Source organism: Neoarius graeffei, chromosome 26 (assembly GCF_027579695.1).
Source record: "Neoarius graeffei isolate fNeoGra1 chromosome 26, fNeoGra1.pri, whole genome shotgun sequence".
NCBI classification, from domain to species: Eukaryota; Metazoa; Chordata; class Actinopteri; order Siluriformes; family Ariidae; genus Neoarius; species Neoarius graeffei.
This window is the reverse complement of record NC_083594.1, coordinates 11,150,619-11,276,405: the sequence shown is the minus strand read 5'-3', so window position 1 is coordinate 11,276,405 and position 125,787 is coordinate 11,150,619. Positions and strand designations below refer to the sequence as shown.

At 44.0% G+C, this 125,787-nt stretch overlaps 1 protein-coding gene and 1 pseudogene across 1 annotated transcript; both read right to left on the bottom strand.

Annotated features, from left to right (window-relative positions):
- Nucleotides 1-38,933: 38,933 nt before the first annotated feature.
- Nucleotides 38,934-47,211, bottom strand: LOC132874670 (zinc finger protein 501-like; annotated as a pseudogene).
- Nucleotides 47,212-67,892: 20,681 nt separating this feature from the next.
- Nucleotides 67,893-124,143, bottom strand: LOC132874669 (uncharacterized). The gene is made up of 3 exons (XM_060911024.1): nucleotides 124,028-124,143; nucleotides 72,325-81,299; nucleotides 67,893-68,344 (listed from the first exon to the last, which is right to left on the bottom strand). The coding sequence occupies exon 2, from the start codon at nucleotides 80,474-80,476 to the stop codon at nucleotides 78,842-78,844; it is 1,635 nt and encodes a 544-aa protein (XP_060767007.1). The 5' UTR covers nucleotides 80,477-81,299; nucleotides 124,028-124,143; the 3' UTR covers nucleotides 67,893-68,344; nucleotides 72,325-78,841.
- Between the last annotated feature and the right edge of the window lie 1,644 nt (nucleotides 124,144-125,787).

Sequence of the window (125,787 nt, the reverse complement as noted above, 5' to 3'; positions counted from 1 at the left end):
GCTGAAGCGAGCTGAAGTGAGCTGAAAAAGGGTAGTGGAAAAGGGCCATAAGTGGCGGCATATAGCTGGAGTTTCAAACCCTGCTGCTCAGGAAAAAAGGGGCAGAGATGAGCAGGGCCGGAGCAGCATTTTAAAATCCCGAGGTCCGTGATGCGCAAAGCGCGCGCCGAAACATTTCCACCATATTTAAATGAGGGGGTGAATGACACATCACACAAGAGATTTATTCCTGAAATTACTTTTAATGGTGTTTGAACTGAATATCATCAGTTTTGAAAAAAAAAAATCATGTATGTGGCAAGAGTAAGAATAATTTAAGCTTGGTTTGATCTGGCCCAAGCAATGAGGACAAAAGATCCCCTAACCATGTAGCCTATGGAACTGAGATACATTAACAATCTGGCATCCGTTACACCTGCACACAAAAACATTCTGGGAAAAAATCAGTATACAGCACTATGTTTTAGGCAAAGTTATCCAAGGCAAACATAAGTTGAAACTTTCCACTCTATTGCTTTGGCTTATCAAATTATTTATTTTTAAAATCACAAACAAGGCAGGCTACAACTGCACTGCAGCACATGTAGTCCGGAGTAAACCTGAAAAGTAAACCCGATCTGCTCAGAGAGTCATATGAGCTCCTCTTGAGCTCCTCTTTAGCCTCGTTCAAGATATTGAATATAGGGTTTTGATGGCGCATCCTATATGGAAAGCCAGGCAAAACATAGCCACGTTCACATTACACCACAGGTTCCTGAGTGTGGTCCTGGAATGCACCATTTTCCCCTGGTTCAGCTATAATCAGCTAATTAACTAATTATACAACAGTTCAGTAATATACAGACTCACTAATTTGATTGGCTGAGCAGTGTTCCCTTAGTGCCTATGTTTAGTATAACCGAACTGGGACGTTACCCCTTCTTGAACCCACAGAGATCGGATTTTGTTCTTGTTCAAAGAATCCTGAATGGAATTGGTTCAAGAACCTGTTCTCTGTTGGTCAAAAAGGCGTACCTACTCATTCGTAAGGGTTTTTTTTTGTAGGCTGTAGCCACGATGTCATCATGTTATCAGAATCAGTGTACCGTAACGCATCTCTCATAACCCGGGATGGAACAGGACCATCGTGTGTGTGTGTGTGTGTGTGTGTGTGTGTGTGTGTGTACGTATATTATTTACCAGCTGAGGGGGTCCGTATCGTGAAATACCATGACCGAGGTCTTGAAAATACTGACCGAGGCCTCTGGGCTGAAGTCACGGTATTTCACAATAACGACTGACCTTAAGCTGGGAAATAACACATTTATTTTTTCATCTCATCTCATTATCTCTAGCTGCTTTATCCTGTTCTACAGGGTCGCGGGGACCGCGGGGGCCTCAGAGCTGGCTGCGGCCATGGAGATGAACAAGACGCTAATAGACAGCTCAATGACAAATGGAAGTTCAGGTGAGATTGGCTAGTTCATAGCAAAACCGAAAATACTAATTATACTGTAGAAAGTCTGGCAAAGACAGGCACCAGTAATTTTAAACTTGAAACTATAAAGGACCACAAAAAGTCAAATGCACACATCGGTACTATAACATCAAAACAGGCAAAGACGGCTGGTCACTACAGGACAGCATTGCTTTCAGTCCCTGGCTGTCATGAAGTCGGCTGAGCTGGAGAGGATGGAGCTGCTGTTTAGAAACGTTCACGTGATTGGAAAGAAGTTGGAAAAACTCCCGCCTCAGCTATCAACTTATGGCCTGGTGGAAGCCTCAGGTCACGAAGACCATTTATTTATGGACCATTCAGACTCATCTGATGATGAATGTAATGAGGACATTTAATGTCTCTCTCTACACATGTTCACACACACACACACACACACACACACACACTATTAATAGATAATACATAATATACATAATAATACTTGATAATACACATAATACTTGCATATCAAAACATCAAATGTTTTTCAATGATAAATGTTTTGAATTGGACTTTTAATATTAGAATCAGTTCAGTTGTACTGAATGTTATTTTTCATATTATACAATATTTCATATTGTAAGGGGCTTGAATTTGAGTTCAATAAACAGAATACTCTGTTTATATTTTTGTCTGAATTGGTTGCATGTTTTCATATAGGGAGCAACCTTAACAGCACTGAATACTTGAGTGCTACTGTAGATACATTATACGCTGCCATTCATAATTAAATCTAGATCTTCTGAACTTTAACGTATCATGGTGAATAAAAAACTTCGATTTCCTGGCAACAAAATTGTGGCTAGTGAAAAGGCGGAATGGCTAGTGACTCAGGAAAACCACTAGCCACAGTGGCCGGTGAGCAAAAAAGTTAATGTAAAGCCCTGACACACACACCTGTGAGTGTTTAGTCTATGTCTATTTCTTATCTAGAGTGTTTATACTGTTTATATTGTTAATTTCAGTTATTCTATTTTTATTTATTGCACTGCCTGTTTGCACCATGGGTCAGAGAGGACTGAAATTTCATCTGTGCTGTATGTCCACCATGTATAGCATATTTGACAATAAAGTTGACTTGACTTGATCCGTTTGAAGAGATGTGTAGGTAAGGAATCTAGTACACAAGTTGAGGCTTTTGATGCCGAGATTAATGAAAGTAATTCAGTTTCTCTAAGGGGAGTAAAACAGTCTAATTGATGATCTGATAGTTATATTGTTAACTACAGGGTCACTTACATTGTCTGACCTTAAATTAGTAGTTTGAATTTTTTGTCGGACACTCTCAATTTTGTCAGAAAAAGATTCATGAAATCCTTGCTACTACATACTACAGGTATGCATGTGTCTATAGTGGATTTATTCCTGGTTAATTTTGCTACAGTATTAAATAGGAATCTAGGATTATTTTTGTTATCCTCTATTAGGGAGGAGAGAGATGTTGATCTTGCAGCACTAAGAGCTTTTCTATACTTCAAGAAGCTCTCCTTCCATGCTAATTTGAACACTACCAATTTTGTTTGACGCCATTTATGTTCCAATTTTCGAGTGGTCTGTTTTAATGTGCAAGTGTCATCATTATACCAGGGTGCTAATTTTTTGTCTCTAACCATTTTCATTTTAAGAGGAGCTACATTATCTAAGGTATGGCAGAATGTTGACTCTAAGCATTCAGTTGCCTGATCAAGTTCTGCAGGGGCTGACAGTGACCCAAAGTTGATAACTCTGGGAGGTCATTTATAAAGCTCTGTGCAGTAGTTGACGTGAATGTATGTTTAATACAGTAGCATGGTGAGGTGCATATATTATTACTCAGACATAGTTTGAATGAGATGAGATAATGATCTGAGATAACTTCTGTTAGGGTTTTGCTGGGAATCAAACCCGGGTTGCTGGTGTAATGGTCCAGCAAACCCCCACTAGGCCACCAGGGGAATGACTCAAGTGCAGAGGCGTGAGGCGAAAGTAGAAAGTAGCAAAAAACAGGTTATTTACAATATATACACTACATACAATCCAGGGCAAAAAACAAAAAGTATAATCCAAAGGTTCAGGAGCAAAAAACAAAAGTATAATCCAAAAATGAAAAAAGAAGAGGCAAAAATGCAAAACGCTCAGAAGATCCAAAAGGTAGTACAAAGTCCAAAGAAAAGAAAAGAAAAGGCAAAATGCAAAAAACACTCAGAAGATCCAAAAGGGTAGAACAAAACCAAAGAAAACAAAATACCAAAAAACACAAGAGCACAGGCAAGGTACATGGGACAGAGGAAACTAGCACTAGACAGCATAGCATAAAGACTCCGTGACTAGGGACCAAACAGAGGGAGTATAAATACACAAAATAAATTGAACACAGGTGACGATAATGAGGACTAGGCAGGCACGAGGCACAAGAAAAACAAAAGGCACATGGTAGTCAAAACAAACACAGAACACAGAAGCAGTGGTGGCCTCTAGAGGCCAAAACGAACATGACAAGAAAACATAACAGCGGCCTCTAGAGGCCAAGACAGTCCCCAGTCCTAACAGGACCCCCCCCCCCCCCCCAGGAGCGTCTCCTGACATTCCCAGGGCGATCCGGATGGGTCGAATGGAAGTCGCGACAAAGTTCTTTATCTAATACGTCCCAAGCTGGGACCCAGCAGCGCTCCTCAGGGCCATAGCCCTCCCAGTCCACTAAATATTGGAGCCCACCGCAGACCCGGTGGGAGTCAAGCAGGCGATGCACAGTGAACACAGTCTGACCCTGGAAGATGTGGGGGGGGCGGAGAATTCCTAGGGGCAGGGGCATACGTGGACGACAATACGGGCCGCAACAGGGAAACATGGGTTGATCCTTAGCGTTCGTGGTAACTGGAGCTGGTAGGAGACAGGGTTCACCCTGTGCACAACTTTGAAGGGGCCAATGTAGCGAGGAGCAAGCTTGCGGTTCTCCACCCGCAGCGGAAGGTCCTTGGCGGACAGCCAAACCCACTGCCCAGGGCGGAAAACGTGGGCAGGCCTTCTATGGCGGTTGGCCTGAGTCTGGTTGGTTCTGGAGGTCTGGATGAGGATCCTCCTGACCTTGCTCCAGGTCTTGCGACACTGTCTCATATATTGGTTGACCAAAGGCACCCCAGCGTCCTCCTCCTGGTCCAGGAACAGAGGTGGCTGGAACCCGAATTGGCACTGGAACGGCGACAGCTTGGTGGCCGATGACTGCAGGGTGTTGTGGGCGTACTCTGCCCATGGCAGCCAGGTGCTCCACGATGTCGGGTTATCCATCGCCAGGCCTCGCAGGGTGGTTTCCAGGTCCTGGTTGAGCCTCTCCGTCTGGCCATTGGACTGGGGGTGGAACCCAGAGGAGAGGCTGGCAGTGGCTCCGATAAGCTTGCAAAACCCTTGCCACACTCTGGAGGAGAACTGGGGCCCCCGGTCTGAGACAATGTCCTGTGGGAGACCAAAAACTCGAAAGACATGATTAAAAATAAGTTTGGCTGTTTCCAGAGCAGACGGGAGTTTGCACAGTAGTATGAAGCGGCAGGCCTTAGAGAATCTGTCGACTATTACCAAAATGACAGTGTTACCTTGTGAGTCTGGCAGGCCTGTGATGAAGTCGACCGCCACATGGGACCAGGGACGCCGGGGAATAGGCAGAGGATGCAGGAGACCCTGGGGACGCTGTCGTGGGTTCTTGGTTCTGGTGCAGATATCACAGGACAGGACGAATGACGCAGTTCCCGATCCCCCACATCATACCGGGACTCCACAGGGCTCAGGCGGTGGGAGAAGTATGCGCAGGGGTGCAGCTTACCCTCCGAGCGTTGGGAGAGAACCGCGCCAACACCACTGTCCGAGGCATCCACCTCGACGATGAATGGTTGAGAAATGTCCGGGAGGACCAGAATAGGCGCCGTGCAGAAGCGGTGTTTGAGGTCATTAAACGCCTTTTCCACCTGAGGAGACCAGACATAAGATCCACCAGTCCTTTTGGTGAGATCCGACATAGGTGCTGCTACGGAACTGAAGTTCCTGATGAACTTGTGGTAGAAGTTAGCGAATCCTAAGAACCACTGAACCTCCTTAACGGACTTGGGAGTGGGCCAGTCCTGGACGGCCAGGGTCTTGGCTGGGTCCATTTGGAGTTGTCCCGTTCGTACGATAAATCCCAGGAAGGAGACCTCGGGGACATGAAACTCGCACTTCTGGGCCTTCGCAAACAGATTGTTCCGTAGCAGCCTCTGGAGAACCTGGCGGACATGGTGGCGGTGCTCCTGCAAGGTCTTAGAGAATATTAAGATGTCATCAAGGTCGACGAAAACGTGCTGATTGATCATGTCCCTCAAGACATCGTTGATAAGGGCCTGAAAAACAGCTGGTGTGTTGGTGAGTCCGAAGGGCATCACCTGGTACTCGTAGTGCCCTGACGGGGTGTTAAAGGCAGTCTTCCACTCGTCTCCCTGTCGGATACGGATGATGTGGTATGCGTTCCGTAAGTCCAACTTGGTGAAGACGGTGGCGCCTTGGAGCAGGTCGAATGCTGTGGACATCAGCGGAAGGGGATCGCGGTTGCGCACAGTGATCTTGTTCAGGCCCCTGTAGTCAATATATGGTCAGAGCCCCCCCATCCTTCTTGTCGACAAAGAAGAAGCCGGCACCAGCAGGTGAGGTGGAGGGTCGAATGAACCCAGAGACCAGGGCGTCCTTGAGGTATTCCTCCATGGCCTTGCATTCTGGCTGAGAGAGGGAGAACAGTCTGCCCCAAGGAGGGGTAGTCCCAGGGAGCAAGTCGATGGCACAGTCGTAGGCCCGGTGCGGAGGAAGAACGGCGGCCCTGCTTTTGCTAAATACTTCCTTCAAATCCCAGTATTCTGTGGGAACTTGAGATAACTTGATGAGATCAGGAGGCTTGGCAGGAGACACAAGAGAGCTAGAGAGCAGACAAGAGGCATGGCATGCAGGACCCCATTCCACAACCTGGCTTGTTACCCAGTCTATACGAGGGTTGTGGCGGGTAAGCCAAGGAAGGCCTAGAATCACCGGGAACTCTGGTGAATGAATCAGGTGCAGGGATATTTCTTCTTTGTGAGCTTGAGACTGGAGAAAGACTGGAGAAGTAACTTGGGTGACGCTTCCGTCACCTAAAGCTTGGCCATCGAGGGCAGACACAGATAGCGGGATTTCAAGAGGAGCAGTAGGGACATTGATACTTTGGGCGAAGTGAACATCCATAAAGTTTCCAGCCGCCCTGGAGTCTAACAAGGCTTGACAAGAGTGGACGGACTCACCCCAGGAGATGGAGACCGGGATGTAGACTCCTTGGCCAGGAAGTTCAGGAGAGAGGGTAGGCCCCGTCACAACCCTCCCTCGGCTGGACGGGGCGGTCCTTTTCCCAAGAGCTCGGGACATGATGCTCGAAAGTGGCCAGGCTTGCCACAGTAGATGCAGCACTTGTCCCTCCTTCTGCGCTCCCTTTCAGCTGCGGAGAGATGAGTACGGCCAACTTGCATGGGCTCTGGACAGTCACTGGAGAAGGTAGACAGGCTCCAGGTCAAGGCAGTGAGGCCGGGGAAGCTCAGGACTCGGCGGCGCGCTCTAATCCTGTTGTCAAGACGAATAGCATGTGAGATCAGGGTTTCGAGGTCACTTGGGCATCCGATAGAGGCCAGGCCGTCTTTGATGGGGTCAGACAAACCATGGTGAAAGGCTGAAACCAGGGCAGCCTCGTTCCATCCGCTGACTGCTGCGAGCGTCCGGAACGCGATGGCGTAGTCTGCGACGCTTCCTCCTTGCCGGATGGACATGAGCTTTCTGGCTGCGTCTGTACTGATGTCCGCCTGATCGAAGACACGAAGCATCTCTTCTGTAAACAGCTCGAAATCAGAGCACTCGGGTCCCCGTCTCTGCCAGATAGCCGTTGCCCAAGCTCGTGCCTTACCAGCTAACAAGGTTATCACAAAGGCAATCTTGCGGTGATCCGTAGTATAGGTGGTAGGCTGGAGCTCAAAGGTGAGTTGGCACTGGGTAAGGAACTCCCGGCACTCACCGTGCTTGCCGTCATACCTCTGTGGTGCAGGAAGGCTGGGTTCGCGAGGTGAAGGAGGCAGCGTGGCGGGAGGCACTGGAGCGGGAGCAGATGGTGGAGCAGGAGCCAGATCAGGATGAGGAGATGTGGGCAGAGGAGTCAGCTGTGCCAGGGTTTTCCCAATTTGCTGAAGCAGTACCTCGTGGCGAGCAAGGGCTTCACGTTGGCTTGCAAGTGTTCGTCCATGAGTGTCCATGGTAGCGCCGAAGTGTGTTAAAGAAGCCATAATTCCCTGAAGGTTAGCCGGGTAGACCATTGAAGACGCCTCTGCAGAATCGGTCATGACGGAGTCTTTCTGTTAGGGTTTTGCTGGGAATCGAACCCGGGTCGCTGGTGTAATGATCCAGCAAACCCCCACTAGGCCACCAGGGGAATGACTCAAGTGCAGAGGCGTGAGGCGAAAGTAGCAAAAAACAGTTTATTTACAATATATACACTATATACAATCCAGGGCAAAAAACAAAAAGCATAATCCAAAGGTTCAGGGGCAAAAAACAAAAGTATAATCCAAAAATGAAAAAAGAAGAGGCAAAAATGCAAAACGCTCAGAAGATCCAAAAGGTAGTACAAAGTCCAAAGAAAAGAAAAGGAAAGGCAAAATGCAAAAAACACTCAGAAGATCCAAAAGGGTAGAACAAAACCAAAGAAAACAAAATACCAAAAAACACAAGAGCACAGGCAAGGTACATGGGACAGAGGAAACTAGCACTAGACAGCATAGCATAAAGACTCCGTGACTAGGGACCAAACAGAGGGAGTATAAATACACAAAATAAATTGAACACAGGTGACGATAATGAGGACTAGGCGGGGCACGAGGCACAAGAAAAACAAAAGGCACATGGTAGTCAAAACAAACACAGAACACAGAAGCAGTGGCGGCCTCTAGAGGCCAAAACGAACATGACAAGAAAACATAACAGCGGCCTCTAGAGGCCAAGACAGTCCCCAGTCCTAACAACTTCGGACTGTGGAAGTATGACTATATTGTCTACGTTTAACCTGAATGTTAGCATTAGATCAAGGGTGTGACCACCATTATGGGTCGGTCCTATGACACTCTGATTAATCCCTACTGAATCTAAAATGGACACAAATGCTGTTTTCAAAGGGTCTTTTGGGTTATCAAAGTGAATATTAAAATCTCCGACAACTAAAGCTTTGTCTAAGGAAATAACCAGATCCGAGATAAAATCTGCAAATTCAGAAAGAAACTCAGAATATGGCCCCGGGGGCCTGTAAATAATAAGTAACGGAATTAACTGGGTAGACTTATTTTTCGAGGCTACATACGTTATATGAGTATGAAGAACTTCAAATGTATTAAATTTATAACCAGGTTTTTGTGTTACACCTAGATAATCATTCTAAATAACCGCAACGCCTCCTCCTCTGCCAGTTAGACGAGGCTGGTGTATATAACTGTATCCAGGAGGAATCGCTTCACTTAATGCTATATATTCATTTGGCTTAATCCATGTTTCAGTTAAACAAAGTACATTAAATTCCTGATCAGTAATGAGTTCATTAACCATTAGCGCTTTAGATGTAAGAGATCTAATATTTAATAGCCCCACCTTTAGATCAAAGGTGCTGGCAGCAGCTGTACAGTCAGTCTGATCTAATTTTATATTGATTAGGTTACTGGAACAAACACTCTGAATATTTCTACCTATTTGTTTAGCTTGGGGAACAGACACAGTCTCAATGTAGTGGACCCTGATTGACAACAGCTAGCAGACAGTCGGTTTAGCTTGTTTGTCTGCTCCCTGACCTTGGCTCTGGATTGTCAGAAATTAACTAGGCCTGTTCTGAGACTATGACCCATGCTGCAGGAAATGAGAGCAGCACCTTCCCAAGTGGGATGGATACCGTTCCGCCCTAACAGGCCAGCAGTGCCCTCAAAATTAGCCCAATTATCTATAAAGCCCACGCTGTTTTCAGAGCGCCACCTGGACAACCAGCAGTTCAGCGACCATAACCTGCTGTAAGCTATATCGCCACGCCACATTGGGATGGGGCCAGAGCATACTACAGCATTGGACATCGCCTTCGCCAATTTAAACACCTCTACAAAGTTACTCTTAGTAACCTCAGACTGACGACGGCATATATCATTAGCTCCTGCATGAATAAGTATCTTTGAGAACCTGCACTTGCCTAGGACCCTAAGATTACCTGCTATGTCTGGCACCCAGGCTCTCGGTATACACCTGACTGAAGCTGCTGGTGCCCCTAAAGGCTGAGCTAATTTCACGTGCCATATGATAGAGTCCCCTATAACCAGAGCTCTTTCAGGTTTCTCAGTGGGTGCATCACTAAGGAGAGCAAACCTGTTCGACACGTGATGCGGAGAGGAGTGATACTCCCATGGGCGAGCCTCAGCGGTAGCTTTGGCTCTACGCTTATGCCACCGAACCGTCACCCATTCGCCCCACTGTAAGGGCTCTAATGCCGGAGTTGGGGGATTACTAACTCCACCTAGGGCATCCAGACTTTCCTCTACAGAAACTACACTATTCTCATGCTCACTGACCTTCTCTAAAGCCTGGACAGGCGCGTCCAGCACTATAATCTTCTCCGCCAGAGAGCTAACTAATCTGCACTTGTCATAAATAAAGCTATCGCTAGCGACGGAGGAAGAATGACTAAACATCCTGCACTCAGCACAGTCTGCAATGAAATCCCGCCAAATGTGTGAATAAGTCTAACATACCACTAACTGCCTCCCATTGTTGTGTAAAGAAGCCTAATTATTGAGGTGTGTCCCTGCCAGCACCCACCCCCACACACAGGATATTCTGCAGGCCAGCAACTCGGATGTGCCAGTGATTATGGTTTATGGCCAGTGATTCTTACAGAATCACTGGCCATAAAAGGCACATAACCAAAATATTTGCCATTTTTCCACTATAACATTTGTAACAAAGACCGTGCTGGCATTTGACAAGGGCATAAGACAAATTGTGTTACCTGAGAAATAGCCTCTGATGTGCCCTTTTGTAAGCCTCAATGGACATCATACAATTTAGATTCAATGAAGGAAGGGAGTGTCGTAAAAGGTGTGAATGTTGTGGGCGAGAAACAACCATAAATAGGGAATGCCTGGCATGCAGACCCAGACTTCACAATGTCACAACCAAGGCAACCAAGAAGGATCAGTGCTCAGGAGGCTTTAGCAATTCTACAGAGCATGTCGGACTGTGAATCTGATGGTGGAGATGTGGACCTCACATTTCAGAATGAAAACGTCGTCACCGATTCGTCAAGTGATGAGGATGCGACTGCTCTTGCACCAGTAAATCCTCCCCTCCAAAGATGCACCAGGAGACGGGTGTTCAAGTATGTGATTGAGCAGGACAGTTCAGACACAGAGGCCACGTCAGATGAGGAGGAAGACACAACGCATGTCAACCCCTCTTGTAATAAAAAACAAAAAGTTGCAGATGTGGGCATAACACCTGGATCCACAGAGAAGGTGAAAAATGGCACTGTGTGGTTCCACCACAAATTTGGAGACTTTTCTGCTTATGAAACTCCACAGACAGCATTCAATGGATCTGGAGGGCCAACAGAGTTTGCAACATGCAAAATCACGAGTCACCTTCAAAGCTTCCTGTGTTTGTTGGATATCAGCATGTTGTTGACCATCAGAGACTGCACAGTCCAGGAGGGCCGTAGGACAAATCCCAGCTGGCAGATGAGTGTCTTCGAGCTGATGGCATTCCTCGCAATCCTTTTTCACAGGGCTGCCAAGGGCTACATTGGTACCATGCGACTCATGTGGGCCAACAGATTTGGCAACCCAGATATCAAAGTCATAATGCCCCATAACTGCTTTCTTGAAATAAAGCGGTACCTTCGCTTCGACAACAAGGACACCCACAAGGAGCGCATACAAATGGACAAATTTGCAGCAATTTCTGCATCTGGCAGTGGTTTGTTCAGAATTGTGTGTCGTCCTACAGTCCAGGGCAACATGTTACCGTGGATGAGCAGTTATTTCCTTCAAAGGTTCGTTGTCCCTTTCTGTGGTACATTGCATCCAAGCCTGACAAGTATGGAATCAAGTTTTGGATTGCAGCAGATCTGGACACAAAATACATGTGTAATGCCATCCCTTACTTGGGAAAAGATACCACTCATCCGACGGGAGAGAGGCTATCAGAGAATGTTGTTTTGAAATTGATGGAACCATTTATGGACCAGGGAAGGACTGTAACTATGGACAATTTCTTCACCTCTGTGTCTTTGGCTAACAGGCTTCTTCAACGAAAAACAACTCTGCTTGGCACCATCAACAAAAATCATCAGGAACTACCAGCAACTGCAAAGGAAACCTCGGGGCGCCAGTTGTACTCCACACAGGTGTTCACATCTGGAAGTGCCTTGTTGACAGTGTTTGCAACAAAAAAAAAGAAATCTGTTTGTCTTCTGAGCACCATGCATCAGAATGTGGAAATTGTGGACACCCAAAAACAAAAACCAAACATTGTTGTTGATTACAACCATTTCAAATGCGGCACTGATATCATGGACCAGAAATTATGCAACTACTCAGTGCATGCAGGAACACGGAGATGGCCCATGGCTGTGTTTTACAACTTGCTTGACATGGCTGTCACAAATGCACGTCTTGTACACAGCATGTACAGGATCCAAAGAAAGTTGCCAGTTGTTCATGCTGGAGCTTGCAGAGGAACTTCAAAACAGGCTTTTGCAGGAAAAGGCACAAGGGGAAGAACACAAACAGCAGCGTCGTGAGATGAGAGTTTCTCAGAAGAAAAAGACACAGTGCCAGGTGCGCATACTATCACTAGCAATAATAACAGAAGCATCAAACTTTGTGTACGCTGCCGCAAATACACCTGTGGCAAACGTAGGAAAGACTCACCATGGGAATGTGGAAACTGCTAGATGGGACAACTGTATGCTACATTTCTGTGCTTTGTATAGCCTCCATATGTAGTGAGCCTGCTTTTCTTAGTGTGAAATAAACATTTATTTTCTTCCTGACGTTATATCGTCTGTTTGTAGTTTTTCCAAGCTGAAATTGTGTTTTTTGGGGCACTAATTCCAGTCCTCTGTCCTCTGACATTGTGAGCTTGGCAGAGTAAATTGGCATTGAAATTGGGGTGTAACCTACAACCAAATTACCATTCATGAAGGATTTAGTATGTCCCTTCCTAAAATGACAGGCCATTATTAAAATAAGTGTTTTTATGAAAAATAGAAAGCGTTTCTCAGATCAACTGACAAAACAAGGTGAATGTGTACATCTGTTTGTTGGCTAAATAAAATATAAAATGAAAAATGGTTACTCTTGGTACAACACACAACTCAACACACAGTATGTTGGGCTGATCAGGGTTCATTCAAACAGCAGTTTGGCCTTTGACAGGCAGCAACCTCAGTGGGGGGTGGAGTGGCTGTTCACAATACAATGGAGACAGTTAGCACCTTGAGAGGAATACATGATTTTTGCAGAGGGGAAGGGGCATGCAGCAGAAGTGAAAATCAGTGGGTCTACTAGTGTTAAAAGCAAGCGCTGTTAGAGATGTTGCTTGATGGCTCATTTAGCAGAAAAGCACTTCAGGGTACCCTTCGATAGCTCTGTTGGAAGCGCGGAAGACTGTAGTTGCTTACGATGGCCATCCTTAGGTCCCTGGTTAGAATCCGGCTCGAAGGAAGCATTTGTTCCGACAGAGCGTCTGATGTTATTTTAGTAATACTGTCGGGGGGGGGGAGAAAACACCCCCGACCCAAGACTTTTATCTGACCGGGAATCAAACCCAGGCCGCGGCAGTGAGAGCACTGAATCCTAGCCACTAGACCACCAGGGAGTGCCCAGTGACCAACGGGAATGGCCACAGGATCTCTGAGGACCACCCGTGGCTGGGTGTAATACCTTTGAAGCTCTATGTACGGTCTGGGCAAAGTACCTCTGCAGTCCTCGAGTGGCTTGGGGCGGTACCTTTGTGAACCTGTCGTCACGTCTGTGTTCGGTACCTTACAAGCTTCTCGTGGCTGGGCACAGTTCCTCCGAGGCCCTCCGGTGGATGTCCCTCTGGTGCTTCTCACGGCTGAGTGCAGTACTTTTGGCTGGACACAGTACCCATGGGGCATCTGCAAAAATAAGGCAAATTTTAAGTTACATCTTCACAAATTATTCTCTGGGATCGGGTTCTGTCATTTTTACAAGTTTGACTGACCTTGACATCTCGCCCAATGTTATTGCAGTTTTTCTGGCAGGTTGCTCCTTTTGATGCCAGCTTATTGTGCTGATACCACAACGAGCAAGCAAATGTGAATTTAGTGATATTCATTCACCAAGGCAGTTAACTCTTGCTAAGTTACAGTCAGTAGTAAACTGTTATGCATGTCCTCATCTAACCCTCAAATTTGACTTTTATTTACTCAAATTCACTCTTGACTGTATGTTTGTATCTAACGCTCAAAGAACCCAACCAGAACATTGTCATCAGGTTTTCCAAAGTTTTCTTGTATTGCAATAGTAAGGGGAACTTTAATACAACCAAAAAGGAACGTTCTCCAAAAGCTCTCCCGAGGTTCCCACTTTACAAATGTTAGGAGAAAGTTAGGAGAAAGATCCATCAACCAAAACATGCAAACAAAAACTGCCATTATACGTACATTAAAAAGGAAAGAAAAATCAATCATTCAATCAATCCCGGCAAGCCACAGGACAATCACACAAACCTTCTTTACTGAGCTAGGACAATAATTGTAGCTCTGACTGTGGAAACAACAATGGTGATGATAGTGATACGCGGTCTCGTGGTTCCTCAGCCGCAAAAAGAAAAACAAAACAAAATAAAAACACGAGTCAGCATTTCAACTTTAAGTAACTTCATTATCAGCATGAGCAGAGATCAATTTTCAGATCTTTTTTGAGAATATCTAGAAGCAATTACACTGTACGGCCACAAGATGTCAGTAAAGTACCAACAAGCTGTTCCTGCCCTTGCACTTTGCCCTGACTGAGCAATTCTCTTCATGCTCTCATCTCTGTGAAGGCCACTGGTAAATTGGTGAGGACAAGCCTACAACGTTTGAATAAATCCATTTGAATAAATCAGAATAGGAAATAAAGCCTCAAGGTCCGGAATACTAAAAATGAATACTGTTAGAATAGAACCTGGAGTTCGACTGGAGTTTTGTGTACAGAGTATCACAGTCATTGTCAACACAACTTCTCTGGAGTTTGCTTTCACATTTGCCAAAATGCCCAAAACAAATGAGGTCCATTCATTTGTTTCTATTCTCTCGAAACTGAGCTTTTCATCAGCCTTAAAATACTGAAGAGAAATCACTATTTATAATAGGTTTTCTAAATTATTTCATTGCGTCGCATATTGCAGGTGCACATAATTTGGTAGGTTAAGCCAGCTTGTGCAAAACAAGTTTTGGCACACAATTGGCCCTGGACCTATACCTAGTTTCAGTCAATTTCATAATATTCCCCTTGCAGATTTGAAGGACTTAGTCCTACGCATGAAACCAACCTCCTCTCCTGGTGATGTTGTCCCCTCTTATATTATTAAAGAAGCTTTTGATGTAGTTCGTCCCTCCATACAGGTAATTATTAATTCGTGTCTGTCATCTGGTGTTGTTCCTGCATGTTTTAAGCATGCGGTTTGCCAACCCTCCTTAAAAAGCATAACCTGGATGGTAAATGCTTGAGTAATTACCACCCTATCTCTAAGCTCCCTTTCATTTTCAAGGTGCTGGAGAAAGTCGTGCTGTCCCAGCTGCTTCCCTTCCTGTCTGAGCACAACATTTTAGAGCTGTTCCAGTCAGGTTTTAGAGCACTCCACAGTACTGAAACAGCTCTGCTCAAAGTGACTAACAATCTACTGCTCACTCTAGACTCAGGCAAGACTGCAATCTTGGTCCTATTGGACCTTAGTGCGGCCTTTGATACTGTGGACCATGACATCCTCCTCTCTCATCTTGAGGAGTGGGTAGGCATTAATGGGACAGCACTGCTTTGGTTCAGATCCTATCTAAAACACAGAACCTTTTCCGTATCTCTCGGTCATTTTTCCTCTTCCTCAGCCTCAGTCTCCTATGGGGTCCTGCAGGGATCTATTTTGGGTCCAGTACTTTTCTGTTTGTATATGCTCCCCCTAGGTAACATTATTAGAAAGTATGATATCTCCTTTCACTTCTATACAGATGATACACAACTGTACCTCACCTTTAAATCTAGGGATTCCATACAGCCACTATTGGATTGTCTTGAGGACATTAAGTGCTGGATGACCAACAACTTCCTCCAGCTAAATAATGACAAAACTGAGGTTATCATTTTTGGTCCTCCCAAATCTAGATCCTCAGCGGCTAACAAGCTTGCTCATCTCTTTCCATACGTTAAGTCATATGCTAAAAACCTAGGTCTCACTCTTGATTCAGAACTCTGCTTTAAAAAGCAGATTAGTACTGTTATTAAGAATAGCTTCTTCCAGCTGAGAATAAGCTCCCATCTCAAACTTTCTTTATCCTTTGAAGACCTAGAAAAAGTCATCCATACCTTTATTACATCCCAGCTAGATTACTGCAATTCCCTCTATCTTGGTCTCCCCCCCAGTCTCAATTAATGTGTTTACAGTTGGTGCAAAATGCAGCTGCTAGACTGCTGACAGGTACCAAGAAGAGAGAGCACATTACCCCTGTCCTGGCTTCTTTACGCTGGCTCCCCATTAGTTTTAGGATCCAATTTAAAGTCCTACTAATAGTCTACAAGGCACTGCATGGTCAAGCCCCTATTTACAACTCAGACCTTCTGAAACCACCCCCTGCACCTAGGTCCCTCAGATCTGCTGATAAAGGTCTCCTCCATGTGCCCCGGACTCACCTCAAACAAAGGTGATAGGGCATTTGCAGTAGCGGCTCCAAGTCTGTGGAACTGTTTGCCCCCAGACATTAGATTCACCCCCTTTATCTCCTCTTTTAAATCCAGGCTCAAAACTCACCTCTACTCACTGGCTTTTGCATCCTCTTAGCTGCCCATTCCCTAGTTCTTTTTGTCTCATCTCGACTTCGTCCGCTTATCCGGGGCCGGGTCGCGGAGGCAGCAGTCTGTGCATGGAAGCCCAAACTTCCCTTTCCCCAGACACCTCGGCCAGCTCCTCGGGAAGAACACCGAGGCGTTCCCAGGCCAGCCGAGAGACATAGTCCCTCCAGCGTGTCCTGGGTCTTCCCCGGGGCCTCCTCCTAGGGGGACATGCCTGGAACACCTCCCCAGGGAGGCGTCCAGGAGGCATCCAAAAGAGATGCCCGAGCCACCGCAGCTGATTCCTCTCGATGTGGAGGAGCAGCGGCTCTACTCCGAGCTCCTCCTGAGTGACTGTGCTTCTTACCCTATCTCTAAGGGAGCGCCCAGCCACCCTGCGAAGGAAACTCATTTCGGCCGCTTGTATCCGTGATCTTGTTCTTTCGGTCATTACCCAAAGCTCATGACCATAGGTGATGCGGTCGCTTTACCGGTCCGTTGTGGTGAAGAAGGAGCTGAGCCAAAAGGCAAAGCTCTCGATTTACCGGTCGATCTACGTTCCGACTCACCCGAGCAGCCTCTTTGTGTCCAGACAGCTTGGAGTCTGGAATGGAAAAAGGAAGACGGAAGCGTTGTTCCGTTATTTATGCCTTCAGAGAGGAAGTAACTTTGGTGCTCCCGCCCAGGCGTGACGCAGGTCAACGCGGCAAGTCGACATCCCTGACTTGCCGTGTGACCTCAAAGGGTCCTTGCCACTTGGCGATCAATTTGGAGCTCGACGTGGGCAACAGCACGAGTACTTTATCTCCCGGTGCGAACTCCCTAAGGCACGTACCCCTGTAATACAGGCGGATTTGCCATTCTTGGATCTGCCGCAAATTCTCCTGGGTTAGGGGTGTGTGTGTGTGGAGTTTTGCGTGCAGGTCGATAATGTATTGAATTTCATTTTTGCTTGTTGAAGGTCCCTCCTCCCAATTTTCCCGCAGTACATCTAGGATGCCATGTGGCTTACGCCCAGATAATAATTCGAACAGGGAGAACCCCGTGGAGGCTTGTGGTACCTCTCGCACTGCAAATAACAGGAGTTCGAGCCATTTATCCCAGTTACGTGTGTCCTCATGTACAAACTTTTTAATTATATTCTTGAGGGTGCGATTGAACCGTTTGACTAAACCGTCTGTTTGTAGGTGATAAACGCTGGTGCGGATTGGCTTAATTCACAGTAACCCATACAGTTCACACAGTGTGCGTGACATAAACAGAGTGCCTTGTTCAGTCAGAATCTCTTTGGGGATTCCAACTCGGGAGATGATGTGGAAGAGTGCTTCCACAACACTACGTGCAGAGATATTGTGAAGAGGCACTGCTTCCGGGTATCGCGTTGCATAGTCCACCAGAACTAAAATAAAGCAATACCCTCGTGTTGACCGATCTAATGGCCTGACGAGATCCATCCCAATTCTTTCGAACGGGGTCTCGATTAATGGTAGAGGGCGCAAAGGCACTTTTGGGATGGCCACTGGATTTACTAACTGGCATTTGCGGCATGCCATACACCACCTACGGACATCAGCGCAAAGCCCTGGCCAATAGAACCAGGCCATTATTCGGGCTAGTGTCCTATCCTGCCCCAAGTGTCCAGCCATGGGATTAAAGTGAGCCACCCGGCATACCAATTCCCGGCGGCTCTTTGGGATCAAAAGTTGTGTGATCGGCTCTTAAGTCTGAGTGTCCTGCATCACTCGGTATAATCTGTCCTTCATAATGGAAAAATAGGGGAAGGATGGGGTGGCGTTTGGCTGGAGCATTTGACCATCGATTACTCTCACTTGGTCAAACGCATGCCGCAGAGTCTCGTCTCGCAACTGTTCTAATGGGAAATCCACAAGGGATTCCCCGAGAGAAGGAGGAGGAGCCAGCTGCTCCTCACTCTGACACGGTGATGATGTAGATGGCTCTGTGACAGCTGCTCCCGCCAATGCCACACCAGGACCTCCCCCTGCTGAACTATGGCAGGCCCCACTCTTCACTAAATGAGTCATTAATTCCCAAAATCCCAGGCAATCAGTCCCCAAAATTATCGACTGGGTAAGGCGAGGATTAACCGCCACCTTTACACTAAATTTCTCCCCTTGAAATAGAATGTGGACTGACACTAAAGGATAGTTGTGAACATCCCCATGCACACACAACACCTTCACCAATTGTGCTCTCCCCAATGCCTCGTCTTGCACCAGGCTTTGGTGGATTGAGGTCTGATTACAGCCGGAGTCCACCAAAGCCCGATACGTATCCCCTTGGATACTCACCGGTATGCGATATGCTCTGGCCCGATCGAGGGCAGTCCCTGGTGCATCGGGGATCCGGACCACCGCAGCCACCTCCATTACCGAGCACTGATGCTGGAGGTGCCCCGTCTCCCCGCAGCGCCAGCAAACAGTCCTGAGCTCTCTCTCTGCACCGGCGTTCTGGGGCTCACTCACCTGAGGGGGGGAGAGACAGACATGGAAGTGGGAGATGGGAGGGCACCGTGGGTGCAGTGGGCCGGATGGGGTGGAGCTGGCCCCCACCTCCGTGGTGGGGGAACGGGGCGAGGACAAGGAACAGAAGGGGAGGGGGAGAGAGAGAGAGAGGAGAAGCGGAGATCTACTGTCCTGCCGCTGGAACAGCCACCAAGTGGTCCTCCGCCAGCTCGATGGCCTGATCCAGTGACGCCGGGCGATGGCACTGGACCCACTCCACGGTCCCTTCGGGAAGTCGGGCGATGAACTGCTTCAGTACCACCAAATCGACGATTCCCTCGGCGTCGCGGTTGTCAGCCCTCAGCCACCACTGGCAGGCGTCCCGGAGTTGCTGGCCAAACGTGAACGGCTGGCCTACCTCCTCTAGGCACAGAGCACAGAAGAGCTGGCGTTGTTGTTCTGGGGTGCGCCCCACACGCTGGAGGACGGCCTGGCGCAGGTCTGCGTAGACCAGCCCGCTGTCGGTGGGGAGCTGTAGTGCGGCCAGCTGCGCCTCGCCCGTTAGCAGGGGGAGGAGGCGCGCCGCGCGCTGTTCCACCAGCCACTCCCAGGCCTCTGCTGCTTGCTCGAAGAGCACGAGGAAGGCCTCGGGGTCGTTGTGTGGGCCCATCTTCGTTAGGGTGAGGTGGGGAGGGCCCGCGGCGGTGGAGGTGGTGGACCCCGCCAACGTGAGGAGGTGCCGGAACGCCTGACGACCTTCCTTTTGCGCCAGCACCAGGGCCTCAAACCTTTGCTCTTGCTCCTTTCGGAGGGCGACCAGCGCCTGGTACTGGCTCTGTTGGGCCGTGGCGAGGGCGTGGATCAGGTCCGCGAAGGGGGAGGACTCCATGGGGCTGTTCTCGTCTGTGCTCCGAGTCCCGGGTTTCAGCACCACTGTAGAACTTTGAGCGGGTGGGTGGAGCACAGAAGTACGGCAGGCCAGAACTGAGTTTTCAGAACTCTTTGTTTTTGCACTTTTCAGTGTCTTCGCAATCTCCCAGCCACACATACACGCCCACACTCATAAGTCGTCTGGTTGGGGAGAGAGCTCCCTTCCTCTGCTCTCTCTCTCCTTATATAGGGCGCGGTCACTGGGGAAGACACACAAACACAGCTTAACTGACATCAGGTGCAGTGATTCTGCCACTAACCTTCCCTGACTCCACCCTCCGTTCACAGACTGACACTTGACCATGCCCCCGCTGCCACATGGGACAACATTTCTCTCCTCAGTTCCCAAACATTTACAGAGTGTTGTTAAAAGTAGAGGTGATGCCTACACAGTGGTAGACATGCCCCTGTCCCAACTTTTTTCCAAACGTGTTGCTGACATCAAAATTCAAAATGAGCACATATTTTTCAAAAAACAATAAAATTTCTCAGTTTCAACATGTGATCTATTGTCTTTGTACTATTTTCAAAGAAACATATGGTTTCCATGATTTGCAAATTGTTTTTATTTATAGTTTACACAGTGTCTCAACTTTTTTGGAATTGGGGTTGTATAAAAAGAATAAGGTATGGGGAAGAGAAGAAGGGGGGAAAGGGGGGGCAGCAGGAGAGATATTGCACATTATATTGCACATTGTCCAGTATTGCTTATTGTTAGGCTAGGCTACTGCTCCTTCCTGTCCTCTGTCCTCCTGTTACTCCTCCTCCCCCCAGAGAGGAGTTGTACAGTCTGATGGAGTGAGGGACAAAGGAGTTTTTAAGTCTGTTCATCCTGCACTTGGGAAGGAGCATTCGGTCACTGAACAGGCTCCTCTGGTTGCTGATGACGGTGTGCAGAGGGTGACTGGCATCGTCCATGATGTTCAATAGTTTGTCCATAGACCTTTTCTCTGCCACCGTCACAAGAGAGTCCAGCTTCATGCCGACCACAGATCCGGCCCGCCTGATCAGTTTGTCCAGCCTGGATGTATCCTTCTTGGATGTGCTGCCCCCCCCAGCACACCACAGTGTAAAACAGGACACTGGCGACCACAGACTGATAGAACATCCACAGGAGTTTCCTGCAGATGTTAAAGGACCACAGCCTCCTAAGAAAGTATAGTCTGCTCTATCCCTTCCTGTATAAGTGATTGGTTTTGCAAGTCCAGTCCAGTTTGCTGTCCAGTCACAGCCCGAGGTAGTTGTAGGAATTCACAGCCTCCACCTCGACTCCCTCGATCAGAACTGGTCGTGACCTTGGTCTGGACCTCCCAAAGTCAATCACCAGCTCCTTGGTCTTTGAGATGGTGAGCTGCAGATGGTTCCTGTTGCACCACACAGCAAAGTCCCTCACCAGGTTCCTTTACTCCTCTCTGTCATCACTGATGCACCCAATGATGGCAGCGCAGGTCTTCAGTAGTCAGGGACACACCTTGTCTTGGCCTGCTGCTTTCCTGGGGTGAAGCTTCCTCAGTTGACCTCTGACCTGGTCTGCAGTAATGCATGGAGGAGTCTGTGTTGAGGTGGGGGAGGAGGGGGCTGCTGTGATGACTGGGGGGAGGTGTGTTGAGGGAAGAAGAAGAAGAAACCTTTATTCGTCACATGCACACTTCAAGCACAGTGAAATTCATCCTCTGCATTTAACCCATCTGAAGCAGTGAACACACGCACACACTCAGAGCAGTGGGCAGCCACACCAGAGCACCCGGGGAGCAGTCAGGGGTCAGGTAGCTTGCTCAAGGGCACCTCAGCCCAAGGCCACCCCACGTCAACCTAACTGCATGCCTTTGGATTGTGGGGGAAACCGGAGCACCCGGAGGAAACCCACGCAGACACGGGGACAACATGCAGACTCCACACAGAAAGGCCCTCGCCGGCCGCTGGGTTTGAACCCGGAACCTTCTTACTGTGAGGCAACCGTGCTAACCACTACACCACTGTGCCGCCCAAGGAGGGATGGCTGCAGTGAGGGGGAGGGTGGGGGGGACGTGGGCTGGTTGAACCGGTTGAAGAAGTCATTCAACTCATTCGCCCTCTCCACTGTCCCCTCAACGACTCTGGTCTTTGTTTTGTGGCCTGTGATGGTTTTCACACCTTCGCAGACCTCCCTCATGCTGTTCTCCTTCAGCTTCTGCTCCACCTTTCTCCTGTAGCTGTTCTTAGCTTCCCTCACGCAACGTTTCACCTCCTGCTGTGCTGCTTTCATCACCTCCCTGTCCCTGCTCCTGAAGGCAGCCTTCTTCCTGTTGAGGACAGCTTTGACTTCCTGTGTTACCCATGGCTTGTTATTAGGGTAACACCATACGGTCTTAGCGGGGGAGACCACGTCTGCACAGAAGTTGAGGTAATCTGTCAGACAGTGTGACGGCCCCTCTATGTCCTCACAGTGTGGGCTAAGCAGCACATCCCAGTCCTTGATGTCATAGCAGTCTCTGAGGGCATCTTCCATTTCAGGGGACCACCTCCTGACGGAGCTAGTTGTTGCAGACTGCCTTTGAACCAGGGGGGTGTACTTCGGTTGCAAACGAACCAAGTGGGGGGAGGGGTGTGACTCTGTATGCATCCCTCACATTAGCATACAGCAAGTCAATTGTCCTGTTGTTCCTTGTTGGACAGTCCACAACCTGGTAAAAAGCAGCCAAAGTAGAGTCCAAAGTAGCATGATTAAAGTCCCCAGAAATGATCATAAATGCCTCAGGGTGCTGTGTCTGCAGCCTTGCTGTGACAGTGAATTCTCTCACATGCAGTGGCTGCGTCTGCCCTCGGAGGGATGTAAACACCGATGGTGATCACGTGACTGAACTCCCTTGGCAGATAATATGGCTGCAGGCTAATGGCTAGCAGCTCCAAGTCCGGGCAACATAAAACTGTCTTTACGGAGATATGTCCTGGGTTACACCAGCAGTTGTTAACATAAATGATGAGTCCCCCACCTTTGCTTTTCCCGCATGCGTTAGTATCTCTGTCGGCTTTCACAGCAGTGAATCCCCACAGGTCCACGTTAGGATCCAGTACAAGGTGTGTTAGCCAGGTCTCCGTAAAGATGAATAAGCTGCTCTCCTGATAAATCTGCTGATTGTTCAGTGCGGATAGCTTGTCGACTTTATTTGGCAGCGAGTTCACATTTCCCATGATAACGGAGGGAATGGATGGTTTGTAGCGCTGCCAGCTGTCCACTAGCCTAGCCTTTAGCTTAGCTCCAGCTTTGCAGCCCCTGGGTTTCCTCCTCAGCTCAGCCGGGATGGGGTGTCATATCCCGGCTCGTCCCATTGTTTTCAGGGCCAGCAGCTCCTCTCTCGAATAAGCGAGAAAACTGGTTGCATGTCAAAGTTAAAAATATCCAAGTGATACAAGTAAAATACACTATGTCTTTATTAGAAGAGCAGAAAACAGAGCCTAATCTAGGAATTTGAAAATAGGGGACAGATCCCTCACTAGTTGTAGAAACAGGGGACAGAAAATATTAACATGGGTAAAAATATCCCTCATTTGTTCCAGTTAGTGGGGACAGAAAAATAAGTAATACATTGGTAGATATTTTCAAGAGTACATCTATAAACAGAACAGTTTTATTAATATCTTTACTTTTAGAATATCATTAATAACATAATACTAAATTGAACTTTCAACAAGAAAAAAACAAATTACTAAAAAAAAAACCTAGCAATCATGTAGAATGTGTAGACATATAGAGTATTAATAGTAATATATTCAAACTGATTTATAGCAACTAGCTACAGCTTTAGCTGTATTACATAACCACAAAATATGGCTAGGATAGATTTTATAACAATAAACACTTTCAGTACAGAAAAAGTGTCTAACTGCCATATAACATCTACTTCCTATCATGTCTTCTGTTCTTCTTAAGTTTCCAGATGTTGATGGCATTAGTAAAGTCAAAGTTATCTACTGGTCCACCTTCATATTTGATTGTCATGGCGACATTCAAGCATTGTTCACTGATGGTTGATCTTCATGCAGTCTTGATCAGATTCTGTGCACTAAAGTCTCTCTCACAGTCGGCAATCTGGTACGGCATTATAAGTGCTAGCTGAGCTAGAACCATCATGTTTGGAAGCGAATCTGCATGGTATTGATGAATCAATTTCCATAGAGCTTGTGTGCTGTTCGTTGGGTACTTTTGTTGTATTACCAGCTGTTTTGCAGTTTCCCATTCATCTCTACACTGGGGTCCATCAATCAGTTTTTCACTGACAACTGCATCCTGACTAACATCTTTACCATAATGGTCAACAAGAATTCTAATCTCTTTGTTACCAAACGCAGCCTGTTCTTCTTGAGACATCAACAACAGACCTCTCATGCCAAGAACATGGAAACTGGTGGCTACGTCAGTCAACTCCTTTGGAAACCTGTTGTTGATGTTTTTTTTTTTTAGATTATCACAAAACTGTCCACGTGTTTCTTCAACAACTTTGGCTGTTTTCTTAGCATCGCCATCTATTAGAGAAAGTTTATGGCCTTTGTATTTGACATGTGTTGTGTTGCCTTCACTGTCTTTGATTTTGGTGATCATCTCTGTCAGCTCAGTCTGATAATGTGTGTTCCCCTTCTTAGCCTGAGTTATCTTGTGCATGATGTTTGTCAATGCTGGGCAAACAGCTGCAATATCCAGGTCTTGTTTCTGTAGTATGGTTGACATATTTGCGATGGGTGGTAGAATATCCATCAGTAAATGAACTACAGAAACAAATCTGAAGTCACACAGCGCTTTGATGAACGGGGTTCCATACTTGGTTGAAACTTTGTCATGAGCTATGAAGTATGTCACAAGAGGTGTCCATGAATGGTAGATAGCATAAACAGCTTTGTAAAATGCTATCCACCGGATTTTGTGGCATTTCTTCAGCTGGATGTGTGGCTCATCTAATACCTTCTGTATTGATTCTAGTTTGCATTTGCGATTGCTGGATTTGCTGCCCCCAAAATGGTAGTATAGATCTCTCAGAATTTTCTCAAATTCCTCCAAGTAGATAACATTCTTTGACGCCTGTGAGGTGCTCAAATTAAAGCGATGAGTCATGCAGTGAATGTTGATGAGGTGTGGCGAGTGTCCTCTTAACTTCGCTGAAACACCTCTGTGATGGCCAACCATCACTGACGCTCCATCACTGCCAAATCCCCTCATATCCTTTAACTTTAATCCGTGTGCATCGAGGAATCCAGTAAGTGCACTGAACAATACTTCTGCATCAGATTTAGGATCTTTGATACATATGTTCCTCACAAAGTATGTGCGTGGTATGAATTGCTGGTCTACAATCCTGACAAATACTACCATCATTTTTGATACTGAAATATCAGTGGTCTCATCAATGAGGACGCTGTACATGCCTGCTTTGCGTATGTTATCTTTGATGTCCTGCTGAATAGATTCTGCGACACATTCTTGCAAACCTTTTGATTACATTCACTATGTCTTATATTAAATATAGTTCGGGTTTTTTTTCTTTTTTATCAGACATCTAGTTTTTAGGTTTGTTTACCTGACATGTTTCAACGTACGACTGTCGTCTTCCTCAGAGTGTCACCGGATGTTATTGGTGACGCATCTTTTATCAGCTGATGTTTCCGAAGGCGTGGCCTTCCTGTCTGGTTTGACAGGTTGGTCACGCCTTCTACTGTCACTTCTACTTATCGAAAGATTAAGAATAAGTTACGGAGATGAAAGCATCAAGGAGTTTCGCCGCCTAGAGAGACTGACGCGAAAACGGGCACGCTACAGGAATCACCTGAGATTCAATCTGCGCTGCTGGGATGAAGAAGTCGTACCGGCCAGCCTGAACATCAAGAACCCAATTCCAACCAGAAACACGGAGATGATGATCAGGAAAGTGCGGATGACTCTGGTAAAAGAACGAATACGGTGCACAACTGACAAACTAAATAATATCAACAGCGAACTACATAGGGAGATGGAAACTTTCAAATGCCGGTTTCCCCAGAGCAAGGAAATGGAATTAGCAATACACGGACACTTGGCAGACATACACGAGCAGGAATTCACCAAGACAAAAACCCGACAAATCTGAAAACTGGACAAACTCATCGCACAGAAAAAGGCAGCAGAACCGGAGCACCAGGCTTTTAGGCAGGATTTTTTTTTAGGGAGTCTAACTTTTTTGCAGGTGTCACTGTATGTGGCGAGGTGTAGCGGCGCGTTGAGCGCCGCTGGCACGAGTGTTTTAGGGGGTTCCGGGGGTACTCCCCCGGAAAATTTTGAAATTTCTAATGCTCTCAAATGCTATTTCCTTCATTTTGACAGCAAATTTTGAGCAATACAGCCAAGTGTTTTTGCCTTTGTTACAACATTCTTGTATCAATAGTAAGGCTGGACTGGGGGGAGGCATGTGTGCATGGAAAAATTCAAGCCAGATTCATTTTAGGTAAAACAACTTTCTTTAATGTCTTAATGTAAACAAAATGGTTTCACTGCAACAGTCCACTGGCAACAATATGTTTACAACCGCCTGGGGGCCTTGAGGTACAACTTTGGAATCCCAGCATCCTTTAGAACGTGTCGTATTTGATTATTGTTTAGCCTACTAGAAATACTACCCGCCGGCTCGACTACCACACTCTCCACTACGTAGCCTGTAATGTTGGGAAAATCTGCATGAAAATGTGTTATTTACTGTTAAAAGGATTTATTCGGGATAAATAACATGTCAGGTAAGGCCGGTTTTCTATAGACTACATTCCACATTTAGCTGCGGCAATATAGTCTACGGCTATATTGTCTGGATATTTATGCCAGTGTCTCCTAGGCATACATCTTTTCCCCCTCTGCTCTGGGAACGCATATTACAAGTGCTTTGTACACCAAATTTATTTAATAACCCATTTATTTATAACGAGGGCTCTCACAACTTTGAAATTAGTGCAGCCATAGAAACGCGTGTTTCTGTAGCTCTGCGGCGGGTGCCTATATTTTGTACTCTGGGCTCGTGCTGTTGCTATGGTAACCCTGGGCGTCTTCGGGAAAGACAGCTGTCAAAGCGAGACTTCTGAAATTTCCAAAATGGCGGTGTCAACAAAGCTTGTAGATCCTCGGAAAGCTCAGACTCGGCGATTTTTTAACATATTCAGCTAAGTTACCGGACATAACACAGGCGGAAATATTAGGGCGTCTTTAGGGCGTCGTACTAAAAAGTAGGGCATCCAATTTCTTGTTTTTTTCAGTACAGGGCGTCGAAAAGACGCCCAGACGCCCCTCTATCTAAAAGCCTGCGGAGCACGCACACATCAACGAAAAATGGATCCACAACATATCAAGGTACAAACTCTCACAAACAGAACGCAGTATATTAGCAAAAGGACTCAACTACGCTGTCACACCGCACAATATACCACACGATGAATTCATTCTGGCAATTGAATTCATTCTGGCAATTGAATTAGCATGTGAGAAAATACAGGATCAGGCACAAAAAGCAGCACTAAGAATCGCAATAGCTGGTATATTGAAAACGGCCAAACCACCACCCAGTAACATCACAAAACAGGAAGCCAAAGCTATGAAAACATTAGCAAAAAATAAAGACATCACAGTCCTCCCAGCAGATAAAGGCAGGACAACAGTTATTATGGACGATGAATATGAACGGAAAATGATTGAATTACTCAGTGACAACGCATTTGAAATATTAAGAAAAGACCCAACAGAAGACAAGAAAAAGAAACTTAAAGCACTACTCAAACCACTACTCGATGAAAATAAAATAGATAAGCAGGCATACAATCATTTAGTACCCACAGCCAACGTCATCCCCAGGATTTACGGCACACCAAAGATACACAAACCAGGAACACCATTACGCCCCATAGTAGATAGCATTGGTTCAGTGACATACAACTTATCAAAAGCACTCACCGAAATAATTAAACCATTACTAGGACTCACAGACCAACACTGCAAAAACTCAAAACAACTGGCAGAAGAATTAAAAAAACATCAAAATGCAGCAAGACGAAGTTTTCATATCACACGACGTCATATCTCTGTTCACCAGAACACCCACGGAAGCCACCATACAGATAGTACAAGAAAAATTAAAAACAGACAGGACGCTCAAGAAACGCACAAACCTCACTGTACAAGACATCACTCAGCTCCTTCAATTCATTGCCACGTCCACATACTTTCAGTTCAGGAATACAATTTACAGATAGAAGGAAGGTTTTGCCATGGGAGACCTACTATCAGCCATCATGTGTGGCTTTTTCATGGAAGATCTGGAGCAGAAAGCACTCACTTCAATACCAGCAGAATACAGGCCAACACTCTGGAAACATTACGTGGATGACATACTAGAAAAAGTGAAGAGGGGACACACTCAACAACTCACCGACCATCTCAACACCATAGACAATACCTGCAATATAAAATTCACACATGAAGAGGAAACGGAGCAGTCAATAGCATTTTTGGACTTAAAAATACATCACACAGAAGATGGGGACATCAAAATAAAAGTACACAGAAAACCCACACACACCGACCAATATTTAAACTGGACTTCCGAACACCCCATAATGCACAAAATATCTGTAGTTAGAACATTACATGAACGCGCAGCAATAATTACAGATCCACAGGACAAAGAACAGGAGGAACAACATATACAACACGCACTGAAGGCATGTCAATATCCACAATGGGCAATATCCAAAGGGGTGGAACAGGTTAAGAACAACACAGAAGAAAGAGAAAAAACAAACCAACAAACAAGAACACACGGGAGTAGTTACATTACCATACATTAGGGGAATAACTGAACGCATTCAAAGAGCAATGAGGAAACACAACATTAACACACCTGTCAAACCACACACAACACTCCGTCAGATCCTGGTTCATCCCAAAGACAGAATACATCCGGACAACAGATGCAACACCATATATGAGATTCCATGTCAATTATGCAATAAAACTTACATTGGGGAGACAGGAAGGAGTTTCAACACAAGAAAAAATGAACATAAGAAAGACTGAAAAAAGGAGACAGCTACAAGACAAACCCGAACAATAAAAGAAAAGGCACAACAGGAAAATTATAAGTCAGCTATAACAGATCACTGCAAAAGGGAAAATCATATTATGGACTGGGTGAATGCCAGAGTCATCCGCACAGAAGATAACAAACATCAGTGCTGGATCAGGGAGGCCATGGAGATCCGTAAGCGAAGCCCGAGGACCATCAACCAGGATGAGGGAGCATACATGCTCTCCCATACCTGGAGTGCCATCTTGCAGGGGACAAACAGACAGTAGAAGGCGTGACTGACCTGTCAAACCAGACAGGAAGGCCACGCCTTCGGAAACATCAGCTGATAAAAGATGCGTCACCAATAACATCCGGTGACACTCTGAGGAAGACGACAGTCGTACGTCAAAACATGTCAGGTAAACAAACCTAAAAACTAGATGTCTGATAAAAAAGAAAAAAAAACTAACTACATTCTTGCAAATCTTCTCCAGAGATTCTTGATGTATAGGTAGCATTACCACCGACGGAGAGATGTTTCAAATGTGGCACTACCTGTAACTGCTGGAAGTTCATCAAGCGTGAATATTTTTGCATTGGCAAGTCTTCTTTTGCCATCCAAAAGACTGTGTGCATGACTGCTCGCAATGGGGCATCATCAGCAGAATTCACATAAGCATTCTTAGCAGCCTGAAATACAAATAAAAAAACAAATGAAATACAAATAAAATAAAAAAATGGTAACATGCATGCATGCGTGTGTGTGTGTGTGTGTGTGTGTGTGTGTGTGTGTGTATAAATATATATTAGTGTGTGTGTGTGCGTGCGTGTGCGCGCGCGCATGCCCGAGGTTGTGGAAATTTACAAAATAATAAAATATTCTTAGTCCTGACCAAAAAAAAATTGGCCAGAACTTCCCCTAGGACCAAGACCAGAAATTTTTTAATTTTAAACCCCCTTACCTCAATAAAAGAATAGCATTACTCACTCACTCAGGTCCGCATCTAGGAAGATGATCGGGGACCCTTCTCACGATGTTGTCGACACCTCGCTGCTGCTCGTTCCATGAACTGATGCTCTGACAGGATTCGACCAAGCTTCACCTGGGCACGCCATGCCGTTCTGTCAGCCGCCACCTCAAACCAATTGTTGCCGAAGCCAAAGATTTTCAGGTCTTCTTTCACGCAGTCTTTCCATCTTTTAAGGGGACGGCCTCTCGGTCGGGTACCGTGCGAGAGTTCGCAGAAGAGGAGCTGCTTTGGGATCCTGTTGTCACCCATCCTACAGATGTGACCCAGCCAGCGGAGTCTATTAGCTCGAATCATAGTTTCCACTGTAGTTGAGTTGGCACGTGACAGGACCTCTGCATTCGTGATGTGATGCCACCATTTAACTCTGAGGAGTTTCCGCAAGGATCGTTGATGGAAACTTTCTAGCATTTGCAGTTGCTTTGAGAGAGTTGGCCATGTCTCACTGCCGTAGAGCAGAATCGGTAGTATAATGGCTCTGTACACTGTCAGCTTGGTGGTGGTGGACAGTCCATTTCTGTCCCAACATCTCGTAGCTAGACTGCGGAATGAGTGAGCTGCTCGGCTAATTCTCTTCTTGACCTCGGCTTGAAGGCTCCCATCGTCGCTGAGGTTGCTACCCAGGTACACAAAATTGTGTGCCCGCTTGAGTTTGAAGCCATCTAGGAGGATCGGTGGTGGTTCTGGGCACTGAATGTGCATTACCTCGGTCTTGGGTTTGCTGATGGTGAGGCCATAGTTGTTACATGCGTTGTTAAGGGCTGTTGTGACATTCTGTAGAGAGTTAAGGTCTGCAGTGGCTAAGGCTGCATCGTCGGCATACAGGAAGTCGCTCAGTGTCGTTTTGGATGCTGATTTAGACTTGAGGCGGCGAAGTTGGAAAAGCTTGCCGTCCAACTTGTGTCATATCTCAACTCCACAGTCTTGCATTTCCTTATGTGCATGGCAAAGCATGAAGGAAAAGAAAAGGATAAACAGCGTGGGTGCGAGAACACAACCTTGCCGTAGTCCAGAGGAGACTTCGAATGCTTCAGTGAGTTCGCCTTTGATAGAGACTTTGGCCTGCATGCTGTCATGGAAGCTGCTGCTGATGGCCACCAGCTTAGGGGGGATTCCAATCTTGCGCAGGATATCCCATGTGAGAGACCTATCCACTGTGTCAAAGGCTTTGACAAGGTCAATGAAGATGATATGGAGCTGCTGGTTCTGCTCGCGGCTCTTCTCAATCAATTGGCGCAGGGCAAAGATCATGTCATTGGTTGAGCGCCCTTCTCTGAAGCTACACTGTGCCTCTGGGATGTGCTTTTCTATGCTTGGCCAGATACGATTCAGGATCACTCGTGCAAACAATTTTCCGACGATAGATAACAAGGAGATGCCACGATGGTTTCCACATGTAAACCTGCAGTTCTTCTTGAAGAGTGTCACGATGTTGCCATCTTTGAAGTCTTGGAGCACTCTCTCTTCCTGCCAGATTGTGAGCAGAAGCTTGTGGAGCTTGTTGGTGAGAGCGATGCCACCGGCTTTAAGAACTTCCGCAGGGATACAATCCGGGCCAGGTGATTTGTCGTTCTTTAAGTGTTTTAGTGCCTTCTGCACTTCATCAAGGAGCGGTGGTTCAGCAAACTCATATAGGATTGGCTCTTGGGGAATGTCACTGAGAACTGATGGATCAGCGCTGCTCGGTTGGTTGAGCAAAGTGGCAAAATGTTCTTTCCAGCGAGCTAGTATGTCGTCTTTCTCGGTAAGGCGAATACCGTTAACATCGTTGATGGGACCAAGGCCAGATGAATGCCTCTGCTGAACCATCTTCACTGCCTTAAAGAAACTCTGTGAGTCATATTTCTCCGCGTGTTCTTCTATCTCGCTAGCTCTGTCAAGCCACCATTGGTTCTGGAGTTTGCGCAAAGCTCTCTGGCACTCGCTACGTGCCTTCCTGTATCTCTGGTGGTTCTCGGGGGTTTCATTCTGCAAGACCGCTTGGAAACTGTCATGCTTCCTCTTCAAGAGGTCCTGAATATTTAGGTCGTTTTCGTCAAACCAGTTGCGATGACATCTCTTCTGTAGCCCGAGAATGTCCTTGGATGTGGAGTACAAAACATCTCTCAAGGATTCCCAATGATCTTCTAGGGATGATGAGTTGATGTCTCCAAGCCTTTGCATGATTGATCCCTCAAGTATTTTCATGACCTCCAGATCTTTGAGCCTGGTTGTGTTTAGGCGCTTAGCACCGGGATACCAACATCTTTGAGTGGAGATATGGAAACGTAGCTTCAAGCGTGCACACACCATTCTGTGATCCGTCCAACAATCAGCTGAGCGTTTTACCTGGGCATCGATCAAGTCGCTTTTGTAGTGGTTGCGTACGATGATGAAATCGATCATGTGCCAGTGTTGCGATCGTGGATGCATCCAAGTGCCTTTGTGAATGTCCCAATGTTCAAAAAGGGTGTTGGAGATTGTGAGTCCATAACGCGCGCAAAGCTCGAGAAGCATGATTCCTTGTTCATTTGAGTCTCCTAATCCGTGGTTTCCGATGACGTCTGGCCACGTTGTGGTGTCCTTGCCAACTCTAGCATTGAAGTCACCAAGTACAAAGAGTCGGTCATAACTGGGCACTGATGAAAGGGCTTCAGACAGTTGGTCATTTTTTCTTCGAGGGGTCTTTTAAATGTAGGTGCGTAGGCACTTATTACAGTTGCTTGGCAGGACTTATTGAGCTTGATCCTCATCAACATGATGCGGGAGTTGATACCCTTCCACTTGGTTACCAGCGGGCGCAGGGAGGTCTTGATTGCAATCCCGACTCCTTCCTGTCTAGGCTGGACACTTGGTCTGCCTGAGTGGAGAAAAGTAAAGTTGCCCTCAATAAACTCCCCCTCCTCAGGGATGTGACACTCACTGAGTCCACAGATGTCGATGTTGAATCTCTTCAGTTCGTCTGTGACTAACACGGTTCTTCTTTCAGGGGCTTGGCGTCTGGAGGTGGTTCTGTCAGATAGGGTTCTGACGTTCCAGGAGGCAAGCTTGATTGATTTTATCGTGTTGCGGGCACGCATGGGTAAGTCAGAGCCAGGGGGTCCTTGCAGCTTTGCCCTTGGTCCGTAATATGTGCGGTGTGGCCGCCCATGTGTATGACGCTGAATCGAATTATACTGTGATGGGTCTGTAGCGGGTATCAAGATTCTCAGCCAAAGGGTGCTGGCCTCAGGCTGAGGGTGAGCAGGCTGCCCTCTTCCGTGCTCATGTCCTCCATGGGCAGTTGATGCAGAGTGGCCTCAGGGAGACACATATCACAACATCGTATGTCCAGGAGCGGTCAGAAAGGCAAAGGTCAGTGGGCCGACCAAGGCAGGGACTGACCTTAGGCATGTTGGCCATTGGGACTGCAGAAAGACCTCTTCCGCCCTATGGTGGCATGCCCAGCACACATATAACTACACTACAAACTATTTATTATATACTACAAACTATTTATTCAAAAATGTATGCAAAAGCATAACTAATAGAACAAGTAGATCTATTCAGTATCACAAATAATAATGTAGCATTCACATTACAATAAAATTGAATAATATATAGAAATCAAAGGAATAAAAAAAATCATAAAAATATTCTAAGTCCTGACCTAAAAAAAAAAATTGGCCAGAACTTCCCCTAGGGCCAAGCCCAGAAATTTTTAACCCGCCTTCCCTCAATAAAAGAACAGCACAACACAAACTGTTTGTCCTAAAAGTTATGCAAGAGCATAATTAATAGAACAAATAGTTATGTTGATCTATTCAGTATCCCAAATATGTCACTTATGTGTCATTTATTATTTAAATTGTAATTTTTGAATATAAATATACACAAAACATATTAGTAAAGGCACATACCTTTTGGTAATCTTTGCTGAGAGACTCGGCCCGAACAGAATTCACATGGTCTACCGACTGGACGTGTCGTTCTAATGTTGTTGTTCTGTAATTTGTACACCCCTGTGTGAAAACGTTGTCTTTATGGTGCTTCAAGCATAGCGTGCATTTCATCGCCCCATCACTCGTTTCAAATTCAAGCCATGGCCATGTGGTTAGCCATTTCTTTTGAAATGTGTGTTCATACTTCATTTTTTTCTTCATTGCATTGTCTTTAGTTTCATCGCGTTTCGATTTCGTCCCCGTTGCCTCAGGCTCATCGACGATAACGACAGCTGAACTCGTATCTGCCTGGACTGTCACTTCGGTGGTAACATCGTCGACTTCTGTTTCATATTTCGTTTTCTTCTTGGTTGGTTCATCGGTAGTACTTGTATCGGGTTGTGTAATGTCGGCTGGATCAGTATCCGTCACTTCTGGCTTCGTTTTGTTTCCTTTTTTTGTACAAAGGTCTTTCAACGTGACCACGCGTTTTGACATTGTTATGTTCGGATGAGACAGAACGATATGCCATGTGCTTTTGGGTATTTTGAAAACACTTCACACGATTGGTTGAGATACACTGTCTTCCAGTTCAGTGACCAATGATATAATAGTTCACAAAACTGTTTTACCTGCTAAATAAACCATTCGGAATACTTCGGTCCTTTCCGATATTTTCCGATTGGTGTGTAAACAACGCTATATTTACCGCAGTGCTTGCTAGCTGGTGCTGACAAATTGATACGCACAAGATTCAGTAAAACGCAACTACACACACTCTACTTATAAATGCGCGACAGAATGAATAGATACGTGATATCACTCTCGTGCCCAAAAAGTGGATGTGAGTCAGACAGATAAAAAACGCGTATTATGTGCCCTAGATTAGGCTCTGAGAAAAGTAAAAAAAAAAGTGGAAAAAAGAGGTTTAGAGCTAAAAAATACAGAGCTACTGGAGAGGCAGCCGTCTCACACAGCGCCCCACTCATTATTCAGTGTTGCTGCTCCTAAACTTTGGAATTCCTTACCACAATCGCTTCATGACTGTTCCACTCTCTCTTCCTTCAAAGCTAACCTGAAAACTTTCCTCTTTACCTCACACTACTAGTGTGTTTTTGTTTGTTGGTGTGTGTAACTCCTGTGTAAAGCGTTCTTGGGTTTGTGAAAGACACTATATAAGTTGAAGTTATTATTATTATGAAACAGAATTTGCATTACCTCCCAACCATAACCCTAACCTCTCTCTTTTATCACTTAGTAAGAATGTATCTCAAGAGAGGATCTTTAGCTCAACAGGCTAAATGGTAGCCCATCCACCAGAAGGTCATGGGTTTCATGCCAGGCCTTCACCTCACCAGGTCCTCTCTTTCCACCCCCAAACTCCAATAGGCCTGAACATAGTTATTCCACTAACCCTACCCTACATTAACTCTATACCTAACCCCGAAATTAACCCTCACCATTAAAACCTTACCAGCACCTCAGCACCTAACCTTCACTCTTTCCCTAACCACAATCTTAAAATAAGTCTTACCCCCACTGCTAATTTTAAACTCTTCCCCAAGAAAACCCAAATGCAACATGGGGATGACTGCCTGGCATTGGTGGAATGTCAAGGAAAGGTCCTAGGAAGGACAGTGCATAACATGGCCTCCATGAAACCGAACCTTAACCCCTTAACCCTAGTCTTAAACACTGAGACCATGTCTGAGTCATGAACACGACTTGGAAGGCTGATCCATAAATGTGGGGCTTTGTAAGTGAAAGCTCTGCCCCTGATGTAGCCTTTACTATTTGAGGTGCCAAAAATAGCCTATATCTATTGATCTTAGTAGGCATGGCAGGTATTCACTCAGGTACTGTGGCTCGAGACCATTCAGTGATTTAAAGTGGTAGTATTTTATAATCAATACAAAATTGATTGGGAGCCAGTGCAGTGTGGATTAGACAGGAGTGATGTGGTTACATCTAGTTCTTGTAAGGACTCTTGCTGCTGCATTTTGAACTAAATGGAGCATGCTTATGCTCCTCCTGGAACATCCAGACAGTAAGGCATTACAATAATCCAACCTAGAGGTAATAAAAGCATGAACTAGTCTTTCTGCATCATGTAGTTACAGTATTTATGTTTGCAATATTTCTGAGCTGAAAGAAGGCTATCCAAGTAATATCCCATTTGAAGCTCATGTAAAGACTGGAGCCAATCATCACACCAGTCTTTTACTGCTGCCCATGAAGAAACAGAGGAGTCATCTAAAATTACTATTTAATGAGAGAACTTACTTCTAGCAACATATGGTCCTAGTACACATACTAGTACTAGCAATGTCTTGTCAGAATTAAGTAGAAGGAAGTTAATAAGCATCCAGCTTCTAATGTCCTTTACACATTCCTCAGTTTTATTAAGCTGGTGTTTCTCATCTGGTTTTGCTGAAAGATACAGCTGTCCCCCCCAGCATAACAGTGGAAAGTAATACTATGCTTATCAATAATATTACCTAGAGGTAGCCTATTTTGGGGAGTGGGCCAAATATAGAACCTTCTGGAACACCAAACTTTACTTTAGCGTGCATACGAAAGTCGCCATTTACATATACAAACTGACAATGATCAGTTAAAGAAGACCTGAGCCAGCAGAGGACCATTCCTTTACCTCCAATGACATTTTCTTGTCTATCCAGCAGAATGGAATGATCAGTGGTGTCAAAAGCTGCACTAAGGTTAACCAGCACAAGCAAGTTGACACACCCCTGATCAGGAGCCAGTATTTGGTCATTTACGACTTTAACCAGTGCTGTGGCTCTGCTATGATGATATCTAAATCCTGATTGATACCTTTTATGGATGTTATTCCCATGTAGATATGAGCATAACTGTTATGCCACAGTTTTTTCTAGGATTTTGGAGATAAAAGGGAGGTTTGATATTGGCCTATAATGGGACAGCTGAAAGGGTTGAGGTTAGGTTCTTTAATCAAGAGTCTGACAACTGCTAGGTAAAAGGATTTAGGTACATAGCCATTGCTAAAAGAAGAACTAATTGTTTTTCAAAAAGAGGTTTGATTGCTTCTGGTGTTATCTGTTTAAAGAATCATATAGGTAAGGGATGAAAAAAAATCATATAGGCAAGTACACAAGTTGAAGATTTTGATTGAATAAGTCAAAGTAGTTCGGTATCTTTAAGGAGTGTAAAACACAAATAATTGCTCATAGTCATAATGTTGGATACTTATCAAATTGTCTAGTTTCAAATTAATAGTTTGATATTTTTGCCTGATATTTTCAATTTTGCCATTGAAAAAACTTCATGAAGCCATCGCTACTACATAATGAAGGTTTGCATGTTTCTGTGGTGGTCTTATTCCTAGTTAATTTTGCTAAAGTATTCCATAAAAATTTAAGATTATTTTTGTTATCTTCTATTATGGTGGAGAGAAACATTGAACAAACAGCATTAGAAGCTTGTCTCTGGAGTTCCAGTGGCTCTCATTCCATGATAATTGGAATACTATCAATTTTGTTTGACACCAATTTCTAGTTTTACATGTATTTTGTATGTTTTAAGGTGCATGTGTGATTGTTATACCAAGGTGCTAGGTTTTTTTTCTCCTGAATTATTTTCTTTTAAGTGGAGCTACATTATCTAAAGTAAAGCAGAATGTTGACTCGAAGCATTCAGTTGTCTGATCAAGTTCTGTGAGGTCTAACGGGGATCCAATCATAAGTGATAACTGGGAAACTACTGATAAAACTTTATGCAGTAGTTGCTGTGAATGTACTTTTGATGTGATAGTGTGCAAGGTGCATATATTATTGTTAAGACATTTCAAAAAAGATGAGGTAATGGTCTGAGGGAGCATCAGACTGTGGAAGTATGACTATATTTTCTATATTTAATACAAATGCAAGTGCTAGATCGAGAGTGTGACCACTAGGAATCATACAAAAACCTGAACAAAAATAGGGTTAGGTCCTATGACATTCTGATTCACGCCTACTGAATCTAGAATGGACACGGATGCTGTTCTCAGAGTCTTCCAGGTGATCAAAACAAATAATATTTCTAACAATTAATTTGTTGTCTAAAAGATACAACCAGGTTTGAGAAATTCCGCAAATTCAGAAAGAACTTCAGAATATAAACCACGGGTCTGTAAATAATTAGTTGAATCAACTGCATAGATTTTTTTTCCTTAGCTACATACATTAGGATAAAGAACTTCAAGCATACTGAATTTTTGTACAATTCCTAGATTATTATAAACAACTTTGATGCCTTCTCCTCAACCAGTGAGACGAGGTGGATGCATGTAGTTGGACGAGCTTCATTTAAGTGCTCCGTACTCATTTGGTTTGATCGACATTTCCATTAAACATTAAAATCCTGATCAGTTATAATTCCATGAACAATTAGTCTCATGCTGCAGTACTACACTGATAATAGTGTTACAGATATTATTGTATGGTGGTAATTAATGACTACTTAAGAGCAAAAGAAAACATTAATAGTCTCATTTTAAACATCACTATAAGGTTACATATTTTAAAAGTCATAGAACACTGGTCTACAGCCAAAATGCTTCTGAAATATAGTCAAGCTTTACTAATTCAAGATTGCGGAGAACAAAAATGAAACTGAAAATTGTTCATTGGCTCGTTTTCAAGATTGGCTCGATGAATAAATCTATGAGTGGGTTTGGATAGTACTTACTTTTTTTGGCAAAACAATGAATGATGCAATCATAAGTCAACTGACATCACTCTGCTGAACAAACGGTCATATCAGCTCAAAAAAAATTCATACAGTGCTATGCACTCGAGATCAAGTCTTTGCTTGATAAGAGATGCTCCGTTTCATGAATACAAGAGACAAGCTGCCAAAAAAATAAAAAAATTAAAAACCCATTGCATACACACAGAACAAGGACTAAACCTATTCAGTACTTATAATTGTTTTTGCAATTTGGTTCATAATACATTTTATTTATATAAACTTTTAGCTGATTTTCTAGGGTTACATAAAGAGAACAGGTGAAATATCATGTAAACCAACCATAAACACACAAGACCTAGTTTTACAATTTATACTTAAAACATTACGATCTACACAATGTACATAAGTATAAAATCTAAAATCTTAAATATCTTGGAAGCCACAGCCAATCAGCTGATTAACTGTCACTTCTAATTCAACACACCAAATTTCATAATAGCCAATTTCATCGCTGAAGCAGACAACTCCTGAAAAATTACTGACCAGTGTAACATGAATAAAGTTCAAAGTACAGGTCATTTTCAGTCAAAACTGTAATAACCATATTTAATTTGACAACTTTAAATTATGCAATGTCTCCTAGTTAGTGCACCTGAAGGTCTTAAATGTAACTAAATAAGCAAACATCTTTCCACACCATGATCAGTTATACGGCTTCTGTCCTACGTGAATGCGCTGGTGTCGTTGGAGAAGACTGACGAGTAAAACTCTTCCCACACTGTGAGCAGTGATGCGGCTTCTCTCCTGTGTGAATGCGCTGGTGTGTTTGGAGATTACTCTGCTGAGCAAAACTCTTTCCACACTGTGAGCAATGAAACGGCTTCTCTCCTGTGTGAATGCGCTGGTGTTGTTGGAGATGACACTGCTGAGTAAAGCTCTTCCCACACTGTGAGCAGTGATACGGCTTCTCTCCTGTGTGAATGCGCTGGTGTTTTTGGAGATGACACTGCTGAGTAAAACTCTTCCCACACTGTGAGCAGTGATACGGCTTCTCTCCTGTGTGAATGCGCTGGTGTTTTTGGAGAGCACTCTGTTCAGTAAAACTCTTCCCACACTGTGAGCAGTGATACGGCTTCTCTCCTGTGTGAATGCGCTGGTGTTGTTGGAGAGCACTCTGCTGAGTAAAACTCTTCCCACACTGTGAGCAGTGATACGGCTTCTCTCCTGTGTGAATGCGCTGGTGTCGTCGGAGAGCACTCTGATGAGTAAAACTCTTCCCACACTGTGAGCAGTGATACGGCTTCTCTCCTGTGTGAATGCGCTGGTGTGTTTGGAGAGCACTCTGATGACTAAAACTCTTCCCACACTGTGAGCAGTGATGTGGCTTCTCTCCTGTGTGAATGCGCTGGTGTCGTCGGAGAGCACTCTGACGAGTAAAACTCTTTCCACACTGTGAGCAGTGATACAGCTTCTCTCCTGTGTGAATGCGCTGTTGTGTTTTGAGTGCATTCTGATAACTAAAACTCTTTTCACAATCTGAGCAGTGGTGAATTTCCTTCTGTATATCATTATGGGAAGTATCAGAATGGATAATATCAGTTGATGTCGGCTGACGACTGGAGCATTTGGAGGGGATCTGAAGCTCATATTTAATCTCTCCTGATTCTCGCAGTCTCGCATCCTCTTCATCGTGACATCTCTGGATGTGTTTGTGGAGGTAAATTTGAGATGCATCGGAACAAGGGCATGTGGAGCAGGAAAAGACTTGCAGCAGAGTGTTCTTTACTTCTGGAGAAATGAAAGGACAAAAATAAATTGAACATGAAATGCAACAAGATTATAAAATATAACACCACTAACCCAATGTAAGGAGTGTTTTGACTGAAACTTAATCAAGATTCTACATGAATTAAGAATGAGACAAAAACAAAAGGTTGCGGACTAAGATACAGCAGCCTCTAGCTTGGAATACTGGGAGATTCAATAAGGTCCTGGAACAGCAGCTATGCACAGCATTGGCCATAGCCCTGTGGGTCTGAGAGACCAAAGGGGAGTTGTTGGTTCCTGTTGGACATCATGTCAAGTCTAGGTAATGGAAAGCCTAGCCTTATTTACATCTCATCCAGGATTGAGAAGGAAACTCAGCCCTCACATTCAAGGTTCTGAAAGATCCAAAAATGGGCCTTATTTATCAAACTGGATATGAATAGATTTATTTGCAAATAGTTTCTAGTAGCATTGACACAAGCAAATCTATATATTTTCTATCTGGATTTTATATATGGATTAGGTTGTCAAGTTTAAAACACTTATTAAAGGTGCCATTCCACCAAAAACGTTTAATACTGGCTCTTTTTGAAATACCATAGTTCACTCTGAGTTGCATATGCATGCGAAAATGTAATTCTACTCCCATTCCCTGTATTAGCTTATGAAAGAAAATAGTTGGGAAAACGAGCGAATCTGAAAAATCCCTACGAACTTGCGCAAGTTCGAAAATTCATAGTCATGGCCTCGCCCACCTTGGCTTGCGACCGCCCACGGGAAGTAAGTTTGTATTTAAGCGCAAGGAGAGATAGCAGAGCCCATCTCGTCAGTAGCTAACGAAGAGGACCTAACAGCAAGTTGAAAACATGGCTGAACAAGTTCGTGCCTGTGTTATTTGTGGCAGTAACACATCAACGTTGCATTTCTTGCCCAAGATAGAAGAGGTGAAGAATAAATGGTTGGAATTTATCTTTGGAACACCACCAGCGAAGTATAATGCAACGTTAGTACTGTGTTCTGATAATTTCAACCACAGTGACTTTTCAAACTTTGGTGCCTTCAGTAGTGGTTTTGCTTCGAGGTTGCATTTAATCCCTGGATCTGTGCCGTCAAGACGATCGACCACCAACTCACAAGATGTCAGTAAAACATTAAGTTTTTGTTTGAAGGTTTTTGTTACAAAATAGCATGTTCATATTCTCCACGTTAGCATGCATGACATGGTCACAAGCTAGGCAGGGGTGAGAGTTTTCCACTTTTTCTGAGTAAAAAACGACCTTTTTATATTATGCCAAATCTGTTGAGAATTTTTATTAATTTTGGGGGGTTGGGGTTTGTTCCTTCATGCTGTCCAAACTTCATTAACTCCAACGATGTTTACACATTATTTGTAAGTTGCCATCTTTAGTCTCGTTTAAATCTCGTTGAATGTGATGTAAAATTTGTGTTCTCTACCTTGTTATTGGTCAAAACATCGATGTCGAGACCATAATAGCCAATCAAAACAGTTTTTACAAAGACACCCACATCCGCTTGTTCTGACCCACTGGAGGTAGTGTCACAGTGCTGTTAGCCAATCAGAGGTAACACGTTTACATGTCATGAATATTAATGAGTAAGAGTTGAAATCCTGTCGTTCTCCCGCCACCCACTCTTCCAGCAAACTAGAACAGCCTGAAACAGGAGAACCACAGCATTTTTTTCACCAAAACCGGCTCACAGGGCATTCATTCATACTAGCGACCACCGAAAAATTAATGAAAAAACGATGCAATGAGACCTTTAATTTCAATTTCACACAAATTTCATGAAATTAAGTTTTGTGGGATTTTGTGAAAACCAGTTGATTCATATTCAAGTAATTGATGAAAGCAAGCCAACATCCATAAATTAAGACATAATAGTCATTTAAATTAATGTAGGTGTATTAAAAAAAAAAAAAAGGGACACTGCATCGGTTCAGATGGCATTCAAGTAGTTCTGCAGTAGTATAGGAATTTCCTTCCTGCAGTATTTGAAGAATGCCATGGTGTGATTTGTAGTAATAAAGCAGTCAAATCTCCATGTGTTTAATTGTTCATCAATTCAATCGGACCCTATTTGTTCCTTAACATGTTGAAGTTCTTCAGCTGCAAGAGTTTAAAGTGCATATCCTGGACCAATTTCTTTTTATATATATATATATATATATATATATATATATATATATATATATATATATATATATATATGAAAGTATGTCCCTTTACACACTCATCCAGAAGGGTAATTTTGCACAAGGCCATCTGTCGACAGCAGAAAAAAAATAAAATAAAATGCGTCTGGAAAAATCCCAAGGGAGTCTGGAGCCAGATTCGTGACGTCACCTGCGGAAGCGCCAGCAGGCTGTGCAAGCTTTGCATGGTTTCAGTGCACAGCCTGTGTAGACCAAGCGCTCCCATTTCTCTCTCATTGTCCGGTCTTTTGGAAAACGATGAGTACTAATCCCATCATGGCTGGTGTTGCTACACCCTCCTACGATACATCTGTTAACCATTTTAATAATTATGCGATAACGTTGAAGAAATTTGCATAAAACCACCAGGTCGTTTTCTCATAAACAAACCAGCGCTGACGTAGGATTGAGAGGGAGACGTCCCGCATGCGACATCACGAAAATCAATGTTTGGCGGGAAATCCAAATGCCAAGTTTTTTCAGAGGTGGACCAATTCGCCTCAAATGGCTTGATTTCAACTGAATTTTTCTGGTATTGCGCAAGGTAAAAAAAAAAAAAAATTACATTGATCTTGCTCCTGAATTTACCCGTGATATGCACTTTAAGGAGCTAAAATTTAACAGAATTAAAAAGATAAGTTCTCCATGGTATGACTTGTGGAATTATTGAATTCCATAAAAATACTAAAATTGTTATTGCTTGTTAAATTGCTTGATAATCATCACATATGCTCCTGAAATAAAGCAAATGTGTTGCAATTGATTTGTATAATGGTTGATGGGTTTGACTGACATCTGCATGATCCAATTAACAACTTCGCTTGGTTCAGACACACTGCATGTGTGTGTTCAACTAACTTCTTTCCAGCCAGCTGGTTATATTGCAATAAAGGTATTATAATGCCGCCGCCCCCCCCCAGTGTTTCTGTAATATGGGGAGGTCTGACATTATCCTATATTATGTGTTTGCTGTGACAGGGCATTCCCCCCCCCAATTTCTCCCCAATTTTCTCCCTAATTTAGCCATGGCCAATTCCCACCCATCAGACTCCTCTCCTGGATCACATAACAGCTACCAACCAGGGAGGGCTATCATGTGCTTCCTCCAAGACAAGAAACACCAGTTGAGCACGTTTTACTCATACAATGTCAGGGGGCTGCAAAGCACACTCGGACGAAAGCCCAATCCACTTACTTCCTATTAAATGTGCTCTCTCACACCCATGACTGGCCAGTGTAACTGACAGGGCAGAGAAGAGAGAGCATGCCATCTCTCCCTCCCAGAGAGCCCAGACAATTTTGCTCTCTTGAGCTCCCAACCACAGATGATTGTGGCATCATCAGGAATTGAAAGTGGCAATATCTGAATGATGGCGAGGATGACAAGGACAACACCTTTCTGCTGTGCCACTCGGGATCCACAGGGCATGCATTTTACGCCACTTCTGGTTAAACTGGGCATGATGAATAAAACTACAACAATATCTTGTGGTTTACTATATACAGTGGTGCTTGAAAGTTTGTGAACCCTTTAGAATTTTCTATATTTCTGCATGAATATGACCTAAAACCAGGGCTTTGAACCAGAATTTTTTTCCTATTGGTTCGTTCCAAACAGAAACACAATTTTAACGTTTCCGGTTTTGGGTTCCACCATTAAATAGACGTTCCCGAACCGGTTACAACAAAAAAATTTCGTTCCCGGAATGGTTAATTACGTTCCCTGTCAGCTGTTTAACAAACGGCTATAAAATTATGTCTCTGTCTCATCCAGCTTAAGCCAAATGTAGGCTAATTCTATTACAACCTTCATTAAATAAGACAAGAAATAATTCAAAACAATTATTATTTCAAATGTTGGCGATTTGGATTCTCAGTATGTCCTCCCATCTACACAAACAGAAAAAGTGCCAAAAATGAAAGATAATTCGTTTAGTGTGTTACCAAAGTCTAGTCAGGCCCTATGCATTGATAGGCTAACAGAGGTTAACGTCATTTAATGTTCGCGAGCCTCTCATGAACGTGGACAAATATATTGATATCGTGTTTGAAATTGACGTTTTTGAATAACGATAGACTGCAATATTTACCTCTTATTTAAGATGTGGAGACGTGATAGTAGTCCACCTTCCCGCTCTCTCCATTTAGTCAGCAAACGTCACACAGGAAGTGAACCCCAGCGGGTCATAGAAACTTGCGCAGGAGAAGAATGACTTTATTTGTAGGCTACGGAAACTTTGAGGAACGAAATAAAAACCGGTATTAACCGGTTACCATTATTTTTAATAAGCGTTTCTGTTCCGGAACATAAAAAATAATCAAGTTTCTGGTTTCGTTTCTGTTCCATGTGAAATAGAAAAAGTTCCCGGTTTTTGTTCCTTGAACCGGTTCAAAGCCCTGCCTAAAACATCATCAGATTTTCACACAAGTCCTAAAAGTAGATAAAGAGAACCCAGTTAAACAAATGAGACAAAAATACTATACTTGCTCATTTATTTATTGAGGAAAATGATCCAATATTACATATCTGAGTGGCAAAAGTATGTGAACCTCTACGATTAGCAGTTAATTTGAAGGTGAAATTAGAGTCAGGTGTTTTCAATCAATGGGATGACAATCAGGTGTGAGTGGGCACCCTGTTTTATTTAAAAAAACAACAACAGGGATCTATTAAAGTCTGATCTTCAAAACACACGTTTGTGGAAGTGTATCATGACATGAACAAAGGAGATTTCTGAGGACCTCAGAAAAAGCATTGTTGATGCTCATCAGGCTGGAAAAGGTTACAAAATCATCTCTAAAGAGTTTGGACTCCACCAATCCACAGTCAGACAGATTGTGTACAAGTAGAGGAAATTCAAGACCGTTGTTACCTTCCCCAGGAGTGGTCGACCAACAAAGATCACTCCAAGAGCAAGGCGTGTAATAGTCGGTGAGGTCACAAAGGACCCCAGAGTAACTTCTAAGCAACTGAAGCCTCTCTCACATCGGCTAATGTTACTGTTCATGAGTCCACTGAAGAATGGTGTGCATGGTAGGGCTGCAAGGAGAAAGCCACTGCTCTCCAAAAAGAATATTGCTGCTCGTCTGCAGTTTGCTAAAGATCATGTGGACAAGCCAGAAAGCTATTGGAAAAATGTTTTGTGGATGGATGAGACCAAAATAGAACTTTTTGGTTTAAATGAGAAATGTTATGTTTGGAGAAAGGAAAACACTGCATTCCAGCATAAGAACATTATCCTATCTGTGAAACACGGTGGTGGTACTATCATGGTTTGGGCCTGTTTTGCTGCATCTGGGCCAGGACAGCTTGCCATCATTGATGGAACAATGAATTCTGAATTATACCAGTGAATTCTAAAGGAAAATGTCAGGACATCGGTCCATGAACTGAATCTCAAGAGAAGGTGGGTCATGCAGCAAGACAACGACCCTAAGCACACAAGTCGTTCTACCAAAGAATGGGTAAAGAAGAATAAAGTTAATGTTTTGGAATGGCCAAGTCAAAGTCCTGACCTTAATCCAATCAATGTTGTGGAAGGACCTGAAACGAGCACTTCATGTGAGGAAACCCACCAACATTCCAGAGTTGAAGCTGTTCTGTACGGAGGAATGGGCTAAAATTCCTCCAAGCCAGTGTGCAGGACTGATCAACAGTTACCGCAAACGTTTAGTTGCAGTTATTGCTGCACAAGGGGGTCACACCAGATACTGAAAGCAAAGGTTCACATATTTTTGCCACTCACAGATATGTAATATTGGATCATTTTCCTCAATAAATAAATGACCAAGTATAATATTTTTGTCTCATTTGTTTAACTGGGTTCTCTTTTACTACTTTTAGGACTTGTGTGAAAATCTGATGATGTTTTGGGTCATATTTATGCAGAAATATAGAAAATTCTAAAGGGTTCACAAACTTTCAAGCACCACTGTAGTCAGTTTTGAAATAGCAAGATATGCAGTGGGCGGACTTCACGTGTCTCAAAGGAAGCTGATAGACTTCACCCTCTCTGGTTGGTCATGGTCATATGATCAAGAAGACCTACCTGGTTAGTGGAACAGGCCAAAATGAGTTCTCTGGGAAATGTTCTAGTTATTGCAGACTGCATTGTACAACAGCTTTCATCCCAGAAACACGTCACAAAATGATGCAGAAAATAACCTCTATAACCTCTTAGACAAAAGTAACACCTTGCTGTCTGGTTGTTCCTGTAGGTGCAGGACTGAGTTCTTTGGTATACTCCTCTTCATACCACACCAAGAGCTCCTGTCCTGGGTTAATGGATCGACAGCAACGATACAGAATTCCCCCTTGATACTCAAATGCCACAAGATTCTGTTCTTCTTCATTACGGGCACAATTCACATACCTAAAAGAGTGAGGCAACGTTTCAGAAAAAGGTAAAAATCAGATCAGAGTTACAGACTCGGAGAAAGCATGGCGGAGATATCAATGACATGAAGATAAAGTTCTTCCAACAAATGAGGAGCTGTAAAATCAAATCACTAAAACGACCCAACAGCTGGTGTACTGCTCACCTCATCCAATTCACATGCGTCTCTCTTTTGGCATCGATGTATTCTTCACACTGCATGCTCCTGTATACCTGTAGAAAAATACCACATTTACTTTTTTTTTTACACAAAATCAATATATGGCTTTAAATGGGGTTTACAGAAACAAGAACAATGGCTCATGCCAATATTATTAAGCCTCATGAAGGCTGAATTAAAGGTTTTTGACTGTATCCTAAGATTCACAAAACAGCTGACAAGCTCCGAGATGAATTTAGTAACTATAGGAAAATGCAGGCAAGGCTTTATCAGAATTTAGGCAAAGGAAAGGTTTCTCATAAAAGGCTTTACTTCTGACATGGCAAAGCTGTGCTGTGAATCATACCTCTCTGATAAATATCTGTCCCTTGTGTTTTGGTCTCTAAACAGACAGCTACAAAAATACACAACTTTAAAATTCAGTTCTGTCCCTAAATGGGTTTCATATAAAATATTTTTAATCTGGGGCGGCACGGTGGTATAGTGGTTAGCGCTGTCGCCTCACAGCAAGAAGGTCCTGGGTTCGAGCCCCGGGGCTGGCGAGGGCCTTTCTGTGTGGAGTTTGCATGTTCTCCCCATGTCCGTGTGGGTTTCCTCCGGGTGCTCCGGTTTCCCCCACAGTCCAAAGACATGCAGGTTAGGTTAACTGGTGACTCTAAATTGACCGTAGGTGTGAATGTGAGTGTGAATGGTTGTCTGTGTCTATGTGTCAGCCCTGTGATGACCTGGCGACTTGTCCAGGGTGTACCCCGCCTTTCGCCCGTAGTCAGCTGGGATAGGCTCCAGCTTGTCTGCGACCCTGTAGAAGGATAAAGCGGCTAGAGATAATGAGATGAGATGTTTTTAATCTATACAAGTAATATTTATTTGGGCGCCAACATTGTTTTAGTTCAGTGTAGCAGTGTTCATCTTTAATTTAAATGATTTTAAGTTTACTTTTAGTCTTGTGTCCTGAAAATAGTAGTTACATTTTAGTCTTTTTTTTTGGTCAAGATTACATCAATGGAACTCAATTTTAATTTTAGTCTAATTCTATCAATGTTTTAATCATAATTTCCTCAGATAGTTGCATGGTACTTGTAAAATATGCCCTGCAGTTTTAAGAGGGCCTATTGCAGCAGGGGTTCAGCTGGATTCCCCCCCCACCATATGGCTGGTTCTGTCACTATGCAGAAGTTACAGTACTCAGCGTAAATGAGTAAACCCCCTTCAGGGCTCGAAATTCGCGGTGGTCTGGTCACCTGAGGCGGCTTAATTAGTCATTTGGCAGGTCATTCCTGTCACTAGCCAGCCCCGCTGGCTAGTTGAAAATAAAAAATATATATGAAGCGAAGATTCAGACACACCGTCAACTAAAGCCACCACATATTAAGCGTGTGCCGTGTCTGTGTTAATCGATGTGTTTATCGGCAGAACGGAAACTACCGAAAAATTCCGAATCATATCGTGTACGAGTCAGGCTGTTGGTTTTTTCACGACTGCGCATGCATACAACGCATCTCGTTGAATATCGCGGTAAATCACGTGTAGTATTGGACCAGGTGGGTGGAGCACAGAAGCACGGCAGGCCAGAACTAAGTTCTCAATGAACTATTTATTGCTAGCTTTTCAGCCTTTTATCACTTCCCAGCCGTGTGCGCGCGCGCACGTGTTCTGGTTGGGGAGAGCTCCCTTTCTCTGCTCTCCTCTCCTTTTAAAGGGCATGGTCACTGGGGAAGATGCACAAACAGGTTAATCCCCATCAGGTGCAATGATTCCACCACTTACCTTCCCTGACTCCGCCCTCCATTCACAGACCGCCGCTTGGCCACGCCCCCGCTGTCACGTCACGTTATCAAATTCAATAGATGTAGCCACATTATCGCCCATTTAAACACGTATGTTTTTGCTGTTGTTTACATCTACATCTGCCAAAGCTACGTTGCGATGTGGAATTTTCTGAAAGGTGTACAGAAACCGCCAGAGATGGGGACAAAGCGACCTCGGTCTGAAGAGGAGAAAAAGGCCACCGATAAAGCGTACGAGAAGGAGAAATGACAAAGGACTTATAAGCAAACGTGGGAGCAGGGTAGGCCTTGGCTGCGATACGATTTTTATGGAATCATTAATTTTTTTCAAGTTGATTCCTTGTCAATATGAAGCTCCTAATGCTTTCTCTCTCAAATGGTTAAATACATAAAGCATGTTGGACATATTTTGGGTGCTATAGTCATGATAGTAAGTATATTTGTTTTCAATACTCATGCACCAAGTTGCCAAGTTTTCCAATATATTATTATTTGTTGATATTATATTATGGTGCTCTGTGCTGTTCTCATTTATGCATTTAACAACAGTATCAAAATACTCGGGTATTGAAATAAATGCACATTAGTCATGAACAATGGTAACTACTCTCTTTTGCATTATTTTTGACAGAAGTAAAATTCATACATGAACAAATTTTGGCGAGTTGATTTTCTGTTTGGCTAGTTACTTTGGAAGGTAACTAGTCCGGCTGACTGCTGTGATGACTGGGGGGAGGTATGTTGAGGGAAGAAAGAGAGATGGCTGCAGTGAGGGAGAGGGTGGGGGGATGTGGGCTGGTTGAATCGACTGAAAAAGTCATTCAACTCATTCGCCCTCTCCACTATCCCCTCAACGACTCTGGTCTTTGTATTGTGGCCTGTGATGGTTTTCACACCTTCCCAGACCTTCCTCATGCTGTTCTCCTTCAGCTTCTGCTCCTCCTTCCTCCTGCAGCTGTCCTTAGCTTCCCTCACGCAACGTCTTACCTCCTGCTGTGCTGCTTTCATCGCCTCCTTATCCCTGCTCCTGAAGGCGGCCTTCTTCCTGTTGAGGACAGCTTTGACTTCCTGTGTTACCCATGGCTTGTTATTAGGGTAACACTGTACAGTCTTAGCGGGGGAGATCACATCTGCACAGAAGTTAAAGTAATCCGTCAGACAGTGTGACAGCCCCTCTATGTCCTCACAGTGTGGGCTAAGCAGCACATCCCAGTCCACGATGTCATAACAGTTCTGATGCCTGAGGGCATCTTCCATTTCAGGGGACCACCTCCTGATGGAGCTAGTTGTTGCAGGCTGCCTTTGAACCAGGGGGGTGTACTTCAGCTGCAAAAGAACCAGGTTGTGGTCAGACTCCCCCAGTGGGGGGAGGGGTGTGGCTCTGTATGCATCCCTCACATTAGCATACAGCAAGTAAATTGTCCTGTTGATCCTTGGTGGACAATCCACATCCTGGTAAAAAGCAGCCGAAGTAGAGTCCAAAGTAGCATGATTAAAGTCCCTAGAAATGATCATAAATGCCTCAGGGTGCTGTGTCTGCAGCCTTGCTGTGAGAGAGTGAATCCTCTCACATGCAGTGGCTGCATCTGCCCTCGGAGGGATGTAAACACAGATGGTGATCACGTGACTGAACTCCCTTGGCAGATAACATGGCCGCAGGCTAATGGCTAGCAGCTCCAAGTCCGGGCAACATAAAACTGTCTTTACGGAGATGCTGATGATGATGCCCTTTATTGTCACTAGTCACATGTACCAGCGAAATTAGCCGTCAACCTGTCCGGACATATACAACATACAATTGACATCGGGTAGACAGGACAGGAAGACAGGGTTGAAGATAAAAAGGAAACACAGCATGAGGAGAGATAAGGAAAAAAAGAACACCACCCCACTATGCTCCTGTCAGGAGTACAGTGTGGGAACATTTAAAAAAACCTTTGCACATAAGCACACAACAACACAAGTACACTTTAAACACGGGACTTGAGGGGGGAGGGGAGGAGGTAATCCAGCGCAAGCAAGCAGCCGTCCGCTCCCGCAGCCATGAAGGCGCTGGTCACGCACCCGCTTGTCACACTGGGGGTAAAAATGGCGACGCGGAAAGTTAGAGAAGGAATGTGAGAGTGTCTCCCAGAAGTGACCTTCAGGGGGAAATGTTGCCTCAGCAACGGCCTGAACTGAGGCCGGTGCTGTCTCAGGGAGCCGAATGTCAATAAGATATAAATTGTTTGGTCTTTCCAGATGCAGTCTTTGCACGTCCACACCACTCGTCCATATCTGTCCATTCCATCCATTCTATTCAAATTGATCTCCGAAAAATGTATTCCTTGCAAAGCTGAAAGCTGCTCCGAGACAACCATTTTGTGGTTAAAGTTCTGAATGTCCACAGTCCGAGTGCCAACAGCTTTGCCCACCACTCCAATCATATCGGGCAGCTTTGTGGGGCTTTGAACAGCTGTCACCGTTGTCTGATTTCCTCGATATACCAGGGCAATGCCTAATCCAATCAGCAAAAGTCCTGTAATCATGGTTCCGAATAGGTAGATATCTTCAATGTCCTCCACAAAAAGAATTGCCAGGCACACGACCCGCCACCGCTCCCACGCGTCCATCGTGTAACCAGCCGCAAACGTTCCGGCAGGACAGACGGGTTCCCCCGAACCCAGGCTTCTCGTCGAGAAAACCGTGTCAATTTCGTTAGGAGACCAGTTTATCAATTCCATGCTTTTTTTTAAGTTTAGAAAGTAATGCAGGGAGAGTCTCTTCAAAAAGTACAGCAGACGAGACAAGACACAGAAGCACAAGCAGGGAAAAAAAGGAGGGAGAGCAGAAAATGCGACCGCCTTCCGTGGAAGCACGGAGAGATATGTCCCAGGTTACACCAGCGGTTGTTAACATAAATGATGAGTCCCCCACCTTTGCTTTTCCCGCACGTGTTAGTGTCTCTGTCGGCTCTCACAGCAGTGAATCCCCGCAGGTCCACGTTAGCATCCGGTACAAGGTGTGTTAGCCATGTCTCTGTAAAGATAAATAAGCTGCTCTCCCAGCAAATCCGCCGGTTGTTCAGAGCGGAAAGCTCGTCGACTTTATTCGGCAGCGAGTTCGCATTCCCCTTGATAACGGAGGAAATGGATGGTTTGTAGCGCCGCTGGTTGTCCGCTAGCCTAGCCTTTAGCTTAGCTCCAGCCTTGCAGCCCCTGGGTTTCCTCCTCAGCTCGGCCGGGATGGGGTGTCGTATCCCGGCTCGTCCCATTGTTGTAAGGGCCAGCAGCTCCTCTCTCGAATAAATGAGAAAACTGGCTCCTGGTTGCGTGTTAGTTAAAAATATCCATGTTATATAAGTAAAACACACTGTCTTCATAAGACGAGCAGAAAAGTAAAAAAAAAAAAAAAAAGGTGGTGGGGGGGAGAGGTTTAAAGAGCTAAAAAATACAGAGCTACTGGAGAGGCAGCCGTCTCACACAGCACCCATAGATCAACATTTGATAATCTTCTGGGTGGTGGTGACAACCCTCTGGAGCACTTTTCTCTCTGCTCCTGTGCAGCTGACAAACCACACACTGACTACGTTTACATGCACATCCAAATCGAGCTGCTGTCGGTAATCGAGCTGAAGGTCCCAGCAGGGTGCCAGAGAAATCCAATCGTACATGCACACAATGAAATCGGGCTATTGTGTGAGGTGCATTGTGCACCCGAGCCACAGGTGGCGCTACACGCCCCATCGTGTTGGTACACTTCCGGTTGTCGTCATGAAGAAGAGCTATTCAAGAGTGTAAACAAAGTTATCAGTTCCGTGTTCTCCATTGCGCGTTTTTCTCCCGTCCATGAATTTTAATATATTCAACTCCTTAAGCTGAATGAGCATGAACTCGGTCTCCTCATTGCTCCAGAAGTGCACGTTTCTGCTTGCCTGTGGCAGTGGGGGCGTGGTCAAGCGCCGGTCTGTGACAGGAGGGCGGAGCCAGGGAAGGTGAGTGGCAGAATCATTACACCTGACGGTAATTAACCTGTGTTTGTGTGTCTTCCCAGTAACCGCGCCCTATTTAAGGAGGCAGAGGGAGAGCAGAGGGGAAAGCTCATCCCGGGACTAGAACACAGCACGCGCGTGTGTGTGTTTCTCTCAAGAATAAAAGTAGGCTGTTAAACTGAAAAGTCTGTCAATAAAAAGCCTATTAGTACCAGAAGCTTTGTCCTGCCGTCCTCTGTGCTCCACCCACACTTCAGAGAGCTCTACATCGCCATTTTCTCTTCTTCGTTTGTTCCTCCTGACCTCTTCTGCTGCTCACTACTACTGTTGTCATGCCGACCGAGGCTGTTGTGTTTCCCGCTTGTGGTCTCGTCACTCGTCACTTCCGGAAGGGGCAGTAAGTAGCTCGACTACTAGCTCGATAGGGTATACATGCACTAAGTAGCTCGGCAGAAATCGCATAATCTAGGTCGTGTAGCTCGAGTCCGAGAAATCAAGTTCGGTTCAATTTCAGCCGAATTAAGGTGTATACATGGCATTTTGAACTTCGATTTCAGTCGAGCAACGGCAGAAATTCGATTCTCTCTATGTGCATGTAAACGCAATAACTGATGCAGTATCTAAGTATGCTCTCTATGGAGCAACAGTAGAAGGACACAAGCAGTTTTTGAGGGAGGTCATTCATCCTGAGGATCATCAGGAAGTAAAGTCTCTGCTGTGTGTTCTTTATCACTTGTGTGGCATTAGAGCTTCAGGTCAGCTCCTCCTCTACGTGCACCCCAAGGAACCAGAAGTCCAGGATCCTCTCCACACATTGCGCACTGATGAGAATAGGCTGAAAGTCTGTTTTCTTCTTCCTGAAGTCTATGATCAGCACCTTGGTTTTGGTGGTTGAGGACCAGGTTTGTTGTCTCAGCACCACCCAGACAGCTGCTCCACCTTGTGCTGATAAGCAGACTCCTTCCCCTCAGGGATGAGCCACACTATGGTAGTATGATCCGCAAATATGATGCCATTACAGGAGTGAGCAGGGTGCAGTTCTAAGTGTAGAACTACTACTTTTTTAATCTTAGAAAAAGCCATGGCACAGCAGTTATGCTCATATTTACAAAGGAATAACATCCATTAAATGTATCAGTCAGGATTTAGACCTCATCATAGCAAAGAGACAGCTCTGGTTAAAGTAGTAAACAACCTACTGTTGGCATCTGATCAGGGCTGTGTCTCACTGCTTGACCTTAGTTCAGCATTTGATACCATTGATAATTCCATTCTTCTGGATAGACTAGAAAATGTTGTGGGAGTTAAGGGAACAGCCGGCTCCTGGCACAGCTCTTATTTAACTGATCGCTACCAGTATGTTGATATAAATGGTGATAATTTCTAGACATACTGAGGTAAAGTTTGGTGTTCCACAAGGTTCTGTCTTGGGTCCACTGCATTTTTCTTTATATATATCTTTTTTCTAAAAAAAAAAAAAACATTTTATATATTATATAAAAATAAAAACCTCTGGTTGATATTATTCATAAACATTAGTTTCCACTGTTATGCTGATGAGACACAGTTGTATGTTTCTACAAAACCTGATGAGAGACACCAGCTTAATAGAATTGAGAAATGTGTAAAGGACATTAGACACTGGATGCTTATTAACTTCCTTCTGCTTCACTCTGACAAGACTGACGTACTTGTACTAGGACCACATGCAGCTAGAAGCAAGTTTTCTGATTACACAGTAACTCTGGATGGCCTTTCTGTTTCTTTACGTGCAGCAGTAAGACCTAGGGGTGATTATTGACCCTGGACTTTCATTCGACACTCACATCAATAACATTACCCGGATAGCTTTCTTTCATCTCAGAAATATTTCTAAGAGAAGAAATTCAATGTCACTACACGACGCAGAAAAATTAGTTCATGCTTTTGTTACCTCCAGGTTGGATTATTGTAATGCCTTACTGTCTGGATGTTCCAATAAGTGCATAAACAAGCTCCAGTTAGTTCAAAATGCAGCCGCAAGAATCCTTATTAGAACTAGAAAATATGACCACATCACCCCTGTCTTATCCACACTGCATTGGCTCCCAATCAAATTTCGTATTGATTATAAAGTACTACTATTGACCTTTAAAGCACTGAATGGTCTCGCACCACAGTACCTGAGTGAACTTCTGCTCCTCTCTGACCCACCACGCCTACTTAGATCAAAAGGTGCAGGCTATCTGCTGATACCTTGTATAGTGAAGGCTACATCAGGGGGCAGAGTCTTTTCTTACAAAGCCCCACAGTTATGGAATAGCCTTCCAAGTAGTGTTTGGGAATCAGAAACAGTCCATGTTTAAGTCTAGGCTGAACGCACATCTGTTTAGCCAAGCCTTTTGTTAAGTGTTTATGAGGGAAAGGAGTAGATCTGGAGAGTCCTCAGACAGTGTTTTGGTAAACTGGGATGTATGGATGCTGTCAGTCCCCCACTCGCTTGCTCGCTCAAGTTTGTTGATCCTGTAGTGGCTGCTGCTTTATGTCAAGGGGTGCCCTCATGCCTGTGTTACCTTCTGGCTCTCCCCTTTTAGTTATGCCGTCATAGTTTTGCCAGTGTCCCTGCTTGGGACTCTGGCAAAACGTATGCTGTTCCTACTCATCAGGTGACATTGGGCATACCCAACAACCTGTGTTTTCTCTCTTTCTCTCCCCCCTCCGTCCCTCTGAGTTACATGGCAATCCTGGCCTCTTCTGCTCCTCAGACCTGCCTGATCCATTCTGATGCCCTACATCTGGCTGGAGTCTCATCATGTCGCTCCTGTGGAGGACGGCCCCATATGGACAGTTGAAAGTCACACTTGGAAGATACTCTGGACACTTACAGTAATGCTTTTATGGCTGAGGACTACAGCTGACTTGCTAACTTTAGGACTGCAGTTGTCATTAACAGTTTTGCACTCAAGTTTCCATCAATGAAGAGTTAGAACATCAACAAAACTGACTTCATGTTAAAAATGTTATCACATTGTCTCTTATCACCCAAATGAGGATGGATTCCCTTTTGAGTCTGGTTCCTCTCGAGGTTTCTCTCTCGTGTCGTCTGAGGGAGTTTTTCCTTGCCACCGTTGCCACAGGTTTGCTCATTGGGGACAGATTAGGGATAAAATTAGCTCATGTTTTAAGTCATTCAAATTCTGTAAAGCTGCTTTGCGACAATGTCTATTATTCAAAGCACTATAAAAATAAACTTGACTAGAGGGTGAAGAGTTTGGAGCCATTGCTGAGGCGATGTGGGGGCCTTCTCTCACCCTCTGTGAGCGATCAGACAGGAAGTCCTTTATCCAGAGGCAGATGGATTAACATAGTCCCAGGTCTGTGAGGTTGGACACCAGTCTGTGAGGGAGAACGGTGTTGAATGCTGAGCTAAAGTCCACAAAGAACAGCCTAGCATAGCTCTCCTGCTGCTCAAGGTGAATGAGGGCAGTGTGGAGAGTTGTAGCTATGGAGTCCTCTGTAGACCCGTTAGCTCTATAAGCATACTGGTGTCTAACATGGGTGGGGGACTTGCAATGATGCAAGTCTGAACCAGTTGCTCAAAGCGCTTCATGATGACGGGAGTAAGTGCCACTGGACAGTGGTCATTCAGGCTGCTAATGGTCTTTTTTTGGCAATGGAAGACGGTAGAGGACTTCAGGCAGGGTGGGATGGTGGACTGGGATAGGGACTGATTGACTTATGTGACATCCTATGCTCTGGACATAACATGGTTCTAGATGTTGTTTTATTTTACTACAAGATACATGCCTATCAGAAATACTGGACAGAGGTGGTCAATTACTGCAGGAGTCTTGGTCAAGGTGGCTCATTGCTATTTAGCCCCTAATGTTTCACAAGCTTTAACATTAACAGTCCCATGAGCCTTTGCACTTTGGCAAGGCTCCGTGGAACTGGCAACAACTAAAAGCGACTGCCTTTTCTGGTCGCTACAATAATAATCCTCCTCCCTGGACCCAAATTTATTTTCAAAATAGAATTAAAGGCCATTTAGATTTTAAAAAAAAGTTAAAAAAGTGACTACCTACAAACATTTTTAATGAAAAAGTACAGTCATTGTTGTATTTTAAAAAATATTTTATGAGCCTGCATAAAAATGCATGGGGTTGCTCAAAATTCCACAGCAGGCTTTCGTCTAAACGGGGGAACAGGGGCGCTGCGCCCTCTTACTCTCGGCATGCGCCCCCTTACCGACTCCGTAAAAACATCCCAGCAACACTACATGACAATGTGTCTGATCACCAAATACGTTATAATTGCTCCAAAAATATTCCAATCATAGTAGCTACACCGCCAGACGGTGCAAAAACAATCCGAATTGGCGTTTTCCAGACTGAGGCGCCATGTTGTTTAGTTGTTTACTTGTCGCGGCTGCTCTCGCGAGATTTGACATGGGTTACATACAAGGTCAGCTGACTTGTAGAGTGAGATTTCTCGAGACTGAATGACCTTTCACCCACCGGCGCGGGAGCTTTTGACAGAAGTAGTTCGCGAGTTGTTTTTGTTGACACTTGGGCATTTAAAGATGTCATCCCGCGGCACGAAGCAGAAGAAAGCCAAAGACTGTCCGGGGCAGAAGATGATTAGGCCAAAAAAAAAAAAGTGTGTTTCTGGTTACACGAAATACTAAAATAAGGTCGGTAGGTAGGAAAGTTTTTTTTTTCTTAAATTTTTTTTTTATTTTGTTCGAAAAAATTAACACAAGTAAACATCTTACAAAATAGTATTTTGGCACAGAATCCTTTATACCACACATCATAATAAAATAAGTGTTTTAAATCTGTAAACGAATAAAAAAAAATATCGCGAGAGTTCGAGTTATGATCTACGGAAGCGATATTTCATGATATTTTCATGTAATAACGTGAAAATAACGTCCTAGGCTAGGCTACTTCCATTAAAATCAGATGGCCTAGCCTAGCCTACTGTAGAACTTGGGTCGAGCAAAAACATGGCTGAATCCTGAATGACTCCTATTTGTATAAATAGGGGACTACATAGGCGGCAAAATGTAGTGTTTTTCCCTGCCATGGAAGTGCACTTGTATACTGAAAAGGAAGCAATTTGCATTACAGCCTTGAATGAGGATTCAAAATGGCGACTCGGCTCAGTTTATGGAGGAGGGCTGATAGAAGTGGCGAAACATTTTACTTTTTATCGTTTCTTTCACAACTTGAATGCGTTGAAACAAAAAATTATGACAAACCAACGCCGCTTACACTAAAATATCGAGGGAAATTTGTAATAAAAACTTTACGGTCGGCAATTTCGACGCGGAAATTCTCGATCGGTCGGGTTACCGGAAACACTTTTTTTTTTTAAATTTGGCCTTACTTCTTTCTTTTTCAATGTTGACAGACAATCTGTTACAATTTCCCTCTCAGATAGCCTCAGAATGTCCCATTGGAGCATTTTTCAAAGGCTTTGCACGGCAGGGGGGACAACCAGCCCCCCCATGGTGAGCGCCCTCATACTAAATTTTTCTAGAAAAAACCCTGCACAGCACACTTCACTTTGTCTCACAGCACACCGGGTATATACTGTACATATCTAAATCAACCCTCACTGAACCGATGTTCAAATTATATTTTGTCTGCATCTGTGAATTCACGGAAATGAAACGTCGTCACACCAACTGTAGACCCCAGCATCAAACCAACTCGCATAGGTGGCAAATTTTGTGGCATCGAAAACCATTGGCTCGTTGGTGTGGTAACAAGTTTTATATTAACTTTAGCATTAATTATAGCTAACAGTATCTGTTCAGATCCTGTAGTGTCATGCTTCTCTGTTTATCCTCGACATTTAGAAAAGAAACAACCCAAGTGTAAATGAATACATTTCTTGTTTTTGTGTGTGTGTGTGTGTGTGTGTGTGTGTGTGTGAGTGAGAGAGACAGACAGAGAGAGAGTGAGTGGAGAGAGAGGCTACCATGTGCATGCAGCAGAGTCAAGGAAAACTTGGTACAGTTTTTCTCAACTGCATTTGGGAAAACAGACTATAATGGAATGTTGATAATGACGACAACTAATATTTTGTGTAATACAGGAAGCTGACCATGTTTAGGAGTCGTTACGGGGGGACCCATGTTGGTGACTACCTGGGCTTGTGATTTTATGGGACTTTCATGAATAATTATACAATAAAGAAATATTTGCTTGAGCATTACTTTATTTACTTGAGCACTGAGGTGTTACTAGTATTTTTATTAACAGGTAAGTTCCACCACACTGGCTAAAAGAACCGATGTCGGATCGCATTGTGCTCAAACTTGCGATTTACACCACTACTCCACATATCTGCGAGAAGAAACTGATATTAATTGGAGCTACCTTCATCTAGTCATCATATTTTGTAACATAAAAATATACAATCTTTATAATAAAAATTATGACAAACTCACAACCGAGGAGTCTCCACTGTTCTTGGCTTCCTCTCGGTTCACCAGCTCTCCCTGGCAGGGTCCAAAGTGTGCACCTACTGGAACAGTCTCCCCCTTATTAAACACTCCCAGGCCTGCATCAGGAATACTGGACTTCTGGATTTCTAGCCCAGGAGGAAGAGTTTGTCTGGCTCGGTCAGGGACTCCCATGGGAACAGGAGTATCGGGAATGAAGAGGGGTGGTCCATGAACCTCGCATTTGTTGAGGAAGAAGGATTTGCAAACTTCACAGTCTGGGAGTAGAGAAAACACAACAGGAAGAAATGAGGCCCAAATGTGTGTGCAATCTGTGTGTCTATCTAAGACCATATACGGTACATTAGTACTGTATAAAGATTATCCTAAGAAAGCTTGCCAGTAAGGTTCACTGAGCATCTGGTTGAGACTAGAGGTGTCCATCAGGACTGGGATCAAACAGGACACAACAAGGTACCAGTATTGGCAAAATATATGGAAACACCCACCAAAATGACAAAACAACACAATAGGCCGTAAGGTGAACCCCGAAAAGTCTTTCAGAAACAAGATTCCTCTCCGACGTCTCCGAACTACATAATATCCAATTCTTAAAAATGGACGTATTATGAAATGATGTCATCAAAAAGTTCTCACCTTGTAATGCTGTCAATTTTTCGCACGAAGGCTTGAAAAAGCGAACTAATGTCATCGGCGCGGAATGATATTTTGGCACCGCGGAATAAGATTTCGCTACAGAACAGGTTCCAGGTTTTTTGTGTATATATAAATTTGCATTTGTAATGTGTATATATCACTGTTTTGTTGTTTACATTTTCTATTAAAGTTTGCAATTTGCCACATAGTTCTGTTGTGTGATGTATGATGACTCAGTCTTGCATCTTCTTTGTTGCCGCTGCTGCAGGTGCATAGTGCTGCCTAGTGCGTTTACCTACCTCTACTGTGCCGCTGCATAGGTAGTGAATACTTGAATCCCTGCCATTGTGCCTCTGAACTGAGCAATAGAACTGCAATATTATATATAGGTTGTATTATTATTATTATTATTATTCCTATGGACTCTTCTCCTTCCTGCACAATTTCTTAAATCTTGATCTGAAATCACACGCATTGCCTATATATTATATATGCCATTTTATGGCTAATCCATGGTGTGTATACACTCTTAAAACGAATGTGTTGGAAATCAACACATCTTTTGTGCAAGTTTAATTTCAACAAGAGTTGTGTTATATTTCAGAAATGTTTAACACCAAAATTGCACAAATAACAAATAGTGTGTTAAAATGAACAAAAGTTCTGTTGTCCCAATCTGGACATAGAGATGTGTTAAAAAACAACGCAAGTTGTGTTATTTTCAACACGTGTTTTAAGAGTGTAGCCCACAATGACGAGTCAATACTCTATTCCATTACTGCCTGTGTAACATTGTAGGTCTGTTTTTCAAGCAAATTGTTTTATGGTTGATCAGTACTTTATAGTTAATAACCTAAGAGAATGAATACATGAATGGTCCTAGTCATAGACCATTACACCATATTTTGTACTATAATAATGGTGGTGATAAAAATTATTTTTATTCTAATAATAAACACTTCAATATACCACATATATGCAATATTGTCTTAGTGATGTATTTAAAGCACTATTTAGGACTTAGAAGACATTTCACCCACTTTGGAGGGTGTTTTGGAGACTTTTTCTACTAATGTGACTGTAATTACGCAAGCTGTCAGCTGATCTGTGGTCAAAAATCGGCAACGCGATTGGTCCAGACCGGTCACGTTATGTCCCGACACGTCATTTTTAGAGGAAAATACTTCGCCACGCGATCGCTCGGTGCGAGGAATTGACAGGATTATAAGGTGAGAACTTTTTTCGCCACACTTTCTAGTACTCATTCTTAGTTTTAAAATAAATATTTCGTAGTTTGGAGACGTCGGAGCGAGATGAAACGAAAACGGGGTTCACCTTACGACCTACAATTTGACCTTTTGTTTTCAAGTTCTCTTAATAAACTAAACATTTGCATCATAAACAAATGTTACAAGTAACCAGAGTAAGTCATTCTAAAATATTATCAATATTTGGTATGGAATCCCTTGACACTGAAGTGCACTGACACGATCAGGCATGCAATCAAAGTTTATGAATAAAATCAAGTGGAATTGATCTCCATATGTCTTGCAACACTTCCCAGAGCTGTGGCAGGTTTGAAGGAGCCCTTTTCACCTTCTCTTGCTCCATTTAGTTCCAGACTTGCTCAATTATATTCATGTCAGGACTTTGGGCTGGCCAATCAAGAATTGTCAAGATGCCATCTTGTTCTTTGTTTTGTAAATACTGCTTTACCATCCTGGCTGTGTGTTTTGGGTCATTATCTTGCTGGAAGATAAAGTTGTTACCAATGAGAGCTCTTCCAAAAGGCACAGCATGATGGATAATAGAATAGAATGCCTTTATTGTCACTATACACATGTACAATGAGATTAAAGCATCTCCAATAACAGTGCAAAACAGCATGGAGAGAGAGAGGGGGGGGAAGGGGGGGGGGAGTGTGTAAGGGGGGTAAGGTGCACAGTCCTGAGGTGTGTGTGTTGTGTTACACATTATGGACTGAGGTATTGCTCATTGCACATATAAATTATTTCACAGAGAGAGTCACATTATAAATTATTGCACGAGAGATTCACATTATAAAATAAAATATTACACATTTATGAAGTACTGCAAGGTAAGGTAGGTACACAGACTTGAGGTGTGTGTGCTGTAAGGTGCACAGTCCTGAGGTGCATGTGCTGTATGTAAGGTGCACAGTCCTGAGGTGAGGTGAATGTGTTGTGTTTCACATTATGGAGTGAGGTATTGCACAGAGACAGTCCCTTATAAAGTACTGCACATTATAAAATTATTGCACGAGGAGAGTCACATGGTAAAATAAAGAGACTATAAAGTCAGAGCATATTCAAGTTCAGGGCGGTTATGGCTTTTGGAAAGAAGCTGTTTTTGAATCGGTTTGTCTTTGACCTGATGCACCTGTAGCGCCTCTCTGAGGGCAACAGGTCAAACAGATCAAAGCCAGGGTGGAAGCTGTCCTTGATAATGTTTTTAGCTCTGCTAAGGCAGCGGGAGGTGTAAATGTCCATCAGGGAGGGGAGAGGGCAACCAATGATCTTCTGTGCTGCCTTAAAGGAACAGTCCACCGTACTTCCATAATGAAATATGTTCTTCTCTGAATTGAGACGAGCTGATCCGTACCTCTCCGAGCTTTGCGCGACCTCCCAGTCAGTCAGACACGCTGTTACTCCTGTTAGCAATGTAGCTAGGCTCAGCATGGCCAATGGTATTTTTTGGGGCTGTAGTTAGATGCGACCAAACTCTTCCACGTTTTTCCTGTTTACATAGGTTTATATGACCAGTGACATGAAACAAAGTTCAGTTACACAAATTGAAACGTGGTGATTTTCTATGCTATGGAAAGTCCGCACTATAATGACAGGCGTACTAACACCTTCTGCGCGCTTCGACAGCGCATTGATACCTTCACTTGGAGTTGTACCATTTTTTTTTTTTTTTTTAGACAGGGCAGACGGACCAGGGCATTCGCCCGCCTGGCCGTGCCCGACGAGGAGCGCTCTCGGCCGGCTTGGGAGGCAGACGGCAGCCCCTCCTGGAAGTGCAGTTTTACCATGGGCCTTAGGCTGAAAAAATGACAAAGTCCCAGTTTTACCATGGGGCTCGAGTTGTACCATTTTTTTTTTTTTAGACAGGGCGGACGGACCAGGGCATTCGCCTGCCTGGCCGTGCCCGAAGAGGAGTGAAGGTATCAATGCGCTGTCGAAGCGCGCAGAAGGTGTTCGTACGCCTGTCATAGTGCGGACTTTCCATAGCATAGAAAATCGCCACATTTCAATTTGTGTAACTGAACTTTGTTTTATGTCACTGGTCATATAAACCTATGTAAACAGGAAAAACGTGGAAGAGTTTGGTCGCATCTAACTACAGCCCCAAAAAATACCATTGGCCATGCTGAGCCTAGCTACATTGCTAACAGGACTAACAGCGCGTCTGACTGACTGGGAGGTCGCGCAAAGCTCAGAGAGGTACGGATCAGCTCGTCTCAATTCAGAGAAGAACATATTTCATTATGGAAGTACGGTGGACTGTTCCTTTAACTACCCTCTGGAGCCTCTCCCTGTCTACAGCAGTGCAGCTGCCGTACCATACCGTAATACAGTACATCAGCAAGCTCTCGATGGATGAGCGGTAGAAGGTCAGCAGCAGGTTGGAGTTTAGGTTGTACTTCCTGAGGACTCTCAGGAAGTGTAGCCACTGCTGAGCCTTCTTAATGACTGCTGTGATGTTTACTGACCAGGAAACGTCGGCGGAGATGAGGACGCCGAGAAACCGGAAGGTGTGGACCCTCTCCACATACACGTTGTTGATGTAGAGGGGGCCTAGGTTGGTACTGTGCTTCCTCAAGTCAACAATGAGCTCTTTGGTTTTCTTGGTGTTCAGAGCGAGGTTATTTTCTGAACACCAGGCTGCCAACTTCAGGACCTCCTCTCTGTAGGCTGCCTCGTCTCCCTTTAAGAAGAGTCCGACCACTGTGGTGTCGTCAGCAAACTTGACGACGAGGTTGTTGATGATGACGATGCCCTTTATTGTCACTAGTCACATGTACCAGTGAAATGGTTGTGGGTCGAACTACAGTCGTGGATGTAGAGGCAGTACAGGAGGGGGCTCAGCACACAGCCCTGTGGAGAGCCGGTGCTCAACGTGTGGGTGGAGGAGAAGTGGGGGCCAAGTCTCACAGTCTGGGGCCGGTTAGTAAGAAAGTCCTTTAACCAGGCACATGTGAGAGGGGGGAGGCCGAGAGTGTCCAGTTTTCTAATAAGGATGTCCGGGATTATTGCATTAAAAGATGAACTGTAATCCACAGAGTATGCGGACGTAGCTCTGCTGCTGCTCCAGGTGATTTAGCGCAGAGTGGAGAGCTTCGGCGATGGCGTCCTCCGTGGATCTGTTTGTGCGATATGCAAACTGGTAGGGGTCAAAGTCTGGGGGGAGGTGGTCCTTGATGTGCTGAAGAACTAGCCTCTCGAAGCACTTCATGATTACCAGGGTGAGGGCCACAGGACAGTAATCAATCATTCAGGCTGGTGACAGGAGACTTCTTCGGCACTGGGATTATTGTTGCAGATTTTAGGCAGGGCGGGATGACTGCCTGAGCCAGGGAGAGGTTAAAGATCCTGGTGAAGGTAGGGGCGAGCTGGTGGGCGCATGCTCCGAGCACCTTACCAGGTACACTATCTGGGCCAGCAGCTTTCTTGGGGTTCACTGCCAGGAGCACCCATCTGACATCATGCTCCTGTACAGTTAAAAGGAGTGGTGTAGGAACTGTGTGGTGGTGGGGGCAGGGCAGGAGCAGATGAGTGCTGCTGAGATGTTTCAAAGCGAGCAAAGAAGCGATTTAGCTCCTCTGCTAGCGGCGCACTCCAGTCTCCTGTTGGCGCATCACAGTCTCTGAAGTTTGTGATGTCCTGAATGCCCTGCCACACCTCCCGTGTGTTGTTGCTGGACAGGTGGGATTCTATGCGCAGCCTGTGGTCTGCCTTGGCTTTATTTATTCCTCTTTTCAGATCAGCTCGAGCAGCTCTATCATCTGACCTGAAGGCAGCATCGCGAGCCCTGAGGAGCGAGCGGACCTGGCTGGTCATCCAGGGTTTCTGGTTTGGGAAGACCCGGATGTTTTTATCCATCGTCACATTCCCGATGCAGAACTTGATATAGTCCAGCACCGTTCCTGTGAATGTCTCCAGCTCCTGGTGTTCAAATAAGTCCCAATCTGTCTGTTTAAAGCAGTCCTGTAGTTTGGAGAGTGCATTGTCAGGCCAGGTTGTGATGGCCCTTGTGGTGGGCCTGGCTCTGCGCCTGAGGGGGTGTAGGCTGGGGAGAGCAGGAGAGAAAGATGTTCTGACTGGCCGAGGTGGGGGAGGGGTATGGCTCTGTACGCATGCTTGATGTTGGAGTAAATATGATCCAGAGTGTTCTCCCCTCTAGTAGAACACTTAACATGTTGGTAAAACTTCGGCAGTACAGTCTTCAAGGTGGCCTTATTAAAAGTCTCCTGCTATTACGTGAACACCGTCAGGGTGGGCTCGCTGCTGTTTGTTAACGGTGTTCAGCAGGAGAGAGCGCGCTGTGTTTACACTGGCATCAGGTGGAATGTACACAGCTGTGACAAATCACTACAGTTAGCTCTCTTGGTAGAAAAAAAAACGGCCGGCATCTTACAGACATGTACTCGAGGTCTGGGGAAGTGTTTATATATAATTGGTCCGTCGTTACACCAATTGTCATGCACGTAAATACAGAGTCCCCCTCCTCTATTCTTACCGGAGTTCTCATTTCTATCCTAGCGGAGCAGAGTGCGGCCTGCTAGCTGCAAGCTAGCATCGGGTATTTCCGGATGAAGCCAGGTTCCTGTGATAATTAAAACACAGCAGTCCCAAACATAGCGATTTCCAGCGAGTTGTAATTCCAGATCATCCGTTTTATGTACCAGGGATCTAGCATTGGAGAGATACAGGCTCAGTAGAGGTGGCTTGTGTGGTTGTTTTCTTTGCCTTAGCATAGCACCGGACCTGCAGCCCCGCTTCTGCTTCCTCTCCCTCCTCCGTCTGCGCTGCCTCCTAGACCCGACAACAATCCACGGAGAGCCCGGCGATCTCGCTATGTCATCTGGGATGTTATGCGTGAAGAGAAAGTCGCTCGAAACAGATATCTGGTGTTGGTCACCGATGGCTAAAAGTGTCTGGCAGGTGTACTGGATGTTCGCAGAACCGATGGTGCACAAACAAGCAAAAAAGAAATACAAAAACAAAGAGCACTGAAAAGGAGAGCCGTAAGCCGCTGCAACCACGCGCGCCGCCATCTTGAGCCATTTGATTTATACAAATCAAATATGAATTTGTCTGTACTTGTCAGCAGTGAGGGTCCCATCTATTTTGTAGAGATGACCAACTCCATTGTAGGTGATTGCTCCCCATACTTGCAGGACCCCTCCACCATGTTTTACTGTGGGAGAAACACAGTTTACCTTGTATCTTTCTCCCTTTCTGCACCTGACTTACTGTTGCATAGCGTTGCCAAATAATTCAAATTTCTTCTCATCTGAGAACATGACCCTTTTCCACTGCTCAGAAGTCCAACTCCTATGAATTTTTGCCCAGTTAAGTCTCTTCTGCTTATTTCCACCTCTCAACAAAAGTTTTGCGCACTGACACATGACCTTTGAGGCCTTCTGCTGAGAGCGTCTTCCTAACCAGGTGTGGGGAGACATCCTTGCCTGTAGCATCTTGGAGGTCCTGTGCCAGTTCCTTGCTGGATTTCTTCCTCTCTCGTAGGGATGTAGTTTTGAGGTGCTGGACATCGGCTTTAGTCAACTTTTTCTTCCTTCCTCTGCCTGAAATGTTCTTGAAGTTCCCAGTCTTCTGGTGATGCTTGAGGCATTTCCAGACTGCACTGTGGGTCACATGCAACATTCTTTGCTGTGGCTCATTATGAATGGCCCTCCTCCCGCAAAACTTTCATCCCAATACCCTGCTCTTCTGTAGTTTCTCTCTCTGATGCCATTTCTGCCTGTTGCCTGGCTGTAGTCAGAGGATAAATATTTTTTCTAATGAATTATTTGTAGAGACCACATGATTTAGTTAATGGTTTTCACCAGTGGAATAATTAGCATATCATGGTAGGATTGCCCAACAAGGAGTGATTAAGGTGGGTTTTGGGGCTAAACTAAACAAAAAGAGATACTATTTCCATTATTTTTATGATGTTTATCACACAACGATGGCCAAAACTGCTAGCGTTTTCATCGTTAAAGTATAAAATTGTGGTTAAAAATTGTCTCTGTATCCTAAATGTATTTCAGCTGCCTTCAGTGCAGATTCTTGTGTCATTTGCATGGATTAAGTATGCAAAATCGATCTTTTCCTAGGCATTTCCATATTTTGTGCCAGTACTGGATACGAGTATGAGTTTTTTTTACTTCCTTGTGGGAGTAAAGAAACAGTCAGATATGAAGCTTGCAGGGCAAAATAAAACGAATGTTTATTAACATGACTGTGGCACTGCATGATGTATTTACAGTATTCTCTTAGGACTTGCCTGGTCAGGGTTGTTTTAAATTCAGCTACTTGTTTGCTTATCTTCTGGGGAACAGAATTTCCCAAATTTGTTATGAAATCACATGCAGGTACAAACAAAATTAACTGTCCACACAGTAAGAAAGTAAGTAAATAAATAAAAATAGTCCAATGCACATCTCTTATTGAGCTTGCTGACAATTATGGCATTTCTAAATCTAGACATTTTTCCTCCCAATGCCATACATATCGGATTCATATTTAAATTAAAAAAAATTAAATAAAAAATAATAAAAAAAACCCCACAACAACCCCCCTCCCCCCCACCAAATGGCAATTTAAGCATAACTAATTTGCTGAAGAAGAAACCATTGGACCCAGAGGAAACCTACACTGACGGGGGGAGAACTTGCAAAACTTCACACAGACAGCAACCCGAGCTTAGAATCGAATCCAGGACCCTGGAGCTGCGCCACTGTGATGCCCCGAAATCCGTATATTTGGACTCCTCTCACACCCACGGTCTCTTAAAGAACATCCCATTCCAGGGGCATAATGAGGGGCATACTCTCTGTCCCCTATTAAATCACAGCTGGTTGGGATCTTCTGCGAGTTTATGCATGTGGGGAACAGAGCACATAGCACTGTCCTCCAGGTGTGTTTTGCCATCATGTGACACAGTATAGCGAACCCCAGCCAGACAATGATGAAGCTTACTGATGTTTCAAGAAGCATTTTTTTTCTTCAGCCATCATCCTTAATTTAAACACAAATATACTTCCTTTCTTCACAAACATTGTAAGAGCTGCAGATGGACAAATAAAATAAAATTACCTCTCACAAGCATAAACATTTCCATAATGCCAGTTAACCACACGTAGATATTTATCAAATATTCACTCACATATAAATCGGTCAAAGCACATGAAAAGCTAGAAAACCAGCATTAACACAACATTACAGCTTATCCATATAGCACCCTTTCGCATAAGCTAACCTCAGCATGGCTAATACACAGGCATGAAAACGGGTCAGGGGTGAAAAAGGTGAGAAGGGTGCGCGAGTGGTGACATGGCCTCTGGTGTGGTTTTATTTTGTTTGGGGGGGGGGGGGGGGGGGGGGGGTCCTCCCCCAGAATAAATATTATAGCCTCCTTACTAAGTATACTGTATTGACATTTGCACAAGGACATACAGTACAAATACATGTAGTTATAGTGAAATTATGCCCTGGAGAAAAATGCGAATAACAGAACGAAGAAAGTGGAACACACAAGGAATAGTGATCATTTTTTCCTTTTATTTGCCTGGACCACCAGTGTCTCCATGGCCCGCTTTCGCCGAGTTGCCACATGTTTCAGCCTTGCCAGCTTCTCTCCTTCAGCAGTCGGTTTCTTGGCCTGCTGAGCACTGCAAGTTGCTTGAGAGCCATATTTGCTCTGCTGCTGCTGCTTTTCCTCCTTGTTCACCCTCTGCTGGTGTTTGTACATGGCTGCTGCAGAGTTAATGTTCTTGCACAATGTTCTGTCCACTTCCCCAAACTTCAAGTCCTCCCTTCTAAAGAGCTGTATAGCAGTCTTCCCCCTGGACATCAACGTGTACTTGACCGTCTGTATTGCATTAAATGTTTCCACATTCATGTTGCCACTTCTTTGATCAACTACATCATTCATCAGACTAAATGAGGACTCGACTCTAGGTCCATGAAAGATGGAGAGGCAACACTTAACCAGTGCACCCAGGGAGGGGCACTTGTCTGGTTTGTCAAAGACATGACCCCACCACTCCACGATGCTCTCTCCCTCGTTGAAGCTGGGGATGGTCAGGTCAACACTGAACCGCACAAGTTCCCTCTGGATATCCTGGTCTGCTGGCAAGAGGTTCCCCAGCATACCACTCAGCCTGCCAAGATATGGAAGTACCTGCAGCTTTCAGTTCTTTTTAAATCAAGGCTGAATACTTTCTTCTTTGCTGCTGTCTTTTATTAAATCAAATTTGAGACTTTTAATTTGATTTCTTTCAGCACGGACAGCACTACAAAATGGCGTCTCCACTATACAGTGCCCTATAGAAGGCTACCGCATGACGTCACCGCGCCGCGAGATTTTGTTAGGCGCCATATTGGAAGACCAAGTACATGCACTCACAATATAAAACAAAGTACGAGCGAGAGTAAAGTGACACGATGGCTGATAATTCTGGTTATGTGAGTACATTACCAGCTGCAGAAAGGGCAGGGTATGTGGAGAAACTGGCTGTGATTGATGGGTTTGACCCATATGATAAGACTCGGGGCAAGGGAGAATGGAAACATAAGGAGGACCTGACACCAATTCTGCCATCTGTTTGCTACCCAGACATTGTAAACTATTTGTTGTTTACACCCAGTGCCTACACTGCTGATGACTTGAAAGCCTACAAAGGGCTACAAGCTTACAATTATGTTGTTAGTGGCTTGGTTCGTGATATTACAGCTGTTGTTAAGAATAACCTACACATAGTTATGGCCAAGGTAATCTTGTTGATATTTATCTTTTAATAATATATCTTTTCAGTTGAAAAATTAATACTTTTTGTTACTATTAAGGTATCCATAATTTAGGTTAATTTATCCAAAATATACATATGTATTTATGATGTATGCCTACACAACAACTATGCTTTATTTATATAATAGGAGGGAGAGCAAGCCCCAAACCATCCTAAATTATTATTATTATTATTATCATCATCATCATTAAATTGTAGAAGTCTGGGAGGCTTGCTCCTCATACAGTTATCAACTTGGGGCCAATTTAGCATGTTTTAAATCTGAATTTCTTGCGTTTGCTTACCTCAAAGTGTCCACAGATCATGCACAGACTTATCCATTATATCCACAGTTTTTTGCCAAGTCTCACACAGGTTTTTTTCAAGTCTACTGTTGGGCCAATAAGTCATAAATAAAACAGCTCAGATTTGTTTAAGTCGTTTGTCACTCCACTTTATTCTCGTGGGTTCACATACCGCTGCCGTTATTTCCCCCTAATCACGAGTTTGTTGGTCTTCCAAAATGGCGCAGGGTCTGTTTACTTCCGGTTTCGGGTGACGTCAGTGAAATCCCTCTATAGTGAGTAGCGAGCAATTTCGGACACAGGGATTGTCAAAAGACGCGCACGCTCTCTTTCGAATGCTGACGTAATCAAGCCGGAAGTTTTGTTTGTTTTGATGGCAAATCAGGAAAGTTTGAAAAAAGTAGGAAATTCAGTCCGATGACTCAATCCAGCTTCCAGCGGTCTGGTCTGCACTCTGACTGATGTGTGCATGCTCTGGCCAGCAGGAGGCACGAAATGATGCTGCTTGCCCTTCGCAGCGAGATGTACTCGTCGCTATGGCGTCAATATCAAAGCAGGAAGAGGAGGCGCAAACCGGCACGAGCTGTCTATGGGTGCGAAGCAACCTCCTTGCCCTTTGGGTCAATATCAACCCCCCCCCCATTATTTTTTTCTCATCGGATCTACACGATTCACGTAGGTCACCCATTTTGGTTTCAAAACGGCGAATTTCGCCGAAAGGTGAGGGATATTCATGCATGAATACAACAACAATATATCAGGGCTCGAAATTCGTATTTTTTTTTTTCACCAGCCAGCCGGACTAGTTACCTTCCAAAGTAACTAGCCAAACAGAAAATCAACTCGCCAAAATTTGTTCATATATGAATTTTACTCAGGGGTGAAAGTAATTTATTTCTTGCTGGTACTAATATTTTGAGTCAGTATGCGCGCGCCGAAAAATACACATAATTATTTATTATCGTCTACTTATCAAGCATTCACTAGGACTTCTTATCACTCAGTAGCACTAGTATAGTACTTTTTTCTATCACACTATCACTCTTTCATCCACCTGTATCAGTTTTTGATTATAAATAAATTGCAAACATCATTTCAACAGCACAATCGTTTCAATAACTTTTTTTAGCTGAACAGTTGAAAACTAACTTTTCATTTTGGACATTCTGTCTACTAAAACACTTTGGATACCAGCTGCGCACGTTGGCGCAAGATGGTTAGTGCGTGGAGCCCACTGCTTATCTCGCATGTTGTCTGTCGAGTGAAACACGGAAGGAATTCACTTCAGACATAGTTCAGAGACAGGTCAGAATGAGTTATATGCAATATATATTGAGGAAAACGTGTTGCTTTTGGTAAATTGACGTTAGCAGGTGTGTTGTTACGCTGAAAGTGCATTTTTTTTTAGCAACAGTATATTTTTCTTTCCGGTACGGCCAAATCTTTTAGTGGTACGCCGGACCGGCCAGGACCGGCTTACTTTCACCCCTGATTTTACTTCTCTCAAAAATAACACAAAAGAGAGTAGTTACCATTAGACAGGTCATGACAGGGGATAATCAGAAAAAATTTGGGGTCAGAATTTTTATTGTTGATTATAGTTCTGTAAACAATCCAGAATTTAGTTCAATTTGGGGACAGTCAAAATTTTCAATATGGCCGCCAAAATCCAAGATGGCCGATTTTCGCTAAAACTTCTCATTTTTTCAAACAATAATTTATATTTTGCCATATTTTAACAGGGTATGGGGGCCTTATATGATTCCTGAACATTTTATAATATTGTATAATAATTATTAGGCCTATAGCAAAACTTAGTCATCAAATTTGTAATTGTGGAAATAGTTTCACTTTCACTTTAGGGTGAGCATGTGAGCATAGGGTGACCAATGATAACATCTTTAAGTTCAATGACATGGACAGTCTGGGCCCTATAATGTTAGATAGCCTACCTTTGCAAGGCCCCATGGAATGACCTGTATGGCTCATCTTTGCAAACTCCATCACATTCAGACCACAGTTTTGCAGTCTCGTTTAGGGTCTGAAAGCCAGTCTGCTGAATAGGTTTTACATCCTTTCCAGACAATTCACAGTTGCAGAGTAAGCATTTCTCCTCAGGAGACAGAGATAAAAATAAAAATGGTCCAGATGATAACATTGTTTTGCTGAAACATGGAAAATGCACCCTCTCAGAAATGCAATATTGATAGGCCTACAAATCAGTATGTAATAAAAATGTTTACCTTATTAGATTAATATAATTTTAACTTCATACATATACACCTCTGTATACAAGCCTATTTATAGGCCTACAAAGAACTCTTAAGAGAACAGGCCTGAAAATGAAAATTTTCCAGACCAGGGTCCCCCCAGGTGGCTAACCCCACCTAGATCTGGGCATATACAATGTTAATAATACTTTCTTACCTTTTAAATCGCCATCATGTGGTTGAGTAGCACATGCTTGCTATTGCATATCTTAGAGGAAAGTTTCGAATTCGCCCTCACTAGACAATATATAGCAAACTGTGCAATGTCTAAGTCCACTTCACGCCGTAATTGTCACAGGTAGGCTATCGAACATTATAGGGCCCAGACTGTCCATGTCATTGAACTTAATTAAAGATGTTATCATTGCTCACCCTATGCTCACATGCTCACCCTAAAGTGAAACTATTTCCACAATTACAAATTTGATGACTAAGTTTTGCTGTAGGCCTAATAATTATTATACAATATTATAAAATGTTCAGGAATCATATAAGGCCCCCATACCCTGTTAAAATATGGCAAAATATAAATTATTGTTTGAAAAAATGAGAAGTTTTAGCGAAAATCGGCCATCTTGGATTTTGGCAGCCATATTGAAAATTTTGACTGTCCCCAAATTGAACTAAATTCTGGATTGTTTACAGAACTATAATCAACAATAAAAATTCTGACCCCAAATTTTTTCTGATTATCCCCTGTCATGACCTGTCTACATTGTTCATGACTAATGTGCATTTATTTCAAGAGCCGGAGTATTTTGATACTGTTGTTAAATACATAAATGAGAACAACACATAGCACCATAATATAATAATCAACAAATAATAAATATATTGGACTTTTTCTCCCCCCGGTCTGCAGGTTGGGATGTCTGTAAACCAATCAGGATGCTCTTTGTCTAGCATGCACTTCATGAACAGGAACACACGCAGTCTCCCTCGCGCACTCCGTCATATACGCGATACAGACATTAATGTTTCGCGTGCACGCTCTTGCTCTAGATTCCGGGAGATATTCGCCAATTTGCGGGCATCAGGGAGCAGTGTTGCCAGATACTGCTGACGTTTTCCAGCCCAAAATATGTTCAAAACCCACCAAAATGCACTTAAAACCACCCAATCTGGCAACACTGTCAAGGAGCCACTATCAATATGCGGGAGACTCTCGGAACTTCCGGGAGATTTGGGATGTTTGTTATATGCATGCGCAGTAGTGAAAAAAACGACAGCCTGATGAACACGGACATGGCACGCGCTTAATATGTGGCGGCTTTAGTTGACGGTGTGTCTGAATCTTCGCTTCATATATCTTCTTTTTATTTTCAACTAGCCAGCCGGGCTGGCTAGCGACAGGAATTACTTTGCCAAATGAGAAATTAAGTCGCCTCAGGCGACCGGACCACCGCAAATTTCAAGCCCTGTATATGTAAACACCCTTTCGGCAGTTAATTAGGATAACACATCACAGCAAACAGTCATAAAACAAGTTGAAACACACAATACCTTGTTCCCATTTCCAGCTAGGTGCTTAATTATCCATAATAAAACTTTACATTGCAAGGCAACGTCTTCAATACACCTTTTCCTTCCGTACACTCTTCAATTGGCTGCCGTTCACGTGTGAACACCTATGCGCAAGTTCCTGACTCTCAGATGAGAGTACGCCAGAAGGGCTTCAAAATAAAAAAAACCCAAAAACGTAAAAGGCACTAACAAAAATAAAACTTACAGGAAGTAGTTAACTTGCTTATATACCATCACTAAGAGTCATTTACACTCCCACCAATCATGAGTAAATAATGGAACAGTATACGGTTTACATTAGGCACGAATGATTTCAAACTGAAAATGACCTTCCCTATAGAAATAACTTGTTTAGAAGGTGGAAAACCCTTTTAAACCATGAACTATGAGCTTACAAGCTATAGCTGGAAGGTATTATTAACTATAGGGTGAACAGGCTTAATCAGTCTCCAGCAGCAAGACTAGCTTCTGGACTGGGCGCTCCACTTCAGACATCTTGTGAGACACTCCTCTTTCTTGCCAAGCTTGCTGTCACCAAGGCAGACCTTAACTCTCCTTACTAGTCCGTCTTTGTCAGTAGTGATTTCTGAAACTCTGCCCAACCTCCACTCGTTCCTGTGCACATCCTCTCCTTTCATCATTACGATATCTCCAACTTGCAGATTTCTCCTGGGAGTATGCCAGCGCTGTCTGAGGGCAATGTTGGCTAGGTATTCCTTTCGCCATAGACTCCAAAACTGTTCTGCCAGGTACTGAACATGTTGCCACCTTTTCTTGCTATACATGTCTTCTCTGATGAACTCACCTGGAGGAGGCAAGGCCTTGACATATTTTATAGTTGGGAGATGATTGGGGTGAGTGGCTCGAGGCTGTGTGTGTGTGTGTGAGTGGGGGGGGGTCACTGAGGTTGTTAACAGTCAGTGGACGGCTGTTGACAACTGCCATAGCTTCATAGAGGAAAGCTCGTAGTGAAGCATCGTTTAGCCTACCAGAAGAAAGAGCAAGCGTGGCCTTAGGATGCCTTTCACTGTACTAATCTGTCTCTCCCACACCCCTCCGACATGGCTTGAATAGGGTGCATTCATGCTGAACTCGCATTGTTTCTCAGCAAGAAATGCAGCCAGCCAGTCTGCACTGACTTCTTTGAGCTTCTTTGAGTTCATTTTTGGCTCCAACAAAGTTGCTTCCTTGATCAGACTTGATTTGACGAACAGTGCCACTTATGGCAATAAAGCATCGTAGCTCATTTATGAGGGCGTCGGTGGACATGTCGTCAAGCATCTCAATATGGATGGCGCTGGAGCTAAGGCAAGTGAAGAGAAGACCATACACCTCGTTCTCCTTTCTACCCTGCTTTGTGAAAAATGGACCAAAGTAGCCCATTCCACAGAAGGTAAAAGGGGGGGGGGGGGTGATGGTTCCACACGTTCAGGGGGGTAGATCAGCCATCCTTTGCTCTTCCGTTGGTTTCCGAAGCAGTCTACAGGTAACGCATTGACAAATGTAGGATGCTACTGCCTGATTGATGCCAGGAATCCAGTAGCCATGGGACCTGATGTCATTAATGGCAAGACCTTTGCCTTGATGTTTCATCCTTTCGTGGTGATGAGCAATGATCATCTTTGCAATGTGATGATCCTCGGGCACGATTGCAGGGTGCTTGATGGAGTCGGGAAGAGAAGAGCTGCACGGCCTACCTCCCACCCTGAGGATGCCATCTTTGTCGAGGAAGGCATCAAGTGAGTATAATGGATTTTGAGATGGTGGGGGATCCCTTTGCTCAGCCGTTTCAACTCCTCTTGATACACATTTTTCTGCAGGTCTATGATTATACAACGTTCTGCATGTTCTCGTTCTGTTACAGTGGTGAGACTGTTTGATCTGTTCTTGCTGATGCACCTTAGTATGCGTGCAACAGCTCGAGTAGCCAGTGACCAAGCTGAGAGCTTAGATAAGCGATCAACAAGGCTTACTCATTCTGTGGTTCTTGTGCCAAGCACTAGAGCACTTCTGACCTCTGGATCTCCGATCATTAACTCTGGAATCTCAGCAACAGGCAGCTTCATTTCCTTGTTCCATAAGAACTTGGGTCCAGTGAGCCAGGTGGATGAACGAAGCTCGCTGGGAGTCAAGCCCCTAGAAGCATGGTCAGCAGGATTCTCATTGGTTGGGACGCATCTCCATTGCTGAGGGGCCGAGCTGAGATGAATCTTCTGAACGTGATTAGCTACAAAAGGTGTGGAATCGTCATGCTTCATTGTTGATGTATCCCAAGATCACCTTAGAATCAGTCCAGAAGAACTCCTCAATCCCAGTAGATGCAAATTCGTCCTTGAGCATGTTGCTCATCTTCACAGAAACAACTGCGGCTGTTAGTTCCAATCTCGGAACATTTGTAACCTTGGATGGTAAGACGCGTGCCTTTCCTACAACTAAGGCACAGTGAACATGTCCCTCTTCATTTTGAAGTCTCAAGTATGAGCACTGGCCATAACCCTTAAGGCTAGCATCCGAGAAATGATGCAGCTCTGTCTTTGTGACCTTTCCAAATCCAGCAGGTGAGTAGGTACAGGACATGGTAACATTATCTAATTGGGCTAGATCACTTCTCCACTGTTCCCATTTTGGACAAAGTTCATCTGGGAGAGGATTGTCCCAGCCTGTGCCTCGCCTATACATCTCCTGAAGAATGGATCTTCGCTTTGAGCAGAACAGGCACCACAAACCCGAGAGGGTCATACAAGGAAGCCACTACAGACAGGATGCCGCGACGTGTTGCAAGCTGATCCTTTAGGCTAACGTTAAGCCGGAAGTGGTCGGATTCCACATCCCACTGAATCCCTAGGACTCTCTCAAGTGGCAGGTTGTCGAAGGGGAGGTCCATATTTTTCACATTAGTTGCTCGTTCTGAGGGTGGTATACTCTCTAGGACGTCTCCGTCGTTCGACACAAACTTGTGTAGTCGCAGACCACCCGTGGTGCACAGTTTGCAAGCTTCTCTGGCAAGCTGAATAGCATCTTCAGTGCTTTCAACACTGGCAAGCCCGTCGTCTACATAAAAATCCCTCATGATGAACCGGGAGCCTTTAGGGTAGAGGTTGCTATTCTCTTTAGCTAGATGCTTCAGCCCGTAGTTTGCGCATCCAGGAGAGGAAGCAGCACCGAACAGATGCACCTTCACCCGGAACTCGCTGGGCAGTGAGTTCAAGTCTCCTTGCTTCCGACAGAGAAAGCACAGGTAGTTGCGATCAGCCTCATACACATGAAAAAAAACATTCCATCAATTTCGCACATCAGAGCAACAGGGTGTTGTCAAAAGCAAATGAGAACACCACTCAACTTGTTCAGCATGTCAGGACCAGAGAGGAGGTGGTCATTTAGGCTGGTTCCGTCGCATCTGGCCGCGCAATCTAGCACTACGCGAAGCTTTTCCGGCTTCTTTGCATGGCGAACACCGTGATGAGGAACGTACCATCTCACCTTCACTCCCACCATCTTCAACCTGCTCTGCATCTCCCTTCTCGATTACCTCCTCCATGAACTCGACATACTGCTCCTTATACCTTTCGTCCCGTTGCAGTTTCCTTTTCAGGTGGTTGAGGCGTATCATGGCTGAGTCTTTATCATCAGGCAAGCTAGGTCTGTTTTTGAAGGGCAGGGGCATTTCATAGTGGCCATGCGTGTTTTTCCGTATACCCTCATCTAGCTTATGAAGGAAGGCAATGTCGTCTTGTGACACTGCTTTGCTGTATTCACTGCCATCCTTGAAGTCAGATTCTAGAATGCGAATAGCATTGGCAGAAGTTACCAGAGGCAGCTCTTTAACTGTGATTTTGTGACACAGGTGACTTGTGCTCAACGGATCATGGCCTTGGGCTGAGCGCCCCACAATAGTCCATCCTAAGTCTGTCCGTATTGCACAGGGTTCCTCATCTCCTCCTAGGATGACCTGCCTTGGTGCCATGGCTCTGGAGCAGTTGTAGCCTATAAGAAGTCCTACTTCACAGTCCTTTAGTGGTTGGATTTCGTCTGCCATTTCTCTGAGATGACTCCATTGTTTAGCCGTCTCACAAGTGGGAATGCGAGCATGGTTAACGGGTATGCAATCCTTCGTGTAGGCAACTGGAAGATCAACCTGAATAGCAGAACTGTGTCCCCTTACACAAAGGCCGGAGACACTCTCACTTTGGAGAACTGTTTTTTCCACTCATGGTGGTCAAATTCACTGGATACTTGTCAGCAATTAGACGGTCGCTCACTTCTTGGTCGACGAATGTTCTATCGCTTTGAGTGTCAAGTAGAGCATAGACAAGCTTCTCAGCTGTTGAACTGTTTTTAGTTGACACCCACACTGGTATTACCATCGATGTGTAGGATGAGCCTTCGCCTGTTACACTGAGTGGATGTTGCAGCAGCAGCACTTGGAGTCATCCCTATTTCAGATGAACACCTTTCCTTTCCATGGTTGTAATCATGGAGGACTGTAGGATGCCTTCCTTTGCAGTTGTCACAGAAGTGACTATGATGACAGTCTTTTGCGCCGTGTCCAGATTTTAAGCATCCGTAACATGGTTTCTTCTCCTTTACGTGGTTCCGTCATTCTGCCAACATCCCTGTGAACTTGGGACATGCATGAAGTTGGTGTCTGTTATCTTGACAAAGGATGCATGGAGCTTTAGCCCTTTTCTGGTCTGACCTTTGATTTGTGTTGTCTGTAGCTGTGCGAGTGGTGAGAACACTGGCCTTGTTTCTCTTTGTGTCTCAGATTTCTCTTCTCAGTGTTCGAGTCTGATGAAGGAAGAGCATGAAGCGATGTAATTGGATTGCAGGCAATCTCAGCTTCAGTTGACACAAATGTTGCACAGTCCTTGAAACTTGGAAATTCTTGCTTCTCGTTCAGGCACTGGGTGACTTGTCGGTTCCAGTGTGAAGCTGCCCAGTCTGGTAGTTTGTGTGCAAGCTTCTGGCTCTCCTCACAGTCATTTAGTATGTCAAGACCCTTGACGTGAGGCATGGCATCTTGACAGGCATTCAGAAAATCTGAGAAGTTTCTGAGTCCTTGAACATCCTTAGGTCGAATCCTTGGCCAATTGGTGAGCTTCTCTCTGAATGCTCGCTGAATGGCGAATGGCTGGCCAAAGCGACGATTTGGCTTGTTCCATGCCTCCTGATAGGCTTCATCATCATTCCGGAAGAAAGTGCCTTCTAGCACCTGGCATGCTGGACCACAAACATATTTCTTCAGATAATAGTTTTTCAACTGGTGCGATTGCTCTTTGGTCAATGAGTGAGGTAAACGCTGCTTTCTATTCAATGGAATTGCATCACCATTGAAGACAAATGGCTCTGGAACAGGGAGCCTACTTAAGGCTATGCTGCCTTGAAAGACCCGAACAAGAGGGGAAACATCTGTGTGAGGGGGTATTGCAACATGAGATAGAGAGACTGCAGTTACAGGCACACACTGTTTCCTTTCATCGTTAATGCAGTCAGCAGCTTCATGTTCCGTCTCTTTATCGTATACCTTTAGCTTAGCTTGAGCTGCCCGCAATCGCTCCAACTCATGCCTTTGTGCCTCCAGAGCCTTCTGTTGTTGTTCCTCTAACTCTCGGATGACTTCTCTTTGTCTTTCTTCTGCCCCCATCATTTCATAATTTGCTTCCTTCACTGCTAGCTCTGCAGCTGCACACTTGGCTGCCATGGACGAAGCTGTGGAGTGTTGGTCAGACTTGCTGTGACTTGTCAAGGAAGCAGCAGATCCATAGACAGACTTTGCATAGTCACGGTGGAGCAGTTCATGAAGGCGGCATCTTTCCATGTCCTCATTAAACTCACCTTCTTCGTCTATTGCTCTGCCGTAGGCAATGGCGATGATTTCTGTGGTAACTGATTCGCAAGTGTCAACTCCTCTTCTCACGCCGGTGGAAAGTGTGGCAAGATCTCGAATTCCAAAATACAGGCTCATTACGTCTTCCTTCACTTTCTTAAGCTCTTCAATGAGAGGCAAGAGCTCACTCTCTGGCATGTACGTCTTCAGCTGATCTCTTACTTTGCATATGTCGAGCTTCCATTTTTTGTACATGGAGAGCAGCCATTTCTCCTTTTTCTTGGCCTCTTCATCTTGCAGTGCACGCATTTTCTCTGTCAGGTTCCGCGCATGTTCAGAGCGTCGAGGCCCTTCAGGTTCCTTCAGGTCAGGTGTCTCAGATACAATCGCCACTGAGTGGAGCTCACTCTGGAAGTCTTGAACTTTGTGCTGGGAACCAGGCCTCTGCTCCTCTGTCTCCTTGAAGCTACCTGACTTTGACATTATCAACTCAATTTGAAATTATTAAGTCAGAAGAAACCTCAAGTATGATCGAACCTTTGCAATAAACAGAAAGTTGCTGTGGATATCCAGGTAAGTATTACAATAAAGGCAAACCTTAAAGTACTTGAAATGCAAATATCAGAATATGAGCATGAACAACTAGCAGAGCTGCATTAACATGCAGACACTCAAACAACTGTAAATGTCCAGGTAAGTACTGTAATAAACACACTTCTCAAAGTACTTGGCATGAAAAAATATAAAATGTCCTTAATAAAAAAAAAGTGTGTATGTGAATGTGTCCATGTGCGAGTGTAAGCAACAGTTTCTTTCCTTTGCTGTAGATGAGAAGATGAGTATGAAAAGTTCACTGGTTCAGTCTAAAAGGGCTGTTCATGTGGAGCTCACTTTGTTGCAGTCTGTAGACTGTGTAATATAGGTGTGTACTCTCAGTTCTGCTTCAATGTCAGTGAATGTGACCGTACTTGACCATTGCATCGAATCCATGAAACCGCTGCCTGGATTGCCGAAGTGGATCACGTGCCGACACGTCGGGACATGTTCATGATGAATCCATGTAGACAGCACATGGCGAAGTAGTAGCAGCAGGCACGCCGTGAAGACCCTCCATCATGGCCCGTCATAATGGCAGCAAGTCGTCGGATCGATGAGGGCAAGCTCTTACTATAGCGAACCCCAGCCAGCCAATGTTGAAGCTTACTGATGTTTCAAGAAGCATTTATTATGTTCAGCCGTCATCCTTAATTTGAATACAAATATACTTCCTTTCCTTCACAACCTTTCTTCACAAACACCGTAAGAGCTGCATATGGATAAATAAAATAAAATTAGCTCTCGCAAGCATAAACGTTTCCATAATGCCAGTTAACCACATGTGGACATTAATCAAATATTCACTCACATATAAATCGGTCAAAGCACATGAAAAGCTAGAAAACCAGCATTAACACGACATTACAGCTTATCCATGTAGCACCCTTTCGCATAAGCTAACTTTAGCATGGCTAATACAACAACGATATACGTAAACACCCTTTCGGCAGTTAATTAGGATAACACATCACAGCAAACAGTCATAAAACAAGTTGAAACACACAATACCTTGTTCCCATTTCCAGCTAGGCATTAATTATCCATAATGAAATTTTACATTGCAAGGCAACGTCTTCAAAACACCTTTTCCTTCCGTACACACTTCAATTAGCTGCCGTTCACGTGTGAACACCTATGGCCAAGTTGCTGACTCTCAGATGAGAGTACGCCAGAAGGGCTTCAAAATAAAAGACCCGAAAACGTAAAAGGCACTAACAAAAATAAAACTTACAGGAAGTAGTTAACTTGCTTATATACCGTCAATAAGAGTCATTTACACACAGCATGAGCTTCAGTTGAAAAAGAGGAGGAGTTTGATGCCTTTACATGTCTTGGAGGAAGTACATGTTAGCCTTCACTCACATGGTTAGAGAGACCTGGCTAGTGGGTGGATACTAGCAGGTGACCACACTGGACAAAAAACAGGTGGAAGAAAGAGGAAAACAAAACAAAACAAAAAACTATAATCTTCTAATGTGGTGAAGACGTTAGGCCACATTTATTTAACATTTATGGAAGGAGACCCAGATATCAGTCAGTAAGTTTCCCCAAGATGGAAGAATCTTCAAGACAGAGGACTTTGTGCTTTCTGGTTTCTCAGTCACACGACATCCCACTTTTTTTTTTTTTGGTCTCAGAATAAAACACAGGAGTGGCTGGAGAGAATGACAGACATTAGGCCACATTAAATGTAAACAGAAACAAATTAAACATTCATTCAATGTGTCATTCATTAATAAATTAAAAATTGCAATAACAAGCAAATCACTATGGTTTGAGGGGAATCCTACACTTTGGGCCATGTCGTTATATGAAAATAAAATCACGCGGCATAGATTTTTACACACACCCATCGTGTGATATTCCATACTTTTTTTGTTCAGGTTAACATCAGTTTATAATGACTAAAGTATTTTAAATAAGTAAGTTTCTCTCACTCCTCGCTACCATGTTACACGCTCTATAAACAAAGTTCATACTTTAATCAGTAAAAAATCTAAAGGTCACAATTTGTTGATTAAAATAAGAGAGACTGAGGCTACATCCCAAATGTACTGTATTGCACTTTTAGTGCACCAGATAGTGTGCAGGGTAGAATAAACAGTGAGTGTTACTGAGCACCAGAGTGGCCTAATGTCTTACAGAGATAGTCTTTATCGTCAGGATCTTCCACTTTAACGGAGAGACCTTCAGGTGGGTTGTCGAGATCGTCTCCATAGTTGTAGATATTCAGCTCTAGCGTCTCCTCTTTCTTCACACAGGCTTCTGAGGTCTCTCCATCCATGGATGTCTCGGTTTTTATGTCCTCACACAGCTAAAGATCAAACAACAAACCTGTTAGGGCGGGACGGTATCCGTCCCACTCGGGAAGGTGCTGCTCTCATTTCTCACAGCATAGCTCATAGTTTCAGAACAGGCCTAGTTAATCTGCGACAATCCAGTGCCAAGGCCAGGGAGCAGACAGACAGACTAAACTGTCTGCCTGCTACCTGCACAGAGTCATCACACAGGTACCATTACATTGAAGCATGAACTGTTAATGAACTTCTTACTGAGCTCACAGACACACACAAAACACCGATTCCAAAAAAGTTAGGACAAAGTACAAATTGTAAATAAAAACAATGCAATGATGTGGAAGTTTCAAAATTCCATATTTTATTCAGAATAGAACATTGATGACATATCAAATGTTTAAACTGAGAAAATGTTTCATTTAAAGAGAAAAATTAGGTGATTTTAAATTTCATGACAACAACACATCTCAAAAAAGTTGGGACAAGGCCATGTTTACCACTGAGAGACATCCCCTTTTCTCTTTACAACAGTCTGTAAACGTCTGGGGACTGAGGAGACAAGTTGCTCAAGTTTAGGGATAGGAATGTTAACCCATTCTTGTCTCATGTAGGATTCTAGTTGCTCAATTGTCTTAGGTCTTTTTTGTCGCATCTTCCGTTTTATGATGCGCCAAATGTTTTCTATGGGTGAAAGATCTGGACTGCAGGCTGGCCAGTTCAGTACCCGGACCCTTCTTCTATGCAGCCATGATGCTGTAATTGATGCAGTATGTGGTTTGGCATTGTCATGTTGGAAAATGCAAGGTCTTCCCTGAAAGAGACGTCGTCTGGATGGGAGCATATTTTGCTCTAGAACCTGGATATACCTTTCAGCATTGATGGTGTCTTTCCAGATGTGTAAGCTGCCCATGCCACACACACTAATGCAACCCCATACCATCAGAGATGCAGGCTTCTGAACTGAGCGCCGATAACAACTTGGGTCGTCCTTCTCCTCTTTAGTCCGAATGACACGGCGTCCCTGATTTCCATAAAGAGCTTCAAATTTTGATTCGTCTGACCACAACAGTTTTCCACTTTGCCACAGTCCATTTTAAATGAGCCTTGGCCCAGAGAAGACGTCTGCGCTTCTGGATCATGTTTAGATACGGCTGCTTCTTTGAACTATAGAGTTTTAGCTGGCAACGGCGGCTGGCACGGTGAATTGCGTTCACAGATAATGTTCTCTGGAAATATTCCTGAGCCCATTTTGTGATTTCCAGTACAGAAGCATGCCTGTATGTGATGCAGTGCCGTCTAAGGGCCCGAAGATCACGGGCACCCGGTATGGTTTTCCGGTCTTGACCCTTACACACAGAGATTCTCCCAGATTCTCTGAATCTTTTGATGATATTATGCCCTGGAGATGATATGTTCAAACTCTCTGCAATTTTACACTGTCGAACTCCTTTCTGATATTGCTCCACTATTTGTCGGCGCAGAATTAGGGGGATTGGTGATCCTCTTCCCATCTTTACTTCTGAGAACCGCTGCCCCTCCAAGATGCTCTTTTTTATACCCAGTCATGTTAATGACCTACTGCCAATTGACCTGAGGAGTTGCAATTTGGTCCTCCAGCTGTTCCTTTTTTGTACCTTTAACTTTTCCAGCCTCTTATTGCCCCTGTCCCAACGTTTTTGAGATGTGTTGCTGCCATGAAACTTCAAATGAGCCAATATTTGGCATGAAATTTCAAAATGTCTCACTTTCAACATTTGATATGTCGTCCATGTTCTATTGTGAATACAATATCAGTTTTTGAGATTTATAAATTATTGCATTCCGTTTTTATTTACAATTTGTACTTTGTCCCAACTTTTTTGGAATCAGGGTTGTACATATTCTTTCTGCAAACTTAATTCATACATTTAAGTTTTCTTTTCCTTTAAATATGTTTTACTCTTAATCTAGTCCATTTAATAAAGTGCCAAAATTTAAACTTTAATATGCAGTTGCCTTACTTTTCTTTTCAGTGCATTAGTTATACACATGTTACGGTAATTGCATCAGAAACATTCTAAAATTAGTTATAGTAATACAGCAACTTATTTTAAGGCGGCAGTTCTTGGGTTCAGATCCCTTTGTGATCAACAGGTCGTCATGATGATCGATTCTCTTCATTGGATTGCATAAGATGGAGCAAACCACTGTTCATATTTTCATGCGCATTTTGTTACAACACTACTTGATCATAGATAAATAAGGTATCCCGTAGATTTTTCAATCTATCATATACCCAAGTAATCGATAACAAAACAGTTTAACTTGCATATTGAACTTTAAGGTGAAATTTCAAATGTGTATACATTAATACTATTTAGGTCAGAAATCATTGAAACACTGGTAAAATCTATCCTATAAATCAGTGATTCTCAAACTGTGGTACGCGGGCTCCATTCGAGTGGTACGCCAAAGAATTACTTAATTAAATATAAATAAAAAAATAAATAAAACGACCGCGTGGGTTTCCTCCGGGTGCTCCGGTTTCCCCCACAGTCCAAAGACATGCAGGTTAAGTTAACTGGTGACTCTAAATTGACCGTAAGTGCGAATGAGTGTGTGAATGGTTGTCTGTGTCTATGTGTCAGCCCTGTGATGACCTGGCGACTTGTCCAGGGTGTACCCTGCATTTCGCCCGTAGTCAGCTGGGATAGGCTCCAGCTTGCCTGCGACCCTGTAGAACAGGATATAGCGGCTAGAGATGATATGAAAATAAAACGTGAAATACTATCCATAATATCTGAATGGATGAAAATATCAACCGATGACAAGAAAATGAAAGGAGATACAAATTAAGTTAATAATTTAAAAAAAAGTTTGCAAGTGCTTCTGGGCAGCCATATGTAGCGTACGTACGCATTCCCGCCGGTTCTGCTGACAGACGGTTATCCGCCATTGGTAGCTACGGACGAGGCTGTGATAGGAAAAGGTGGAGGTGGCTTTGCTAATTATGACGATGTGGCAGCGGGGGCTTGGCCAAGCAGCAGTCTGTGAATAGAGAGCGGGGTCGGGGAAGGTAAGTGGCCAAGTCATTACACCTGGTGTCAATTAATGTGTGTGTTTGTTTGTTGCAGGGATGGAGTATAAAAAGAGGGGGAGAGCAGAGTCTCCCCAGACCAGAATGCGTGTGTGATTGTGTGAGTGAGAGAAGCTGAAAAGCTGATGTAAATAAGCAAAATAAAAAGTGTCTGTGTGAACACCAACTCTCGACTGCTGTGCTTCTGTGCTCCACCCACATCAGGGATTACTACAGTGGTGCCGAGACCTGGGAGATACAGAAGGGAACCACCCCATGGAGTCCTCCCCATTCGAAGAGCTCATCCTTGCCCTCGCTACTGCCCAGCAAAACCAGCATCAAGCGCTGATCACCCTCCCGAAGGAGCAGCAGCAGCGCTTCGAAGCCTTGATGCTGGCCCAGCAGGAAGATCGCCAGGCGTTCCGGCACCTGCTCACGTCAGCAGGGCTGTCGGCCACCGCTGTTGCTACCCTCACAGCGGTCTCAAAAGTAGCTGGTCACCGGCGGCAAATCGCCGGCTGTAGCTTGTTATGCCGCCGACTATTGTCAGTCGAGTCACAAAATTTAATATTAAATATTTCTGACAGCAACAAAAGTTGTGAACGTAAATTACATCCAAAATGTCATGTATGTCCGTTGCCGCGTCAACTGTGTTTACATCCTCGAGTCATGAGTGTAGCCATTACTGCCGCCTGTGTTGCCCGCCCAATTTGGGCGGTTTTAAGTGCATTTTGGCGGGTTTTGAACATATTTTGGGCTGTAAAACGTCAGCAGTATCACTCAATTTTAAACAACCCTCACGCCTCCCCCATGGCTTGCCCCCATAGTCTCCAAAATTTCTGTGAGAAACACTGGCGTGCGTAACAACGCGAATCAAGCTTAAGCTAGACGACCCAACTCAAATACCTGTCCCGGGTAAATGTTATCCCAATTTTAGATGGCCTGTTCCAAACCATCCCACCCCATGAAAAATTCGTACTTGCATCTATCTATCTATCTATCTATCTATCTATCTATCTATCTATCTATCTATCTATCTATCTATCTATCCCTGCATGCTTTGCGTGCATTATGTCTGCCGCTGACAGACATTTTACCATTTTGCACCCTGCTGTAAATTATTTGTACCCTGCTATTCTCCCAAACTTTGAAGCCCCTGCCCTCACGAAGATGGGACCTCAGGACAACCGGAAGTGTTCCTCGCTCTCTTTGAGCAGGCAGCCGAGGCGTGGGGGTGGCCGCAGGAGCAGCGCGCCACCTCCTGCTGCTGACTGGCGAGGCGCAGCTCGCAGCACAGCAGCTCCCTGCTGACAACCGACTGGTCTATGCCGACCTAAAGAAAGCCAATCTGCAGCAGCTCGGCCGCTCCCCGGAGCAGCAACATCGTCAGCGCTCCTGGACGCTGGCACTGGAGGAGGTCGGCTGGCCATTTGCATTCGGTCAGCAACTCCGGGACGCCTGCCGGCGGTGGGTGAGGGCGGAAGACCGCGACGCCGAGATCATCAATCTGGCGGCACTGGAGCAGTTTATCCCTCAACTTCCGGAAAGAATGGCAGAATGGGTCCAGTGTCACCGTCCGGCGTCACTGGAACGAGCCATTGAGCTGGCGGAGGACCATCTGTAGGCGACTCCGACGGCAGGCAGACGAGGCGTCTCCCCTCACTTCTCTTTTCCCTCTCTCTCTCTCTCTCTCTCTCCTGTCTTTTGTCCCCCTCTCCACCCTGTTCCCCTGCCACAAAGGCGGCAGCTGGCTCCTCCCCAGCCGTCCTGTCGCACTCGTGGTGTCCTCCCATCTCCCTCTTCTGTGTCTGTGTTATCTCCCCCTCAGGTGAGTGACACCCATAACACCAGTGCACAGGGAAAGCCTGGGCCGGTGTGCTGGCGCGGCGGGGAATCGGAGCATCTCCAGAGTCCGAGCTTCACAAGGGAAATGGGTGCTGTCATCCAGATCCCCGACGTGCCAGAAACTGCCCCCGATCGGGCCAGAACGTATCGCATACTGGTGAGTATTCAAGGGGATACATATCACGCTTTGGTAGATTCCGGTTGTAATCAGATCTCAATTCACCAACGCCTGGTGCAAGGTGAGGCATTGGGGGGAGCATAAGCGGTGAAGGTGTGCGCGCACGGGGATGTCCACCATTACCCACTCAGGGGCTTCAAAGATTGTGAGAATAGCAGGGTGCAAAATGGTAAAATGTCTGCCAGCGGCAGGCAGGCAGGGAGGGATGGATGGATGGATGGATGGATGGATGGATGGAGTACAAATTTTTCATGGGGCGGGATGGTTTGGAACAGGCCATCTAAAATTGGGATAACATTTACCCAGGACGGGTATTTGAGGTGGGTCGTCTAGCTTAAGCTTGATTAGCGTTGTTACGCACGCCAGTGTTTCCCACAGAAATTTTGGAGACTATGGGGAGGTGCGGGGGTTGTTTAAAATTGAGTGATATGTTAAATATTAAGTTATTCCTGAAAAACTATTGATTAAAAAAAACAGACACTGAGAAATGGTCCTATAAACAACTTTACCAATATAAAAGATTACCAGGACTACAAAAATGCAGAAAAATAGGCTTTACTTATCCAAATGCACCTGTTGGTTCAAAAGTTAAAGTGCAGAAAACCTCACAGCACAACATGAAGTTACCTTAAAATATAATATAAATGCCTCAGCTTTCATGTAAGAAAAAAAAAAACTATTAATACTAGTGCTGTGTGCAGGCAGTCTCTCCTGAAGACTAAATTAAACAATAATTATAAACTAATAAAATAAATGGCTCAGGCTTCATAGAAGAAAAAAACAATTTGAACAGAATCTCACAGTATGATGCTGAAGCTGCCTAAACAATGGAAAATAAAATACCATTTTGGCAAAAATGTTGGCATCCATTAATTTCTTGTATTAAGTAAAAAAAAATGTTGCCAGATACTGCTGACGTTTTACAGCCCAAAATATGTTCAAAACCCGCCAAAATGCACTTAAAACCGCCCAAATTGGGCGGGAAAACGCGCAATCTGGCAACACAGGCGGCAGAAATGGCTGCACTCATGTCGAGGATGTAAACACAATCTGGCAACACAGGTGGCAGTAATGGCTGCACTCGTGTCGAGGATGTAAACACAGTTGTCGCGGCAACGGACATACATGACATAGTGGATGTAATTTATGTTCACAACTTTTTTTGCTGTCAGAAATATTTAATATTAAATTTTGTGACTCGACTGATAATAGCCGGCGGCATAACAAGCCATAGCCGGCGATTTGCCGCCGGTGACCGGCTACTTTTGAGACCGCTGCCCACTAGTGTCTGTCCATATTCTATTCCGGGGCAAAACGCATAGACTAAAGGTGGCGGTTAATCCTCGTCTTACCCACTCGTTGATTTTGGGTACTGATTGGCCGGGATTTAAAGAACTAATGGAGTATTTAACACGTAGTGGGTCCTGCCCTAGTAGGTCACGGGAAGATCCCGGTGCGGCATTGGCTGGAGAAGCTGTCACAGAGCCGTCTATGTCAACACCGCGTCAGAGTGAGGAGCAACCCACTCCTCCTCCCTCTCTCAGGGATTTCCTTGGGGATTTCCCGTTAGAGCAATCGCGAGACGAGACTCCGCGGCATGCGTTTGACCAAGTGAGAGTAATTCGATGGTCAAACTCTTCAGCCACGCGCGGCACCGACCTTCCCCTATTTTGCCATTATTAAAGAGAGATTGTACCGAGTGACGCAGGACACTCAAACTAAGGAACAAGTAGCCCAGTTGTTAATCCCAAAAAGTCGTAGGGAACTCGTGTTCCATGCGGCTCACTTTAATCCCATGGCTGGACACTTGGGGCAAGACAAAACACTAGCCTGAATAATGGCCCGGTTCTATAGGCCAAGGATTCGCGGGGATGTCTGTCGGTGGTGTGCCGTGAATGCCAATTAGTAAATCCTGCGGCCGCTCCAAAAGCATCGTTGCGCCCTCTTCCTCTAATCGAGACCCCATTTGAGCGAATCGGGATGGATCTCGTCAGGCCATTACATCGGTCAGCACGGGGATATCGCTTTATTTTAGTTCTAGTGGACTATGCAACGCGATATCCGGAAGCAGTGCCTCTCCGCAATATCTCAGCACGCAGTATTGCGGAAGCGCTCTTCCGCTTTATCTCCCGGGTCGGGGTTCCGAAAGAAATCCTGACAGACCAAGGCACCTCGTTTATGTCACGCACACTGCACGAGCTGTATGGGTTAAGTCTATCCGCGCCAGTGTCCATCGCCCACAAACGGATGGATTAGTAGAGCGATTTAACCAGACACTCAAAAACATAATCCGGAAATTCGTTAGTGAAGATGCGCGTAATTGGGATAAGTGGCTCGAACCCGTTATTCGCAGTACAAGAGGTCCCGCAAGCCTCCACAGGATTTTCTCCCTTTGAATTATTATATGGGCGTAAGCCGCGTGGCATTCTGGATGGGCTGCGGGAAAATTGGGAGGAGGGACCTTCACCGAGTAAAAATGAAATACAGTACGTTCTTGGCCTGCGTGCAAAACTCCACACCCTCACGCACCTAACCCAGGAGAATTTGCAACAGGCACAAGAACATTAAAGCCGACTGTATGACAGGGGCACGAACCTTAGAGAGTTCATGCCGGGAGACAAAGTACTCGTATTATTGCCCACGTCGAGTTCTAAATTAGTCGCCAAGTGGCAAGGGCCCTTCGAGGTCACACGATGAGTCGGGGACGTCAACTATTAGGTGAAACGAACGGATAGGGGTGGGGCACTGCAAGTCTGCCACCTCAACCTTTTAAAACGTGGAAATGAGGGGGTCCCCGTGGCGTTGCCGGTGGTAGTCCCAGAGGCAAGGCAAGGCAAGTTTATTTATATAGCACATTTCATACACAGTGGCAGTTCAATGTGCTTTACAGAAGTAAAAGCAAAACAGTAAACAATAGAAAATAAAATTACATAAAATAAATGGGGAAGAAAATTAATAAGAATTAAACAATAGTAGAAATAAAACAATAAAATGAGATAAAAGTTCAATAAAAAACAGCAGAATAAAATAGAATAAAAGTTAAGTAAAATTTAAAACATGGAGAGACTGTAAAAGTAAAGAGTTTAAAACATGTAGAGATGGCAATATTAATAATTTAGCAGAAAGCATCTGAAAACAGCTTGGTCTTTAACCTAGATTTGAAGCTGCCAACAGCAGGAGCATTTTTGATGTCCTCTGGCAGTTGGTTCCATAGCTGTACTGCATAGTAGCTAAAAGCTGCTTCACCACACTTTGTTTTAACAACAGGTTTTAACAGTACATTTTTCTGCTGCGATCTGGTAGATCTGATTGGGATTGGCCGCTGCAACATATCAGAGAGGTAACTGGGCCCTGTACCATTTAGAGATTTGTACACCAGCAGCAATGCTTTAAAGTCAATTCTGTAGCTTACTGGAAGCCAGTGAAGGGACCTTAAAATTGAAGTAATGTGCTCTGTTCTTTTTGTTCGTGTGAGAACCCTAGCTGCTGCATTTTGAACCAGCTGAAGTCGTTTGACGGGTTTTTTTTGGCAGGCCTGTGAAAAGGCCATTGCAGTAATCAACCCTACTAGAGATGAAGGCATGTATAAGTTTTTCCAGATCATTTTTTGACATAAGTCCTCTTAGTTTGGAAATGTTTTTTAGGTGATAAAATGGCGTTTTAGTGATTGCTTTCATGTGACTGTCAAAGTTTAGCTCGCTGTCAATGAAAACACCAAGATTTTTAACCATTTCTTTTGTTTTAATCCCCTTTGTGTCAAGAATAGTGGTAATCCTAAGTCTTTCATCTTTTTTTCCCAAATAGAATTACTTCTGTTTTATCTGTGTTCAGCTGAAGAAAATTTTGTGACATCCAGTTGTTGATTTGATCGATACACTGGTAGAGACATTCAAGGGGGGCATAATCATTAGGTGATAGAGCAAGATAAATTTGGGTGTCATCTGCATAGCAGTGATATAAAATTGAATTGTTCTTGATAATTTGCCCAAGTGGGAGCATATAAAGGTTGAAAAGTAATGGTCCAAGAATCGACCCCTGGGGGACACCACAGGTCAAGGACATTGACGTTGAGGTACAATTTCCCATGGTAACAAAGAAGCTTCTATCTTTTAAGTATGATTTTAACCAATTGATTACCAGTCAACCCAACCCAATGTTCAAGTCGATATAGCAGTACGTTGTGATCAACAGTATCAAAAGCTGCACTGAGGTCCAGTAATACCAGGACCGATGTTTTGCCTGCATCAGTATTAAGACGCATGTCATTTATAACGTTAATCAGTGCTGTTTCAGTGCTATGATTGGCACGAAATCCTGATTGAAAGTTATCAAAACAGCTGTTTGATATCAAGAAGGCAGTTAATTGATTGAAGACAATTTTTTCAAGGATTTTCCCGATGAATGGTAGATTTGATAATGGCCTGTAGTTATTTAATACTGAAGCATCCAGATTATTCTTTTTAAGTAGGGGCTTTACAACGGCTTTTTTCAAGGACACAGGAACAATGCCAGTCTCTAGGGATGTATTTATGATTTGAAGCACATCTGTAATTATAAGATGTAGAACAGACTTAAAGTTGGTGGGCAGAATGTCCAATTCAGATGTTGAGGAACTGAGATTTTGTACAGTTTGTTCAAGAGTCTCAATCAATTAAACAAAATTCTGACATTGTGTTGAAGTTATCTGTCTGTGTCACTGGTGATTGCAGTTTTTCAATTATTTGCAACTGAGATATATTATGAGCAATATTCTGTCGTATTTTATCAATTTTACCTTTGAAGAAGGATGCAAACTCATTGCATTTATTAACTGAGAGAAGTTCAGGTGCTAATTGTGGTGGGGGATTTGTTAGCTTCTCTACTGTTGAAAATAGCACACAGGCATTGTTCATATTCCTGTTGATGTTGGAGAAGAAAGACTGTCTTGCTTTATGAATTTCATAATTATATTTACAAAACATCTCTTTATGGATTTGATAATGGATGTAAAGTTTAGTTTTGCACCATTTTCTTTCAGTCTTTCTACATTCTCTCTTTAGCAGTTTAACAGCTGGGTATTGCTTCCATGCTGCTTATCACTGACTCTTTTGATTTTGAATGGAGCAATATCATCCATAATTTGGGTCATATTTAAATAAAAAATTTCCAGTAAATCATCTACAGAGTCTGACATTTTGGTTGAGATCCGAGAGAGAGCTTGCTCAAAGAGAACACGTGTTGTCGTTTATGACTCTCCTACCCATAGTCATTGAGCTGTTCTGAATGTGAGGAGACATAGAAACATCAGAGAAAACACAAAAATGATCAGATAAGGCCAGGTCAACAACAGTAGTAGAAACAGTAAGACCCTTTGTGATGACGAGGTCAAAGGTATGACCACGAGAGTGGGTCGGCCCCTGTACATGTTGTACTAGGCTGAAGTTGTTAATAAGTGCAAGTAGTTCTTTGGCATAAAGTGTTTTCAGGATTATCTACATGCAAGTTAAAATCCCCAGATATAATAAGACAGTCAAACTCTAAGCAAATGACTGACAACAGTTCACCAAACTCTTCCAGAAAAACTTTGGCTGAATGTCTCGGAGGCCTGTAAATAGTTAATAATAATAATAATAATAATAATAATGTTAGGAGAGCATGTAACAAGTGCACATAAGTGTTCAAAGGATGTAAAATCACCAAGTGAGGATTGTTTACATTGAAAAGAGGCTTTGAATATATTTGCGATCCCTCCACCTTTGCCCTGTCGGGTAACATTCATAAAATTAAAATTTGGGGGAGTTGCTTCAATAAGGGTGGTAGCACTATTTGCTTGATCCAGCCAAGTTTCAGTTAGAAGCAAAAAATCAAGATTATGTTTGCAGATAAGATCATTAATTAACAAAGACTTAGAGCTGTGCAATATATCGTATTTTTATCATGATATCAATATTGGTGTCAAACGATATCAAAATTCATAATATCGATATGAAACGATTTTTTGTCATTTGTCGAAAGGGACGTGCACAATATTTCTACAATGGCAATAAAACAACAATAACATTGACGTGACAGTAAGGTAAAACGAACCCTTCTGTCCCCTAAGGCACACCGTAGCCTTGCATACGTCATCCATTCTACTCCCGCGATATCTCCGCAACAGTAAAAAATCAGTTCTTCTGTTTTCATACGTGTCGGGTGATTTGATATATTGATTTCTTAATATGTTGTTTGATTTGCTTGCTAATAGTTATAATAATACAATTAACATATACTTACGTCATATTTTTGGATGTGGGACTGGGTAATGTAAAAATGGCATCTACGGAAGAAAACAAGCACAACGATATTAGCACATATCCAGCTTGCTAGCTGTGTTAGATGTGTTAAACCGTGTGGATTTAAGTGGAATAATTGCGAGTCGTCCTGTGGTCAAGGCAGCGTTTTAAGGTAAGGGAATTTGGTTATTAATGTTGCCCGCCGCGGCATGTTGGGTTCATTTGATTTTGACTTGTGCATCTGCAGCTCGCATCAAGCTTTGAAGTAGGTTCTGCTAAGGACGGGTTTATTGCGCGATGTAGACGGACTCAGATGTAATTACATTGTTTTTAAAATTCCGTGTGCTTAAAACGGTGTCCCCCTGCTAATCATGTAGCCCTAATCATGTGTTGCTTTTACTTTTCTTAATGGCGAGTGAAATATCTCTGCAAATGGTATTTCAATGCTGACATGCCAAAAAGATAGCGGAGTCCACATTTGGAAGATGAAGGAAGAGAAGCCTATTTTCATGTATGTTAATTCTTAAGGACTTGTCTCTATATTGTGCGTGTTTAATGTTGGTTTCTTAACAACACACAAGCTTACGTTGTAGTGTGTGTGTGTGTGTGTGTGTGTGTGTGTGTGTGTGTGTGAGAGAGAGAGATTTTATCCTTGGCTGGCTACGAGCCAGTGTGGACGTTACGCAGTAATCACTGGTAATACCAGCGCTGGCTCCATCCTCTGTGATCGGAAATGTTGAGTGAGGAGAACGTGAGCCTTGTGCAGGCTATAGGACCTATGCAAAGTACGCGCTTGCACAGTAAATAGTTTAAGTAAAAGGCGTTTCAGGGTACAACGGGAAGGGTTGACAGGTAGCCTATGAGGCCTGTACTATAAAAATGTGGCCCGGTGCCTCAGGTGTTGATGATCAGGGCTTTAAAAAAAGGTGTATAAATATCGTTTTAAAAATCGCGATATCGATATTTACTGAAAAAATCGTGATATTGATTTTTTCCAATATTGAGCAGCCCTACAATGACTTGTTTGCGTGATCTAACGTTCAGAAGAGCTAGCTTTACAGAAAGTCTAGAAGTAATATCCGCTTGGGCACTCTGATGATGTTTTGAAACAGGAAGGAGACTAGACTGGTTTACCCCCTGGGTTAAATATGCTCTATTTTTTCTATTTCTTATCAACACAGGAATAGAGAATGGCATAGGCATACTGGGTCCCAGCTTGTTTTCAAAACTACACCCAATGCAGGGACCCCCAGCACATCATACAAGACTTTCTTTATGTGAGAAGGCGGAGCTGGGGCCGGAGGTAAAAAAAGATAACATCTCGGACCACTCCGGTCCCTTGCGGAGACCACCTCTCGCTGACCCAACTCACGGAGGTAGCCAAGTTGCAGAAGGAATTTTCCGACGTGTTCTCGCCCTTTCCGGGTTGTACCCACCTCATAAAACACCACATCTAAACGCTCCCGGGGGTGGTAGTGCATAGCCGCCCTTACCGCTTGCCCGAACAAAAGAAAGAGGTAGTTCGGGACGAACTCAAGGCCATGCTCGAAATAGGCATAATCGAGGAGTCCCACAGTGACTGGAGCAGCCCAGTGGTCCTGGTTCCCAAGACCGATGGGTCAGTCCGGTTCTGTGTGGACTATAGAAGAAGGTCAACGCAGTGTCTAAATTTGACGCGTACCCAATGCCTCGCATTGATGAGTTGCTTGATCGGTTAGGCGCTGCTCACTTTTATTCGACACTGGATCTGACAAAGGGATACTGGCAGATCCCCTTGACTCCTCTATCCCGAGAGAAAACAGCCTTTTCCACACCGTTTGGCTTACACCAATTTGTCACGCTCCCTTTTGGGTTGTTTGGGGCGCCTGCTACGTTCCAGCAGCTTATGGACAGGGTCCTCCGCCCTCATGCTGCCTACGCGGCCGCCTATCTAGGTGACATAATAATCTACAGTCATGAATGGCCACGACACTTGGAACACCTGAAGGCTGTTCTAAAGTTGTTGAGGCGGGCGGGCCTCACAGCTAACCCAAAAAAAGTGTGCAATTGGGCGGGTGGAAGTACGGTATCTGGGGTTCCACTTGGGACATGGGCAGGTGTGTCCCCAAATTAACCAGACTGCAGTGATTGCGGCCTGCCCGAGGCCCAAGACCAAAAGGGAGGTGAGGCGGTTCTTGGGGCTGGCTGGCTATTATCGTAGGTTTCTACCTAACTATTCGGACGTCACCAGCCCGCAAACCAACCTCACTAAAAAGGGGGCTCCAGATCCGGTCCAGTGGACGGAGCAGTGCCAACAGGCCTTCTCTGAGGTAAAAGCTGCACTGTCTGGGGGGCCACTTTTACACTCCCCTGACTTCTCTCTCCCCTTTATTGTGCAGACTGATGCATCAGACAGGGGGTTGGGGGCCATTTTGTCCCAGGAGGTGGAGGGCGAGGAGTGCCCGGTGCTGTACAACAGCCGAATGCTTTTGCGCATTGACAGCTAGTACAGCACAATTGAAAAGGAGCGTCTTGCCATCGAGTGGGCAGTCCTCACCCTCCGATACTATACTTGCTGGGGCGCCCTTTCACTCTCTGTTCGGACCACACGCCCCTCCAGTGGCTCCACTGCATGAAGGATGCCAATGCGCAGATCACCCGTTGGGATCTCGCTCTCCAGCCATTTAAGTTCGAGGTGATCCACAGGCCGGGGGCACAGATGGTGGTGGCAGACTTCCTGTCCTGTCGGGGGGGGGTCAGCTTCAGGCCGGACGGCTCCCCGGCCTGAGTCGGGCGGTGGGGGTATGTGGCAGCAGGGGCATGGCCAAGCAGCAGTCTGTGAATAGAGGGCGGGGTCAGGGAAGGTAAGTGGCCAAGTCATTACACCTGGTGTCAGTGTGTGTGTTTGTTGCAGGGATGGAGTATAAAAGGAGGGGGAGAGCAGAGAAGAGTCTCCCCCGACCAGAACGCGTGTGTTGCGTGTGCGATTGTGTGAGTGAGAGAAGCTGAAAAGCTGATGAAAATAAGTAAAATAAAGTGTCTGTGTGAACACCAACTCTCGCCTGCCGTGCTTCTGTGCTCCACCCACATCAGGGATTACCACAGACGAGTACGACAAAATTACTGTCGTGGCTTAAATTCGCGAATGGGAGCATGGATCAGGAGAGAGGGAGAACTGAAGAGGACGTGTGTGAGCCAAGCGCAGATGCTAACGACAGTGGCAAAACCAGCCCCAGAACTGCTAGCAAATGGCAGAAACCAGTGAGGAGGAAGTATGACGAAAAATACATAAAACTGGGATTCATTTGGAGCGGGACAGAGGAGCTGCCAGAGATGCCAACCACTACGAAATTTTCGTATTTTATACGATTTTCTGCCACTTTTGCACCACTACGACCAGTTAATTCGAAACTACGAATTTCGCAGTGATCGGAAAAAAATCAGTTCGTTCCGCATTTTTGTTTGGTACGTTGAAGTCCGCCATGATCGAAGAAAATTCAGTCCGTTCCGCATTTTCGGAAGGATGAAATCTGCGGGAATCATTCAAAGCTTTCGTGATACATCGTCGCTGATTGGTTGATATTCGCTTCCGGGTTTGAACTCGACCAATCAAAATTCGTGATGGTGCCGTCCGATGATGGAGAAGCCGAGCAAGAATAACCAGAAATTTAATGATAAATATACAGCGACATGGCCGTGTATTGTTCCTTCGCGAAAGGCAGGGCTTAATTTGAGCCGGAACATGACGGAACAAGATCCGGAACCTCAGTCGTCGGATCCAGCAGCTATTTTCATTTCATTCAGTGTTCCAGCAGCTATTTAAATGGATCAGATCACCTCCGTGACCATCACAAAGGGAAAAAAAAATCAAACAATAAATTAAATAAATAAGTAAATAAAAATTTGTTTAGTGTTCGGTTTTGATTTTGTTGATTTCTCTCCTATGACATCCACAAAATCTATGCGAAAGGGGAAGGGGGGGGGGCATGGGGTGTATACTTCCACTCAATAGAACACCGGGTTTTTTGTAGCCGTTAGCTTGCGCTATGGAAAAAAATGGCAAAAAAAAAAAAAAAAAAACAGGAAAGCTTACTAAAATGTTTAAAATGAATTCTCCAACTTGTTTTGTAAACCCTTTATTTCTTAACTAAACTTATGTTTGCTGGCACTGCTTTTAAATTATTCTCTTTTTTGGGCTTTTTCCACCTTTATTGGATAGGACAGTGTAGAAACAGGAAATGAGCAGGAGAAAAACAGGGAGGGCTCGGAAAACGACGCAGGTCGGAATCGAACCCGTGTCCCTGGATTTACAGTATGATGCCTTATCCACATGAGCCACGAAGTCCCGCTGGCACTGATTTTAAATACCCTACTTAAATCCTTAAAATGAGTCATGTAACGCATGTCTTATGTGATCTGATCTCCAATGGTGAAATAAACCGGTTGTGATATGAGTACAGTGTTATTTTAGAAAATAAATTTGATAATTTAATATATAGCCTAATAAAAAATATTTTATATATCACAACATATTACTGTCTGTAACTGTTCGTCACTAAAGCGTTTTCTAAGATCAGCGTGTGCGCGTAAAGTTTTTTGAGTCGCCGGACCCACCCACCTCCTGCGTTCCGGGACCTCCCACTTCACAAATTAAGCACTGGCGAAAGGGAATGTATTTCACACAATGCACGGTTTGCAACTGCGATATTTCTGTCCGGCACAGCGGACAATACGAAAACTACAGATTCTTCGGCCCCGGACTACAGATCTGTTTATTGAGAGGTTGGCATCTCTGAGCTGCCCAGGCCGCAGTGTTTTGTATGTGGCGACGTTCTGAGCAATGAGTCCATGAAACCATCGCATCTCAAACGGCATCTTACAACCAAAAAACACAGCACTAGAGGACAAACCAGTGGATTATTTTTTTACGAAAACGTGATGAACTGAAGCAGTCCAAGTCCACCACTCTGTCCTATGGTACACCCGTAGCCAAAGCACAGGAAGCTTCATATCGTGCCAGCCTCCTGATCGCCAGAGCCGGTAAACCACACACAATCGGGGAACAGCTGTGTTTACCATTAGCCAAAGAGATGACACGTATCATGTGTGGAGAGAAAGCTGCCAGAGTGTTAAACTTGGTGCCGCTTTCAAATGACATCGTGTCAAGGAGAATAAACGACATGGCTGACGATGTTAAAAAGACACTGATTGAGCGCATTAAGAACAGTAGATATTTTGCCATACAGCTTGATGAGACTACAGATGTTGCAGATTTGGCCAATTTATTGTTTATGTGAGAATGAATATGACGGTGTGGCACAAGAGGACTTTACGTTCTGTAAATCACTGGAGACCAGAACTACATCAGAGCAAATATTCCAGTTACTGAAGAAGTTCATCCAGGAACATGGCTTGGACTGGGAAAAGCATGTGGGCGTATGTACTGACAGAGCGAGGGCCATGACGGGTCGCAACAGCGGGATAGCAGCTCGCATCCGAGAGGTGGCACCCGAGATGCGCTGGACCCACTGCAGCATCCATCGTGAGGCGCTGACAGTGAAGATGTCTTGATGACCTGACAGTGAAGATGCCTGATGACCTGAAGTCCGTGCTGGATTGTGCTGTAAAAACTGAACTTCATCAAGGCCAGACCGATGAATGCTCGCTTATTTCATGTGCTCTGCAAGGAGATGGGCAGTGAGCATGTCCAACTCTTGCTTCATACTGAAGTAAGGTGGCTTTCAAGAGGAAAGGTGCTTTCGAGGCTTTTCGAATTGCACAGAGAGGTCCAGATGTTCTTGCAGGACACAAATTTCCCCCTGCAAGACATTTTTGAGGACACTGTGTGGCTCAGTCAGTTGGCATACTTGTCTGACATTTTTTCAAGTTTAAATGACCTGAATTTGGGACTACAGGGACTCTCCAATGTTTTTGATGTGCAGGACAAAATCAGTGCACTGCTGAAAAAGTTGGAGTTATTTGAAATCAAAGTCAAGACAGGTGATGTTTCAGCTTTCCCTGCTTTGGAGTAGTTTTTTGTCTGACAATGACCTGATGCTTGATGATGGAGTCAGGGTGAACATCACTGCACACCTCACATCACTCAGACAACAGTTCTGCAATTATTTCCCAGTGATGCCTAAATATGAAGCTAGCAGCTGGATGAGAAACCCTTTCAACATAGACACCTCTCACATGGCCTTAACTGTTGTTGAGCAGGAGAGGTTAATAGCGCTGTCTTGTGACGAAACACTGAAGGCATCTTTCAGAAAGCACACTCTGTTGGACTTTTGGATAATGCAGTACAGTGAATACCCTGTGCTTTCTGACAAGGCTGTGCGATTTCTCCTTCCTTTTGTGACCACCTACCTGTGCGAGAAAGGCTTCTCTTCACTTGTTGTCATAAAAACAAAAGTACAGAAGCAGGGTGGATGCTGAGCCAAACCTGAGACTGAAGCTGACCTCCATTGACCCAGACGTTGCAGGACTGTGTTCAGAGGCATGTACACCCATCACATTAAGCTCAGTAAGTTGTCAAATCAAGTCTGCGTATATTTAACTACAGCTGTTATTCTTAATGCTTTTCCTCACTTTTTTGTTTTACTCTTAATCTTCTTGTTCTTTCTCTGTTTGTGGGTGTGTGTTTCTGTTTCAGAAAGCAGTCACTGGAGTTAAGAAACGGCAAGAACTGCAGCTATGCATAGCCTGTTTTGATTTTTTTCAAGTACAGTACTTTTTTTTTTACTTTATGGCTGAGGACTACAGTTGACTTGCTAACTTTGGGACTGCAGTTGTCATGAACAGTTTTGCACTCACGTTTCCATCAATGAAGAGTTTATAACATCAACGAAACGGACTTCATGTTAAAGCTGTTAATGTCAGTCATGTTGTCTGTTGTTGCCCAAATGAGGATGGGTTCCCTTTTGAGTCTGGTTCCTCTCGAGGTTTCTTCCTCATGTCATCTGAGGGAGTTTTTCCTTGCCACCGTCACCACAGGCTTGCTCATTGGGGATAGATTAGGGATAAAACTAGCTCATGTTTTAAGTTGTTCAAATTCTGTAAAGCTGCTTTGCGACAATGTTGATTGTTAAAAGCGCTATCCAAAAACTTGACTCGCTCCGCCTCTTCTTTTTCGGAAAAAGCCAATCCTCTCGCTCAGCCTCTTCTCCTGTCTCGGAAAAAAGTAAAAACTTCTTCCTGAACCAGTCCCGTTGTTACAGTTCACTGCACAACAATAAGGCATGGTTTTTCTTTGGAAATTCCCGAATGCACGTCTGCACTCAAGCCAAACGGCAATGCAAGTAAACGGAAGTGGACTCAACTCAAGCGGTTTGTTTGTCTTGAATGACGTCACGCGCCGAGTGGTCACGAAAATTACCGAACAGAAATTTGCTGCAACCCGCACTAACTTTTTTTAATGATTACTTATTAACAATACTTCTTGGGACCAGAAGAAAATTACAAGTTTTTTTTTTTACACATATAAAAGTTTCAAATGTGCATAAATTGAAAACCGTTGCCTATGATCTTTAAGCATTAACAATAAATCTAAAAGTCATTTTTACGATTAAAAGGATTCATATAGGTAGCGGTCTGTAGGGCCCTATGAAATCCGTTTTATTTTTTCTCAAATTCCGTTTTATTTTTTGGGGTTTTCATATTTGTTTTTTGTTGTTTCGGATTTTTACAGTTTTAATCAATATCTAGCTCTAAAAGTCAAATGACAAACAACCACATATGTCAAATTAACAGTTTTATTTTAACATATACAGAAACATTTGTTATAGCCACTGTTTATTCAAAAGTAGATATGCATAACAATTTAAGACCCCAGTAATGACAACTCAAAGCTGTAATCAACTTAATTATACAGCATAACTTAATAAACTTAATACAGCTTAACTTAATCAACTCCTGTCAAGCTAAAATTCATTTGTCCATTCTAAACATCTCTTGAGCAGCCAGGCATCTCCCACCTTTTTGACACGTCGCCATTGAAGTAAAGGACAGTGAGGCATTTGGTGTTGTATTCGGTCAGAGATTCCCTCGTCAGTGAGAAGTGTTTTATATTTGCTAAAGCTCCTCTCACAGTCAACAGAGCTGACTGGGAAATACATGTATGATTTGGCAATGGCTGCAATCTCTGGAAAGCGCTGGGTTGTACCTTTCATTTGGATATTGCTCTGCTCGAAGCTTGGCAGTTAATTGCGTATTTCGTAACTTTTTAGAAACTGCTGGTTTTGCAGCAGGGGCTGTACGTTTAGACATATTTCCCTCGCAGTCGCATCAGTGAGGAAACAAACTCACGTGGTTAACAAGATATGGTCTCTAGGCAACCCCGGACTCACCGAAAGTGAAAGATGTGACAAAATCAGGCAGAAAGTGTTTGTGTCTTAAAATTAGAAAGAGGGCGATTAAATTTATTTCAGGCAAAGAAAAATGAACGAATTCCGCGCTACTCTGTGTTTATCAGAAAAATCCACTTTTATGTCTAGATTCCGTGATTCCGTCCGTGTCTTCCGCATCGCGGAAATCATAGGGCCCTAGGTCTGACTGAATGACCTTGACATCCGTGACATCACAGCAGGAAGGCTATCGGGCTCATCGCCATTTTCGCTATATCAAAACACAGAGCTGACTGCAACTTCAATCCTCCATTTTGAGCTCATTTATCACCAGGCCACATAGATGTGTTGCTGGTATGTGCAGCAACACAACAGAAGGTGGATTCATGTTGCATTCATGGCCCAAGAATGTTCAAAAGGCAATGATTTGGACGCATTTTGCGAGAAATTCACGGGCACATTTAACTGATGACTTGTACGAAACCTCTCATCTGTTGAGGAGCGTTGGCTATAAGCTTGTATTGAAAGAGGGTGCAGTACCAATAATTAAAGGAAAAGAAAACTACAAGAAAAACAAAAGTTCAGTTGCACCAGTTCTCACGGAGTGTGAGCCGAGCAGTAATGGCGGAGTACTCAGCATGGAGAAAATGGAGAATGAGTGGAACAGTCGTCAAATTTCTCCACCGGATATACTTGCCTCAGCAGCACTCTTACCCTTGTGTGGAAGTAGCAAATGAACAAAGAACTGAAAGTCATTGTTTTGAAACGATCAGCCTTCAAGAAGCGAGAGCACAGACGGGTAAGCGCCGACTCTCATAACATGTTGTTTACCTGCATTTAGATTAATCCATGTAACTTGTATTGTGTAAGTTACCGGTATAAGATTATTTAATTTGCTTCAGAATGTGATTGTCTCAGTCCATCTGATTAATTAGCCTTTTACATTTTCAGTGAAAATGCATGCATGTACATTGCATAAGTTATAACACCTATCCTGTTTTAATGAGAGTCACATAAGACTGTCAGTTCAATTCCATCCAGTTCTCTAGACGGCTTTGTTCTCTGGCTTTATTTCGTAAGGTGAGGGTCTCCGTGGCCGACGTGTTCCTATCGGATTCACTTTCAGATGGTTCGAATTGATACAGTTCTACGTGTATCGCAGTAGCATGTACACACACTCCAATTTCAGGACTATTGCATTACTATCTGAGGATCTGAAGAATCTCCAATAAATCCGAGCGAAGAGGCCATTGCAACGCTCTCGCCTGCAGAGTCTGGCTTTGGTCTATACAGTAGAAGCCATTCATTTGTTTGCCTGTTTCTATGCCCGCACCATGCTTGGTCCGTGCAGGGTCCGTGCGAGGGCCGTGCCCGTATTGTAATCCCCCACACATGACGTGTTGATGAAGCCTGGACTGGCAACGCCCCTTAAAAAACACAGCTGCAATACCATTTTTTTCCACGGGGAGGAGCAGTGATTTGTGAAGTTGCATTGACAAGCCAGATCAACGTTTCTGAAGAGGATGGCAATAAACCAGAGTTTAAGTCCCGTTGAAAGAAGTGCAATTTTCTCGCTTACCATGTCCAAAACCTGACTTGAGCTGAGGCGATATTACGCCAATACGGCGCATTGCTCTAAACATTGGTGGTATATCTGTGTGCTGACTGTCAGTTACTGGGTGGGGTTAGGTTTCCCCTAGTGGTAGTTTTAGGTACTGCAGCTTTAATTTGTAGTCACTTCCTGTTATATGTACGAGGCACTTCCTGTTTCAACCATGCCTGTTACAAGCCATATACAAATGTGCTCCTCCAGAGATTCAGCTGTTTTAACCTTGGAGTGGAACCAACAGTGAGTTATTGCTGCAAATCGTTGTTGTAGTCGTTTAAGATTATTGTGGTGTTGAAAGTGATCAAAACGCTTAATTTAAGTTAAAACGAGATTGTTGTTAATTATGCTAATCATCGTTAGCCACACTACTGAGTCATTTAGCTTATTGTTAAGCCTCATTTACAACGTGCTATATATTGTGTTTTGTGTGAAACATTGCTAGTTAGTATATTTTCACTTTACCTGTTTACTTACCTGTGTAAATAGTTTCCTGTAAGAAAAAGATGTGATGTGTTAAATTTCGTCATACTTACCTGATTTATTTACCTAATCTACAACCTGCCTAGACAATACTTGCCTGATTCAGCACCTGCGAAGGAAAAAGTAGATTGTAACCAGTGTGTTGCATGTATTTTATTCCTTTTGTAACATTTTGTATCGTGTATATTTCATTTGTGTTTCAGTTTTACAAATAATCAAAGCACCAGAAGATTTCAGTAAATCAATCAGTCAACCTGGAATCAAGCCTACTGGTCTTTATTGTTGTTCGCTATCTGTCTACAATACCCCAGAAGTATTATCCAGGACAGAATAGTAAAATGTTGCCCACTCAGCAGGGATAGGCAGTGAACCACAGTGAACAGCACGCAGAAGTATCCAAGATGAGCCAAGTTGGTCAAGAGGAGCATCAGTCTCAGTTGGAGACAAGATCTCGAGCCTCAGTTTCATACAAATCCTCCAGATCATCAACCCGGTCATCTGTCAGTGCCGCTGCGACAAGAGCCAGAGCTAAGGCTGAAGCAGCAAAAATTAAAGTATCCTTTGCAGAAAAGGAGGCAGCAATGATGAAAGAAAGGGCTTCAATAGAGGCAAGTCTTCATGTTTTAAAACAAGAGAAAGAAGCAACTGCAGCATCAACAGAGGCAGCTGTATATGAAGAAGCAGCAGCAGCAGAGCTTGAACAAAGGAAAAGCGATGTTCTTGGTGAGTTACAGGATTTAGCTCTGGATGATCCAATGATGCGCACCAAAGACTATGTGGAAACACAGCCATTTGATGCACATTCATCACAGGTGCAAGTAGCCCCTAGTCCACAGCAACCAATTGCTCATCAAGCACCAGTGAATGACCGACCCCCTAGCAACAAGGGACAAGATTCACTGTACGAGTCATTTGTGGAGGGAAATGAACACAGAGCCATGACTGCTGGACGCTATGTTCCTCACCCTGCCCCAACGACATTTTTGCCAAAGCAAGAACATTTCACCTGTTACTCCTGATATTAAGAAGACAAACAACAGCTAACCCTTCAGCTTCTCACCCCAACTTGGGTGATATATACTCACCTCCAACATCGCAAACCCATGTCTTGGCCCAGTACCTCATGAGAAAAGAGATGGTGAGCTCAGGACTCCTTGCCTTTGACGACTGCCCAGAAAATTACTGGGCGTGGAAGGCCTCTTTCCTAGCAGCTACAAGGGAGCTAAACCTATCTGAGCAGGAAGAGCTCAACCTACTGGTCAAATGGTTGGGGCCGAGGTCGTCAGCTCAAGCCATGCGGATCAGAGCTGTGCATGTAAATAATCCTAGGCTAGGCGTTTGGACGGTATGGGAGCGCTTGGAGGAAACTTACGGAAGCCCAGAGGTGATTGAAGATGCCCTACTGAAAAAACTGGATACCTTCCCAGTCATCGCTAACAAAGACACACACAAGCTCACAGAGTTAGGTGACTTGTTGAAAGAGCTACAAGCTGCAAAGTCAGAGGGATTCTTACCTGGACTTGTGTATCTCGATACAGCTAGAGGGGTGAATCCAATTGTTGAAAAGCTTCCCGTCTCACTGCGGGAATGCTGGATGATGCAGGGATCCAAGCACAAGGAGCATTATCATGTGCCTTTCCCACCATTCAGCTACTTTGTTGAATTTGTATGTTCCCAGGCAAAGACCCGCAACGACCCCAGTTTTGCATTCAACCTTTCCTCTACCCCTAGTCAATCCAAGGGTGAGAGAGACCAAAAACGCATCCAAAAATCTGCCGTAACAGTTAAGACGACTGATGTCACAGCCGCAGGCGGTGCATCTCAGAACAGCACATCTGTGAAGAAAAGTGAACCGGACAAAGAATGCCCTATACATAACAAACCGCACCCGCTCACAAAATGCCGTGGGTTCCGAGGAAAACACCTTGATGAGAGGAAAGCGTACCTAAAGGAGAACTCAATCTGCTTTAGATGTTGTGCCAGCACCAAGCACATTGCTAAAGATTGCAAGACAACGCTAAAATGTAAAGAGTGTGAGAGCGACAAGCATACCTCAGCAATGCATCCTGGTCCAGCGCCATGGTCACCTCGTGGGCAGGCTGGACACTCACCTGGGAATGACCAGAGCGGGGAGCAAAGCGGGGAGAGTGAAGTTGCGGCACCCCCTGTTGTCACTTCCAAGTGCACCGAGATATGTGGCGAAGCACCCCAGCCTAGATCCTGTTCCAAAATCTGCTTGGTCAAGGTTTCCCATGCTGATAATCCGAGCAGTTCTCACAGAGTATACGCAGTACTCGATGACCAAAGCAATAGATCTTTAGTGAAATCTGAGTTCTTCAGTCTGTTGGGCATTAACAGCAGTGCATCTCCCTACACGCTAAAAACATGCTTTGGCAGAGTGGAGACTGCAGGAAGGAAAGCAACTAACATCATCGTGGAATCTCTTGATGGAAAGACCAAGGTCACACTGCCCACCCTGCTGGAGTGTGAATACTTGCCTGGTAACCGGTCAGAGATCCCGACGCCTGAGTGCATCCAATATTTCCCCCACCTTAGACCAGTAGCTGACAAGATCCCTCCACTTGACAACAGTGCACCCATTCTTCTGCTACTAGGCCGAGATATTTTGAGTTTGCACAAGGTGCAGGAGCAGTGTAATGGGCTGCACAACTCGCCATATGCTCAGCGCCTTGATCTTGACTGGGTCATAGTGGGGGAGTTATGTCTAGGTGGCACTCACAAGACTGAGGAAGTCAATGCTTACAAGACCTATGTCCTTCAAAATGGACGCTCTTCCTTCCTCAAGCCCTGCACTAACAACATCCATATCAAGGAGAGACCCAGTGAAAATCACTCAGTGCAGTCTTCGCTCACCATCACAAAGTGAGGAGGTCATTCCAGAGACATGTAGGGATGGTCTCGGGGAAAGTGTGTTTCAGAAAACACCAGCAGACAATAAACCAGCCATGTCAGTGGATGACAGCGAGTTCCTGAGAATAATGGAAAAGGAAGTGTATATGGACAGCGAAAATCACTGGGTGGCGCCACTACCCTTTCGTTCTCCTCGCTTGGAAGGCGCTTACAACAGAGAGCAAGCCTCTCAAAGACTCCAATCTTTCCAGTGCTCATTCAGGAGGAAACCTGATATGAAGCAGCACTTTTGATTTTATGCAAAAGGTTATTGACAACCGCCAGGCTGAGCCAGCTCCTGTACCACAGCCAGGGCAGGAGTGTTGGTATCTGCCGACTTTTGGTGTATACCACCCCCAGAAGCCGGGGAAAATAAGAGTTGTTTTTGACTCTAGTGCGGAGTACAAGGGGACGTCATTGAATGATGTGCTTCTCAATCAGGGGCGGTCCTGGGGGCGGCACGAGCGCGGGCGCGAAAAAAAAAAAAATGGTCCCCCCCCAAAAAAAAAACCCGAAAAAAAAAACCCAAGACGGGCGTGTGTGTGTGTGAACATTTTGGGTGGGGAAGCCCAATAGACCCTTTTCACTGATGTCACCGGAAACCGGAAGTAAACAAACCCTGCGCCATATTGGAAGACCAACAAACTCGTGATTAGGGGGAAATAACGGCAGCGCGCGGAATTTAAACCCACGAGGCACTTGATTCATCATAAACCTACAATGGTAAACTTTTGTGCTGTGTTAGGGTGTTCTAACAAAGCTGATGGGAAAGGTGAAAAGAAGTCTTTCTACAGAATACCAGCTGTGATTGAGACACAAGCAAACCAAGGAGCTTTCTGCCAGGAGACAGAGAATAAGTGCATTACTGTGTGTCTGTGAGCAAAGGAGAGCCTGAACGTTGCAACCTCCCTATTGGCTGTTTATTGGTTGTTTGTAAAAATGTACATCAATTGTTGCCCTTCCCACGGGAATCATCACGGGCTCGAGAGACAAGACCTGATGAGTTAGTTCGTTGGTAGCAGAACAAAATGTCTGGACACAAATCGGGTTTTCAGAAAAGGAAAGAAAATAAACGGAGGGTCGAAAATACAAAAAAGGAGGCAGAAAATGCAAAACGAGTTTTAAGGTAGGACAAATGGTTACTTTTCTGAGGCAGCCCGCCGTGGCTGCAGGCTTTCAGTTGTGTCATTGAATGGTTACTTTTCTGAGGCAGCCCGCCGTGGCTGCCTGCAGGCTTATTTATTATAGCCCATTTAGTTAAAATAGTTGATACAAAATGTTTATAGTTATGTGATGGTTGTCCTGATTTAGACATGTTTTTTTTTTTTTTTGGGGGGGGGGGGGGGGGGGGGGGGGGGGTTTGCGCTATGTTGCACCAGGGTCCAGATTAGGGCAGAACCGGCCCTGGCTACATTTCAGGTGTAGTTTGTTTTATGAATATATGTACTTGCATAGATGTGTACTTGGTCTTCCAATATGGCGCCTAACAAAATCTCGTGGCACGGTGACGTCATGCGGTAGCCCTCGATACCAAAGTTGCGCAGGTGACGTCATCAGTGTGTGTGTGCGCCTAACTTGTCGTAGCCCCATAATATGCACAATCCCGCCAGCGGAACGTTGTATTAGTCATCAAAAAGACTTTACTACCATAGTACTACACTACTATGACATTACACAGAGTCTTAAGTAATACATTACGACTTGATCATTGCCATTCTGGTAACAGCAAATTTATAACGGGCCATGTCCGCGACGTACAACACACGACGAGAAATGTTTAAACAACCATGTAAAGCTGTTAACATTCTGTTGGCTAATACAGAGCCCAACGCGGGGGGGGGGGGGGGCGGCGGCGTGGGCGCCAGCAGGGGGGTTCGCCTGGGGAGTAAATCACTCTAGGATCGCCACTGTTCTCAATGGACCCAACCTTAACAACACACTACTTGGTGTCTTACTAAGGTTCAGAAGAGAACAGATTGCTGCCACCACCAACGTAGAGCAAATGTTCTATGGATTCAAGGTCAGAGAGGACCACCGCCATTTCCTTCGGTTCCTGTGGCACAGAGACAATGATCCGGACAAGGAGATCATAGACTACTGGATGACTGTGCATGTATTTGGCAACAGCCCGTCTCCAGCAGTAGCGACATATGGCCTGAGGAGAGCTGCAGAGCAAGGAGAAGCTGAGTATGGCAGTGATGCAAAGGAGTTCGTCTTCAGAAACTTCTACGTTGACGATGGACTCATGTCATTGGCCGAGGAGGAGGTGATCGATCTCCTGCAGCGAACCAAGGCTTTGCTGGCTGACTCCAACTTGAACCTTCACAAGATAGCCTCAAACAGCCCGAGGGTCATGGAGGCTTTCCCTGTGGAGGAACGAGCAAGCGACTTGAAAGATCTAGATCTGGGAGCAGACCCCTTGCCCCTCCAGAGGAGTTTAGGCTTGAACTGGGAGCTTCAGACTGACAGTTTCACCTTCAGAGTGTCAAGAGACATCAAGCCATTCACTCGGAGAGGCATGTTGTCCACCATAAACAGTCTTTACGATCCCCTGGGATTTGCGTCTCCCATCACGGTCCAAGGCAAGGCATTGGTGAGAGACATTTCCTCAGAACAGTACGAGTGGGACACGCCTCTCCCACCAGAGAAGGAGGTACACTGGAAAGCATGGATCAACTCCTTAACATACCTGGAACAGAAAGAGAGTGTCAGTCCTGCACCCCTGGGAGACTTCAAGCTGGATCATCTTAGCAAGGTCCAGTGGCACCAGGTCCAGAGCCTGGCGGACTCCTTCTGGAAGAGGTGGTGGTCGGAGTACCTGGCAACACTTCAACCACGGAGGAAGTGGACCTCCGAGAAGCCTGACCTCCAGGAAGGTGGCATTGTTTTGATAAAGGAAAGTCAAGCAAAGCGTAACATGTGGCCTCTTGGACGAATAGTTAAGGCCATTGCTGGTTCAGACAGCAAAGTTCATAAGGTCATTGTGAAGACTCTTAGCCAAGGGGTAGTTAAGGAATACTTTAGACCCATTTCTGATGTTGTTTTACTTATTCCGCAGAAGAAAGAGTAAATAGTGGTATACATGTATACCAAGCGGGGAGTGTGCTGACTCCGTCAGTTACTGGGTGGGGTTAGGTTTCCCCTAGTGGTAGTTTTAGGTACTGCAGCTTTAATTTGTAGTCACTTCCTGTTATATGTACGAGGCACTTCCTGTTTCAACCATGCCTGTTACAAGCCATATACAAATGTGCTCCTCCAGAGATTCAGCTGTTTTAACCTTGGAGTGGAACCAACAGTGAGTTATTGCTGCAAATCGTTGTTGTAGTCGTTTAAGATTATTGTGGTGTTGAAAGTGATCAAAACGCTTAATTTAAGTTAAAACGAGATTGTTGTTAATTATGCTAATCATCGTTAGCAATGCTAGTTAGCCACACTGAGTCATTTAGCTTATTGTTAAGCCTCATTTACAACGTGCTATATATTGTGTTTTGTGTGAAACATTGCTAGTTAGTATATTTTCACTTTACCTGTTTACTTACCCGTGTAAATAGTCTCCTGTAAGAAAAAGATGTGATGTTACACATTTCGTCATACTTACCTGATTTATTTACCTAATCTACAACCTGCCTAGACAATACTTGCCTGATTCAGCACCTGCGAAGGAAAAAGTAGATTGTAACCAGTGTGTTGCATGTATTTTATTCCTTTTGTAACATTTTGTATCGTGTATATTTCATTTGTGTTTCAGTTTTACAAATAATCAAAGCACCAGAAGATTTCAGTAAATCAATCAGTCAACCTGGAATCAAGCCTACTGGTCTTTATTGTTGTTCGCTATCTGTCTACAATACCCCAGAAGTATTATCCAGGACAGAATAATCTGGGTTGTTATTCGTTTGTTCAATAATGCTGATTTGTTTACACTGAGTCCCGATGATTAACTATGCAATATTAGTTAGCTGTACGGCCTTGTAATGTCTGTCATTCATTTGTTATAACAGACAGTTGACGTGGATTATTCAGGCATCGCATGGGGAAAACAATACGAACATAAACACTTCTTAAAACATCCACTTCAACATGTTCCAGGTTTCCTACAAAACTGGCATGACTTTCCCTTTGTGTTGGGCAATGTATCAACATCGGGTTATTTGAGGTGTTGCTCATTTTATTGGCGACTGTTTGCTTACATCTGGCGCTGCGCATATGTGAAGTACAATGGTAAAATAATGTGTTCTTACTTCCCTTTTCTGTTTGCGCATTCCCATTATATTCACCAGTTATTTCATTTTATTAAACACGGATTGATTTTGTCATTATGTCACACGAAGTTTGCTCCGAGCTAAGCTGGCAATTTAGAAGCACTTCTCCATAAGCAAACGGAAAGAGGGGAGGGGCGCTGCACAGATGCAGCTGTGCGTATTCTGATTAATGCAAGAACAAGATAAGTAACAGTAAATAGCTGCAGCTGGCTCCTGCTGGGGCTCAGCGCTTGCACTGGCTATGTTTGTTTTCATCTTTAAAAAATCTTTCTCTCAACAATCATAGCTTGCTACTGGTAACATCATAATAATCTACAGCACAATTGGTCTGTTTCTTAGCACAGGGTGCAGCAGGGTGTCCTGGGAAAGTGAAGTGTGTATTGCAGCTGGCTGACGAGACAGCAGCAAGACCACTAAAGTCCGCAACACGACTGCTTTTCACTAACCTGGAATGAGCGAAACATTACGCGCTCACTGGTTGATGTCATTCCAAATCTATATATAATGTGAAACCATTCCGCATTGAGCGTCAAGAATACCGATTTTAACTTTGTAACATTTTGTGACAAATTATTCAGAAGGTGGCCATGAGCACACCAGAATCTGCGGTCTTCGCTGGTTACGAAGTTGCATTATTGCTGTCCTGGCCAGAGCGTTGTGGCCACAGCCACTGCTCAAAGTCTTGCGTACAAGCAAATATAATATTCGCTTTTTTTTTTTTTTTCAAATGACGGTCGAGAGATCCGGGGCTATTCCCGGGAGACGAAGTTGCAAAACTGTGCAATAGACACGTTTTCATGCCAATAGTTATTTGCATTTACATGCTTAGGCTACAGTTTTTATCTCCTACAGGAAGTGATTCAACGATGGACATCATATTTTAATGATGGAAAAAATAAACAGAAAGAACGTGATCTCGAATCTCCTGTGTTTTTATTGGTGGGTGAGGAAGGAAGACCGATCAGGAAGGCCTAATATAACGGCGTAATCCTACTGCAGCGGTGAAAACTGGACCTCTCCTTTTCTTTGACTTGGAAGAGCTGATTTTTCAGGCATGTTAGTTTCCTGCGACGCAGCCGAAAATCAGCCCTTCCTAGCGAGACACATTGTATTAGACAAGAATGGGACAGCATTCCTATTTCTAAATTTGAGAAACTTGTCTCCTCAGTACCCAGACGGTTGCAGACTGTTGTATAGAGCTAGTGTGCTACACAAAGGAAATATTACAATTGCTGCCATAGCTCCCTAACTAGACAAAAAAAAAAAGTAGACCAAGGAGAGGGGGATTAGATTTAGCAACAACTGAATAAAGACGAGTGAACACTTTCACAACTATAGCCTACATGGGGAGAGCCAAAAAAAGACCAAAAAAAAAAAACCAAGTAGACCAAGGAGTGAGGGATCAGATTTAGCAAAAAATGCTGGTACATTGCCTGCTCCCATGCTATTCGCTACTTGATAAAAAAAAAAAAAAACAACAACAGGGAAGTCTGTCACGTCCAGAAGTACACGTCTTTGATATGCAGCGGAAAATCGCCGTGGAAAAAAACACTTTGAGGTAAGATTTGTTTCATATTGACTGGGCATTTAAACATATAACTACTTTTCCTGATATATATATATGAAACATATTAAAAGGCTACACACCCTTTATTCTGTCATTATTGGGCATGTTACATTGATTCCGATAGGCGTAAGCAATATACCCCCTCTGTGAAGATTCTCGACTTGCCTACAGATTAACTCATGGTATTGAATCCCATTTTCATGTATCTTTCTAAAAATTGATTTAGCTGTTTACACATTCATTGTTAAAATACATGTTCTTGAATTCAGCACCTTTTGTAAGGCATAAAGCTCGTCAGGAATCCCATTTTAACGTATCGTTTTAAAATTTGTTTTCTTTGTTGAGGACGCGTTCTTGAATTCAGCTCGCCTTTTGTAATGCATACAGCTTGTTAGGCTGGAATCCCCCACTAAATGTTCACATTCCAGACCATTCTCACCTCAAGTTGGACCTCCCATAAAACCTGTCCATTTGTAATAAATAGCAAGACGTTGCCCATTTGATTTATTTCAGCATTTTGGTATCAGACAACAAATTTCTTTGGTGACAATGGAGACTGCCGAGTTCTACATGGCACGGACTGTCGACAGACCAAAACGTCTTGTATCCAAAGTAAGTTCATGTGCCCAACTTTCCATGCACTGCAAAAAAATTCTAGTTTCTAGTAAAAAAAAAACCCTCCAGTTTAGGACATCCAGGACTCCAGTAGCCTATGCTATTCTAAACTAAATATTGCTTTGCTTCGTCTAGACAGTGCAGCCCTTGCAACACGCTGCCAAAAAACGGGGGTCTGCTAGGCCAGCTGGCACTCCTGCAAAATCCAAAGTGCGCCTTGTAAGGAAGAAAACGGTAAGTTGTCTGAGTTAAGACCATCCAAATAAATGACCCTAATGAAGCCATTGTGCATATAATTTATAGGCTTATCTTTTAATGTTTATGAATTGTGACTCACATCTATCATTTTCATTTAGGCTGTGACAGTGGCAACAGCCGGCAGCAGAACAGACTGCTCTGGACTTTACAAGGAAGAGATTAGGATTATGAAAAAGCAGCTAGATGACATGGACAACCGCTTGAAGACAGTGTCAAGAGAATTGGAGGTGGAGAAGCAGTTTAGAAAGGCTGTGGAGTAACGTCTTAACAAGGCAGTGGAGGACCGTGCGAAGGCAGAGGAACGCTTCAAGAAGGTGGAGGAACTTCTGCAGCGGCTGGTTAACCCCCCACCTGCGGCAGCGCAGCCCACAGCTCACCAGGCCACACCAGCACAACCACCAGCACCGCACACAACTGCTAGTGCTAGACAGCAATTGTCTTTCAACGCCACCCCACCAACCCTTGGACCCAGGGTCCCGGCTGGAACTCCCCTGCCGGACATTGAGCTCAGGGTCCTCTCTGCTGAGCGAGACGATTACCTGTTCAGGCAGAGCCAACAGAGAGGCCAGCACAGGCCAGACATTTATGCCGCGAATGTGTTCATGGCTCTGACGCCATTCGAAGAGCATCAGCGGTGGGGGAAAATGGTTAATTGGAGTGGGTCACAAGGCAAGGCCACCTTGCCGCACAATCTAAAGAAAAAAGTGCATCAATTAACCACAGAACGTTTTCCTGATTTGTCTCCGGACAACTGGGTCAAAATCCGAAACCGGATCAACGAAAGACTGCGAAGCCCCCGAAAAGTAGACCCTGAGGCAGAACAAATTGGCCACTGACATCTTGTTTTTTTAGGCTACAGTACTTGTCTTGTTAAAACGAAAAGTGCTTTTGCGCACATGTCCCCCCAGTGACATTAACCATTTTTATACCTTTTTCCCCATTCCAATTTTGTCAAGTTTGCACTAGCTAATAAAATGCACAAATGAAAACACCTTTCTACTGTCGTTCATAATAAAAGCCTGTAGTCTAAGACATTAGGAACATAGCTGATGAAATAACACCAGTGCAGGTAGTTATGCCAAAGGGCAGTATAACGCCTACACAAATATGGATAACTATCTTTTTTCAAGAGTGGATGGGTTCAAAATGTTGTCGTATGGTGGTGGAGGTGAAAAACCGCATAAAGGTGAAAAACCGTATGTCTTCATAATCAAAGCAAAGCAGTAAAAAATATATCTGGATCTGGATATCCTGATCTGCACAGTCTTTGTTACCCCGGAATGCAAGGTAGTAGAGCCAAATATTAATTGCAGTCCATTACTTTATCATGTTTTCAGTGAAAAAGGCATGAGAAATGAGTTAAATGTTTAGAGAAGTGAATATGTGCAGTCGTAATGCAAGCAATGTTGCGTATATTTTCTATATTTCTATAAAGTAGGCCTACTTGACGTATTTGATCAATGAATATGTTCGTTTGTTATTGTAATTTTAAATTTTCGAGTAAGCCAGGATTCCCCTGGCTTCCATTACGACACGCCCCTGAATCAGTCAGAAACTAATTTCAGGCACTAATTTCACTCGAATCAACATGAATGTTTCGTTCATGTTTCATTCATCTTCATGTTCGTCGCTCATGCCTCATAATTTGAAAAACTCACGTTCGTTCTGTATTTTAGAAATGTGTTGCGTTCAACACAACACAACTGTTGAACGCAACACATTTCTAAAAGACTAGTAAAACTGTTCCCCAGATTTGCATTTGTTTAGCTCAGAGCACTGACGTTTACATCTGAAAGCCTCTCCTAATTGGGGGGGGACATGGGGGGCCAGTTGCCACGTCACTTTGTGTCAGTTTGGAGTCAAATTTATGTAATTATGTAATTGATTAAGTAAGAGACTCAATAACTATCGGCATAAGCAGGGCCGGCTCTAGGTCTTTGGCTGCCCTAGGCGAGATTGAGTTTTGGCGCCCCCCCCTGAAAAAAACCCCCTCTAATAACATCTAAATAACACTTTAATCTAATCACTCTATTCTATTACTATTAAACAATGTACGGTGCATGGACAATAAACAAGAAGTAATTTTTATATTTTTCATTATTGTTATTATTGTTATCATTATTCACATAAAGTGTCACAAAGTAAAATGACCACACAAATTCAATACATATCTCCATATAATGGGCAAAAACTCTTCCGCACCCTGTTCAAAGTGTAGTGCATGGACAATAAACTAGAAATTATTTTTAGTTTCTTTTTTGCTATTAAAAGTTAAGTCATCTCTGAAGAATTAAATTAAATGAATAAAAAATTCTACAATTCTAAATTGTGCAAACTTAAGCACCCTGTTAGGACATCAATGGGCTGTATTTTCAAACAAAAGTGCTATTATGGGTACTTTGTTATTGAAGTAACAGTACAATGGGACTCGTCTGGTCTTCCTAATGGCAAATTCCTTGATAATATCATCAAATGATATTTCTCTTGAGATCTCTTGGTTGATGCTCATTAGAGCAAGCCCATTCAGACGTTCTTGACTCATTGTTGACCTTAAGTATGTCTTCAGCAGTTTTAATTTTGAAAAGCTTCTTTCAGCAGAAGCTACTGTCACAGGTAGTGTAACAGCAGAGGTAAGGAACACGTATTTCTACATCCCCAGCCGCATCAGGTGTTGTAAAAAAGGTTTTCAACCTTTCATGAGCCAGAGCGCACTTTTTTCAATGAAAAAATCTCAAGGCACATCACCAATAGAAAATGTTGACTGAAACTAAAATGCTGTTGCCAATATTTACAATATACAGTCATTCTATAATTTTCCACGGTACACTTGGTGATCTCTCACGGCACACTAGTGTTCCGCGGTACTAGAGTTCGGCAGCACAGTGGTTGAAAACACTGTACACCACTGATGCACTTGGTAACATCTCCATTCAATAACTCCATCCCTCCTTTTTGGTGGGGTTTTGGTCGCCCTTGGCGCCCCTGGGCGCACTTTGCGCTCTAGGCAGTTGCCGGCGCTGGTAAAGAGAACACATCTGAGTGCTTGTTTCGTTTCCCTGCAGTCTTGACGCACTGAGATTGTTTCTTGTTTTCAACACGTTTATTACATTTTTCTCCAGGAAGCTCTTCGCAACATGGTTGCTTGAATGAGCTGCTAAACTGTCATTTTAATGAGAACACAGATCAGCAAAGCAACTTTGTTTTATTTAAAAAAAAAAAAAACGTGCCAGGCACCATTGGAATATCTCGCTGCGAAACGTGTTCGGTGCATGAAAGACCTTTACTTCAGCCCAGACTGCTCAACGACACCGACAGACTGCTCCAAGTGCAGCCATATTCAAAACAAGCAACAGATCTATGTCAGTTATCTACGTTATGCAAAAACACTCTTTAGCCAACAATACTTAGGCTATTACATGGCCAAAACAGAGAATAGCCGCGGATGCGCACTTGAGCGCTTATTGTTTCATGATTAACAACCACCACCACACCCCACCCCGTTTTTTTTTGACAAATCGCACCCTGACTACATGCTTTGCTGTACAATTAAATTAGGCTAAGACATTATAATGCTGACTCATTTTCAGAATAGTGGAAGTCATAATGTTTCTGCGCCCCTGGATGGACGCAGCGCCCTTAGCATTTGCCTATATTGCCTATGCCACGGGCCAGCTCTGGATCTATGACAAAGTAATTTTCCTCTGCTTCATTATCTTTGAAAATAACCATTAAGTAAAAAGTGTTTCATTCGTCCACGCCCCTACTTGGAATTGGACATACCATTTCACCCAAATTACACAAACCAACAAATTCAGCATCTTTGTAAATTTTACTTCAACCACATGTTGCCAGAATTGGTAAATGACTACATGACCAACAACAAGGAAATGTAGACCATGCAGCAGAAAAAAAATGCTCATGTAGGGTACAGCTGACTATTGTTTAAGTTTCACTGGAAGTACGCCTGGGATCAATCGACCTTAGGGGCTTTGTTATTGTTCCCGTTCTGAATGGGTGTATACACGGCTCTGGTTTTCGTGTGAGAGGAGCGCCCTCTAATGGCGACACTATGTAATGCAATGAATGAGCGTGTTTGGGCGCGTTTAGACTTTGCATAGAACAAGGGGGGTTCATGGAAACCGCATGGGAGACGGCAGGAATCCGCACGGTATCCGCACGGACAGGAAAAAAGTAGAAGGCTCCTACTGTAGCTGTCAAAGACCTCAACCTTAAAGTGCATATCCTGGACCAATTTCGTGGTTTTTTTTTTTTTTTGCTTTTTTTTTATATGAAAGTATGTCCCTTTACACACTCATCCAGAAGGGTAAATTTTGCACAAGGCCATCTGTCTACAGCAGAAAAAAATAAAACGCGTCTGGAAAAATCCCAAGGGAGTCTGGAGCCAGATTCGTGACGTCACGTGCGGATCCGCCAGCAGGCTGAAAGAACTTGCATGGGTTCAGTCTGTGTAGACCAAGTTTAGCAGCTAGCGATTTTGCATTGAAATGTGGAATTGTCGCCTGAGCTTCTAAACCCATGGATTCATGCATCAATGCTCATCTATCTGTTGTTACATAAATCATATTTTTTCTATTTACTATCATGTATTTATACATTTCTTCATTTAGAAGAGTACTGGCTACTATGGACCCTTTTCAGTCACGTGACGGTCGCGTTTACGAAGGTCATTTTGGACATGTAGTGGACTTCGGCTCAAATCGGTTTGAATGCGAGGAAGGCGACAAACATAAAAGAAAAAGGAGCGAGATGCAGAAAATTGTATTTACTAGTTTACTGTAATTATGATCTGGCAGCTATTTACACCGGATCCAGTGTAAATAGCTGCCGGAGCCAACGTCCGAGGTTCCGGAGCGAGCGAGCGCGCTGGCTCCGGCCGGGCCGCGAGCGAGCGCGCTCCGGAACCTCGGACATTAGCTCCGGCAACTATTTACACTGGATCCGGTGTAAATAGCTGCCAGATCATAATTACAGTAAACTAGAATGGAATGTTAACAGCAATGTAATGCCTTTTCTGGCTAATTTTATTCGTCTTACCTCCAACAAAGTGGTCACTACACAAGCGTTGGTATGCCGCTATCCATCTTCTCCGTCGGTCAGCATCTACCGGGATCCGATAAAATGATAACCCTTGCCTTGTTTGTTGATGGTTACTACATCCAGGTGCACAACAACATAGTGGCATGATGGAAGTCTTGCTGAAAATAAACACTTTCTTTGCTGCCGTTCCTCAATGTTGGCTGTGGTAAACTACTGGTAGTACATGTCCAAAATGGCGGCCGCGTTTGTCGTGACGTCACGTGAAAAGGGTCCATAGGAAAAAGATTTCATAAGCTACACACATGGAATCGGCTAAGCAGGGTTGTATATACATTTAATGTGTTTGACAGGTCCCAAGATCTCAAGCCCAGACACGCATATCCCTTGATACATGTGAAGTAAAATGTAAAGAAAATGTGACCTTGGGTGCTGTGCGAGACGGCTGCCTCTCCAGTAGCTCTGTAATTTTTAGCTCTTTAAACCTCTTTTTTTCCACGTTTTTACTTTTCTGCTTTTCTTACAGTGTGTTTTTCTTCATATCCCATGGATATTTTTAACTTTAACACGCAACCAGGAGCCAGTTTTCTCGCTTATTCGATAAAGGAGATGCTGGCCCTGAAAACAATGGGATGAGCCGGGATACGACACCCCCTCCTGGCGGAGCTGAGGAGGAAACCCAGGGGCTGCAAAGCTGGGGCTAAGCTAAAGGCTAGGCTAGCGGACAACCGGTGGCGCTACAAACCATCCGTTCCCTCCATTATCATGGGGAATGCGAACTCGCTGCCGAATAAGGTCGACGAGCTATCCACACTGAACAACCAGCTTATTGATTTTTACAGAGACCTGGCTAACACACCTTGTACTGGATGCTAACGTGGACCTGCGGGGATTCACTGCTGTGAGAGCCGACAGAGACATTAAAGCATGCGGGAAAGGCAAAGGTGGGGGACTCATCATTTACATGAACAACCGTTGATGTAACCCGGGACATTTCTCCGTAAAGACAGTTTTATGTTGCCCGGACATGGAGCCGCTAGCATCACCATCTGTGTTTACATCCCTCCGAGGGCAGACGCAGCATGTGAGGGGATTCACTCTGTCACAGCAAGGCTGCAGACACAGCACCCTCAGGCATTTATCATCATTTCTGGGGACTTTAACCATGCTACTTTGGACTCTACTTTGGCTGCTTTTTACCAGGCTGTGGACTGTATCTTTTTAATTTCCCTGAGGGAACCCTCACAAAGGGATCAATAAAGTTCTAAGTGTATTATCGTCCAGCGCGTTCATGTGCGTCAATAAATAACATTATCCGTGTACCGCACAAGCACAGGAACACCTAATTTAGAGTATAGTCTCTCTTATTTCTTACCCTGGTAACAGTCGACTTGTGAATTGCCAATTTTCTTGGTCTTTTTCTCGGCTCTGCTTTGGTCCTCGGCTTTTTCCGGGTGCCTCGCGTGAAGCGCTCCCATTTCTCTCTCTCACTGTCCGTTTTTTTTGGAAAACGACGAGTACTAATCCCATCATGATTGGTGTTACTACACCCTCCTATGATACATCTGTTAACCATTTTAATAATTACTTGATAGCGGTGAAGAAATTTGCAGAAAACCACCAGGTCGTTTCTCAAACAAACCAGCGCTGACGTAGGATTCAGAGGGAGGCGTCCCGCACGCGACGTCACGAAAATCAATGTTCGGTGGGAAACCCAAATGCCAAGTTTTTTCACAGGCGGACCAATTCACCTCAAATGGTTTGATTTCAACTGAATTTTTCTGGTATCATGCAAGGTAAAAGAAAATTGCACGAAATGCAAAATGTGACAGATATTTGACAAAAGATTAATATAAAATAGGAGAATTACATTGATCTTGCTCCTGAATTTACCCAAGATATGCACTTTAAAACTGGTTATTGCTGTGACATCACGCACTCAGGGCTGGCTCGCTCAGCTCGAATGCCAACTTTGCGGTCGATTTTAACTCTCAAAAATATTTTTTTTTAAAATGCCCATTTATGCAGCATACAAGAGTCAAGGATGGAGATACTACCCTCTCAGAAATGTATTTAAAATAAAGGCTCTGTGTATAAAACCAAAGCGAAAACAGGATGCAGAGCTGTGTGAGTTGGGCCTTTAGCCCCGAGTTAAAGTAAGAGGTTTCATTGCTGCCAGAGCTAATTGTTAGACACAGTTCTCTCTCTCCAGGGATCAGAGGCTTCGAGCTCAACACCATACCATTCTTCCAACAACAAGACCTCCCGGTTCGGGAAACCATGCCTAAAACAGTCCCCTATGATTTCATCCATTTTCATTTTCAGTGTGTAAAGCTTTCTGCTCAACACACTGCAGAGGGGGTGAGGCTGCCTGATTAGCTTAACAATAACAATGATAATAATAATAGCATTTTTAATAAATAAATAAAAACCCCAAGGGGAAAAAAAGTCTGTGAGAAATCAAGTCGGAATTTTGAGAAATAGAGTAGAGTGGGGTAATACGCCCCCGGCCTGTTTTACCCAAAATAACCACCAGAGGGTGCAAAGTTACATTTCTATTGTTGCTATGGACTGGCTTGACAACGGGGATATACAAATATCCACTGTGGATCGCATATCAGCAACGCAGCGGAGAGAAATCAAATTTCATGGTAAGTAGGGGTGGCACGGTTCACAAAAGTCGCGGTTCGGTACGTATTGCGGTTTGAGGTCTGCGGTTCGGTACGTATTGCGTTTTTTTTTTTAAATCTTAAGTACTCTGTATTTGGGCATATAGCCTACTATTTACCTTAAGTAAACATAGTTTAGGATACAGCATTTAAGAGAGGTTAAAATTATAGTTACAATGAAATAATCATGCACAAACTGAGTTTGAGTTGACATAAGCACATTGTATGAACAATCTCTGATGAAAAGCCAGGTAGTATTTTGAAACAGCAAGAGGGAAGACATGGATGATTTCAACAGCTTTTTTATTTACTACAGTATTTATACAAAGTGTCAGGAGTGTTTGCTGCCATGTTGTGGCATCTAGAGGAACCAGGTGTCTTTTGTCACATACAGAGTTTTCATAATTGGAAGAAATAAAAATGAGTTCTTAAAGCTTACTTTTGAACAGATGTGTGTGTTAAAACTTAAACTTTTATGTGGCGACCAACCAACCACCTATATACAAAAACCGAATCAAAAACTCTTCTAATCCCGGAGAGTGAGGATGTATTTTTTCACTTGAAATTAAAGTGCAGTGTTTTGAAACGTATGGCTGGATTTCTTATCTAAAAGTGCCACTGTATTCTTAGAACGATTTATAACAAAATACACACACAGCCAATATAAAATATTGCAATAAAACCAATCACTGCACTGTTTAAAACAAACCTCCCCTCCCCTCGCCGGAAAAAAAAAAAATCTAGTTCGCCCATTATCCTGTGTCATTCTGAGATGCGCAGATAGATAGTAAAGGGAATTCCGAATTCCCTTTACTGTCTATCTGCGCATCTCAGAATGACACAGGATAATGGGCGAACTAGATTTTTTTTTTCCAGCGCCGCGGTACGCCGGAAATCCGGCGCCGGAACGCTATCACCCCTGTTCACGCGAAAGAGAACCACGTGGTTTCATACGGGCATTCGGCTTTTTTTTTTTGGCGAACGTCTTAAATGGGGTACCGCGGTTTATACGCGTATTGCACCGCAACAGACTATCGTACGGTTTGGTTTTTTTCCTATAACCGTGCCAAGCCTAATGGTAAGTGATATAATTTTCAGATATCAGTAAAACTGTATTTAGATAGCTGCTATTTCGTCAGATATCACAGCTGTGTATGTGGTATGAGTAGACAAGTCAGTACGTTAAAAAAATACATTAGGTATAAAAAGTTGAATCACATTTTGAAAGTAAGACCCTTTTTTGTAAAAGTGTAATCTGTGGGGTAAAACGCCCCCTTAATGGTGGGGTAAATGGCCCCCAGGGGGCATCATTTCCTTTTATCATAATTACTGTATTTCATACATTTCTGAATAGCAGATACATAGTTTTTAATAACATCTCGCTTACCTGGTTGAGTAAAGCAAGTAATTTGAACTTAATATTAAAAATAATTGAAATTAAAAAAATTTGAAATTAAAATGCGAAATATAATAAAATAATGCATCTATTCATTAATTCAGGGATATTTTCTTGTTTCTTTCACATTATAGGCTTAAGTAAACACTTTTGCTATCCAAACAGCTTTTTTTGAGTGAGGGGGCCTTTTACCGCACTGGGGGGGTAAAAGGCCCCCTTGGCACAATGTTTTTGTTAAAAAAAATTAAGTATTAACTTTAGGTGGCATTATTGTTCATGTCACTGTTGTCAAAAACTATGATTAAAACTAAACACATGGCTCATTTCAACTTGGAGAAAAACTGAATTTTCCTTAAGGGGGGCTTTTTCCCCCACTCTACTCCAAGTTGGAACTCGGAGAAATAAAGTTGGAATTGCGAGGAAGTCGCAATTTAGAGAAAGAGAAAAAAACAACAACCCGTGATGGAAATTAACTTGACGTGAAGATTATTTAAATATTTTAAACATACAACTAAACAGGTTAGCCAAACTACAAATCACTCCTTGGATAAATAGTGCACTATCTATGGGGCACATGGCATTATTTCATACTGAACGGAGTTCCTAAAACAGTAAAGTGGAGATATATTTGGGATTCGACCACACACCTTCAGTTTAACTTACCTCAGGGTTTTAAAGCAGAACAAGGTTTTAAATCCTCAGAGCCAGACACAATAACGTGTTTTTATTTTTATAAATCGAGGGATTAAAGCGGCTCAGACGAGCAGCGGCTTTTTCTTCTCCAGTGTTTTCTAGCGGTTGGAGAAGCAGCTACTGGACGCGTTACCGCCACCACCTGGACTGGAGTGGAGTTTCAGGGTGGAGGACGCCTATCCCAACCCTCACGCACTTTACTCATAATTAAAATGTCATTTTAAAAAAGTGTAATATTACATGCCTGGACCCGTTTGATTGTTCTGAACATGTATGTGCTGCTTTTTTTCTGCGGGAAGTTAAAATTCTCTGTGGCTGGTTTGCTTCCAGTGGAACTGGTGCATAGCACAAAGTGGGCAGAATAATAAAGACTCCTCTGAGGCACAGAAAGCCAGCATCTATTTGAACTGCTGCTCATGCAGCATAGCACCCCTGCTCTACCTACTTCCATATGTATGAGCTCACAGACATTTGGCTAGTGTTACTTGTGATTAACACTCCTCCCTTCCTGACTTTTGACTACATCAGGATTTGAACTCCATCTCCAGATGACAGGGTGAATGCTTTTCTGCTGCACTAATTAAGCACACCTGCCCAATCAGCTTTCTGTCAAAACCTTGTTGATGTCTACAAAAAAAATGTCTGTCCAAGGTGATATTTCATGAAATAAATAGGTATGCTGTATGTATATTTATTACCCTGTAGGTATACTTTTACTGCAGTGTGGTGGTTAGTGCTGTTGCCTCACAGCAAGAAGGTTTTGGGTTCAAGCCCAGTGGCTGGTGGGAGGGGCCTTTCTGTGTGAAGTTCACATGTTCTCTTTGGCCCTGTCCACACGGCAACGGATTCAGGTGAATCTGATAAGATTGTTTATCGTTTCGGCCTGGCGTCCACACGGCACGGCACGAAACGAAATCTTTTGAGAACGGGTTCCAGAGTGAAAAAATCTGGCAACGGCACTGTTGCGAAGTCGTCTGGATGAGTAGAACGGATTTGGTTACGATGACGTCACAACCACATGCCTAGAACAAGCAGCACTCTCGCGCGCATCATTTGTAACAACAGAAATTGAAATTGTTTACACATTCACCTGACTGACCTGCCAGACAGACAATTTACACCTGCTTTGATGAACAGAAAGTACAGCCTTCCACACAAAGCAACAGTTACCTGACTATAATGGAGGCAGAGGGGGAAAGGGTCAGAAGACCCTTCAACAGACTGTTTTGTGTCTGTGTGGGTCTCTTCTGGGTGTTCTGGTTTCCTCCAGAGATATGCAGTTAGGTTAACTGGCTACTCTAAATTGCTCATAGGTGTGCATGAGTCTACAGAAAGGAACTGGCCACTGAACTGCTACAATTTTAGCCAAGTCAACCAAACATGGCTTGGCTGAAACCTGGATCAGGTTCAACAGTTGACTTCAGAAAACCCAAAATAAATTAAAACCTGTGCACCAAATTTTTGGGTTTTTTCTCTGTTAAAGATGTATGTTGTAACATCATTATTCCACAGAATAAATCCTTGAAAGGCCAATATTGCCATCACTTTCATGTCCACCCAGCTGTTCACCCAGTTTTTTTTTATTTTCTAGCAAATAAATCATAGATATGACACAAAACCAGTTTTTAATAGCTGAACTTTCTGGCTTCATGGAACATAATTCAAAATCATGAAATAAAATGAAATTAATGGCATTTCCCCCCAGATAAAGTAGAGGGGGAAATGATGGA

What these genes read in the sequence shown, in the direction of transcription:
- LOC132874669 (XM_060911024.1), bottom strand. Translation starts at nt 80,476, where the DNA reads ATGTCAAAGTCAGGTAGCTTCAAGGAGACAGAGGAGCAGAGGCCTGGT.